Source organism: Artemia sp. Qi Xiang Cuo, chromosome 5, assembly GCF_049724085.1.
Source record: "Artemia sp. Qi Xiang Cuo chromosome 5, ASM4972408v1, whole genome shotgun sequence".
NCBI lineage: Eukaryota > Metazoa > Arthropoda > Branchiopoda > Anostraca > Artemiidae > Artemia > Artemia sp. Qi Xiang Cuo.
The window spans coordinates 37,795,091-37,939,269 of record NC_142798.1 but is presented as its reverse complement, the minus strand read 5'-3'; the positions used below and the strand labels follow the sequence as shown (position 1 = coordinate 37,939,269).

At 35.9% G+C, this 144,179-nt stretch overlaps 2 protein-coding genes, 1 long non-coding RNA gene and 1 pseudogene across 4 annotated transcripts in view; 1 reads left to right on the top strand and 3 right to left on the bottom strand.

The window, feature by feature from the left end:
- Nucleotides 1-4,940, bottom strand: part of LOC148952113 (proclotting enzyme-like) — a 57,998-nt gene extending 53,058 nt beyond the window's left edge. Inside the window, exon 1 of the mRNA XM_089089556.1 lies at nt 4,416-4,940. Coding sequence (XP_088945682.1) covers nt 4,416-4,876 — 461 coding nt within the window. The 5' untranslated portion in view covers nt 4,877-4,940. The remainder of the gene's footprint in view (nt 1-4,415) is intronic.
- Nucleotides 4,941-39,725: 34,785 nt separating this feature from the next.
- Nucleotides 39,726-118,412, bottom strand: LOC148952111 (uncharacterized). 2 transcript variants are annotated; one of them, XM_089089554.1, is made up of 5 exons: nt 118,383-118,407; nt 109,733-109,848; nt 77,792-78,036; nt 59,037-59,201; nt 39,726-39,887 (listed from the first exon to the last, which is right to left on the bottom strand). In XM_089089554.1, exons 2-5 carry the CDS (start codon nt 109,808-109,810, stop codon nt 39,752-39,754), a joined length of 624 nt encoding a protein of 207 aa, XP_088945680.1. In that variant the 5' UTR covers nt 109,811-109,848; nt 118,383-118,407; the 3' UTR covers nt 39,726-39,751. The 2 variants fall into 2 exon arrangements, with proteins under 2 accessions (XP_088945680.1, XP_088945681.1); XM_089089555.1 differs by lacking the exon at nt 39,726-39,887 and adding an exon at nt 50,720-51,735 and having other exon boundaries at nt 118,383-118,412.
- Nucleotides 66,685-67,391, top strand: LOC148952112 (uncharacterized; annotated as a pseudogene).
- Nucleotides 118,413-133,115: 14,703 nt separating the features above from the next.
- On the bottom strand, nt 133,116-138,365 carry LOC148952110 (uncharacterized). Its single transcript, XR_016141763.1, has 2 exons — nt 138,261-138,365; nt 133,116-133,301 (listed from the first exon to the last, which is right to left on the bottom strand). It is a non-coding gene; the product is annotated as an uncharacterized LOC148952110 (long non-coding RNA).
- Between the last annotated feature and the right edge of the window lie 5,814 nt (nt 138,366-144,179).

The following is a 144,179-nucleotide window of genomic DNA, read 5'->3' as shown; positions in this document are numbered from 1 at the left end:
CAAAGATTCAGAGAATGTTGAGGTGGATATTGAAGTTAAAGACAATATGTGCATCCCAGTGCCGAGGGGGATGTTGAACTACATGAAAAGACACTATGTGCATCCCTGTTGTCAAAAGGGCGTATCAGCAATACCTCAGGAATGGCTAATGGCATTTAGTTGAAGCTTTCAGGGGATGTTGAGGCGGAAAATTTTAAAATGATTCAGAAGAAACTAATCAGATAAAACAAATTAGAATCAGATATTTCAATTCTTATGCAAAAGAAAAAAAAACGTAAATAAATAAAAGAAAAGAATCCAGCATTTGACTTTAGAATCTTTATCGGTAGTGCTAATCTCTGTTTCACGGCGATCCAGCCAAAAAGTGCAATGGAGGGCTGGGGACCAACAATCGTATACTTCTGGAAACTCTTCCTGTTTACCTTCCCCAGATATCTCCAGGTACCCATTTAGAGCTGAGTCGACTCTGGCTGAGCTTACAGAGTCACGCCACCGACACCCGTTCCAAAGCAAATAATTGGATACACTAGGATTGGAACCCTCGCCCTCTCAGACAAAGAGTTCTAAATCCGGCGCACCAATCCACTCGGCTAGGACGGCTATCAACTGTGCTAGGACGAGAGAAACTGGAGAAATATCCACAATATTAACCAATAATAAAACTTCGGCAATAAAAAACAGACAGAAATAAATTTAAAACAAAAATTCTGAAAAAAAAGTTCTTCAAAGAAAAGTAAATAGCCATATTAAACTTCAAGGCCAGCCGACATAAGTCCTATTATAATTGAAACTCAAAACGACCAGAAATTACTATCAAAGAATGAATGAAAACCGGGACAATCGGTTTCTCATTAGGGATGATCGTATCGAACTGGCGGTCGCAGAATGCTGGAAGAGGGCACATTTGACAAGACATTACGACACATAATGCCTTTTTATGTAATAAAATAGATCGTGCCAGAGCAAAGTGGCGTTTTCTTCCATTTTGTCCCACAAAACATCAATCTTTGCCCGAAGAGGATCGAAATGCCAAACAATGGAAATGCCAAAATGGCCAATCAATTTACCTTGGTGTAAAACTCAAAGGGATTCAAAACAAGAGGTTTTGAATCCCTTATTTGGAAAAACAACAGAAAAATGGCATGTTCTGTCACTTTGTGCTACAAAAAAGCGCGAAAAGGGTCAAAATATCGAAGAATGTCAATTCCACATCAGTCAATCGATTTATCACTATCTAGGCCCTAAATAAAAGCTATTACCCCCCCCCCCCTCTAGGAAAATGGATATAAAGTATGACATGAATGCTGCAGTGATTACTAAGGTTTTGGATAAATCACTAGCACAGGATGACCTTTTCAGGTCTTCCGATATTACGAAACGGTTTTTTCCATGACAATAATGTTATCCCCATATTCCCAGCCAGTAATAAGAATTTCCAATACTGTCATATTGACTAAGTAAAGGTTCCCAATACTAGTCCCTATACGTCCACATCCACCCAAATGGCATAGCTTCAAATTTGCTGATAATATACTTTTTGCTGGTCCAGTCGATTAATACATTTCGTTCAGTCATTCATAATAATAGTACTTGTCAAGATGTAAAAAGATATTTTCCGTTTTCAACAGTGGACAGAGATAAAAAGAAAGAAAGAAAAACATATTTCGGCTTCGGTAACTCAAAAGACGTTATGCTAAACAAGCTACATTTTACAGCAGAGCGACAAACAAATACCCTGAGCAGGGTTGCCACCGTCAGTTGGATTTTACTGTATCTAGTAAAAAAAATCTAGGAAATTTAGAGGATCTAGTAAATTTCCCGAAATCAAGTAGAAACTAGTAAAGAGTCATGATTTACAGTAAACAAAACTTTTTTTTTATTTGCCAGGAAATCAGGGATAAAAATTACCTAACACATATGATAATTTACATTTTTGCTTGTCTGTTTTACAAATTACAATTTTGTTTCTCTGTCTCAGAGACAAACAAGCAGTCACCTATTTTCATAAACAGACCCTTCACTTCCGGCGTCTAAAGGTCGACAAAATCAGCTTTCTGTGTATCAAATCTTACCAACTAAAAATGAAGCTATAATGACACTTAGATTTGTGATGATTGGGAATCTATTGGAACCAAACAAAAGGTGAATCTCCTCAGTTTGAAAATTTTATTGAGTAAAAAGAAGCCTGCTGAGAGAAATTAAAAGTAAGTAGAAATGTAACATTATATATATATATATATATATATATATATATATATATATATATATATATATATATATATATATATATATATATATATATATATATATATATATATATATATATATATATATATATATATATATATCTTTAATCATACTATGAAAACGAAAGAAAAAGGAAAAGAGCAAAAAAGAAGAAAAAAGATTGTGAAAATCGTATTGATTATCCTCCTATAGTAAAAATCGATGCTTGATGGTTGATGGTTGATATATATATATATATATATATATATATATATATATATATATATATATATATATATATATATATATATATATATATATATATATATATATATATATATATATATATATATATATATATATATATATATATATATATATATATATATATATATATATATATATATATATATATATATATATATATATATATATATATATATATATATATATATATATATATATATATATATATATATATATATATATATATATATATATATATATATATATATATATATATATATATATACATATATATATATATATATACATATATATATATACATATATATATATATATATATATATATATATATATATATATATATATATATATATATATATATATATATATATATATATATATATATATATATATCCAAAAAAAGGATTTTTGAACTTGTTTCCGGAATCTTCAATCATACTATGAAAACGAAAGAAAAAGGAAAAGAGAAAAAAAGAAGAAAAAAAGAAAAAAGATTGTGAAAATCGTATTGATTATTTTCCTATAGTAAAAATCGATGCTTGATGATGGGCGTACGGCGTAGCTGCAGTCGGAAAATTTTTTTTTTTAGCATTTAGTAAAAACAGATGCGATCTAGTAAATTTTTTCTCTCCGATTTAGTAAATTCTTCCAGGTCAGGGTGGCAACCCTGACCCTGAGTAGCATCTGAATTTCAGATGCCAGGTGAGGCGGAGAACGCCTGGTCCTCCTGCTGCAAGATCAAGCAGGAGAAGCTTAAAAGTAATTTCGGTACTTCTGCTGTTACTAACCGTCAGTTGCTTGTCCATGGAAGGCTTTTCTTAGGCATCCAAGATATGACAAAAACAATTTTGTTATCAGAACCTTCATTAGCTAACCATTTCCATGAGCAAGAAAAAAGGATTTAACATATTTAAAAAAAAGAGACTTCTATACAATTTGATAGCCAAATAATATATAATAAAACGACATATTAGCGAGATGGGACGTAAATCAATTTTTTTTTTTTAGCAGGTCGCATAACGCCTTTGGAGTGACAATAACTGATTTGAAACAGTAGCCTTCAAAAGGAGGCTTGTCTTTCATAGTCTTTCAGCAAATTCAGTTGTTTGTAAATTTTTCAGATATCTAGATCTACGTACGATTTATTTTTTTTTTATTATTTTACTTTTTTTCTTTTTGCTACAAGCAACTTTTTTTTCATAATTTCTCTTTGGCATAACAACATCAAGGCTGATGCGGAATTGTTTATTATTATACTTCTTCGTTTCACACAATCCTACTCAAAAAGACTTGGATCGAGATATAATATGGGAAATCACAAGTTCAGTCGACGAATTTTTATTCGTAATTTAATCAAAATAAGTTAATCAAAATAGGATGAAAAATAAATAAGCGTTTGAAATGAGATAATTTTAGAAAAGTTTTCGTGAACCGGCCGGATCAATATTATAGAACAAATTCAGCAGAACTGAAAAATGATTAATCTGACATTTGTCAAAGTAGGAAAGGCGCAAATACATTTTAATATATTTTCACATTTGTTAGCATGAAAAAGACAAATCTTATTTATCCAACATGGTTTAATCACTAATTTGATTTAATTGAATGACTAGGCCGAGACTCTTGTATGTTTCTCTGACTTAAAAATGCTGACGAAATAGAATACATGAAATGTTTTGAACATTAGTTAAAAGGAAATTTTATTTTCAGGGCCTTAGCTACGAATATTGTTTATTTTTTCGCTTTAAGTGAACTTCTCAGAAATCACAAAACATTCTTTCCCTTTTTGAATAATTTTCGTCAATAAGAAAAGATGAAAGTTGGTAGAAACTCAAATTTTTCCAGTGTGTTACTTTGAACGTTTTACCTCCCGTGGAAAAGTAACTTGAATTTTTTTCCGAATTGAACATTTATCACTTACGGCTCAGATTCGTCTACTGGGCAGCAAACTCCTGGAGTAAAGAGATTCTGGAAACATATTGATTTTCTAAGACTTGTTAAATCCAAGAGTAAAACAGGGCATGCGGCAAGGTCACTACACTTCCCATTTTGTCCACTGGGTGTTGTACAAGCTCTAAAATTCCCATAAGCAATCACATCACCAACGTCTAAGAAAGTTTGTCGATTCTGCAGAGTTTTATTGCCCTTATCATCTTTTTCATCATTTTTCTTGCTAAAATTCACCAGTTCGAAAATTGGACTTCTATTCACAGCTTTTGGAAACGTAGTTCTGACCGGAACAAAACCATCAACTTTAATACTTCTGTTAAATATATTTCGCGTTGAATTCACTAAGGTATCACGAGCTTTATTAAAAAATAAATTTAAACCGTTTTGACCCGACACACATGCTGTAATAGCTATCAAAAAAATGATTTTCATTTTATCACAACGTCAACAGCAACGAACACACTAGCCAAGATATAGAAGGTGAAAGTAAATTACGGTTTACAAGTCAACAGACTCGTACATAATGATAGCGACTTGCCCAACTCGGGTGAAAGTAAGCATCGTTCAATGTCAAAACAGTCAAGGCAAAGTACCCGTTAAAAAGACATGATGATTTAAAACAGACGTAACAAAACTCAGGAAGTATTCAAGCTGAAAATAAATGCCAAATTCACTTAATCATACACGTTGGGAAAAAAGAAGAACACTTCCGAAGAAACAACCCATTAAAGGTAAACCCTGGGCAGTTTCCCACGTGGAGTCGTATTTCACAAAGATAACAGAGCATGTTTATGACAATAAATTACGAAAATGTAAAAATTCCAAGATTTCGACGGGAACCATGTTCAGAAGACCTTTCCTTGGTCCATGCCTAACTCAGGGACTGTTTTTCTGAAAAACAAGAGTGAACTATCTGTCTAAATTACAATTATTGAATCGGATCAACAATTAAATAATCGGCGGTAAAGTGAAAAGAGGGTCTTGTCAATTGGGATGGAGGGCAATTGCTCCCCCTAGATTTTATTGTTCCCACACATATTTGGAAAATACACTTTATTTGTATCTTCATTAAAAAACGAAAAAAATTCTTGTCCCCTCCCCCTACATTTTCCAGAACTTGTACCCAGGCACCCCCCCCCCCAAGAACAAACAATTTGGAAACGTTTATCTGCATCAGTATGAAGTAGACATAAAAAAGAAAATGTATTCTACCCGGGAGAGGGGGTAATGATTTCTTTTCATCAGGATATAGACCACAGGGATTGTTAGACCTACGCTTGGTTCAAATCGATACGATTTTTTTTTTACGCAAAACGGCCCATGTATAGTAGATGCAGGAAAATCGTAAACACGTTCACACTGAAACGGTTTCTTGCAGCCATTGAAGCGTGAGCACTATTTTGAGATATAAAAGCAGCATAGGCATAACAAAAGATTAATTCAAGTTCTAGAAGCTAAGAAAAACATTCAAAGGTTTAATTGCTCCTTACTTTCAGTTGAAAAAAACTTTGTTTGGTTTGATTTCTAATCGTTTCTCAAGTTTTGCTCAGGACTAAGATATGAAGTGGGTAACTCCCGCATAAACCCCCGATTTCTTGCTATTAAGTTGTATATACCAATAATTGTAAATTGATAGGTAGCGCTTCGCTTTTTTTTAGTTTTCCTGCTTGACGATTAATATGTTGAATTGTAATAAAAACTTTCGACGAAATTGAAATATTCGGTCAAAATTTTCAATCAATAGTAGTTTTGTTCAATAAGTCCTTAATAACATTTTTTACTACATTATTTCGGGTGACGGAGAAAATATTGTTGTTCATATGGATGAGAATTTTACGTGACTTTGATCTTCTGCAGGAGTGAAGCCATTGTGACCTCAATCACAGGATTCCCGGATATTTAAATACACTTTTTATACAAGTATATAAATAAGAAATGACAAATATTATCATTATCATTTTAGGCCCACAACAAGCCAAGCTTCTTGGGCCAAATAATTTTTCTTTATGTTTGTAATACAGTTTAGTATTAATAAAATGATTGATGATTGATTGATTGATCATTTAAAAGCACCAAGAATAAAGCTCCTGGTAGCACCCCCCCTCACCAAAAAAATTATTAATAGCAATTTTCTGTGCAATCATTCTTGTTATTAGTTAATGAAAAACACTTTTTCAAAACAAGAAGTTTTCAAAGGAAATTAAAGACCTACATTCAACCAAAGAGGAGCAGAAATAATAACCCATACTTAAAATGAACAGTAATCATTTATTAATAAATAAATGAGAATTGAAAGGAACAGAAGTTACAACGAACAGAATCAATAGTCCAGTCAAACGTAATACTAACAGAAATGACCACAAACAGCAGCAAGGTTGATATCCCCTTAGCCTTCTGAAGAACAGTTGCGTCATTTGCGCTTTACTGAAAACAAGCTATATTTTAAAAATTTCCTTTTTTGTAAAGTTTTAAAATCGAAATTACTGAGAGTCCAAATAAAACCAGACTGTTCGAAATAGAAATTGTTTTCGGCAATGAAGCTTAGGCTTATCCCTAGCCATTCCTGAGATATTGCAGATATGTCACTTTGAGAACATAAGTTTCTTTTAATTTAGTTCAAAATCTTCCTCAACATACCCTAGTGTCTTTGACTTAGTCCAATGTGCCCTGAAAGTTTCAACTTAATACACTTCGTCGTTCCTGAGATATTACAGATAGTCTCTTTCGATTTAGTTCAACAAACCCTCAACATGCCATGAAAGTTTCAATTTAGAGGCTTTAGCTGTTCCTGAGATAATGCTGATAAACACTAATAACGACCCGAATGGAAAAGTTGTCTTTTGATTTTGTGAAACATCCCTCTATACATTTCCTAGAACCTTTCAACTTTTAACAGATGTAGTTGACTAAGTCCTCCATTGATGACACTTCAAAACAATATTCTTCGGGCATTAGATCTTTTGGGACTAATTCCCCAGGGAAAAATATTCCTCTAGTCTAGAGGCAAAGACTTTGCAAACCCGACTATGCATTGCCAAATGTTGATCTCAGGCAAAGATATAGCCCTCTCTATGTCCTCCGCCGAAAATAAAAACACAAAAGAAACTGTAGTCTCTCATGCCTCTTCCTCTATAACAGAAATCATTAACAATTACAGAGAATAAGCTCTTCGTCACAGAAAACACTATAATACCCTGCTAGGAGCCATATAATAACAAATCACAAATAAAATCTTAATTCACACATTCACAGGTAGATAATAATTCAACCTTCATTAATTCGGATCCAATATATTTTTATTTTTCTCACTAAAATAACGAATGTAGTACGAAACGGGAGGAACTACTGGAGGGATCTAGGCTTGAAATCCTTTCTGTTTGAACTCCTTTTTCATTTTTTCTTTGTTTGCTTTTTTTTAATTCATGGATATCTTGACTGGTAAATGTTCATATGTATGATAATTTTAGATATAGACTACACATTGAAGGTCTAAAAAACTTTGGGCAATCATAGGCAGCGCAATAGCACTGCCTAAGTAAAGAACGATGTGAACACAATGTATTATTTTTTTTTCGGTTCTTGGTCCTAGACCAGGGCACTTCGTATCGAAGTAGTTGTTATAAAAATTTCGAAAAGGGCTCATTTAATTGGAAATGGGAGTGATTTGTGCCCTTTTTAATAGTCAAATGTATTTGGAGGGCAACTAACAGGCCTTCCACCCACCATTTCCGCAAACACATCCAATCAAAAATTTTGAGATAACGATTTTGTTCAGCGTAGGTGATTTCCAAATAGAAATTAAGTTTTTGAGGAGGACACTCCCCCAATCCTTCAGGGCAAGGGTTGTAAGCTATGCCCGGGGGGCATATAAGGTTTTTATAGAAAGTGTTGTCGTAGAAACTTCAAAAAAGGCCCGTTCGATTGGAAATTGCAAAGGGCTAGTGCTATTTTTAATAGTTGGAAATAATTGAAGGACAATTAACATCCCCTTCTCAAGCCCACCTTTTCCCCAAACACATCCAATCTAAACTTTGAGATAGCCATTTTGTTCAACGTAGTTGAAAGTTCCAGAAATTAGGTCTTTGAGGATGACAACCCCCCAGAGCCCTCTGGGCAAAGGTTGTAAGTTTGGCCCTTGAGTCAAATAAGGTTTTTCTTTATAGAAAGCGTTGTCGTAGAAACTTCAAAAAGGGCTCATTTGATTGGAAATTGAAATGGCTAGTGCCCATTTTAATAGTTGAAAGTGATTGGAAGGCAGCTAATACCGCTTCCATACCCACCATTTATCCAAACACATCCAATCCGAATTTTGAGATAACCATTTTATTCAAAGTAGTTGAAAGGTTCGGAAATTATATCTTTCAGGATGACACTCCCCCCCCCCCGCCCGCAGGATAAGAGTTGTAAGTGATGCCCTCGGGGCATATAAGTTTTTATTGAAAGCTTTGATGTAGAAACTTGAAAAAGGGCTCATTCGATTGGAATTTACTGAAAAAATGTGCATTGTCAGTTTCATAAGCATATGCTGATATTTATTCTTTAAAACCCTAATTAATTTTTTATCTCTTAAAGTTATTAAAGTGAAAACATTAAAAAAAAAATTCAGTAAAGTACAAATTATATTCTGGCTTTTAGAAATCATAGGGTTTAGAACCCTATTCAGATTAGTGTTTGCTCGTTTTGAGTTTGACTTATTTTAATTTCTGTTTGTTTTTTGTTTCATTTATTTATTGATACTGATTTGTGGTACTCTAAAAATATGAGAATATACTGATTTCAAAACTATCTAAAAATGTTGATTGGATGTGTTTGCGGAAAAGGTGGGCGTGAGAGGGGGGTTGGTTGCCCTCAAATCACTTTCGACTATTAAAAAGGGCACTATCCCTTTTAATTTCCAATCCAACGAGTCCTTTTTAAAGTTTCTATGACAAGGCTTTCAATAAAAACCTTATATGCCCCCAGGGAATAACTTATAATCATTGCCCTGAGGGCTCTGAGGAGGTTATCATCCTCAAACACCCAATTTCCAGAACTTTCAACTACGTTGAACAAAGTGGCTATCTCAAAACTTTGATTGGATGTGTTTGGGTAAATGGTGGGCATGAGAGGGGGGTAAGTTGCCCTCCAATCACTTTCGACTATTAAAAAGGGCACTATCCCTTTCAATTTCCAATCGAATGAGCCCTTTTTGAAGTTTCTACGACAACGCTTTCTATGAAAACCTTACATGCCCCCCGGACATAACTTACAATCTTTGCCCTGAAGCTTAGGTTAATTTCCAGAACTTTCAACTACTTTGAACAAATGGCTATCTCAAAAATTTGATTAGATGTGTTTGGGGAAAAGGTGGGCGTGAGAGGGGGTTAGTTGCCTTCCAATCACTTTCGACTATTAAAAGGGCACTAACTCTTTCAATTTCCAATCGAATGAGCCCTTTTTGAAGTTTCAACGAACAAGCTTTCTCTTTTCTTGGTCCAATACTTTTTCTCCTTTATATTAATGATTTGGTTACAGACCTGGGTCCATCAGTGCACCCAGAACTTTTTGCTGACGATAGCAACTTTTTCATCACCGGCCCTAATTTACCATCCCTCGTCACCTCTGCTCAAATCCTTCTGAATAGAATACAGGAGTGGTGTCTCGTTAACTGCATGACCATTAACAGCAAGAAAAGTCAGGTTGTATTATTTCGATCCCCTTACAAAAAAATGAAGCTCAGCAAGCACTTGGCCTAAAATATTCCACCAATCTCCTCCCGCAGGTCGAAGTTGCCAAGTTTCTTGGTGTCCACATAGACTCCTCCCTATCATTTGCAACACATGTTTCCTACAGCAGAGCCATAATCTTGCGACAGGTAAGTATGATTAATCGTGTGAATAATTTTCTTCCTCCTGATATCATTGTTATTTACTCTTTTATTTACCTTTTATTTACCTTACTGCGGATCTGTTTGGGGCAACACTTATCCTTCAATTACCAATTAATTAAAATCTGCCCAAAACCGCGCCATCAAAGCAGTTTTTCTGCTGCCCCGACTATATCCCACCCAGGACTTGTACTCCGATTTTGGTATTATCCCTTTTGAACAAATCATTAAAAAATTAAATCTATCCCTTGTTTACTCCGCTTACCATAAAAATCTTCCTCCCCAATTATTATCTTATTTTATTTGTAATAATTCTGAAGGTCTCTCATAAATCTATACTTCAATGGAATATAATACCCTCTAGCATCGAACGATCCACAAGTTTTCACACGCTGTATAACAATGTTACTAAACTTTGATATTATAATTCTCTAAATTTTAATCAATTAGCTTTAATTCATCCTTTTTTTCTCTTTCTTTTTTCTTTTTTTTTCCCTTCTTTATTTTCAGTTTTTTGTTGTTATGGTCCTCAACAAGTCTGCTTTCAGGATCCTTATTATTATTGGTGTTATGTTTCATTTTTTTTTTTAATTGAATTGAAATTGAAATATAGAAAACTTTATATGCCCCCAGGGCATAATTTGCAACCTTTGCACTGAGGGCTGTGGGGGAGTGTCCTCCCCAAAAACATAATTTCTATCAGGAAATCAACTACGTTGAACAAAATGGCTATCTCAAAATTTTAATAGGATTTGTTTGGGGAAATGCTGAATGCGAAAGGGGTGTTATTTGCCTTCCAATCACTTTCGACTATGAAAAAGGACACTAGCCATTCCAATTCCCAATCGAATGAGCCCTTTTCGAACTTTGTACGACAAATTCTTCGATAAGAAGCAGTGGAGGGGCGAGGAGGTGCGCCCCCCTAACGTAGCCTAAAGTAGTGTAGTTTACTTAATTAACACAAGTTTGCGTCAATTAAACTTGCTCCTAACGCAAGTTCATCGGATCAACCTATTTTGCCTCCCCCCTAAATAAAATCCTGGATCTGCACCTGATATGAAGTGTCCTGGCCTATTAAAAAAATAATAATTCATTGTGCCAACATCGTTCTTTACTTAGGCAGCGCTACTGCGCTGCCTATGATTAAAGACGCTGATAAAAAGAAAACTGAAACACCAAAGAAACAGAGATAGAGTAAAAAACGTATAATGAAAGTCTATCCAACCAAGAACGAAACGTAAGAAACAAGAAACCTAGCAAAATGGGACAATTTGACAAAAACTGTGAATGATCAATCATAAAAAACCAGACCGTATTGTATTCTCAAGATCTGAGCTAACCAGTTCAGCTTTTTATTTCTTAACTAGCCAAAAAAGCCTGCTTCGCGGGTCTTTTGGCTTGCAAATGGTCGACTAGCCCTTTTTTCACCGCCTTCGGAAATTATATATTTCAGGATGACACTCCCCCCCCCAGCCCTCAGAGGAAGGGTTGTAAGTTATGCCCTGGGGTCATATAAGTTTTTATTGAAAGATTTGATGTAGAAACTTGAAAAAGGGCTCATTCGATTGGAAATTCAAAGGGCTAGGGCCCTTTTTAAAATGTCGAAAGTGATTAAAGGACAACAAACCCCCCTCTCACACCCACCTTTTCCCCAAACACATCCAATCAAAATTTTGAGATAGCCATTTTGTTCGAAGTAGTTAAAAAGTCAGGAAATTATGTTTTTGAGGATGACACTCCTCCCACAGCCCTTAGGGCAAGGGTTGTAAGTTATGCCCTTGGAGTATATAAGATTTATTTTATTATAGAAAGCGTTGTCGTAGAAACTTCAAAAATGAATCATTCGATTGGAAATTGAAACGGCTAGTGCTTTTTTTAATAGTCAAACGTGATTGGTCGCGAAATAACCCCCCCCCCTCTCACGCCCACCATTTCCCCAAACCCATTGAATCAAAATTTTGAGATAGCCATTTTGTTCAACGTAGTTGAAAGTTCCGAAAATAATGTCTTTGAGGATGACAACCCCCTCACAGCCCTCAGGTCAAGGGGTACAAGAAAATGTTGTCGCAGACACTTCAAAAAGGGCTCATTCAATTGGAAATTGAAAGGGCTAGTGCCCTTTTTAATACTCGGAAGTAATTGGAGGGCAACTAACCCTTGTCTCACACCCACCATTTCCCCAAACACATCCAATCTAAATTTTGAATAGCCATTTTGTTCAACGTAGTTGAAAGTTCTGGAAATTAGGTCTTTGAGGATGACCATCCCCCCCCCCCACACAGCCCTCTGGGAAAAGGTTGTAAGTTATGCCCTGGAGGCCTATAAGGTTTTTCTTTATAGAGAGCGTCGTCGTAGAAACTTATCCAATCAGAATTTTGGGATAACCTTTTTATTCAAAGTAGTTGCAAGGTTCGGAAACTGTATCTTTTAGGATCACACTCCCCCCACGGCCCTCAGGGTAATGGTTGTAAGTTATGCCCTGGGGGCATATAAATTTTTATTGAAAGCTTTGTTGTAGAAACTTGAAAAAGGACTCATTCGATTGGAAATTCAAAGGGCTAGGGCCCTTTTTAAAATGTCGAAAGTGATTAAAGGACAACAAACCCCCCTCTCACACCCACCTTTTCCCCAAACACATCCAATCAAAATTTTAGAAAGCCACTTTATTCGAAGCAATTAAAAAGTCAAGAAATTGTTTTTGAGGACAACACTCCTCCCACAGCCCTTAGGGCAAGGGTTGTAAGTTATGCCCTTGGAGTATATAAGATTTATTTTATTATAGAAAGCGTTGTCGTAGAAACTTCAAAAATGAATCATTCGATTGGACATTGAAACGGCTAGTTCTCTTTTTAATAGTCGAACGTGATTGGATGCCAAATAACCCTCCTCTCACGCCCACCATTTCCCCAAATACATCCAATCAAAATTTTGAGATAGACATTTTGTTCAACGTAGTTGAAAAGTCCGAAAATAATGTTTTTGAGGATGACAACCCCCTCACAGCCCTCATCTCAATGGCTGTAAGAAAGCGTTGCCGTAGACACTTCAAAAAGGGCTCATTCAATTGGAAATTGAAAGGGCTAGTGCCCTTTTTAATACTCAGAAGTAATTGGAGGGCAAGTAACCCACCTCCCGCGCCCAACATTTCCCCAAACACATGCGATCAAAATTTTGAGATAGCCATTTTGTTCAATGTAGTTGAAAGGTCCGAAAATTATGTCTTTGAGGATGACAACCCCCTCACAGTCCTCAGGTTAAGGGTTGTAAGTTATGCCTATGCCCTGGGGCATATAAGGTTTTTATAGAAAGCGTTGTCGTAGAGACTTCAAAAAGGGATCATTCGATTGGAAATTTAAAGGGCTAGTGCCGTTTTTAATATTCGGAAGTGATTGGAGGGCAACTAACCCTCCTCTCACGCCCATCATTTCCCCAAACACAAATTCACATTACCCCAACCAAAGTTTTTAGATTGCAATTTTCTTCAACGCAGTTGAAAGTTCTGGGAATTAGGTCTTTGAGGATGACAACCCCCTCACAGCCCTCAGGGCAGGGGTTGTAATTTATGCCCTTGGGGCATATAAGGTGTTTATAGAAAGAGTTGTTGCAGAAACTCAAAAAGGGCTCATTCGATTGGAAATTGAGAGGCCTAGTGCCCTTTTTAATAGTCGAAAGTTATTGGAAGGCTTGACATTTTTATAGTAAACATCGATGTGGGTACAATGTACTATTATTTTTTCTTTTTTTGTTTAGAACAGGGCACTTCGTATCGAAGGATTTGTCTTAAGAACTTCAAAAAGGGTTCATTCGATTGAAAATAGAAAGGGCTAAAAAAGGGCTAATAGTCAAAAGTGATTGGAGGGCAACTAGTCACCTTCCCACGCCTACTAAATGTTGCCTTAAGATTAAATCAAAATGCACTGTGTTAATGCTAATTCCCAATAAGGCATCTCAGCAGTATCCCAAGAACGACTGGGGGTATTATGTTCAAACTTTCGTGGCTACTTCTGCTCTTAAAGTCTAACTAAATAAAAATAACGTAAGCGTATGCAAGCTATCAAAGAAAGTAAACATATTTTTTTTTGCGAATCGTATCAAGTTTTCTTTTTCAGGTCAACTAGAGGAGGTATGAAACTAAATTAAACATTACTATTTTTGTCCAAATTTTATAAGGGTGTATGTTGTTAAAAATAGCTGAAAATGTTTCTCCAGCATACAAATAGCAGGCCAAACTATAAAGTCTAAAACAAACCAAAAAGATTTAAAGAATTGTTTTCTTTTTCCCTGGAAAGACTATGTCAATATAAAACGAACTTAAATTAATTAAAAAAACTTTTTCCACAAGATATGTTTTTCAATGGAAAGTTAAGAACTCCATTAAACCAAAAATAAAATAATCTACCAAGCGTGAAACTACCACAAATCAGCATCGATAAATAAATGAAACCAAAAACGAACAGAAATTACAATAAATAACCGAGTCAAACTCAAAATGAGCAGAAATTAACATGAAAAGGGCTCAAAACCCCTATGCCATCCCAAGGTCAGTATATGTATATTAAACTAACAAACATTCATTTGTATTTTTTTTCAGTAAAGTGCAAATTATGTTCTGACCTTGGGATGGCTAAGGTTTTTGAGCCCTACTCATGTTAATTTCTGCTCGTTTGGAGTTTGACTCGGTTGTTTTGTTGTAATTTCTGTTCGTTTTTGGTTTCATTTATTTATCGATGCTGATTTGTGGTAGTTTCACGCTTGGTAGATTATTTTATTTTAGTTTTGCTCATTTTTGGTTTAATGGGGTTCTTTACTTTTCTTTGAAAAACTTATTTTGTGGAAAAATTTTTTTCAATTAATTTGAGAAAAAAGACCTTACTAAATTGACTTGTACATGGCAGAAATCACCCTTTACGATTAATCGGTAAATTTTTGTGTTTAGTTTTTTTCTGTATTTACATTTTTTTTCTACATTTAGACTACCACAGAACTGCCTGAGGAAAGCGAGGGCAATATCTTAGAGGGAAACGCCCGAGCAAGCTGAGGACGGCGGTGAAAAAAGGGCTAGCCGACGATTTGCAAGCCAAAAGACCCGCGAAGCAGGCTTTTTTGGCTAGTTAAGAAATAAAAAGCTGAACTACAATACGATCTGGTTTCTTATGATTGATCATTCACAGTTTTTGTCAACTTGTACCATTTTGCTAGGTTTCTTGTTTCTTACGTTTCGTTCTTGGTTGGATAGACTTTCATTATACGTTTTTTACTCTATCTCTGTTTCTTTGGTGTTTCAGTTTTCTTTTTATCAGCGTCTTTAATCATAGGCAGCGCAGTAGCGCTGCCTAAGTAAAGAACGATGTTGGCACAATGAATTATTATTTTTTTAATAGACCAGGACACTTCATATCAGGGGCAGATCCAGGATTTTATTTAGGGGGGGAGGCAAAATAGGTCGGTCCGATAAACTTGCGTTAGGAGCAAGTTTAATTGACGCAAACTTGTGTTAATTAAGTAAACTACACTACTTTAGACTACATTAGGGGGGCGCACCTCCTCGCCCCTCCCCTGGATCTGCCACTGCTTCGTATCGAAGAAGTTGTCGTACAAAGTTCGAAAAGGGCTCATTCGATTGGGAATTGGAATGGCTAGTGCCCTTTTTCATAGTCGAAAGTGATTGGAAGGCAAATAACACCCCTTTCACATTCAGCATTTTCCCAAACAAATCCTATTAAAATTTTGAGATAGCCATTTTGTTCAACGTAGTTGATTTCCTGATAGAAATTATATTTTTGGGGAGGACACTCCCCCACAGCCCTCAGTGCAAAGGTTGCAAATTATGCCCTGGGGGCATATAAAGTTTTCTATATTTTAATTTCAATTCAATTAAAAAAAAATGAAACATAACACCAATAATAATAAGGATCCTGGAAGCGAACTTGTTAAAGGACCATAACAACAACAAATTGAAAATGAAAAAGAGAGAAAAAAGGAAAAAAGAAAGAGAAAACACGGGTAAATTAAAGCAAATTGATTAAAAATTTAGAGAATTATAATATCAAAGTTTAGTAACATTGTTATACAGCATGCGAAAACTTGTGGATCGTTCGATGCTAGAGGGTATTATATTCAATTAAAGTATAGATTTATGAGAGATCTTCAGAATTATTACAAATAAAGGGTGTTTTTTCACAGTTAAAAAAAGTCTGGAAGAATAGGAAGATAAGTCTGCAAACCAAGATTAGAATATTAGAAGCTACAGTGATGACAGTGGTCAAATATGGCTCTGAAGCATGGACGCTTCTGAACAATAAATAGATACTTTATCAAAAAAACTTTTAAAAACCACGTTTTAAAAATAGACTAAAAAGGGGAAAATAAATTTTTCGATTTTAACAAATGCATTTGATATATGTATATATATATATATATATATATATATATATATATATATATATATATATATATATATATATATATATATATATATATATATATATATATATATATATATATATATATATATATTTTTTTTTTTTTTTCCTGAGCCTCAATCCATTTATAGCACATACGAGACACATGTATTTATAAATTAAAATTTTTAACTACAGGAAATCCAATTGCCTAGCTAAAAAGATACAGAAAAGCTAAAAATAGAACCATTCTTTAGAAATAATGAATAAAAACCAGACATAAATATCAAAGCTACTGATTTTTTCACCTCAGTAAGACTCAGTTAAGACATACTGTGGTGTATTTGTTCCTAAAAAATAAAAAAAATGGCTTCTGTAGATAAATGGCTATTGGGGTTAACAATCCCACCAGTAGCATCTGGCCTCCCCCAGGTCATTCAGCCTGTCTCCAGGTGGTAATAGGGGAACACCCTACAGATATGTGGGATACCACCAGAGGTGGCACAGACCAAGGGGGGGCCTTTTCCGGGGTTGTCCGTAATATAAACTGGGGTACCCTCGCTCGGGATCATAAATGCAGATAGAGAAAGAAGAAGACCCCTCAAGCATACACTCACAACGGCCCACTGGTTTGTCCAGATGTCCCATGAGTTGCAAACCTTCTCCCAGTAATGGGTTAAATTGCATGGTGATGTAGAACACCGTCGTGGGAGGATCCTCTATTGGAGGACAACTGCGGCAGGGCGTAAGATCCAGATCTATAGACAACGACCTCTGCAAAGGGCTGCCTCGACCTTTTCGGGGTTCCTGCAAGACTGGAGACCTTGCGGTAAATTGTAGTCCCGCTTGAAGAGTGGCGCCCCTCGAGGAAATTATAGCCTAGTAAACGACAGAGCATTCGCACGGGAATCTGACTAATGGAACAATTTTTTTGGGCTTTGTATGTTTTGATGGGTGTCTTTGGGCTGAAGAATCTCTTCCTAGCTGATTTATCTACTATGGGTTGCCGCCCTGTAGTAGCATAATATTTGTAGGCATGAATATATAATAAGTCGAAGGTCATAGGCTTGAGACTGCCTGTGTAGGATTTTGACTCCTGTTGACAGAAGAGCTTCGCCAAGTGCTGAAAACCATGTTGTGACCAAGATGGGCCCAGGATTGCACAAAGCCTTCATTCATACTGGAGGTCCCAGGGACTTCTTGCTGTCCGGTTCTAAGCCGGCTTAAGCACTTCGGTGTAAGTAGTAAGGCCATAGGCACTTGAAACCCTACGCCTGAGGCATAGATATGTGTGTAGGTTTTCAAGTAATTGGGTTACCAGGGTCATTTGCAAAGAGGTATCATTTCTATAGATGGTATAGTAATTTGAAATATCATATGGAATTTGCTTGAAGGTATATACTTTGCATACGTGCCCGTACCAAACATGTTGTTTATAATCTGTTCTGGCTCAAGTTTTTTCTGGCACAATTAACTGAATTTCTATTTCATGATATACAAGTTTTTTTTTTAGGTTAAATCCGTCTCGGAAAAACCGGTGTATCTTTTTTAGACGCCAATTATTTTTTGTATATATTCAAGTTTCAATTAGATTATTCAACAGTTTTGAATAGTTTATTGAACATAACACAACTGACATTTTTTGTAAGCTTTTATATAGAAAATGGATAATTCAAAGCAATTTCTGGTGAGTAAAAATTTTCTCATTATTATAATAAAAAAAAGAAATTGTCTTGTTATTAAGTTAAGTAAGAAATTATTTCCTTACACAAGAACTAAGGGTACTTGTATACTTATAAGCCTATTTTTTTTAGGAGCTGAAACCTCTAAATAATTCTTTGATAGGTTTAAGCTTAAGGCGGCTTTTTTTTTTTTTTATGGGTTTTTTTTAAAATACTTCCAGGCCAGTCTGCATTTACGGTGTTATTTTTTTCATGATCCGTTAACATTTTTAGTTATTTTTTTGAAAAAAAAAGTGCTTAGCTCTATTGAAAAAAAAAAATTTTTTACAGTAATTTAAATTACAAAAAAAAAATGAATTATTTTCCAAACCCAAAATGCATTTTTTTTTTCAATTAAGTTGACACATTAAATACACCCCCTTCTTAAAAGAGTTCAATATATAGCGAATGTGTACTAATTAAATATAAAAGAAACTCATTTATCAACTTCGATTACAGAACTACAAAATACCCTGTACGGACCGTTAATGCGAATACTTCAATTACATTATTCACTTAACCCCTGGTTACATAAATTTCATCTAGAATGAACTTGACAAGGGGGCGTACTGCCTTATATGCCTCAGCTCAACTTAGTGAAGATTGTCACCTTAACCCCCCTCAAGTTTTTCCAAGGAGTTCAGATATAGAAGGCCAGTCAGAATTTGTAAGTATATACATAATTTCTTTTGTTTCTATCATTATTTTCAAAAATAGGGTAAATTTTCTCAGGCGCATAGCTTTTAATGAGTAAAACTTAAAATTTGTTTCCAAAAACTATTTTATTTTATTTAATTAAACAAATTAGATTGTATATATATATAAAGTAATTCTTATCTTGCATTTCTATAACAAAAAAAAAAACCTAAAATATTAAATTCTATCAAATACTAGTTATAATGAAAAAATTCAAAAAATAATTTTAGACAAAAAAAAACTAAAAATTTGAAAAAAACGAAAGAGAAAACAATTGCTACTATACAGTTGACGCGCACTTTCAGACTTGTATTTTTCCCCTAATGCATTTGCATGCATCTGCTACTTATCAGATCCACCATCGCTTTTTAATCCGATTTGAATTCTAAGTGGGTCGCATGCAAAGCGAACTTTAAATAGCAAGATGCACATCTTCGATAAGCAATTTACACAGGTATATATACTTCTGTATACTTTCATATACAGAATAGAGTTTTATGGATATTGGTAAAAGTGGTATTTTACTTTTAAAAAGTTCAATATTCGAAGCTAGCTTCAGCAGGAGCTTAGGATAGTAGTGGTGACATGTGATATATAAGGAGCAAGTGACCAATATTTATTAAAATACACATTTTTGTGTCAATGATACCTTTTAAAAATACAAAGTTCAATATTCAAAACTATCGTCAACATGAGCGTGGGATAGAATTGGGGACACTTAGGATATATGGGGCAAGTGCCCCCTATTTTTGAAAATTTAACATTTTCTGGAATATTTAATATTTCGAAATAAAAAATTACATATTAAACGCTAGATACAACAGTAGCTTAGGATAGTAGTGGTGAACATTGAGATATAAGGAGCAAGTGCCCCCTATTTTTGAAAAAATACCTTTTTGTGGTATTTATACTTTTAGAAAAATACAAAGTTCAATATTCGAAACTAGCTCCAACAGGAGCTTAGGATAGTAGTGGTGACAATTGAGATATAATGAGCAATTGCCCCCTATTTTTGAAAAAATACCTTTTTGTGGCATTTATACTTTTAAAAGTTCAATATTCGAAGCTATCTCCAGCAGAAGCGTCGGATAGTAGTGAGGCAAATTGAGATATAAGAAGCAATTGCCCCATATATTAGAAAAAATACCTTTTTGTTGCAATTATACTTTTAAAAATTTACAAATTTAAATATTATAAGCTAGATACAGATGGAGCTAAGGTTAGTAGTGGTGACACATGAGATATAAGGAGCGATTGCCCCCTATTTTTGAAAAAATACTTTTTTGTGGCATTAATTATTAAATAAAATACCAAGGTCAAAACTCGCAGCTATCTACAGCAGGTGCTTAAGATAGTAGTGGGGCCAATTGAGATATAAGGAGCACTTACCCACTATTATTGAAAAAAATACATTTTTCTGGAATTAATACTTTTAAAAAATTCAATATTCGAATCTATCTCCAGCTGGAGCTTAGGATAGTAGTGGTGACAATTGAGATATAAGGAGCAATTGCCCCCATATTTTTGAAAAAATACATTTTTTTGGGATTTAAAATTTTAAAAAATTCAAAATTAGAAGATATCTAAAGCAGGATATTAGGATATTAGTGGTGACAATTGAGATATAATGAGCACGTGACCCCTATTTTTGACAATTAGCTTTTTGTGGCATTTATAATTTTAAAAAATACAAAGTTCAATATTCGAAGCTATCTTCAGCAGGAGCTTAGGATAGTAGTGGTGACAATTGAGATATAAGGAGCAATCGCCCCCTATCTTTGAAAAAATACCTTTTTGTGGCATTTATACTTTTAAAAAATACAAAGTTCAATATTCGAACCTACCTTCAGCAGGAGCTTAGGACAGTAGTGGTGACAATTGAGATATAAGGAGCAATTGCCCCCCTATTTTTGAAAAAAATACCTATATGAGGGGGGTCGCCCCTTCGTCAATACTTCACTCTTTAGGCTAAAGTTTGTTTATTGCTTTCAAAAGAGCTATTTATTCTAATTAAGCGACCTTTTTGATTCAGGGGTCATTTTTAAAGAATTGGAACAAAATTTGAACTTAGCGTGAAAGGCGAGGTGTTGAGGAGGAGGGAACCCCCCTCATATACGTAATAATTTTGGTTCATTTTAAGTTTTAGTGTTTCTCCTTACTTTCAGTTGAAAAAAATTTGTTTTTTTTTATTTAATTATTAACAAGCGTTTGAACGATGGTCAAATTTCATTGAGAATTATAATGAAGAGGCTCAAACAATCGAATTGGACCCATATTTTGCATTTTTATTTAAAAAAAATTTTTGGAATAAAACCATTAGTTTTTTTTTTATAATTCTCTTTTTATAACTTACCCTACAAAGAATAAGACTACATTTTCCCGACTAAAAAAAAAAAAAAAAAATATATATTTTTTAACATGTTCAGTTGACATTATGAAAGACATAAGGCAATATAACTTTTTTTCTTCTTCTTTTAATTGTTCAGGTGGTGGTGGTAGTGATAGTGGGACAATGACTATGAGAAATTGACAAAGTTTATTAACTATAAAAAAATTTACATAAAAAATAACACTTTTTTTTCTACAGATTAAAAATATAGCACCACCACCAGCGACACCATTGAGTGATGAAGCAACTATATTTACAGGACCAATTCTGTCACCACCAGCAGAGTTCAGGGATGAAGCTACACTGCTCCTAGAGAATATGGAGTGGGAAAGTGGCTTCCTTAACGATGTTTTTGGGGAAATGGCCAGCCTGGATGACTTAAGCTGTGATATTGACATGCTTGAGGATCCGGGGTGGACAGATAGTTTCATGCGTGAATATTTAGATGATGATGTTACAAGTAAATCTGAACCGGGTCCTCATAACGAAATTCCATCAGAGGACAATACAGGCTGGCTCGACCAATTGTCCCCAAACACATTGGAATATGTATTAGGGGACCTCATGCCACATCCCTCCAATATGATTGAACAGACTGGGAGTGGTGTTATTGACAATTCTCTGTCACCCGCCACCAATCCACCTAATTCTATAGATAGAAGTAGTAATACAACAGCAACAGCACCCCCTCTTCCGGATTTTTTTCTCTCCAACTCTGCCTTGCATCACACATTGGTCTACAGCGCCAAATTCGGTGACCCTTTCAACTCTCTAGTGTCGGGGGATATAATAACAGATCCCCTGGCCATTTGACATTCATATACTGATAAGATTCGAGCCATTCTTGAACAACAAATGGGGCTGTGGGGAGTGGGGGTCAGTTTAAAAGCATCAATAGCACTAAAAATATTTTTTTTAAATGAAAGTGCGGGTGAGATGTATTTGAAATACTTGCGCACCGCACAGAGATGTTGGCAATACACCCGCATTTATCAAATTATGGGGAGGTTTTTCTAAATTGGGCTAATAGTATTCAAAGTAAGTGGGAAAATTATAACGAGGGAGGTAGTGGATCTGTGGTTTTATTTATTGAAAGTTTAAATGTTAACATGTGTCGGTTTAAAAAGGATTTTATGGCACGCGGGGGGCAGGGGGGCGGGGGGCCAATTGAATTAAAATATCAGTCAGATTTAGAGGGATGGAAGGGGGTACAACGAATCTGTTTCGATACGAGGCTGCAGTGTTTAAAGTATTCGTTTTTAATTGCGGCATACAGACCACTTAAAAAAGATGCCACTAGGAAAAAGTTGGATAAAATGGCAGTTAATGGTAGGGAAGGTTCAAAGTTCCCAACAGTAAATTTTAATTGTTTAAATGGTCAATTTCCCTTGACACTCAAAGGAATAGATCTTTTTGAGCGGGCTAATGCACATTTAAAGATTGGTGTCACGGTGTTACAGTATGAAACAGAATTTGAAGAGGGTCAGCGTTCCGATAAGAAGGGTGTATTATTTCCAGTTCGGGCTCCTTCAATTGAATCAGTAGAACATTGGGTGTGGCTTCTATACACCCCACCTACAGACTCCGATTCAATTGGTCATTTCAATCCGATTACGGATATTAGTAGGGTTTTGGGGGAGGGTAAAAAGCGAGGTGGTGTGTATTATTACTGTCCAACATGTCTCTCGAGATTTTGCTCTGATTTAAAGTTAAAGCATCAGATGAAACACTGCAAACGTCATGGATACCAGGCACTGGATACGGTAATCGGAGATAGAGTGATATTACGTTTTAAAAAATCCCAAAACACGCTCCTGAAGAGAAATAAGATCGCTTTGGACTGCGAAGCTAAACTGACAGACGTGTGCGATCCTTCAAATTCAAATCATGTTAAAATACATGAAGCCATAGGGGTCTCTTACGCTCACGCACAACTAGATTCCAATAATACCATGCAAGTGCTGGAGGTAGTGGAGATGTTGAGTGACGGTGATGACTGCATGCGCTCGGAATTGGTCAGTCTAGTCAAAACAGCGAACGGTGCAATTTCGCGCCTTCGTTATACAAACTATCCTATGCTCGTATCACCAGATGACATAGTGGCCATTAAAAATCGTAAAATGTGTTGGGTTTGCAAGGGAGAATTTGATGATAGTGTTGGGAATGGGGGAGGAGCAAGGTGATCGACCATGATCATTTGTGGCAGGAAATTACATCGGGAGGGAGTAACTTTAGAGGGTTAGCCAACCGGTTATGCAATTTAAACGTTAGACAGCAAATTTTCGGACCTGTTTTTATACACAATTCCAATTACGACTTAAAGTTTGTTCTTCTAGGGTTGGCCCACATTGCCAAGGGTGGAGTCGTAGATAATGCATGGATAGATGGTTGTTTGTCATATAATATCATACCCAAATCATCAGAGAGGCTACTTCTGCTAGAATTCATGGGAAAAACAGTTGAGAAGGATAACACGTGCCTTAATAAAATCCGTTTCTTAGACTCATTCAGCTTCTTCCCCAAGTCCTTAAGTCAATTGATTCAGGTACAGAAAAATGATAATTTTGATAGCGTCCCCCTCCTCAAACAGCGCGTCCCCGATGATGAAATGTATGATTTATTAACGTGTAAGGGTATATATCCATATGATTATTACAACTCTGGCTCGAGGCTAGATGAGGTGTCACTACCGCCCATTGAAGCTTTTTACAATTCTCTTACTGAGAGTGAGTGCACCTCTAGCGTCTACGAATTTGCTAAGAGTGTTTGGGCAAAGGGCGAGTGTAAACATGGGTGAAATTACTGTAGAATTTACTTTTATAGGGACGTTCTTACTATCAAGAATATTGTGTGCAAAAATACGTATGCACTCAATGGGGAATTCGGCTTGAAGAGACTCGCCTATTCTTCAACCCTCCTGGTGTTGCTTGATCTAAAGCTTCGAATCAGCCAAAAAAAGATATGTCTGATCACCGATGTGGATCATCATCTGTTTTTAGAGAGATCAATGCGGGGTGTGTATGTTTTTCACGGGGATCGTATCATGAAAACTGATCCGAGTGGACAGCACACCGATGAAAAGTCGGACGCAGTTTTTTTGGATATGAATTCTCTTTACCCATCGGCAATGTCTCACTACTGTTTGCCGTGTGGCAATTATAAATGGCCTGACAATCCCTGTGCTTCGAATTTTCCTGACATTGCTAGCGTTGAGGATTATGGGGCACAGGGATGGTTCTTTGAAATTGACGGTGAAATACCCATGGAAATCCATGATTCGGTAAAAGACTCTATTTTTTCGTGCAGAAATAGACCTGTGGGTAGGCAATCTCTGAGTCCCTACAATTTATCTTGAGTACAGAACGGGAGGATGCACTGGCTACATTCAAAACTCAAACTAATTGCCAATCTCAACCTAAAACAGAATATAGCCTTTCATCATGTGCTTTTGAAATAGATGGTGTCGAATGATTTCAAGGTCACAAAGATTCAAAGACCCCTCCAATTTGAGCAAAAGACTTACATGAAAACTTTTATTGATACCTTTGTCAGTAAGCGTTCACAAGCGAAAACGAAAGTTGAAAAAGAAGTCTATAAACTCATTTTGAACTCAGCTTTCGGTAAAATGTGCGAGAGCGTACGACACAGAAGTCGATGTGACATTGTAACCAACCCCGAAGATTGTGCTCGAATTATTGCGGATCCAAACTTCACATCGTTCACAATCAGAGACTCCAATATGGTTCTCCTACATCGCAAGAAAAGAAACATTGTATTAAATAAAAATATTGCAGGCGGAAATGCAATAACTGAAATATCAAAGAAACTCATGTTGTCATTTTATTATAATGTATGCAAGGTACGGTGGCCGATTGAGGGACAAGTTCAAGTGTACTACGGGGACACTGATTCACTCCTGTTAAAAGTCAAAACTGAAAATCTATTGAATGATTTGGAAAATGGCGAGTACATTAGCTCACGAATGGACTACACTAACTGGGACGAATCTCTCTACCCAGAGCTAGTGAAACGCCAGGCCCCAAATCAATTGTTAATGTTAAAATCTGAAACGGGTAGCGATCTGATATCCAGTGGTGTGTTTCCGGGACCGAAGGTATACTTTGTGGAAACGCACGGCAAGGATATCGAACAAGTTTGCAAGGGGGTACCTACACACTTCGTAAAAAATAATTTCGACATGAGTGTGTATAGAAACTGTGTGGAACGTAGTTTAGTGCCAAGGGCGAACGTCATGGCGATTCGTTCTTTACAATTTAAAAGCTACACAGTTAGAGTTGGTAAAAACGCCATGTCTATCATATCGGACAAAGTCTATGTACTTGAGGATGGTGTAAAGGTACTACCACACGTTAATTATTTAATTTCAGCCCGATTTTAATTTACATAGTAAATAAAACAACTCGGTCTAAAAAAATTAACTTAAATTCACTAAAAAAAAACAGTATAAATTGGGTGGGAGGTTTTTTTTTTGGGGGGTAATTAGGTTTTTTTTAATTCTTTTTTTTTCTATCACAATCAATTTTCAATGTGTGTGTGTGTGTGTTTGCAAGGCATATCAATTTCCAGTATTTAATTCCGGCCCCGGCCCGGGCCCGCCGCAGCGGGCCCCGGCGCCCGGCGCTTCCCGGCCCCGGCCGCCGCAGCGGCCGCCCCCCGGGCCCAAAATTTAAAATGTTGTAAGTAAAAGTGATATTTCAAGTGCGCATTATTCCAATAAATGTTGTATTTTTTATAAATAAATAAACAGAAAAAAAAAGTGTATTTATTTAAGTGTTTTTTTTTTCTAGTGGTTATTTAAATGTTGTATTTTTTTTATTATAAATAAATTTAAAAAAAAGTATTTTTTTATTCATGTTTAATGTGCCTTTTTCAATGTAGTTTTTTTTTTTTTTTAAAGTATTGTCACCTTTTTTATGTATATAATAAAAGAAAATATTATTCTTTATTCTTCTTCTTCTTCTCGTTATTATTATTCTTGAACGGAGTAGTAGTAGTAATAGGGAAATTATTTAGTTATTAGACAGCCATAGTCTACAGTTAGTTGTCCAGGTGAACTGTTGAAGGGAACATGTATCAGTTTAAAACACCATTCAGATCGTTTCTGTGTGGACCGTCAATGTCGGGCAAAACAACACTCTTAACTAAAATAATTAAAAATTGTGATAAAATGTTTGTGGCAAAGCCGAAAAAAATCTACTATTGCTATAGTATTTGGCAGGAGTCATATGATAAAATAAAAGCAATTGCTGCCACGACAGGGTTGATGCAGATACAATTCATACAGGGACTTGACGTTTTCAGCATTATTGATCAAAACTCTTGGTTGATCATTGATGATCTGGCTGAATCTATTGAACAATGGTCCCAGGAAATGCTACAACTCTTCACTGTTTGCCCTCATCATGAACAGATTTCCGTTACTCGTGTTCTACACAATCTCTTTAATCAGAGGTAATTTATACAAACTCTTGCATTGAACTGTCCACAATAGCCCATATATAGAGTTTTTCAAAATTTGATCTCGCGCAGAACTCTCAATAAGAAAAACGACCCAAAAGCTTAAAAATGTCTGCTATCCGAATACACAACGTCACATTATGAACCATACGGCTACATCGTATAGTATCTAGATCATAATGTACCCATGATCCGCGTACACTCACGGTTGATTTCGCAAATGAAATTACACTATATCTCCCTGGTAACACTAAAAAGACCTATTAGTCAATATCATGAGACTTAATAGACTACATGAAAATAGATTTCTGTTTTCGGTTCTAAGCACATCAAAACCTCTGCTCAGTAAAGCAATACTCAATCATGGTATACACAATGATTTCATCAATCTAATATCTAAAATTTGTTTAAATTTGACTGAGGGTAATGTTCAAGTACCAGAAGTAGTTAAGCAACAGGCAAAGCAACATCTTTCCATTGTACGTACAGGGGCCTCTCAAAAGAAAGGAAAGAATTTCAAAAGGAAACGACTTCTTCAGGCGGGCGGTAGCTTTTTCACACTTTTACTGCCAATAACTGCAGGACTTGTGAACAGTTTTCTCTAGGGACAAAGAGAATGGAAAAACACTATAAATCGACGCCAATAGAACTCGCTCTCTCACCCTTCGAACACTTTGAGAACAATCTGAGTAAATTCCTTGACAATGAAAATATTGAGGATGATAAAAAACTGCTTTTACTTCAAGATGCACTTCGCCGAGTGGACAAACACAAGTCCTATCGCTCGAAGCCCACTGCTGCTGCTGCTGCTGCTGACCCCAAAAAAGAATCATCTCCTCAGCATTTTGCTGCTGCTGCTGGAACACATTTAAAGAACGAGGAATTGTATTCTATTGTAATTAAAATTGTAATTCTACGGCCAAACTCTTATGTTTAACAATGAACACGACTCCTAGCCTATCTCTTTGAAAGTGATCACATTCAAGTTGAGAGCAATGGGCAAGGGATTATAATTCAGGGCAAGAGCTATAATCTACTTGATTTAATCTATGATATGGTTACAAATCGTAAAGGACTATTATCATTTGATACTCATCTATACAACTTTCTAAAGACATTAAGCTTCCCCAAAAGTCTTATTGGCAATAGACAAATTCTAAAAAAATTAAATGAACACGCATCATCGTCATCATCATCAACAACATTGACATCATTAAAAAATGAACTTGAAGAAGAAGATTTTAAATCAATTTTGGAAAATACTAGCACACCGCTGATAGCTAGACAAAAGCAAAGACGTATCAAGTCATCATCATCATCACTAACAACGGCCCGTATACAAAAGGGTAGTGGGCATTACACAACGTGTTTACATTCAAAATGGTTGAAGTTTTGAATGGTGCTTATGAAAATATTGGTGAGGTGGGGAGTTTAAGTTCCCCCACTACTCTTTCCAAAGTCACTGGTGTTCGCACTAAAAATTTACAAGACTATCTACAAAATGAATCAAGTTACACTCTGCATAGAAATCATAGACTTCGTGCCAATCAATATCGAAAAACTAAAGCCTTTTACCCATTGCATATAATGCAAGCAGATCTCCTGACTCTAGATGAGCTTCAACGACGTCACAATACACCTTACAAGTACATTCTACTTGCAATCAGTGTTTATAGTCGCTATGCATATGCAATTCCATTGCGATCAAAGAGAGGTGTTGAAGTTGCTCAGGCCATTGAAAGTATTCTCCAACAGGATTCATATAAAAAAATTCAAACGGATCGCGGTAGTGAATTTGTTAATCCCCATGTTGCAAAAGTACTAGAGAAATATAGTACACTGCTCTATCATAGTCAGAGTCATATAAAGGCTGCATTGGCCGAACGATTGATAAGAACTATTCGACTTTTAATTTCAAGATATTGTACATTGAAAAAAACATCGGCTTTTATTCGAGATCTTGATAAAATCATATTGATTTATAATCAACGACCTCATCGATCATTGTCCAACTCTACGACAACGGAAGTTCATCATTCTGATCATGATACAATTGACACCTTTCTTAAACAGTATTCCAATGAATCGTCGGCTGTCAAGAAGACGAAAAATAAATTCAATGTTGGTTATACCGTTCGAACTAATGGAACAAGTACTGTTTTTGAAAAGGGTAATTAATTGGGATCCACCGAATTTTTTAAAGTGGGAAAAATCCTTGACATTAGACCCATAACTTATCGCCTGCGTGATACAAAGTATGAGGAGATTCTTTGTGGATTTTATGAATATGAACTGCAAAAAGTTAAAAGTGCTAGTGAAATCTATCAAATTGAAAAGATATTAAAAAGACGTAGTCGCAGGGTTAAGAAACAGTTACTTGTTCGGTGGCTAGGATACAACTCTGATTTTGATTCTTGGATCGGTGTTGAAGATATTGACAATGCCCAATGATTTCTATGTAACAATCATGTGCAACGTTTCAGATCCTCTCTACAATGACTTGAATACGACAAGTGATTTTTGGACAAAACTCTCCCCCGCCATCAAATTTGACGGTGCATATGAAGTGGCTCTTGTCAACTGTATTCTCAAAAATACCTATGACATCCTGAGAAAGGGTCGTAAATATGAAATAAAAATACGACCGTTTGAATTCGGTGATGAAGGTGCAATGGCAACTTTTGACTCTAATCAGTACCCTATTGCTAACATCCCCTACAGGGAATACAATAACATGCATGAACTGTGTCGAGTTATCAACAAAAAAATTGCAAGTCGAAAAAAAGGTGGTTTCACTTTCAATTACTCGACGGAACAAAGGAGAATTTATATTACCAATCCATTTGAGAATGAAAGAATTTTCCTCAATGAGAATTTACGTGAGGTTCTTGGTTTTAAAAACCGTATTATTAAGACAGAAAATTTCAGTGGTAGTGACCATGTTATCTATGCAGACTATGCACCCAGCTTCTCCACGGACACTTGTATATTTCTCTACGCTTCATTTGTGGAAACATCTCGGGTTGGTAATTCAAATGTTCCCATCCTACGAGTTCTTGAACGAAAAACCAATCAAGAACATATTCACCACTACAATATAAAGCATCTTCAGTATATTCCAGTAAACACTTCCTATTTGGAACTCTGTCAGTTAACAATAAGAACTGAAATTGGTGATCCCATAGCAATTTTAAAAGGCTTAGCAGTGATTACATGTCATTTTCGACCCATTGTCAACGACAACGACGGTACAATAACCTAAAAAAAAGAACAATAGAAGAATTCCATTTGTCTGTCCCGATATTGATTGTTATGTTGATGCTTTGAGTCCACGTCAAATAGGCAATGGATTGGACTACTACAAGGGGCGTACTACAATGTCTGGCTATGGTCTTGGTAGCTGGTTTGCTAGGCTATTTCGTTCTGCACTACCCCTTGCCAGAAAATATCTTGTACCTGCTGCATCAAATTTTGCTGCCTCAACACTACAGGACTGGGGGTCGGGCAAGAATTTCAAGGAGAGTGCTAAGAAAAATATTAGATCTTCAGCAATAGCCGTTGGTGAACAATTAAAATCTAGGTAAAACGGGGAGGGACTGAAGAGTATGCGTTCCTGTCATTCACTCATCAGTCTCCAGCCAGGCAGGAAGCACAGGACATCAACAAGGACTGTGAGAAATAAAACAACGAAGTCCAATACGAATAAGAAAAAGAAGAATATGGTTAGATCAAGGACGGAGGTCTTCTCTTAAAATGACTTATCTCCTCTACTGGGAATCATATCAATCAATAAGTTCCTCATTAAATCTGTTTAATTCTGTACATGTTTATAACAGTGTCAAGTACGGCTACTATGAATAGCTTAACCCTCAACCACCCCTTTCGGAGAATGTGCACTTTCAAATATTTTCTAATGAAGATTATTAAATTGATTTGTCAACAACATTTATTTATGTAAATGTTTTGGTGAAGAAAAAAATTGATAATACAACTCCGAATGCTGGTAATGGTCTCTTTTACGAGAACTGTATTCTTCACAACCTATTCAAACAAATTAATGTATTCATTAATGGAAAATTGGTGAGCACTAGCAATAATTTATAGAACTATGCAGTCTACATAAAATTTATGATTATGACGCCAAAGGCGTACAAGTAGATGAGAGGACAATCACTGGGCTATGAATATCGATCAGGTGTCGGTACTGATGGTAAGTTGACCACTGCAGTGACTCAAGAGTATCTTCTGGCCGGAAAATTAAATCATAAGATATTCAATATATCCCACTGGTTGTCCCCCAAAGTAAAGATTGACATAAAGCTACAGCAGACATCATCAAATATCATTTTGAGAAAAACACTTCCTTCAGCACCCGATGCAAATCTCATTATCACATCGGCAATTCTCTACGTCCGAAAACAACAAGTTATGAGCTCTGTTGCATTGGCAGTTGAAAAGCTAAGAGCCAATGGTAACAACATTAAATTTCTTGTCCCCCATACAATCACCAATCAACGTCACATTGCCACGGGCTCTCGTAGCTATAGCGATTCATCATTTATCAATGGAGAAATCCCATCAAAATTGGCTTTGGCCTTTGTGAAGAGTGGGAGTGCCGTTGGATCCTGGACTGAATCCCCCCACGATTTTAATTTTTTCGGTCTATCTAGCCTTGTGTGCAAAGTGAACGGTATTCCACTTTACACTCTATCATTTGACAAAAAATCCTATAGAACTCTGTACGAGTTGACAATGCAATCCCTAGATCATGACTCAACTATTTGAAAATGGAATAACCGATTCAATGTTTTCAAAAAATCATGGGGTTATTGTTTTGGATTTGTCAGGCACCCAGGATATGACCATAGTACGAATAGGGAATGTACGTTTAGAGTGTACATTTGCCAATGCTCTGACTGAGAGTATCACGCTAATATCACTGAGTCAATTTGAAACCTATTGGGAAATCACGCCCGACTGCAGTGTTTTACTAGATTTAGCACCATGAACACAAACCAAATAATCAACGTATTTAGTATGGATCCAGACATGTCCCGGTACAAGTCCTATTGCATACCATCGGACTTCATTGAAAAAATTCCAAGTGTTAACAATACCCTGATCATTGTTAATTGCAGTCCATCGACTTTGAAGACCGGTCATTGGCTAAGCATCTTTCAAACAGCGAAGAATATTGAATTTTTTGATCCTCTTGGGCTATCGTATAGATTCTACGCACCATACATCAGCAATTTTATTGAAAGCAGTGGGAAAACCATTATTCAAAATCAACGACGAGTACAGGATTTAGCGACTAAGACATGTGGCTTTCATGCACTAATCTTTTTCATGTTCAGATGTCGTGGCTACACCTACAAGCAGTTTCTCGACATCTTCGTTGACTTACCTCAATTGAATGACTTTCTAGTGGAGAATATACTTACAAGTGTATTTAATATTGATTTTAGTACCCTAAGAATAAAATGTTCTAAAGATGTATGTGAAATTGTTTATTAATAAAAAAAAATTATATACATGATAAAAACGACATTTCTACTCTTTAGATTTCATCCACTACTAGGTATTTGTCGACAACAACTATTGCAGGTAGATTATCTGAATTCGCAGTGTGCTGATCCTGATGTAGTGCAATGTCAGGGTCACATTTTCTACAGTAGAGTGTGACTTCACTCTTGTCATATCTCTTTGTATAGTCAATGATACTATTCTCATTTATTCTAAAGAATTCACATGTTTAAATTTGCCTATTTGAAGCAATTTTACAAACAGTGTCCTCAAGAATCAAATCACATTCTGTCACAGCCAACTAAAAATCAGTGGGCTTATAATCCTAACACTCAGTGTATTCACAGCGATGATTTAAACCGCATGTTCTTGTCTTATTCCAGCAGTCGACTCGATGACCTGTTTTCTCCCCCCAAAACAGTCTAAAACCACGACGATACCAATGTCTAAGTACTAGAATAAAATCACGGTTAGGATTCTTTCCAATCATACCGGGATATGTACTCTCCCACTGCTTGCATTTATCAAAATGACAATTGGAGCATAGGTGACCTCTAGGATGAGAGTCACACACCTCTTCAAGACAGGAATTACATCCTTTAATTTGTATAGCATATCCTCTATGCAATTTACATGGGTTGCATAATCTACACTTTTCATCATACTCCTCAATCATTGTGCAATTCTCACATGATGACCAGCTGCCCTGTGTGTACATACATAACGGACATGTATGGAACATTTTGTCATGTGTTGACGCTCTCACTGCCACAATGAAACTGAGCTACCAACAAAAAAAAATGTCTGAGAGATAGAGAGAGGAGTAAGTCATCCTGGATCACCATCTTTCTTATAAAAAAAAGTCCTAAATTTCTAAAATAATGTTTAAAAGTATACTCACACAGTCATTTTTTTGTTTCGAAATAACTAAATATATAACCTGTGTAAATGCATTTGGATAATAACGTAGAAGCTTCTTGAAGTAGTTTAATGATGTATATTCATTTTTCATCATATTAATAAGCCGTCCTCGAGAAATTATCTTCCCTTGAGTAGAAAGATCTATAAATACGTCATCTAGAATAACTCATTTGTACACAAGAACTAGATTCCTCATTACTCGCTCTTTCTCGAATCTATCCATTTTTTTAGTCCTAACTCTCACCTAACAACCTTCAGAATAAAACTAATTTCTTTTTTCTAAAAGCGGAAATTTAAGCTATTATACTATAGAAAGAAAAAAAAATATAATCGATTGATAAACATTTTTATTTATAATAATTAAGAAAGTAACCTTATAAGCTTCATTTTGTTACCATCAATATCTTTCGGTATAACATATACTGATGAGCGACGTTTATTGATATGTAGAATATTCACTTTTCCAGCAAAACATAGCTGCTCCTCCTGCTTAAATTTGCTTAATGATATCACATATCTCGCATACATAATGTCCCATTCAAGACATAGTCTACAGCCAGCGGTTATTTCCACAGCTACATTAGGTACTCGTATATCGTTGCTGCTGCTGCTGTCGTTTCCATCATTAATCTCCAATAATGTAAATGCACCACTCATTTTTTTTTTTTCAATAATATCCTTGCAAATAAACTATTCTCTTTGAATTAAATTCTCTTACTAATATGAATTTTAAATAAAAATATTCCTTTTATTCAAATACTAATCACCTACCAAGTTATACTCATTGCTCTTGGAAAAGGTGTAATGACCTGTAGAATAGGACTACCGGAAAAACCTGTTTGTACGGGGGCCTGCGCAAAGTATATACCTTCAAGCAAATTCCATATGATATTTCAAATTACTATACCATCTATAGAAATGATACCTCTTTGCAAATGACCCTGGTAACCCAATTACTTGAAAACCTACACACATATCTATGCCTAAGGCGTAGGGTTTCAAGTGCCTATGGCCTTACTACTGGTGTAGACTTGAGAAGATTTGTGATCTCTGTCCTGCAATGGAATCTAGGATCATTGCTTTTCCTGATGTGAAAGTAATTTCAATGAATTAAAGAACATTGAAATTGGAACTTGGAATGTTACAACGTCAAAAAATGACTATCGTATCAACATTTTAACTGACAAATTCAGACGATTCGAACTGGATTTATTAGGAATTTCAGAAACTCATATCCCAGGGGTAGGAAGCATGAAATTAGGTGATATAGAATTTGTTTACTCAGGCATGAAGGATGGGGTACATAGACAGGGAGTAGGGCTCATGATGAATAAGGAAGCTGCTAAGTCTTGTTTAGGCTGGGAAGGTATTAATAATAGAATACTAATTGCTCCTTTTATGACTAGAAAGTTCAGGGTATCAGTTATAGAAGTATATGCCCTTGTAGAACCGATTGACGGAGATACTAGTGACTCAGATGAATTTTGCTTACAGTTATAGGAGCAAATAGACAGGGTCCCAGGTAGAAATATAATGTTATTACTGGGAGATTTTAAATCATAGGTCGGTAAAAATAGGGATAGATGGTATCCTAGCTTGGGTAAATTTGATGTAGTAAAAGAAAACAGTAATGGATACAGACTTTTGCAATTTTGTAGGTATAACAACCTAGTTATAACCAATACGGTGTTTGGCCATAAAATGGCTCATAAGTTAACATGGTATTCACGTGACGGTAAGACAGCAAACCTTATTGATTATATTATAGTAAACCGAAGACTGGCAAGATCAATACAAGATACTAGGGTATACAGGAGTGCTGTTATTGATGTTAAAAGTAAAGAGCACCATCTAGTAGTGTCAAGGGTTAATTTAAAGCTGAAATATCGGAAGGGTAACTACCTCCCGGGAAGTTATGATGTTGGTAGACTCCAGGATGAGAATTTGAGAGAAACTTTCCAGGAACAGTTGAATACTAAACTTAAGAGTTTAAAATTTGATAATGTGGAAGATGGTTGGAATGATTTTAGAAAAATAATTTGTGAAGTTGCTGAAGGCGTGTTGGGGAAGAAAGCTAGAACTGTAGCAAAGAATATTAGTGAAAAAGCTTTATGTTTAATAAAAAAGAGAAAGGACCCGTACAAGAATTATCTTAGTGATAGATCATATGAAAACAAAGGAAATGTAAAGAGAGTGGAGAAAGCATTAAAATATGAACTAAGGAGGTGTGAAGTGGAGGCCATGGATAAAATTGCCGGGGATCTGGAAGATGCAGCTGGACGGCATAATAGTAAAATTTTGTACTGGCACATTAACAAATTGAGAGGTAGTAGTCAATCCGGACTTGGCCCAGTTAAATATAGGAATGGGGCCACAATTAGCGATAAGGAAAAAACTAAAGAGAGATGGGCCGAACATTTTGAGAATTTCCTAAACCGAGATAGATGTTGCAGGAAAAAATATAGGGGAAGATGAAAGAGTTTGTGATACCTTGGAGGTGAAGGAAGATTTGTTTTGTGAGGAAGAATTAGCGACAGTATTAAAAGGATTTAAGAATAATAAGGCTCCGGGTGCTGATAGTGTGGTAAACGAATTTCTTAAATATGGTGGTTATGAGGTTAGAAATAAGTTACTGAAGACTATGAATATAATTTTCGAAAAAGAGGAAGTACCTAGCAATCTTAGGAAAACCTTGATTAAACCACTGTATAAGAAAAGTGGTAAGAATGAGTCTGGTAATTATTGAGGCATCAGTCTGGTCTCTTCAGATAGCAAATTGCTTACTAATATGATACTTTTTAGATTGAGAGATGCTGTAGACAAAGTTTTAAGAGAAGAACAGTGCAGTTTTAGAAAAGGTAGAGGATGTGTCGACCAAATTTTTACTCTTAGTGTAATAATTGAGAAGTGCCTGAGTTGTCAAACACATTTGGTCCTTAGTTTTATAGATTATGAGCCAGTGTTCGAGTCTGTTGATAGAAGAGCTTTAGTAAAGGTTTTATCCTTGAATTGTATACCAGACAAATACATTAAAGTAATTATTGCTATGTACGAGAATAAAACTGCTGCTGTTAAGGTAGGAAATGATGTTCGCTTCTGTTTTTATATTAAATTTGGACTTAAGCTTGATTGTGTTCTATCTCCCTTTATATGGGTTATTTTGATGTACTTTGTCTTGAGGAGCCCGCGACAGTCACTGGGAAACCACAGACTCAAATGGGGAGGAAAATCCTGGACTTAGATTATGCTGATGATTTAAGCATCCTAGATGAAAGTGTGACCAAATGAATGAGGTTTTAGAGGTTTTGCGAGTTCAGGGTGCTAGTATAGGTTTGAAAATTAATGTTAGGAAGACTAAGTCACTAAGTCTGGGAATAAGTGAGGATGAAAAGGTGACGTTGGGTGATGAAAAGATGGATCAGGAGGACAGCTTCACTTAACTTGGTAGTATTATTTGTAAAGACGATGGGAGCAGTGAAGATGTTAAAAATAGAATAGCCAAGGCTCAGGGTCTTTTTCCACAGTTGAAAAAAGTTTGGAAGAATAGGAAGATCAGTCTGCAAACCAAGATTAGAATATTAGAAGCTACAGTGATGACAGTGGTCAAATATGGCTCTGAAGCATGGACGCTCCGAAAAGCAGATGAAGATTTGCTAGATGTTTTCCAGAGAAATTGCTTAAAGATTGTTCTGGGTACCAGGCTGACTGACCGTATTTCAAACAATAGGCTATACGAAAAATGTGGTTTAATACCGCTTTCTAGGGCTATAATGAAAGAAAGGTTGAGGTGGCTAGGGCACGTTGTGCGGATGAAGGATGGCAGATTGCCCAAGATTGTTCTTTTCAGCCAAACGTCCAGGGCTAAACGGAGAGTAGGTCGTCTCCCTCTGAGGGTTTGGAGGACGTCATAAAGAAAGAATTAAAGTGAACTGTGAAATTCGTCGGCAGGTGTGAAAACGGTGACTTTAAGTAGATTGGGGTGGAGGAGGAGCTCGCGTAGCTGTGTTGGCCTCAGGCGGCTTGGTGCTGCGGTGAGTTGTTAGTAGTAGTAGTAGTAGTATTACAAATAAAATAAGATAATAATTGGGGAGGAAGATTTTTATGGTAAGCGGAGTAAGCAAGGGATAGATTTAATTTTTTAATGATTTGTTCAAAAGGGATAATACCAAAATCGGAGTAAAGGTCCTGGGTGGGATATAGTCGGGGCAGCAGAAAAACTGCTTTGATGGCGCGGTTTTGGGCAGATTTTAATTAATTGGTAACTGAAGGATAAGTGTTGCCCCAAACAGATCCGCAGTAAGGTAAATAAAAGAGTAAATAACAATGATATCAGGAGGAAGAAAATTATTCACACGATTAATCATACTTACCTGTCGCAAGATTATGGCTCTGATGTAGAAAACGTGAGTTGTAAATGATAGGGAGGCGTCAATATGGACACAAAGAAACTTGGAACTTCGACCGGGGGGAGGCGATGGGTGGGATATTTGAGGCCAAATGCTTGCTGAGCTTCATTTTTTTTTGTAAGGGGTTCAAAATAATACAATCTGACTTTTCTCGCTATTAATGATCATTCAGTTAAGGAGACACCACTCATGTACTCTATTCAGAAGGATTTGAGCAGAGGTGACGAGGGATGGTAAATTAGGGCCGGTGATGAAAAAGTTGCTATTGTCAGCAAAAAGTTCTGGGTGCACTGATGGACCCAGGTCTGTAACCAAATCATTAATATAAAGGAGAAAAAGTATTGGACCAAGAAAAGAGAAAGCTTGTTCGTTGAACCTTGAAAAAGGGCTAATTTGATTGGAAAGTCAAAGGGCTAGTGCCCATTTTATCGATCGACAGTTATCGAAAGACAACTAACCCCCTCCCACATCCCCCTTCTCCCGACACCCATATAGTCAAACTGTTGATATATGTAGGTTGTCCACCGTAATTGGATGTATTAGAAATTAGCCTAAGCTTCAGGGCAAAGATTGTAAGTTATGTCCGGGGGGCATATAAGGTTTTCATAGAAAGTGTTGTCGTAGAAACTTCGAAAAGGACTCATTTAATTGAAAATTAAAATGGATAGTGCCCTTTTTAATAGTCAAAAGGGATTTGAGGGCAATTAACCCCCCTCTCATACACACCATTTATCAAAAAACATCCAATCAAAATTTTGAGATAGCCATTTTGTTCAACGTAGTTAAAAGTTATGGAAATTAGGTGTTTGAGGATGATAACCCCCTCAGAGCCCTAAGGGCAATGATTATAAGTTATTCCCTGGGGGCATATAAGGTTTTTATTGAAAGCCTTGTCATAGAAACTTTAAAAAGGACTCGTTGGATTGGAAATTCAAAGGGCTAGTGCCCTTTTTAATAGTCGAAAGTCATTGGAGGGCAACCAGCCCTCTCACGCCCACCTTTTCCGCAAACACATCCAATCAACATTTTTAGATAGTTTTGAAATCAGTATATTCTCATATTTTTAGATTACCACAAATCAGTATCAATAAATAAATGAAACCCAAAACAAACAGAAATTAAAATAAGTTAAACTCAAAATGAGCAGAAATTAATCTGAGTAGGGTTCTAACCCTATGCTTTCTAAAAGCTAGAATATAATTTGTACTTTACTTAAATTTTTTTTTTTTTTTTAAATGTATTCACTTTTATAGCTTTAAGAGATAAAAAATTAATTAGGGTTTTAAAGAATAAATATCAGCATATGCATATGAAACTGACAATGCACATTTTTTCAGTAAATTCATTTGAATTTTTTTCAGTAAAATACAAATTATATTCTAACTTTTAGAAAGCTTAGGGTGTAGAACCCTACTCAGATTAGGTTTCTGCTCGTTTTGAGTTTGACTTATTTTAATTTCTGTTTGTTTTGGGTTTAATTTATTTATTGATACTGATTTGTGGTAGCTGTATGATTGGTAGATGATTTGGTTCTAATTTTTTTTTCATTTTTGGTTTAATAAAGTTCTTTACTTTTTTTTGAAAAACTTATTTTGTGCAAATAGTTTTTTTGATTAATAATGAAGTAGAGACGGCTACAGAAGCTATTGGGCTTATTGGCTGTTTATTCTGTAATGTTTCTGCATATCTTCTCCTTTATCTTACTGTTCTGAACTCCCGATGCCTTTTTTCCTTTGTCTTCTTTTGGTTTGTTTGTTCCTCTTTTGTTCTTATTTATTGCTCAAGTAGTGACATAATGTCTTTTTAGTTATGAAATGGAATCTATTAGTTTACCCTACCGAATATTGCACAACAATAGAGCAGATAAAGAAAACAAGAAATAATTTTTCCATTTACTTTCAAATTAGTCACAAAATGCCTTTCGAACTTCAACAAAAAATCTTCGCAACGGAAAACCAACGACAGTGTTGTAATCTCCCTCAATTTTTTCGACAAGAATACTTCCAAATCCCTGAATCCCATAAGAACCAGCTTTACCACTAGAAGAAAAAAAAAACACTAAGCAAAGAATGTAAAAACAGCAAATAATATGAAAAACACTAAAAACATGAAGTATATTTAAATGGATTTGCATTACTCTGGGACAAAGTATTTTTCCTTTAGTGAGGGGGGGGGGGTCCTTTAATGTTTAGCTGTCAAAAAGTAATAGGCCAATAACAAACCGTAAATAGTTCTCTCTGATTACTATCTCACTTACTCATCTAAAAACCTCTTGTATTAGCAATATAAAGCTGATTTTGACTAATTTGATTTTTGCACTTTTTATTATATCAAAATCACTTTTGATATAATGAAAAGTGTATGGACTAGAGTTCCCTCTTTCATAGGCAGCACAACAGCGCTGCCTAAGTAAAGAACGATGTTGGAACAATGTATTTTTGGTTGGTTTTAGACCAGGGCACTTCGTATCGGAGGAGTTGTAGAAACTTCAAAAAGGGCTCACTCGATAGAAAATTGGGAGGCTTAGTGCCCTTTTTAATAGTCAAAAGTGATTGGAAAGCAACTAACCCCCTGTCACGCCCACCATTTCGCCAAACACATCTAATCAAAATTTTGAAATAGCCATACTGTTCAACGTAGTTAAAAGTTCTGGAAATTAGGCATTGAGGATTACAACCCCCCCCCCCCCCCCACAGTCCTCAGGGCAAGGGTTGTAATTTATGCCCTGGGGGCATATAAGGTTCTTTTTTTTTCAAAAAGGACTCATTCGACTGGAAATTGAAAGGGCTAGTGCCCTTTTAATAGTTGAAAGTGATTGGAGGGCAATTAATCCGTCTCTCATACCCACCATTTCCCCAAACACATCCAATCAGTATTTTGAGATAGCCATTTTGTTCAACCTAGTTGTAAGTTCTGTAAATTAGGTCTTTGAGGATGATAGCCCCCTCAGAGCCCTCAGGGAAAGGTTTGTATGTTATGCCCTGGGGGCATATAAAGTTGTTATAGACAGCGTTGTCGTAGAAACTTCAAAAGGGCTCGTTTGATTGGAAATAGAAAGGGCTAGTGCCCTTTTTAATAGTCGAAAGTGATTGGAGGGCAACAAACCCCCCTCTAACGCGCACCATATCCCCAAACGCATTCAATCAAAATTTTGAGATAGCCATTTTGTTCAACCTAGTTGAAAGTTCTGGAAATTATGTCTTCGAGGATGACAAACCCTCCACACCCCTCAGGGCAAGGGATGTAATTTATACCCTGGGCGCATATAAAGTTTTTATAGATGATTGGAGGGCAACTAACCCCCCTCTCATACCCACCATTTCTTTAAGCACATCCAATTGTCGTAGTAACTTCAGAAAGGGTTCATTCGATTGGAAATTGAAAGGGCTAGTGCTCTTTCTAATAGACGAAAGAGATTGGAGGGCAACTAACCCCTCTCTCACGCCCAACATTTCCCCGAACACATTCAATTACAATTTTGAAAATTTTGTCGCAAGCGATCGGAGGGCGAATGTCCCCCACGCCCATCCTTTTCCCAAACATTTCCAATCAACATTTTGATATGACCATTTTGTTGAACGTAGTTGAAGGGTCTGGAAAATATGTCTTTGAGTATGACGACCCTCCCCCACAGCCCTCAGGGTTAAGGTTGTAATTTATGCCCTGGGGGCATATAAGCTTTTTATAGAAAGCGTTGTCGTTAAAAACTTCAAAAATTGGCTCATTCGATTGGAAATTGAGAGGCCCTCAGGGCTAAGGTTGTAAGTTATGCCCTGGGGGCATATAAGGTTTTTATAGAAAGCGTTGTCGTAAAAACTTCAAAAAGGGCTCATTAGACTGAAAATTGAGAGGGCTATTGCCCTTTTTAATATTCAAAAGTAATCGAATCACCCCCACGTCCATTATTTCCCCAGACATTTACGATGGACATTCTGATACGGCCATTTTGTTCAACCTAGTTGAAAGGTCTGGAAAGTATGTCTTTGAGGATGACAACCCTCCCCCCCATAGCCCTCAGGACGAGGGTCGCAAGTTATGCCCTTGAGGCATATAGGGTTCTTATAAAAAGTTTTGTCGTAGAAGCTTAAAAAAGAGCTGATTTGATTGGAAATTGAGAGGACTAATGCCTTTTAAATTAGTCGAAAGTGATCAGAGAGCAAATACCCCCCCCCCCCCCACCCATCATTTCCCCAAACACTTCCAATAAGAATTTGAGATAGCCATGAAAGTTCTGGAAATGAAAGGGCTAGTGCCCTTTTTAATATTGGAAAGTGATTAGAGGACAACTAACCCCCCTCTCACGCCAACTATTTCCCCAAACACATTCCATCCGTATTTTGAGATAGCCATTTTGTTAAACGAAGTTGAAAGTTCTGGAAAATAGGTCTTTGAGGATGACAACCCCCTGAGAGCCCTCAGGGCAAGGGTTGTAATTTTTGCCCTTGGGGCATATAATGTTTTTATAGAAAGCGTTGTCGCAGAAACTTCAAAAAGAGCTCATTTGATTGGAAATTGAAAGGGCTAGTGCACTTTTAAATAGTCGAAAGTGATTGGAGGGCAACGAACCCCTGTCTCACCCACCATTTCCCCAAACACATCCAATCAAAATTTTGACATAGCAATTTTGTTCAACGTAGTTGAAAGTTTTGGAAATTATGTCTTTGACGATGACAAACAAACCCCCCACACTCCTCAGGGCAAGGGTTGTAAGTTTTGCCCTGGGGGCATATACGGTTTTTATAAATAGTGTTGTCATACAAACTTGAAAAAGAACTCATTCAATTGAAAATTGAAAGGGCTAGTGCCCCCTTTAATAGTCAAAATTGATTGGAGGGCAACTATCCCCTTCTCACGTCCACCATTTCCCCAAACACATTCAATGAAAATTTTGAGATAGACATTTTGTTAAAAGTAGTTGAAAGTTCTGGAAATTAGGTCTTTGAGGATAATAAACACCCAACACCCCTCAGGGCAAGGGTTGTAAGTTATGCCCTGGGGGCATATGAGGTTATTATAGAAAGTGTTGTAGTAGAAACTTCAAAAATGGCTCATTCGATTGGAAATTGAAAGAGCTAGTGCCCTTTTTAATAGTAGAAAGTGATTTAATGGCAATACCCTCCCCTCTTACGCCCACCATTTCCCCAAACACATCCAATAAGTATTTTGAGATAACCATCTTGTTCAACGTAGTTGAAAGTTCTGAAAAATAGATTTTTGAGGATGATAAACCCCTCAGAGCCCTCAAGGCAAGGGTTGTAAGTTATGCCTTGGAGGCATATGAAGTTTTTTATAGAAAGCGTTGATGCAGAAACTTCAAAAAGGGCTCATTTGATTGGAAATTGAAAGGACTAGTGCCCTTCTAATAGGCGAAAGTGATTGGAGGGCAACTAACTCCCCTCTCACGCCCACCATTTAACCAAACACATCCAATAAAAATTTTAAGACAGCCCTTTTGTTCGACGTAGTTGAAAATTCTGGAAATTATGGTTTTGAGAACGACAAACCCCCCACACCCCTGAAGGCAAGGGTTGTAAGGTGTGCCCTGGGAGCATGTACGGTTTTTATAGATAGTGTTGTGCTACAGACTTCAAAAAGAGCTCATTCAATTGGAAATTGAAAGAGTTACAGCCCTTTTTAATAGTCAAAAGTGATTGTAGGGCAACTAGACCCCCTCTCACGCCCACCATTTCCCCAAACACATCCAAGCAAAATTTCAAGATAGCCATTTTGTTCAACGTAGCTGAAAGTTCTGGAACTTAGGTCTTTGAAGATGATAAACCCCACACCCCTCAGGGCAAGAGTTGCAAGTTATGCCCTCGGGGCATATAAGGTCTTTAGAGAAAGTGTTGTCGTAGAAACTTCAAAAAGGGCTCATTCGATTGAAAATTGAAAGGGCTAGTGCCCTTTTTAATAGTCGAAAGTGATTGGAGGGCAACTAATCCCACTCTTACACCCACCTTTTCCCCAAACATAGCCAATCAAATTTTGAGATATCCATTTTGTTCAACGTAGTTGAAAGTTCTAGAAATTATGTCCTTGATATGACAAACCCCCCACACCTCTCAGGGCAAGGAATGTAAGTTATGCCCTGGGGGCATATAAGGTGTTTATAGATAGCGTTTTGTAGAAACTTCAAAAGGCCTCATTCAATTGGAAATTGAAAGAGCTAGTGCCCTTTTTAAAGTCAAAAGTGATTGGAGGGCAACAAACCCCCTCTCATACCGACCATTTCCCCAAACACATCCAATCAAAATTTTGAGATAGCCATTTTGTTCCATGTAGTTGAAAGTTTTGTAAATGAGGTCTTTGAGGATGACAACCCCCACAGCCCCAAGGGCTAGGGTTGTAAGTTATGCCCTGAGGGCAAATGAGGTTTTTATAGAAAGGGTTGTCGGGGAAGCTTCAAATAGGGCTCATTCGATTGGAAATCGAAAGGACTAATGCCCTTTTAAATAGTAGAAAGTAGTTGGAGGGCAACTAACCTCCCTCTCACACCCATCATTTCCCCAAACACATCCAATCCGAAATTTTGAGATGGCTATTTTTTTCAACGTACCGTAGTGGAAAGTTCTGCAGATTAGGTCTTTGAGGATGGCAACCCCCAACAACCCTCAGATAAGGGTTATAAGTTATTCCCTGGGGGTATATAGGGTTTATATAGAAAGCGTTGTTGTAGAAACTTCAAAGAGGGCTCATTCGATTGAAAATTGAAAGGGCTAGTGCCCTTTTTAATAGTTGAAAGTGATTGAAGGGCAACTAACCCCCTCTCACGCCCACCATTTCCCCAAATACATCCAATAAAAATTTTGCGACAAACAATTTGTTCAACGTAGTTTAAAGGTCTGGAAATAATGTCTTTGAGGATGACAAAAAGGGCTAGTGCCATTTTTAATAGACAAAAGTAATTGGAGGTCAACTAAACCCCCTCTCACGCCCACCATTTCCCCGAACATATTCAATCAAAATTTTGAAAATTATGTCAAAAGCGATCGGAGGGCGAATGCCCCCCCCCCTACCTCCACCCTTTCCCCAACCACTTCCGCTCAACATTTTGATATAACCATTTTGTTGATCGCAGTTGAAGGGTCTGGAAAATATGTCTTTGAGTAGGACAAACCCACCACAGCCGTCAGGGCTAAGGTTGTAATTTATGCCCTGGGGGCATATAAGCTTTTTATAGAAAGCGTTGTCGTAAAAACTTCAAAAATTGGCTCATTCGATTGGAAATTGAGTGGGTTATTGCCCTTTTTAATAGTCAAAAGTAATCAGAGGGAGAATCCCACCCCCACCCATCATTTCCCCATACATTTACGATTAACATTCTGATATGGCCATTTTGTTCAACGTAGTTGATAGGTCTAAAAATTATGTCTTTGAGGATGATAACCCTCCCCCATAGCCCTCAGAAAAAGGGTTATAAGTTATGACCTTGGGGCATATAGGGTTCTTATAGAAAGTTTTGTCGTAGAAGCTTAAAAAAGGACTGATTCGGTAGGAAATTGAGAGGACTAGTTCCTTTTTAATTAGTCGAAAGTGATCAGAGGGCAAATGTCCCCCGCGCCCATCATTTCCCCATACACTTCCAATCATAATTCGAGATAGCCATTTTGTTCAACGTATTTGAAAGGTCTGGAAATTCTGTCTTTGAGTATAACAAATCCCCTCAGCCCTCAGGGCAAGGGTGGTAAGTTATGCCCTGGGGGCATATATAAGATTTTATAGAAAGCATGGTCATATAAATTTCGGAGGGGCTCATTGGATTGGTAATCAGGCGCTCTAGGGCTCTTTTTAAGAGACAAAGTGGTCGGAGGGCAGCTATCCCTACCTCAACACACACATGTCGAATTGTCCCAAAATGCATCTAATAGAAATTTTGAGATAGCCATTCTATTCAAAATAGTCTAAATATCATATAACAAGGCTTTTGTGGTTGAAACAAAACTCAGAGATTAGGGACAAGGGTTTTAAGGTATGCCCAGGGGTATTATGGTTTTTATGGAAGGGATGGTTGCTTAACTTTAGAAGAGGCTCAGTCTTTTTCCCTGAAAAAGACTATGTCAATTTAAAACGAACAAAAACTATTAAAAAAACCTTTTTCCAAAAAATAATTTTTTAAAAAAAGTAAAGAACTCCATTAAAACCAAAAATGAACAAAAATAGAATCAAATAATCTAAAAGCATACGACTATCACAAATAAGTATCACTAAATAAATGAAACCCAAAATAAACAGAAATTAAAATAAGTAACAGAGTCAAACTCAAAACGAGCAGAAATTAATATGAGTAGGGTTCTAAACCCCTAAGCTTTCTAAAAGCCTGAATATAATTTGTGCTATACTGAAAGAAATACTTTTAAATGTTTTCATTCCTATAACTTTAAGAAATCAAAAATTAATTAATATTTTAAGGAATAAATATCAGCATATGTAGATTAAACTGATAATGCACATTTTTTTCAGTAAATCCATTTGAATTTTTTTTAGTAAATTGCAAATTATATTTTGGCTTTTAAAAAGCATAGGGGTTTAGAACCCTACTCATAATAGTTTCTGCTCGTTTTGTGTTTAACTCTTATTTAGTTTAATTTCTGTTTGTTTTGGGGTTCGTTTATTTATTTATTCTAATTTGTGGTAGTTGTATTCTTGGTAGATTATTTGATTCTATTTTTGTTCATTTTGGTTTAATGGAGTTCTTTAATTTTTTAAGAACTTATTTTGTTGAAAAAGTTTTTCGATTAATATTATGAAAAGAGGACTTGTTTGATTCTGAATCTCCTGGGTGTGCTGCTTGGGTGCATTAAGATTTTAACAGGGCAACACGTGAAAGTTCACCGCGTGAAGCCAGCCAGCTATATACTTACGCATACCGCGGCGACGTTAAGAGATTCGTCAGCATTCTCCACGTGGGGTGGTCAGCAGCAAGGGCCTATGCATCAGACAGCTAAATTCCAGCCTGGCCCAGAAATTCCCTGAAATTATCATTCTACCGGAAATTGGGTCTTCCCGTTGAACGTTTCCGGCCACTACTGGTTGGTTCAAAGTCGTAAAAATCCGAGCCGGAGTATCGGCAGGCAGTCGCAAAAGCTGTCCGAGCCAGCGAAGTCTTCGCTCGGCAACCAGATGCGACAAAGGTGAATGAGAAGTCCTTTTTCGAAAGGCAGTCATAGCTGAAAAAGTCTGTCCATCAGATTACCTCGAAAAAAATAAGGAGGATTTGTTAAATATTTTCCAGAGAAGTTGATTGCGGATAATTTAGGTAACTGTTTGACTTGCAGCATATGAAAATAACAAGTTGTGCGAAAAATGGGTTTTGGTCCCATTTTCTAACGCTACAAGGAAAGAAAGGCTAAGATAGCTAGGCCAAGTTTTACGAATGAAGGATGACAGATTACAAAAGGATCGTGCGCAGTTGTGTTGACCTCAGATGGAATGATTCTGCAATGAGTCGTTAGTAGTATTTGTAGCCATAGATCATTGTTTGAAAGATTAAAAACATATTCATATAAACAAAATTGGGGATGAGGAGGGCAGTATTGTAGGAGCAAGAACTAAAGGCTTCAATTTTAGCAATCTAATCCTATTGACAGAAACTCACTACATGACTATGACTTTCATTAAGATGTGACTTGTCCACCATTTGTGATATGTGTGCTTTACGCTATGTGATCTCTTTAATGCAATATTAACCTCACATACGTAATCTAAAAGCTCAATAGCCCTTCTGCATAAATTTTAGTGAAAATTAAACATATTTGTGAAATATGAACTTAATATGGTTTTATCGGTCTCTACATAGCAAAGCTATTTTCCGGTTCACAATCACCCAAGGCAGACGCCTCTAATTACAATGTTTAGCAAAATCATTAAAAAAGGGAGGTTGGGGAAGGTAGGGGTCTAAGGACCTCACTGCAAACGTTACAGGTTGAAAATTCCTCCATGGCTCAGATTTTTTCAAGGTGGAACACCTCCATCTTTCTCTAAGAAAAAAAATGAAGTGAAAGGAAGAGGAGGATCAGAGGGCCAAACCGCCTTTCTCAGCTCTCCGCCTTTTACCCTTAACTTTTGACTAAAGCACAAAAAACAGCCAATAAAAAGCGAAGAGCCGAGGAGGGGAGGGGAGGTAGTCTTCCTCGTACACAAAAAAGCTTCTGTTCGTTTGGTGTCGCTCTTAACTTTAATCCAAAACGTGTTTCTTTTAAGCTTAATTTCTGTTCGTTTTAAGTTTTAATGTCATTTTTTTTACGTTTGAAAAAAAAATTTGAATTTCAGTTCGCTTGAATGCCATTTTCGAGTTTATCATATACATCAGAGGGGAAGAGGCTAATAATTTTATTTTCAAATTTGCTTACATTTGAAAAATAGAACTTATCTACCGATAAGGCCTACAGTACATTCACATAAGGTAGTATCCATTTTTTTTTTTTTAGGTCAAAAATTAGTTTGAAACCAAAGTGATAACAAGCAATTATAGGAAAGTCAGTCGATTACAGTGGAGGGTAGAAGTATAGCAGCCCACACGAGGAGACCCTAAAACATTCAAGCGTAAATTTTCTTGACATTCGAAACAAAGATACCTTTCCTACAAAGATTTTTCCTAAAAACAATTCTTTAGGGATTTTTTCTGCTTAACTGGCTCACCCACAAAAATTAAGTTGACTTAGTTATTAATACAGCTTGGAATAAGAGTTATAATAAGTTATAATGCAGTATATAATAAGTTATAATGCAGCTTATAATAAGCAGTATATAATAAGTATATAATAAGTTATAATGCAGCTTGGAACTAATGCAGCTAGGAATAAGAAACGCAATCAACCACCGCATAAACGCAATAGAAAAACACCAAAAATGTCTCCAACAAGTTATATGTTGTTGGTGAGTTTTCACCAACGGTTTTTGGCTACAGTATGCTACTAATTTACACAAAAATATTTTTTCGACAAAATTTCTAGTGACACTGTTATATAGGTCCAAATGAACGTCCCTATTATAAACTATGCCATTTTGTTTAGGAGTTTAACACCAAACGTGACGTCCCGTGACACTAAGAAAACACTTTCGATATTAGTGTTTGTGTTCCTACGGGCTCACACGGTTGCTGTAACAACTTAACAGCAAGCAGAGTGAAAAAAGTACATATACAACAAGATCTCGATCCGTTCCATTCTTTCTATAATTAAATGGACTTTTGTTACTTTAAAGGCCTTATCTAACCCACATTTTAATGGCATTATTTTCGAATTTACCCTTTAAAGGGAAATCTACAATCAAGATTTAGGTTGAAAAAAATAACAAATCAGTAAAATAACCAATCCAGAGTTTTAGATTTGATTATTTCAGCGCAGGGGCTTAACCTTTGCTTTCGTTCTTAATTAACCCAACAAACTCTATATAATGTACACTAAAGCAATTCTGACTTCGCCTAAAAACCTGCTGCCTCAGCATATGATAATCAAACAGTTCGTAGTAACGAACTGTAAGTAAGGACCGACCGAGCTCTATAATAACCGAAACTCTAAAAAACGGAACTTTGATACAAATAGATACATCAAAAAAAGAGGATTTTTATGCTGATTTCAAATATATAAGTTGCATCAAGTTTAGTCAAACCCATCAAAAGTTACAAGCCTGAAAAAATTTGCCCTATTTACGGAAAAAGGGGTAAACACCAACTAAAAATCACAAAATCCTAATGAAAATCACACCATCAGATTCAGCATATCAGAGAACCCTAGTGTAGAGGTTTCAAGCTCCTTTCTGCACAAATGTGGAATTTTGTATTTTTTCTGCCAGAAGAAAGATCACGGATGCGTGTTTATTTTTACTTTTTTTCAGGGGTCGTTGTATCAACCCAATGGTCCTAAAATTTCGTGAAAGGGCTCATTCGAACGGAAATTAAAAGTTCTAGTACCTTTTTTAAGTGACCAAAAAAATGGAGGGTAACTAGGCCCCCTCCCCAGCTCATTTTTTCCCAAAGTCACTGGATCAAAATTTTGAGATAGCCATTTTGTTTAGTATAGTTGAAAAATCTAATAGCTTTGTCTTTGAGGACGACTTAGTCCCCCACAGCCCCCGGGGGAAGGGGTGAAAGTTGCGAACTTTGCCCATTGTTTATGTATAGGTATTGGTTATTGGTAAGTATACAAACGTTTTCAGGGTAGGATTTTTTCTGGGGGGAGGGGGTCGGGGGGATTGGGTTACATAGGAGGATCTTTCTATGGAAGATTGTTCACGGGGGAAGAGAATTTCCATGAAGGAGATGCTGGGTATCCCAGCATTATTTAAAAAAACAATCAGCAACTAAATAAAAAAAGCAAGTTTTTTCAACTGAAAGTAAGGAGTAACATTAAAACTTAAAACGAACAGAAATTATTACGTATATGAGGGGGTTTGTCCCCTCCTAAATACCTCGCTCTTTACGCTAAAGTATTTTTAATACTTTCAAAAGAGTATTTATTCTAATTAAACTGGCCTTATGACTCAGGGTCATTCTTAAAGAATTGGGACGAAATTTGAACTTTAGCGTAAAGAGGGAGGTATTGACGAGGGGGCGAACCCCGCATATTACCTATATAAGGAATTTTGTTCCCTCGTCACTACCTCGCTCTTTACGCAAAAATTCGAATTTTGTTAAATAATGGCCGATATAAGTAATAATTTGTTTGTGTTATTTTCTGTCCAATCTTAGCGTTTAATTTTACCTTAAGAAGCTCCATAACTATGATTTTTATGTGATAATAAACCAAAGATATTGTATGTCTTCCTTGTGGTTGTTATTAAATAAAAAAAAACTTTTTTTTTCAACTGAAAGTAATGAATAACATTGAAACTTAGAACGAACATAAATTATTACGTATATCTTTTAAAGATTTTTTCTTTCATTCATTTCAGTGATTTGAGAATTGCTCAACTTGTGACTTTCATTTTCATAGAAATAGTTTCGACCTCTTTGGCCGTTTTGTTACTATGCCTTACAAAATTAGTTCCGCAAATATCGCTAATTTAAGTTACGTGGGAGAATCTTTCCATGGAGATAATTTCTCGTGGTGGAAGGGGATTTTCAATGGAGGGGGATCTGGACTTCCGTACATTATTTGAAAAAACGATCAGTAATTAAATAAAAACGTTTATTCAACTGAAAGTGAGGAGCAACATTAAAACTTAACAGGAACAGAAAATATTACGTATAAGAGATGGGTTGCCTCTCCTCAATAGCTTGCTCTTACGCTGAAGTTTCTTTTTTAATTTTTAAAAGAGGTTATTATTCTAATTAAACAGCCTTTGCAAATTCAGGAGTCATTCTTAAACAACTGGAACAAAAATCAAACTTAGGTTATTATAAGGTTATTGCTAGTTTAAAAAAGTAAAATTAATACGCAAATTTCGTTTTAATTATTCATGTACTGTGAGCCAAATTCAAAACCTGCATTAATTCAGAAACATTCAGAAATTAAATAAAAAACAACAACTTTTTTTTACTGAAAGTAAGGAGCAACATTAAAACTTAAAACAAACAGAAATTATTCCGTATATGAAAGGGCCTGTTCCCTGCTCAACGCTCCACTCTTTACCTTAAAGTTTTTTATTGTTTTATATGGCGCTTTATTTATTTATTATGGCGCTTTATTTTTTTTACTGTTTTATATTGTTATATATGGCGCCGCGCCGACGAGAGAAGACCGGCGGCGGCGGGGTCAAAAATAGCACGGCACGCCGCGCCGCCGGCGCGATCAATGTTAACCGCAAACATTAATATTTTCATCAGTCTTTCTCAAATAACAGCTTAAATTTACAAAAGATTCAAGCCTATTCATGAGTTCAAAAATTCACAAGTCGCTGGCTGGAAACTGGTCTTCTTCGTTTTTCATCAAGAGAAGTAGAAATCTGCTAGAAAAGAAATGGCTGTGACGTTTCAGAACCCTTGCATAATACGAGTAGTTGAAGTATCCTATAGCTATGTATTCTTAACATAAATAATCATCAAAATTAGTAGTTTTTTTCATCGAGCATTACTGCATACAAAACTTCAAATACCGTATCACAAAATTCGTCAGTTATCTGGGTAAAAACTTTGAATATAACTTTGAACTTAGAAGCTTAATCTTTTCATAATGCCCCTTGCCTATATCTGTTTTTTCACCTTTAAAACAGTTGAAATGGGCGACTTTGATAATGATTGTTTTTTTTTTGTTTTTTTTTGCTCTTTTGGATTCCTAAAAAGCCTTCTTGTATTAAAAACTGGTTTTAATAACAATTTGAAAAAAATTCATCTTAAAGTTTTTATTTGGCTTCTTTATAGAATGTTTGTCATGTAGGTAAAGGTTGAACAGTTGCTTTTCTATTGCTTTTGGCATTTCAGTTATATAAGATAACGTTTTTATTTTGGGATTTTATCTCCAGACGCAAACTGAAGCAGGACTATCGTGAAGCAAGTTATAAACTATGATTAAAGGGAGCATAATTTTAAAACTGAAAAATGCATAGTGCACTCTTAACATAAGAACACTTCAATTACAATGAAACAAAAACACTTAATGGTTTATTCGGTATGAAGAAAAACGAAGTGCCAGCTATTTTCTTAGGTAAAAAATGTAAAGCTCATTCGTTTTAAATGTAATTAAATGAAATAACATGCAGACTGAAGTAGCTCCAGGAAGATGTTGGGATTTTCATACTAGTTCGTCACTTTTAATCCAACCAAAATGTTAGGACACTTAGTATCAGTTATTGAGTTTAAGCTTTGATTTCCAAATGCTCACAAAAATTACCAAATTTAAGAAAGTCGCAACAATAAGGTCAAAATACTCAAAGACTCCTCTTTGATCCCCACCCAGGCTCAAAGCTTCTGCTATGGTCATTTCCATGGAAATCTCCAAAGAGTTTCTTTTTAAAATACCTTTTAAGCGTAGTTAGGGGTATTTAGCCTTTTTTGCTTTTCTTCAAAGCTTTGAAAAAAGTATTATAATATTCCAAATGTTACATTTGTTATATTTTTGGTAATCATTTGCGGGATGATCGAATTTTTTAAACCACTGTAGATACTTAAGAACGTTGCAACATCTAGTAACCTTAGGTCATAAGACTGCCAAAGACTCCTCCTTGAACCTCCCAAATTGAAAGCTTTTATTATGACCTGGCCTTTTAATGTAACTTGGGCACTGGACAAAGGGCACCATTGTCACTCGAGCGCAGCGTTAGGTGGGGATGTCGATATCGCATTCGTCCCACCAATTCGTTTTAGTGTGAATCTGCCTGGTACTTATGAATGAATATTTTCAAAGTAAACCCATTTCATCAATAAGAAAAAAAACGGGTTGGACGCAGATGTCCGTTTCCCATCGGACGACGAAACCATGCGAGTGCTTTATGAAATAAAACTCACAACAATCTTGTTCATTTTTGTAAACTTTTCAACTTTTTGGTATCCCTACTTTCAATGAAAAAAAAAATCAAGGTACTATCACTTAAATATAATATCTCCCTATGCCCCCCTCTGGATACCATCTTGATAGGATACCGTCTCTGCTTTAAATAAAAAACAATAATTAACTTAAGGCACCCCTGCTTTCAAAAAAAAAAAAAAAATCAAGGTATTGTCATTTACATATGATAGCTCACTACTCCCCCCCCCCTCGGGATACCACCTTGATAGGATGCCGTCTTTTTGCTTTAAATTAAAAAAAAAATAACTTTTTGGGATCCCCGCTTTCAATAAAAAAAAATTCAAGATATTATAATTTAAATGTAATACCTCCCTCCCCCCCTCTGGATACCACCTTGAAATAGGATACGGTCTCAGCTTTCATTAGAAAAATAATTTACTTAATAATTAACTAGGTCACTATATCGTTCAAACAAACACGCAAAACAACGTTAAACAGCATAGTGTTCCTTGAAAAAAAATTGAGGGTATGAGTAAAGGGGTGCAAAGACAACAAAAAAAAATGTCGAAATTATTCAGATATACCTCAAATTATTGGAAAACTGAGTCATAGATTCGCCGTGGCATTTAATAAGATCCAAAGAATCTTATGAAAAGAGAGCACACACAAAAGCCAAATTAGGCAAGTAGCCTATGAGAAATCGAAAAATACCCAAGACCATGAACAAGTCCTAAATGGGGGCCCTGGGTCTATCAAAATATTTCAATGGTTTCCCAATGAATTTGATATCATTTTCTTCTGTCTGCACTTTAAATGAAAAAAATAATTATCTTTTTGACATCCCTGCTTTCAATAAAAAAATGAGGTATTATTATTTTAAAATGATAGCCCCCTACCCCCCCCCCCTATTGGCAGTAATTTACAATTTATTTATGAAGCATATTTTGGGGGTAACTTCCGGTTCAATCTTCAATTACCCAACCTTGTACATAGCTTAGTCTATAGCTAAAATTTGTCTCAATAGAATTTTTTTTTTTTTTTGGGGGGGGGGGGAGCGGGAAAATTTTTCAGAAAGAAGATTGAATTTTCTATCAGGCGTTCAACAATTGAGTATTAAACATTAAGAAAATCTTATCTAAAAAGAACAAAAAAAAAAATGCAAATTTACAATTCAGCTGTAGAAACAATCTGTCGGCTGTCAATTTGAAAATCCAACTGAAGGCTGAAGCTGTATAGTAGTGAATGCATTCTATAATTCTATTCAACTTGAAAATGAAATTCTTGACTACGAATGATGCAAGAAATAGCGATTGGGAAACTGCATTCAAAATGACTAAAAATCATTTCATAAAGACGATACTTTTTTTTGTCAACAGACCTATGAAGAACTGTGTATATTGCAATATTTGCAATTGCATATTGCATCTGTTTGGGTTTTTATGCAAAGTAACAAAAGAGACAAAAATTGATGAACAAGAGAGTAGTGAAGAATTATGGTATGCAAAGTAATATTTGGCAGGGAAAGTCACTGGTGATAAATCGCTAAGGGGGGGGGGCGGCACCTTGATTGCGTGATTTTCGTGGATTCGGGGAGCCAAATTTTTTTTAGGGGTGGCGCATAGATTTTTGGGGAAATACCCGAAAATTTGGGGATAGTGCAAGCCCTGCTTGATTTCTAATCAGGCAAATCGAAATACTAAACCACACGAGAAGGAAAAGTTCCGAATTTGCGGTTGACGCAATAAAGAATTGCCGCAAAATTAATTTGAAGTCGACCGAACGCCGCAACCTCTGCCGGTGGCGGCGCGCCTGCGGCACGCCGGCGGTGTTACGACACTTCGGCGGCGGTCGGTCGATCCGCCAGCGCGGCGCCGGGGTCTAGTTTTATAAAGCAGAGTTGTGAGAAAGAGTCAAACTTTAGCGTAAAGAGTGGGGCGTTGAGCAGGGATCAGCCCCTATCATATACGGAATAATTTCTGTCGTTTTAAGTTTTAATGTCGCTTCTTACTTTCAGTTAAAAAAAACTTGTTTTTTTTTTGTTTGATCACTTTAAGAACTACTCTTGATTGACCGAACATACCATAGTCGTCACGTTATATCCTGAACGTAAAAAATGTGAAATTGTCAGCAAAAACAAAACACATTCCTATATTGAGCCATTTTTTGTAGGCATTACACGAAGTGTACAAAGACTCCAAAACACACTCATAGAAATTTTATAAGAAACGTAAATATAAAACTAGACGGTATGTAATGAACAAGATAAAACATAAAGACCAGACTATTTATGTTTCTCACGAAAAAGTTATTAAGTCTTTCAGTTATTTCTTTCTGAAAAAAAAATCTCAGATTATTTTGGAGATGCATTAGCAGCTCTGGACAACGGCATATAGACCGTCCCTTAAGGGGCGACCATACTTGAAGCGACCTTCCTATCTCTCCCATAGTAAGCGTTTTGAGTTTGACTGACATTAATAGTTGAGGCAGTTAGGCGGTCTCAGTCTTTTCTAATAGAATAGAATCAGGTGAACATTTTGATTGAGCAAAATACTAAAGCCAACACCTATTTTTTCTGAAATCCCAAAAAAACTGAAAAACCTATTTCGGGTTTGCCTGCGAGATCGCTGCAGTCAATATTGTCGTAATTGGTACTTAAAAATGCAGCGAAAAATATTCTATTGAAGCGGTTGCAGCATATTTTTATAAAAAACACTTGCTGACTGCAGTCCCTTCGAATACTTTACATACCAACGTTTCAAATTGCTAATCACCCGACAAAGTGCCTAAAATACTTGGAATCAAACGGATGTGGGCGCATAAATTATGCTGAGGGGGTTAACGCTTCCTTTTGTTCAAAAGCGGTCAGTTGGACTTTGATTTAGTGAAGCTCTAGCTCTTGAAATGGTTTATTTGGTGTGTATAATTAGAAAGCGTTAGCTTGAGAATTGGACATTCGACAACTTGTGTGAATAACTTGGATGTACTGGGAAAATTTAACTAATATTGAAAGCGTAAGGAACCCCTGGAAGTCGCCCTCTTCGAGTTTGTTTACTCAAGTCTGTGTGAAATCTGATACCTTTGTCTTTGAGCCTTTTTGCCGACCAGGAAAAGGGCTCGAATCGGCCAAAACGGCTTTGGACTGGCGTCCCCCCTTAACTAGATTATAACAATAATCATCCTAAATGAGTTGTACAGACGACGACCATTATAGAGTACATATCAGTATAATAACTATATTGCGTTACCGAATGAATGTTTTGGACGAGTGTTTGGGAGTGAATGCTGGTTAATTGAGATTATGGCTGAGAGAAACGCATGTGCTATTAAATAGTTGTGCAAGTTTCTTTGTTTAGGGATTAAACATAAGAAATCATGTTTGAGGGGATAGCTTGTAACGGTGTAACAAATGAATGTGCATTGTCAGTTTAATATACATATACTGATATTTAGTAATCAAAATGCAAATATTATTTGATTTATTAAAGTTATAAAAGTAAAAACATTTATATTTTTTCATTATAGTACAAATTTTGTTCTGGCCTTGGGAAGGCATAGCGGTTTTACGCCCAGCTAGCTTCAATTTATGTTCGTTTTGAGATTGACTCGGTTAATTATTGTAATTTCTGTTCGTTTTGGGTTTCATCTATTTATCGATGCTGATTTGTGGTAGTTTCACGCTTGGTAAATTATTTGATTTTATTTTTGCTTAATTTTTTTTTAATGGAGTTCTTCATCTTTCTTTGAAAAACTTATTTTGTGGAAAAAGTTTTTTAAATTAATATTATTCAAACGAGTATGTTTAGAGCTAGAGCTTTCCGACGTATGTACACATTTAAGACATTATAGTAAAAGACAATAAAAAAAAAAAAATGCCGATGAGAAGATTCCAGTGAAAACAGTGTTGTGTCTTTTCCAGGTTGATTTCCATTACCTGGAAGAATTTTATTTTAGCACGGAACCTTAGAGGAGATCAGCTGCATACAAATGCGACGGAGTAGGAATATGGTACCCACTCTAAATCACATAGACGGTCTCGAACTACTTGGGAACAGTTTAGAGAATTGTACATTTGTCTATGACAGTCTTAATGCAGAAGAGACAAAGGCAAAAGATGTTCTACTTGGCAATAGAGGGCCCAGATTTCGGTTTCACCTGCTGCAAGGTTAGGCGACAGGCTTGCTACCTCTTCATGTGAAAAAAAGATCTAGCAACAGAAACGTCGATTCAACGCCTTATGCGCCGTTAATAGCTCCGGAGGACATTTACCCATCCTATTAAAGATAGGTCTCAAGGTACCTGTAAAAAAGATATAATATAGTGCTTTAGAGCACCGATACTATCCATAGTGCTAAGAAGATAAATGAAGAAACGGTCGGAAAAGTAGAAAAGTTGTTTCGCTTGGATAGCTTCATAAGTAAAGAACAGCAAAGCTAAAAGCTATTTTCGATCAGCTTAGGAGCGTAACAGGAGCAAAAGCAGCCAATTAATGTGGAAAATTAAGGCATTAAAGTTACACTTAGACACGTTTCTGGCCAGACATTGTGTCACGGCAGCTCTTGTTCATACACGGGATCAAGAATGGCCAGGCAATCGAGAAGCGTTTTATCCTCACTGTGCTTATTATCAGTATTTGAAAGAAACACACGAGCAATACAATAACAACCGGCTCTTTTCGTCACAATTTTGGAAAGGGTTAAAATCCATGACAAGCCTGATAATGACATGGCAAAGGACCGGTCGAATTATTGCTTAATTGAAGAATTGATGCATGAAAATCCAGAGCTGCAGGTGAGCTTAAACACCTTCTAATACTGTCAATAACTCTGATTTATATTAAGAAAGCTTATGAGTTTAGGCATCCATCCTTAACCATGGAAGTCTACGCAGACCTAAATATGAAGACCGATTAAAAAGAAATAAAATACACTACACATTTTAAAGCGAAATTTAACAGATCAAGCACTGTAATGTGGTGCCAAAACTAGAAATTCATAAACAAGGTAGTTCAATCCCGCACAGTATGCATACCACGAAAGAGCGGATTAGGTGACTTGGGATGATTCTCTTAGTGTTCAACAATACATTTAAGTTGAAAAGATAGGTAGACGCCTGACTCACACCACCTAAATCACATATAGGTAAAACACAAGAAGGACCTGTAAATTATGAAAATTACAAACGTGAAAAATTAATTACGTGAACAATTATCTTACTTTATTATGAAAATAATAAAGTTATCTGTTCATCTTCTTTTCAATAATGCACTAAAAACCTTATGAAACAGGAAAGAAAATGAGCCCTGAAATGGCTTTAAATGTATTAGAAAAATTTAACTGTATGATACTGTATTAAAAAAAGAAAAAACTAACAATTTTAGTAGTTTAGAAGCGCTCAACGCAACTCTAGAACATATAAGAAAAACTAGTGGCACAAACAGTGGGCTACAACTAAACCTACACACAAATCAAATACAAAGGAAATCTCCTAAAACCATTTCGAAGTAAAATAGTCTCCCCCCCCCCTCCATAGATAAATAACTGCCACAATCCCCTTCTTTCGACTTTCAGCGTTCTCCCTAAAAATAATACTAATAATAACTTGAGACTTAACTCCTAAGATCGGGAATGCGTGTACCAATGACCATGCCAATGTGGAGTAAATTAAATTAGCATAAGTCATATTATTACACAGCTGAGATTAGGTAGACAGTACCTGTGGTTTTTCTTTGGCCTACCGACTTGATGATCTATTCATTCGTAACGCGTATAGTTTAAGCAAAACGGTATTTTAAATAAGTAAACTTACTAGCATTCTCCAGTCGTCACATAGCTATTAATGTTTTCTGATGACAATTGACCAAAATGAACTTTACAACTCTCGACAAAAGACAAAGTTTTAACATCAGCGTCTTCTGACTTCCTGAACATAAAACAAACCCCAGTATGAACTTGATGCATATTTCCGGAAAGCCTAAATGTAAAAAAAAACATAAATGACTGTCTTCAGATATTAAAAAGATTGGACAACAATTTTGTTCTTAATCACCATGTATAACTAATAATAACACGGCTTTTAATATAGGTTAAAGCGTTTTTTACCGTGTCCCCCAATTATGTTATTTTTAATGAGCTAGTTTTCTTACTTAGTTTTTCTTGATTAGTCTTCGATGTAAATATGGATGTCTTACTGAACATCTGAAATTTTTAGTTTATTCGTGCGAAAAATAAATTTGTTTACCAAAATGTTTGTTTTGTGCATATTTGTATATTTTGAAAACGATTCGCAAATTGATCATACGAGTCTATTTTACGAGAACAATTAGGAGTATCAAGTTTCCTTGTGTTGGACTATCTACAGCTCAGCAAAACCACATATGCAGCACAATAGCGGCTGCCTAAGTAAAGAACGATGTTGGCACAATGTATTTTTTTCCAGACCAGGGCACTTCGTATCGACGGAGTTGTCGTAGAAACTTCGAAAAGGGCTCATTCAATTGGAAATTGGAATGGCTAGTGCCGTTTTTAATATGCGATAAGAAGGCACCTAACACCCCTTCCACGCCCACCATTTATCCAATTAAAATTTTGAGATAGCCATTTTGTTCAAAGTAGTTAATTTCCAAATAAAAATTATGTTTTTGAGGAGGACACTCCCCACACAGCCCTCGGGGCAAGGTTTGTAAGTTATGCCCTGGGGGCATATACGGTTTTTATAGAAAACTTTGTTATAGAAACTTCAAAAAGGACTCATTCGATTGGAAATTCAAAGGGCTAGTGCCCTTTTTAATAGTCGAAAGTAATTGGAGGTCAACTAACCCCTCTCTCACGCCCAAGTTCTCCCCAAACACATCCAATCAATATTTTGAGATAGCCATTTTGTTCAATGTAGTTGAAAGTTCCAAAAATTAGGTCCTTGAGGATGACAACCCCCCCAGAGCCCTCAGGGCAAGGGTTATAAGTTATGCCCTGGGGGCATTTAAGGTTTTTATTGAAAACTTTGTGGTAGAAACTTAAAAAAGCGCGCACTAGATTAGAAGTTCAAAGGGCTAGAACCCTTTTTAATAGTCGAAAGGTATTGAAGAACAACAACCGCCACTTTCCCACCCACCTTGCCTCCATACCTATCCAGTCAAAATTTTTAGATACCCCTGTGGTTCAACGTAGTTGAAAGTTTTGGAAATTAGGTCTTTAAGGATGACAACCCCCCACAGCCCCAACAGTCCCTCAGGGCAAGGGTTGTAAGTTATTACCTGGAGGCATATAAGGTTTTTTATAGAAAGCGTTGTCGTAGAAACTTCAAAAAGGGTTTATTCGAGTGGAAATTGAAATGGCTAGTGCCCTTTTTAATAGTCGAAAGTCATTGGAGGGAAACTAATTCCTTACTCGAGCTTACCATTCCCCCAAACACATGCACTTAAAATTTTGAGAAAGCCATTTTGTTCAACGCAGTTGAAAGTTCTGGAAATTAGGTCTTTGAGGATGACAACCCCCCCCCCCACAGCCCTCAGGATAAGGGTTGTAAGTTATGCCCTGTGCGCTTATAAGGTTCTTATAGGAAGGGTTGTCATACAAACTTCAAAAAGGGCTAATTGAATTGGAAATTGAAAGGGCTAGAGCCCCTTTTAATAGTTGAAAGTGATTGAAGAACAACTAACCACCATTTCCCCAAACACATCCAATCAAAATTTTGAGATATTCATTTTGTTCAACGTAGTTGAAAGTTCTAGAAATTACGTTTTTGAGGATGACAACCCTCCCCCCCCCTACAAGCCTCAGGGCAAGGGTTGTAAGTCATGCCCTGGGGGCATGTAAGGTTTTTATAGCAAGTTTTGACGTAGAAACTTCAAAAAGGGCTCATTTGATTGGAAATTGAAGCTGCTAGTGCCCTTTTTAAAAGTTGGAAGTGAATGTAGAGCAACTAACCCCCCCCCCCCTTTCACGCCCAACATTTTCCCAAAAACATTCAATCAAAATGTTGAGATATCCAGTTTGTTCAACATGGTTGAATGTTCTGGAAATTAGGTTTTTGAGGATGACAACCCCCTCACAGCCCTTAGGGCAAGGGTTGGAAGTTATGCCCTGGGGGCATATAAGGTTTTTATAGAAAGCTTTGTCGTAAAAACTTCAAAAACGGCTCACTCGATTGGAAATTGAAAGGACTAGTTCCCTTAATAATAGTTTAGATTGATTGGAGAGCAACTAACCCCCCTACCACGCCCACCTTTCCCCCACACACATCCAATCAAAATTTTGAGATAGCCATTTTTTTCAACTTAGTTGAAAGTTCTGGAAATTATGTTTTTGGAGATAACAAACCCCCCACATCCCTCAGGAAAAGCGTTGTGAGTGATGCCCTAGGGGCATGTGAGGTTTTTATAGATAGCGTTGTCGTAGAAACTTAAAAAAGGGCTCATTCAATTAGAAATTGAAAGGGTTAGTGCCCTTTTTAATAGTCGAAAGTGAATGGAGAGCAACTAATCCCCCTCTGACGCCCACCATTTCCCCAAACATATTCAATCAAAGTTTTGATATAACCATTTTGTTCAACGCAGTTGAAAGTTCTGGAAATTATCTAAGAAAGGGTTGTCGTAAAAACTTCAAAAAGAGCTCATTCGATTGGAAATTGAAAGAGCTACTGCCCCTTTTAACGGCCCCTTTCTACGGCCACTAGCCCTTTAAATTTTCGGTCGAATGAGCCCTTTTTTGAAGTTTCTACGACAACACTTTCTATTAAAACCTTATAGGTCCCCAGGGAATAACTTAGAACCCTTGCCCTGAGGGCTGTGGGGAGGTTATCATCCTCAAAGACGTAATGTCCTTAACTTTCAACTACTTTGAAAAAATGACTATCTCAATATTTTGATTGGATGTGTTTGTGGAAATTGTGGGCGTGAGGTAGATAATTTCGGAGACCACACTGCCTTTCCATGACGATAAAATTAAAGTTAAAAATAGGGATAAAATACGAATCAAAGTTAAGAAGTCTACTAAATGATAAAAAAGCATACAAGAAGCTATCGTATAATCCAACAGACTCTTTTAAATATAAGTTTAAGAACTAATTAAAGTGTTTAAAGGATGATGGAAAAATAACACCTCAACTTTATTACAAAAGCCTGCCACGCAGTTCCTTTTGCCCTAAATTATATGGACTTCCCAAAATTCATAAGCCATTACGACCAATTGTGTCAAGTACAAGGTCACCAACAAGTGTTTTGAGCAAGTGGTTAGTGTCAATCTGTAAACCACTTTTGTCTACACAAATTTTGTACATTAAGTTCTTTACTTTCAAGCTTCGACAATCTATCAATGTACACAAATATTGATGTAGAAGCAGCCGAAACTCTTCTAGAAAGAAAGCTGTTGAGAAATTTGGATTTGATTAGTGGCAAAACAGATTTGGAAGTTTCTATAATTATGTATTTAGTAAGGTTGTGCAACAAGTTCTCTTTTTTTTCAATTCAGAGGGGAGTATTCGAACAAATAAATGGTTTACCTATGGGGGCCTCTTTATCCCCTTTATTAGCTAATATTTTTGTGGAGAATATTGAAACAATTGCGTTGGGTTCATATTTTCTAAAACATATTTTTTGGGGCCGGTATATGGATGACATAATTGCAGTATAGGGTTATGGAGAGGAGGAATTAAAAGGATTTTTGGAACATATTAATTGTTTGGCGGGGGGGATCTAAAGTTTACTTTTGAATTAGAAGAGACTGGGAAACTTCCTTTCTTGATGTTCTTCTTTTGAAGAATGAAAATAGTCTGGATTTTAAAATTTACAGAAAACCAACAAATAACAATAGATTATTGTCTTATAGTTCCGGTCATGCTCGCCAAGTAAAAATTGGTTTGATCATTTCTTTAACTGACCGGATATTTAGTATTTGTTCTCCAAAATTTTTGAGGAGGAGTTGTCTTTTCTAAGGAAAATACTAATAAGCAACATGTATCCAGAGTGGCTAATTAACCAGACTTTTTCAAAAAGAAGAAAAAGGTTTCTAGAGATTTCTAAGGAAGTCTTGGACACACCTCGGGAGAAGGATGTTTTTTGTTCCTTACCATATGTACCCGGGCTAAGTGAAAAACTTAAAAGAATTATGGTCTAATTATGGAGTAATGGTCTAAGGGTAGCTTTAAAGAGTAGTAATACTTTGGGTAGTTTTCTAAATTATGGGAAGGATCTAACTTCATTGGGGCAACAAAGTGGGGTTTATCAGATCCCATACACTTGCAGAAGCTCATATGTGGGACGTACTAAACAGAGTTTGGTAATGAGATTATTACAACATAAAGATTCTATTTCTTCGGCTTTAAAGCAAGATTCTAAGTCTGAAGATTTTACTTAAGCCCTTTCAGAACATATTCTCAATTTTCCAGACCATTTTATTTTTTTCGGGAATGTCTCTTTGATTTCTGGGGATCGGGGTTTAAAACAAAATTTTCGTGAAACTCTTGAAATAAAGAAAATCTTATTCAAGAATATTGCTTTGAATCGGGATACAGGTGAATTTGGTCTGAACCCTATCTATGATAATTTATTAAAATCTGACAGAGTAAAGTTCAATTCACCCAATGTAGTTGACCTCTGTCCAAATGTTATACAATTGAACGCTAATGAACTGAATCCAAGAAGGTCAAAGAGGCTACCTCCCGTCTTTGCTTTGAAAATAATTGAGAAATCAAAAATATGTAGTTTTATTTGATTTCGTATATAAACTTTTGTTTTAAATTTTGTTTAATTAGTTTTACTACTGATGACGGTCACTGTATATGTAAACGAAATATCTGGAATTTTTGTGAATTTCTATACCTTGTCCATTAAAAATGATTTTTTCCTTATTTTTAACTTTAATTTTATCTTTATGGAAAAGCAGTGTGGTTTCCAAAATTGTCTACGTGATATATTTCTGGAGACAGTCTGAACAGAAATATTCATAAGTTCATAAGGGCTCAGATAAAACATGCAAGCACTATCGACCAGCAGAATTTTCTTCTAAGATGTAAAAAGGTGAGAATTGTGCCAACCTTCACTAAAATTCAATGTACATTTGGTAACTTTCAAGGAAAAAAAGTTTGAACAAAGCTTACATCTCAAGACTTTAAATCACATTATTAAGGATAAAAGTCGAAAAAGAGGTTTAATAGTGAGAGATAAACTTTCCCTGGAAAATCTTATATCAAAAAAGGTTAGTGTAAGTGACTTTTGTTTTATTCAACAAACAGGAAAAAATCACTTCAATCATGACTTCCGCCTTTCCAGAGAAAGATTGGTAAAAGAGTTTTCGAAATTATCAACAAATAATGCGGTAATACCTTCGTTAATTCTTGGACCAGGTGTGGTTAATTTTTCATCAAGAACTTTAAAGATACAAGAACAATCAGTGCTTGAAAAGGGTCCGAAATTTTGTTTTAAACCGGATTAAGTCCCCGTGGAAGACATTATCTCTTCAATAGTAACATTTTTGCATAAAAACGCAATAAAAAGATGTTAGCTTAGTAAGAGCTTCTATCGTGAAAACCCTATCTAATTTTGTATTGAAACCGGAATTTCCTAGTACGACCATCAAAGACATAAGAATTCTTAAAAACTTGAAAAATGATGGTTCAATTACCATTACAATATCAGAAAAGAGCAACACTTTAGTTGTGATGAATACTGAGGACTACGAATCAAAATTAAGAATTCTACTAAATGATGAAAAAACATACAAGAAGCTATCGTATAATCCAACAGACTCTTTTACAAATAAGTTTAAGAACGAATTAAAGTTTTTAAACAAAGATGGAAAAATTACATCTCAGCTTTTTTTTTATAAATGCTTATCACGCAGTTCCTTTTGCCCTAAATTGTATGGACTTCCCAAAACTCATAAGCCATTACGACCAATTGTGTCAAGTACAAGGTCACCAACAAGTGTTTTGAGCAAGTGGTTAGTGTCAATCTGAAAATCACTTTTGTATACAAAAATTTCGTACATTAAGAATTCTTCGAAATTTGTTGAAAAACTGATATAAGTAGAAATTTCTTCAAGTTCTTTGCTTTCAAGCTTCGACATTATATCAATGTACACAAATATTGATGTAGAAGCAGCCGAAACTCTTCTAGAAAGAAAGCTGTTAAGAAACTTGGATTTGATTAGTGGTAAAACAGATTTAGAAGTTTCTGTAATTATGTATTTAGTAAGGTTGTGCAATAAGTTCTCTTTTTTTTTCAATTCAGAGGGGAGTATTTCGAACAAATAAATGGTTTACTTATGGGGGCCTCTTTGTCCCCTTTATTAGCTAATATTTTTGTGGAGAATACTGAAACCATTGCGTTGGATTCATATTTTTTAAAACATATTTTTTGGGGCCGATATATGGATGACATAATTTCAGTATGGGATTATGGGGAGGAGGAATTAAAAGGATTTTTGGAACATCTTAATTGTTTGGGGGGGGGGGTATTTGAAGTCTGCTGTTGAATTAGGAGAGAATGGGAAACTTCCTTTTCTTGATGTTCTTCTTTTGAAAAAATAAAATGGTGTAGATTTTAAAATCCACAGAAAACTGAAAAACAACAATAGATTTTGGTCTTTTAGTTCCGGTCACACTCGGCAAGTAAAGTTTGGTTTGATCATTTTTTTAACTGATCGGATATTTAGTATTTGCTCACCAAAATTTTTGAGGAGTTGTCTTTTCTAAGAAATACACTAATAAACAACATATATCTAGAGTGACTAATTAACCAGTCCTTTAGAAGAAAAACGTTTCTAGGGATTTTTAAGGAAATCTTGGAGACACCTCTGGAAACGGATGTTTTTGTTCATTACCATCTGTGTCCAGGCTAAGTGAAAAAACTTAAAAGAATTTTAAAGAATAATGGTCTGAGGGTAGCTTTAAAGAGTAATAATACTTTGGGTAGTTTTCTAAATTTTAGGAAGGATCTAACTTCATTGGGGCAACAAAGTGGGGTTTATCAGATCCCATGTACTTGCGGAAGCTCATATGTGGGACGTACTAACCAGAGTTTGGAAATGAGATTATTACAACATAAAGATTCTATTTCTTCGGCTTTAAAGTATTTCTTCGGCTCAGTGCACACTGCTAAGTGTGCACTGAGTTTTGTGAAAACAGGACGACCACGTCCTGTTTTCATAAGATAAAAAAAAACAAGTTAAAACTAAAAAACCAATAAAAAACCAATTGAATTTTTATGAAGAACTGGTTTAGTCTGCCTACCAGTCCAGTAGAAAAGGCAGGCACGCCTAGCAGCCCCAACCCCAGGGGTGCAATTGGGGACCCCCCAGGTAGTATTTTTATTTTTCTGCCTGGTGCCTAGACCTCTGATTTGCTGTTATTAGAACATGTTATAATTTATAATTGCTTGTGCCAGCCGGAAGATCCCTTGCCTTTTGCTGTTGGCTCGTATCTTGATTAGCCTAGCTTGGAGTTCCCTTTAGCCTACATAATGGGTGACAACTCAAAAAAGAGCTATAGACCACCTAGTCAAAGAGAGATGAGATCAGACTGCTCCATCCAGTACAGTGGAGCTGAATCTATTAATGAACAGATTGTTATGCTCACTTCACACATTAACACCCTTAATAACAAGCAGAAGCTAATTGCAGATTCACTTAATGACCAAAACCTTAAATCTACTATGGCAGAAGTTGTCAGTGAGGCACTGTCTAATGAGGTTGGTTCTTTGGTTGAGGCCTCTGTTTAAAAACTTGCCTCTAGTCATCTGCCTGCTGCTTTTGATGCTAACAACATGGAAATTATTAAACAAGAGGTATATAATAGTCTTAAAATGGATTTTGATGTGCTTGTGGAAAAATCACTAAAACAATATGATTTGAGGATGTCAAAGCTTGAATCATCTCTTCATTTGCTTGACTCAGGTTTGTCAGAGCTGCAAAAATCTCTGAAGCCCATTCAACTCAATGTGGATCATCTGAGCGATCAGTTTGACCAAATAAAAATTTCAAATCAGCTGATCCTATTTGGTTTCAAAGAAGACCCTTATCCAGAAGCTTCTGAAAGCAAATTTCTTGGATTTTGCAGTACTAGGTTTCCTGGTATTCCTTTGACTAATAATGACTTAGTTTCTGTTAGAAGAATTGGAAAAGAAGGCTGAGGTTTAAATTCTCGCCCACTTGTTGTAAAATTTTGTAGTTTAAGAAGACAGCGGTTTATTCTCAGAGAAAAAAAAGGTATGCTAGGTAGTTGTATCTTTATTTCTGAGTCACTTACAAAGCCTAGACTTTAGGAAATGAATTAAGCTAAATAAAACCGTTAGATGAACTCTACATGGTGTAGTGGAGGAAAAAAACCTACTTAGGTTCTTGATGTCAGAGTTATTATTGTTAAAGAGTTACCAGAATTTGGTCTTCTCTATCAGTCAACTGCAGTCAGTCCAAATCCCTTCCAGGAATTAAATAAACCATTTTCCCCCTTTTAGCTCTGTTGTTTTTTTTTGTTTTTTTTTTAACCCTTTATGATATAATGGTTTTAATTATTGATGCATTTACGGTTTTTTACATTATTTTTTTAAATTAATTCCATAAACCATTTATTAATATTTACTCTGGCTGCTTATTTATTGTTTTGCCTTTTTCTTTATTTTTTTTTGACTTTGTCCTTGTAATTGTTTGTTATTTTTTATTTTTTTTGAGCTTAGTAGCTTGTTATTGTTCTTTGTCTTGCAGGCTTTTTTTTTCCTCTTCTTTCTTTTCTTTGTTGCCTACAAGTTTCACCTTTTTAGTTTCAATTTACCCTCTGCTATTTCAGCCTGTTTGTTTGATATCTTGTTCATTTGTGAAGATATTGTGTGTATTTGTTATGTGTGGTAAATCTGTCTGATTTTTCTTTTTTTTTGAATTCTTTTATTCTAAAATCAGTTATCTTTGAGCAACCAAGTAGTGCTGGCAAACAAGAGGCCCACACACTTGACCCTCTTCTTGGATCTATGGTTAATTCTAGTTGCAATTATCACACTACTATTGATTTTTGTGATAAAATCATGCCTTCTCTCTCTTCAAATAGTTTCTTTAATGTATTTTGTTTGAATGTACTTGGGATACGAGGTAAGTGGGATAGTCTGAAATCATGCTTTTGGTCTGATGATTCCTGCCCTTTTTATGTAATAGGTTTAACAGAAGAATGGTTATCATATAGTGAAAATTTAACAGCTTATGAAATACATGGTTATATTGTTGTTCATTTCACTAGAATGGTAACAAAGCGCTTAAGGAGCATTTCTTTATTTATAAAATCTGAAATTGAATTTGGTAGACGTTCTGACCTTGAATCGTTGTTTACATCAGTAGTGTCCAATAGTAGGACTGTTTATTATCTTGTCATTGATCTGAAAAGCCAGTTTGCATGTGATACTGTTTGTTTTTTTTATAAGCCCCCTCCTTTTCCAACACATCTGTTCTGTGATTTGCTTGATCAGCTTTCTGGTGAGGGGACTTTCTCTAAAAAACGTATGTGTGTTTTGGCAGATTTGAGTTCTAAGATGTTAAATGTTGGATAAAGTGGTGATTTTGATCATCTCTTCGATGTACTTTTTTCTTCTGGGCTACTTCCATCAATTTTTTTTCCTTCCTACGTTGAACATAAAAGAAGTTCTGTCACTGTGATCAATAATATTTTCATTTATCATTCTCCAAAATTGAAGTTTACTTCTGGTCTTGTTTTCACTGATCTGTCTGATCACTTCCCTATTTATCTATCACTTTTTGTACCTAAAACTGAGATTGCTGTGAATAAGCAAGGTGAATCTTCTTTTAGAACTTTTACAGATAAAGAAATTTCTAATTTAACTCTTAGTCTTCAGAGTAATGATTGGTCTAGTGTTCTTGAAGCTAATGATGTTGAATGTGCAACAAGTTTATTTGTGTGTCGTATGGGAGCTCTGTTGGATAAGCATTTTCCTCTTAGGAAGAGACCAAGGAATTCTACACCCAAATGCCCATGGATGTCCATAGGTCTGATTAATGCTACACATATGATGGCGCCTCTGTTCAAGGTTGCATGTAAAAGTAAAATACAGGATGATCTTTTGAAGTACAAACATTATAAAAATGTACTTACGACTTCAGTACGTGCAGCCAAAAAGCTCTATTTTTCATGTCGAATTGATGAGTGTAAGGGGAACTTGTAAAAGGTTTGAACTGCAGCTAATGAAGCTACTTCTCACAAGAAATTCAAACAGTCCCCCCCATGTCATTACAGGAATGCTGATGGATCTATTGTGGATAAAAATTCTTCAGCAAACGCCTTCAATTCGTATTTCACCACTCTTCCTTCAGTTCCCATTCAACCCAAGAATAGAGTAAGTAGTTTTCCCATAGCAGAAAAGTCATTTTTTCTTTCCCCATGCAGTGATATTGAGATTTATAGTATTATCTCCCAGCTTCCAAGTAGCCGTTCAGTTGATGGTTTTGGTTTGAGTAATAATTTTCTTAAAAAAATTGGTCAGTTTGTTTCTAACCCCATCTCACACATAACTAACCTCTCTCTTTCTTCTGGTGTTTTCCCTCATTTATTTAAAGTTGCTAATTTTTTACCTTTACATAAAAAAGGTGATTCATCTCTAATTTCAAATTATAGACCCATTTCTCTTCTTACTGTCATCTATAAGGTTGTTTAAAGAGTAGTGTATTGTAGACTCTCTTCATTTATTTTTAGTACTAACACGACTGCAGGAAATTCTCTCATAACTAACCATCAGTATGGTTTTCCTCCCACTTTCTCTGCCTCGTATGTACTCTCAGATACAACAGAGTTTGTGCGTGTTAATCTGGACAAGGGCTTGTGTGTTTTGGGTCTATTTCTTGACTTTTCAAAGGCCTTTGATATGGTTGACCACTCTGTTCTTTTGTCTAAACTATCTTCATTTGGAGTACATGGAGTCCCATTAGAATTGTTAAGGTCTTAATTGTCGGGAAGATCTCAGTATCTTTCAGTTAATGGTAATTCTTCCACTACTTTGCCTGTATTGAAGGGTGTCCCACAGGGCTCTGTGCTTGGACCACTTTTGATTTTAATTTACATTAATGATCTCGTTGATGGTCTTCATCCCCTTGTGCACCCTATTCTTTTTGCTGATGACAGTAACTTTTTCATTGCTGCAGTAGACTTACCATCTGCCAATTCCCTAGCTCAAGGTCTTCTTGATAAAGTAAAAAATTGGTGCTGGTCAAATGGTATGACTCTCAACAGCCAAAAAAGTGCCATTGTATACTTCAGGACCCCTTATCGTATGAGAGATGTAAGGGAGCCAATCATCCTGACTTATGGGAATGATGTTATACCGCAAGCTGCTATGGTGAAATTTCTTGGTATGTATCTTGACTGTTTTCTCTCTTTTAAGCCTCATATAACTCACACCCAATCCCTCATCTTCCGCCAGTCTTCAATGTTGCACCGGGTTAACTCATTTCTTCCCCCAGATGTTATGCTTTCTCTTTATTATGCTTTTATATTTCCTTACCTTTCTTAGTGCTGCTCTGTCTGGGATAATACTAATAAATCTCTTCTCTGCTCACTTCAAAGAGCCCAAAATAGGGCAGTGAAGGCTACTTTTCTTCTCCCTCGGCTCTACCCTTCCTCTGATCTTTATAATGATACTGGAATAGCTCCACTGGATCGCATTGGGAGTAAAAGTAATCTTTATTTAGGGCATTCTGCTTTTCTAGGTACACTTCCACCGCTTCTACAGCAATTTTTTTCACGGACAGGCTCAGGTAGGTACTCTACTTTTTACGTAGTTCTTCTCGTAGATTTATTTTGCCCAAACGTTCATCTACAGCAGCCCAGAGGTCTCCTGTTTATAAATCAATTCAATTATGGAATTCAATCTCACCGGATGTCCCGTTATTTCTGTCTGCAAAGGCAGTTATTCGTCGTGTATTTCCAGTTTAGTAATTTCTCTCTCCTTCGTTTATTTTCCCTGTTTTCTCTTTTCCTAGTGTTTCTCCTTTTTGTGTTTTTCCCTTATATATCGTTATTATTATATTTTTTTTTTTTAATTTATTGTAGTTTTTATTCTCTTTAATCTTTATTTAATATATATTGTTTGATTTAGAGTAATATTTACGGTTGTTTTAGTACTTTATTATTGTGTTGTAAGGCCCACAACAAGCCAAGCTTCTTGGGCCAAATAATTTTTCTTTACGTTTGTAATACAGTTTAGTATTAATAAAATAATTGATTGATTGATTGATTGAAAGCAAGATTCTAAGTCTGAAGATTTTACTTCAGCCCTTTCAGAACATATTTTCAATTTTCCAGACCAGTTTATTTTGTTCGAGACTGTCTCTTTGATTTCTAGGGATCGGGGTTTAAAGCAAAATTTTCGTGAAACTCTTGAAATAAAGAAAAACCTTATTTAGGAATATTGCTTTGAATTGGGATATAAGTGAATTTGGGCTATAATCTATCTACAAACATCTATTAAGATACTCCAGAATAAAGTTAAATTTACCTAATATACTTGATCTCTGTCCGAATTTCATATAACTTAATACTAATAAGTTGTTTCCAAATATATCAAAGAAGCAAGCTTCCATCTTTGCTTCGGAGATAGTTAAATATATCAAAAATGTTTAGTTTCAGTTGATTTCATAAATAAACGTTTATTTTAAATTTTTTTAGTTTTGTTTTGGTATTGATGACCGTCACTATATGTGTGACGGAAGTATCTGGAATTTTTGTGAGTTTCTATACACTGTCTATTAAAAAGGATTTTATCCCTATTTTGAACTTTTAAGTTATCGTGGGCGTGAGAGGGGGGTTAGTTGCCCTCCAATAACTTTCGACTATTAAAAGGGGCAGTAGCCCTTTCAATTTCCAATTGAATGAGCCCTTTTTGAAGTTTCTACGCCACCGCTATCTATAAAAACCTTATATGCCTCCAGGCCATAACTCACAACCCTTGCCCTGAGGGGTTTGGGGGGTTTACTATCCTCAAAGACATAATTTCCAGAACTTTCAGATACGTTGAACAAAATGGCTATCTCAAAATTTTGATCGGATGTGTTTGGGGAAATGAGTGGGCTTGAGTTAGCTGCTCTCGAATCACTTTCTACTATTAAAAAGGCCACTATCCCTTTCAGTTTCCAATCGAATGTACCCTTTTTGAAGTTTCTACGACAACGCTTTCTATAAAAACCTTATATGCCCCCAGGGCATAACTTACAACCCTTGCCCTGAGGGCTATGGGGGAGTTGTCATCCTTAAGGAACTAATTTCCAAAACTTCTGACTACGTTGAACAAAATGCCTATCTTAAAATTTTGATTGGATGTATTTGGGGAAATGGTGGGCATGAGACGGGGGTAAGTTGCCCTCCAATCACTTTCAACTATTAAAAAGGGCACTAGCCCTTTCAATTTCCAATCGAATGAGCCCTTTTTGAAGTTTCTATGATAACGCTATCTATAAAAGCCTTATGCGCCCCCAAGGCATAACTTACAACCCTTACCCTGAGGACGTTGGGGGGGGGGTGCCATCCTCAAAGACCTAATTTCCCTCTCACGCCCACCATATCCCCAGACATCAAAATTTTGAAACAGAAATTTTGTTCAACGTAGTTGAAAGTTCTGGAAATTAGGTCTTTGAGGATGACAATTAGGTCTTTGGCTCGTGCCCTTCTTAAAAGTTGAAAGTGATTGGAGCGCAACTAGCCCCCCTCTCACGCCCACCATTTCCCCAAACACATCCAATCAAAATTTGGAGATAGCCATTTTGTTCAACGTAATTTAAAGTTTTGGAAATTAGGTCTTTGAAGATGACAACCCGCCAAAGCCCTCAGGGCAAGGGTTGGACGTTGTGCCCTGGGGCATATAAGGTTTTTACAGAAAGTATTGTTCTAGAAACTCCTAAAAAGGGCTCATTCGATTGGAAATTGAAAGTGCTAGTGCCCTTTTTAATACTCAAAAGTGATTGGAGGGCAATTAACCCCCTCTCACGCTCACAATTTCCCCAAACACATCCAATCAAAATTTAGAGATAGACATTTTGTTCAATGTAGCTTAAAGTTCTGAAAATTAGGTCTTTGAGGATGCCCCCCCCCACAACCCTCAGGGCAAGGGTTGTAAGTTATGCCCTGGGGACATATAAGGTTTTTATAGAAAGCGAAATTGAAAGGGCTAGTGTTGAAAGCCCTTTTTAAAAGTCGAAAGTGATTGAAGGGCAACTAACACTCCTCTCACGCCCACCATATCCCCAAACACATCCAATCAAAATTTTGAGACAGCCATTTTGTTCGACGTAGTTGAAAGTTCTGGAAAGTGGATCTTCAAGGAGGACAACCCCCCCCCCCCCCACCCTCAGGGTATGAAAGTTATGCCCTGGGGTATAGGTTTAATATAACGAGATAAATAGAATAAGGTTTTTTTTATAAAGGGTTGTCGTAAAAACTTCAAAAATAGCTTATTCGATTGGAAATTGAAAGGGCTACTGCCGCTTTTAATAGTAGAGCGTGATTGGAGGGCAACTAACTCCCCCCCCCCCTCACGCCCGCCATTTCCCCAAACACATCCAATCAAAATTTTGATGTAGCCATTTTTTTTCAACGTAGTTGATCGTTCTGAAAATTAGGTCTTTGAGGATGACAACCCCCCCCCCCCCAGCCCTCCGGGGAAGGGTTGTAAGCTATGCCCTTGGGGCATATATAAGTTATTTTCTTAAAGCTATGTTGTAGAAACTTCAAAAGGGGCTCTTTCGGTTGGAGAATGAAAGGGCCTTTAATAGTCGAAAATGAAGGGCCTTATGCCTTTTTAATAGTCGAAAGTCATTGGAGGCCAACCAGCCCCGCTCTCACGCCCACCATTTCCCCAAACACATCCAATCAGAAATTTGAGATAGCCATTTTTTTCAACGTAGTTTAAAGTTTCAGAAATTAGGTCTTTGAGGATGGCAATCCCCCCGCAACCCTCGGGGCAAGGGATGTGAATTATGCCCTGGGGGCATATAAGGCATTTATAGAAAGTGTTGTCGTAGAAACTTCAAAAAGGGCTAATTCGATGAGCCCTTTTTGAAAATTGAAAGGGCTAGTACCCTTTTTTAATAATAGTCGACAGTGATTGGAGGGCAACTAACCCCCCTCTCACGCCCACCATTTCCCCGAACACATTCAATCATAATTTTGAGATAGCCATTTTATTCAACGTAGTTGAAAGCTCCAGAAATTATGTCTTTGAGGATGACAAACCCTTCACAGTCCCCAGGGCAAAGGTTTTTATAGAAAGCGTTGTCGTAAAAAATTCAAAAGGGCTCATTCAATTGGTAATAGAGAGGGCTAGTGCTCTTATTAACAGTCAAAAGCGACCAAAAAAAGACTCAGTCTTTTTCCCTGAAAGAGACTATGTCAATATAAAACAAACAGAAATTAATTAAAAAAACTTTTTCCACAAAATAAGTTTTTCAAAAAAAGTACAGAACTCCATTAAACCAAAAATGAACAAAAATAGAACCAAAACAAATAAATGAAACCCAAACAAACAGAAATTAAAATAAATAACAGAGTCAAACTCAAAATGAGTAGAACTTAATGTTAGTAGGGTTTTAAAACCCTATGCTTTCTAAAAGCCAGACTATACTTTCCACTTTGCTGAAAAAATTCTTTAAATATTTTCATTTTTATAATTTTAAGAAATTGAACATTAATTAAGATTTTAAGGAATAAATATCAGCATATGTATATTAAACTGACAATGCACATTGTTTTCAGTAAATTCATTTGAATTCTTTTCAGTAAAGTACAAATTATATTCTGGCTTTTAGAAAATATAGGGGTTTAGAACCCTGTTCATATTAATTACTGCTTGTTTTGAGTTTGACTCGGCTATTTATTTTAATTTCTGTTTGTTTTTGGTTTCATTTATTTGTTGATATTTATGTGGTAGTTGTATGCTTGGTAGATTATTTGGTTTTATTTCTGTTCATTTTTGGTTTTATTGAGTTCCTTACTTTTTTTTTAAACTCATTTTGTGGAATAAATTTAAATTTCTTTTAATTAACCTTTATAAACGAGCAATAATTGTATATGTATGTATGTATTTTTTCTCGAAAACGGCTCCATATTTTTTTGGGAAAATTGGTATCTTGGTATATTCTCGCATAAAAAAAAACGATCTAGATAGGTCAGAAGTATGAGAAAATTCGTTATTAACCTTAATTTTGGTTTTGTAAATGACGTCATGTACTATCTTAGTACATCGTATAAGCATTTCTTAGGCCATCATAATAATATAATGTCTGTTGGAAGGCCCAAAAACAAAAATTTGCAGTTGCAGTTACTATAAATGATGATTCTTTGGAACCAACACCTGAACTATCAAACGTGATAAGATATAAGAATCAAATATCCGAACGATCTATTGCGACGACACCAATACGGGCAGCTAAGACAAAGGCCATTGCTAAATTGTCTGAAGTAATCAAAATCCAAAAACGTGTCAAAATTAAAATGAATAGCAAAGACACGGGCGGTTAGAAGATTATATGAAAACGACAATTAAAGCGTGTCAAATATAAAAGTGAAGAGCAAAGACACATGCGGTTAGAAGACATGCGACACCTAGCATGTGAGCGAGTCAAAAATGAAAATGAAGAGCAAAGACACACACAGCGGCGGCGTGTCAAAAATGAAAATGAAGAGCAAAGACACACGCGGTTAGAAGGCATGCGACACCGAGTATGTGAACAAGTCAAAAATCAAAATGAAGAACAAAGATACACACGTTTATAAAACTGGCGATACCAAACATGTGAGCAAGTTAAAATTAAAAAGGAAGGCCAACCTGGACAACGAGAATTAAAACATTTTAAAATTGAAAATGATATTGATGATGGGATTTTGACAGGGATAAGGTCGTCAATACCTACCATACCTGTGTTAAAAAAATACAAAGGTTCCGCGATATGTATTTTATAATGACGAAAGACAAGCCGAGGTAAAACGAACCAAACAAATTGAAAATGATAGCGATGATGGTTGGGTTTGGGATTTTGACGTGGATAAAATCATCAATACCTCCCATACCTTTGAAAATCAAAAACCTAGACTAGACAAATCGTTGGAAGAAAAATAAGTTTTTGTCCCATCAGTACATAGTAATCAGTAGGAGGAATTTTCACAGCGAGTCTGTTATTGATGCCACCGTTCAATTATCGGAGTAAAAATTCGTGAAATCCATTGCAACTGGAATTGGTCGACATTCAGGCAAAAACACTGCAAATTTGATCAACGACTAAGCTTTGTTTGACATCAAGAAGAGAGACTGGCCTCGTTACTCACAATATTTGAAATATTAAATCAGTATGGAAGATTCTCTTAGATAAGCGCATTAACCTTCACCCTTCAGCTGAACATTCTCGTTTATTTATTTTTTTTTTCAATTCAATTTGTTTTACAAAAAAAAAAAACAACAACACAAACAAAGTAATTACATAGTTATCTTCCACAAAAAGTTCACTGAACCAAAGAAAATAAGTTTAAGTTCCCTCAAAATACCGAAATTACTATAAACCTTCGTTTCTGTCAAATACGTGTTTTATCAAATATTTATCATATCTACGTGGTATTTAAAAAACAGATTTTCATGTAGAAAAGTCTAATATAACAATCTTTTGGTCGACTAATAAAACCACTTGAAAGATGGATCTCTGACAACTAAGGTCAGGCTTGAAAAAAAAAATAAGAAACTAATAGAAAATATGACAAACCCTCGAAAGAAAAAAATAAACTTGACTTGGGACCATTTTGAACAAGAGTGTTTGCATTAAACCGTAATAGAAAAACCTCTCACATTTCTACTACATAGGAATAAACCTCAGACTCTTTCCAGCCAATCCACTCAATACGATCAAGAAATAGACAAATTGTTGAGATCTAAAGCAGCTACTTGATAACAACTATCAAAATATAAAAAGTGCACAGTCTGAAAGAAACAGCGGAAACTCGATGCAACTTAAGAATAGGAAAATTCCCAACTAGGCTTCTACCACCATGGCTTAGTAGAAAAACGTTATCTCCACATGCAATGTGTGACAAGTTCACTGCACAACAAAACAATAAAACTGGTAGAGGTTGCATGCACGATGCGAATACGAATTAAAATACACTAAAGGACAAAACAGCTCCTTGACAAGCTCCTTTATAAATAGCTTATAAAGAGCTCCTTTATTAAAGAGCATTTTACACGAGACTTTAGCACCAGAAAACCACAATAAAACTTACAGGAGCGGTTTAAATACTCCTGATGAAGCAAGTCAATGAAGGGCATTTGAGTAAACAACATTATCAAAATTTCAGAAATACCTGTGAAAAAAAATTTCAGTGTTAGGCAACAAGGTGAGTCTTATTTCCGCTCAAAAAACGCAATTCCACTTATTACAGGGTCTATTTTAAACACGTCTTAGCAATACCAATAAATTCTTTTCTCCTCAAGGTTCATTTGGCAGGATGCTTTGACGTTATACCCATGTAATGGGGAGATGTTCTTACTTACAAATTAACTAACACTGAATTTTGATAAAAAAAAAACCAGTATGGTAACTAACCTTGTAAGGGCTTCTATCGCTCCTTCTTTGTTTTTTGGTTTACCTATTGGATATCCATCAAGGTCGACTACCGTGTCTGATGCAATTAGTAAATCTGGAATGGCATTATTTAAACCACAATATTTTTCAAAAGCATGTTTGGCCTTAGCTACAGCAAGAAACTTTGCTATTTCTGATGGTTCTGTTAAATTCTCTGATAAGACTTCTTCGTTAATTTCAGCTTGAAATACATTCACTGGAAGTCCCTAAAATAAGTACGCTACTCAGAAAACGAAGAATGACATATAGCGCTAAAAAACTGCGGAGCTTTTCTTGCGTACTCTCTACGTACCCTTTACATTCGTAAAAAAAAAACACAGAATTCAGTTACTTTATCGATTGACAATTCTGTTTGAGTTGCAGTTTCAGTCAAATCAGTTGTTTAATCAAAAAAAAAACTAAAGCTAAATATACTAAATTTAGCTAAATATACTAAAAAAAATTGTGTTCTTACTGCAAGGAAAATTGACATATTTTTGGACTAAAAACAAAAGAATGGGGTGGTCATGACATTTCCTAACTGGCCAAAAGATATCTTATATCAGGACCGTCCCATGCTTTCATTTTTAAACTTAATTTTTTTCCGACAACAAGAAAATAAAATGTTTTTTTCTATTTTTGTACAGTTGGATATAGTTTTTTTAAATATTTTATTTTACTCTTTTTAGTCTTTGGTCATTCCTTTTATTTGAAATTACTATAATTATTTCTTACCTGTGATTTTCCTAACCTATCTAGCAGGCCTAAACTTTATACTACGACCCAATATCGAATGAAACATGACAGCAATGTAAGCGAAATGTCATTGATAAACTTTCGAATATTTAAACATCGTAATTCAAATTTCAAAACTAATGAGCATTGGTAAATCTTGTAATCGATTTCCGTCCTTCAACCTAACGCTAAACTAGAATTACTTTGCTAGGCCAACGTGAGTAGTATTGCATTAGGCACTCACATGACAGCCCTATCCGTACTTTTAAACGGTGCCCTATTTTAAAGGGTGCCCAACATTCCTATGACAGCCAGCAGGTGTTATAAGAGAAAGAACATCCAGATTATTGTATGCACTTTAAGCGGCCAATACCCCCTGGATCCCTGTATGTAGTCCGAGAGGCCAGTACCCAACATTCCTATGACAGCCAGCAGGTGTTATAAGAGAAACACCATCCAGATTATTGTATGCACTTTAAGCGGCCAATACCCCCTGGATCCCTGTATGTAGTCCGAGAGGCCAGTACCCAACATTCCTATGACAGCCAGCAGGTGTTATAAGAGAAACACCATCCAAATTATTGTTGCAGTTTATGCGGTGCCCATATATTCTTATATCAACTTCCGGTGCGATAAAGATTTCTTGGAAATAATTTTTTTTCTGAAAGAAGGCCATGATTTCAAAGAAGCCCTATGGTATTATCTCAAGCAAATATTTTGATATAAGAGAATGCTCGCCCCGGTTCAAGTACGTTGTTCAATAATAGAATTGAGCTTAAAGTGATATGTTGTCTAATACACAAAGTTTTGATATGGATTACGAAGTTTTGTTATGAATATACAATTGGTAGAGATCTTTTTGAACACTAATGGTATCGAGCCTATTATTGATTATTGATAATTGCATATGACATAACTGAGTTTCGTTTGACCAGTATGTTGTTCATCAATAATAGAGTTGAGTTTGAAGTGACATGTTGTCTAATAAAAGAAGTTTTGATATGGATTCTAATATAGAAATTTCCGTTCGAACAAGCCCTCTTGCGGCATTCTAGGACCACTGGGTCGATGAGATCACCCCTGGTGAAAAAACAAAATAAATAAATACGCATCCGTGAAATTTCTTCTGGCAAAAAATACCAAATTCCACATTTTTGCAGATAGGAGCTTGAAATCTCTGCAGTAAGGTTCTCTGATACGCCCAATCTTATGGTGTGATTATCATTAAGATTCTATGACTTTTAGGGGATGTTTCCACATTTTCCCCAAAATAAAGCAAATTTTCTCAGGCTTGTAACTTTTGAAGGGTAACGTTAAACTTGACAAAATTTATAAATTTAAAATCAGCATAAAAATACGATTCTTTTGATGTATCTATTGGTATACTAAATTCCGTTTTTTAGAGTTTGTGTTACTATTGAGACGAGTCACTCTTACTATACAGTTCGTTACCACGAGCTGTTTGATTCTCGTTCTAAGGTTGATAAATCCACTTTTTTCCATCTTCAAGTTTCAGGTCTTGCCTCTTTTCAATTCTCGTCGTTACAATCTGTGTTATTTCCCTCTTTATCAATGTGTCTTTGGATACCTCCCTGATTTCCTTTAGAGCTTCTTTTCTTTCTTTCATTTTCCTTTGATTAATTCACTTTTGCACAAGAAAAAACTTTTCGTTTTATAATTTTTTTTGCCACTAGCTCCTTTCATGTGCTTTTTCTCTGAAATCTTTGTCATTTTCCTTCTGAGAACACTTTTTTGCAAGGTTGTGTGTTTTAAAGGGTATAGAACTATTTTTCCCGAAATTGTCCGAGATCCTTTTCCAACGATTTTTCTCCAACACGTAACATCGAAGACTTTTCTCACGGTCTTTCATTTCACTTATGGAAATTAACATTACTTAAGACTCGTATCAACTACCAAAAACCTAATAAAAATTAAAACTAATTTTGAAATTTTCTGGCATATTTTTTTATTTTGAACTAGAGGATTAAAATTATTGCTCAGATATCGTAAATATTTTTGCAGTGTACATAATAACTTTAGCGATTCCGAACTGAAAAAAAAATATATAAAAAATGAATAGATAAAAATATATATCGGTAATACACGATATATATTTTACAGTTTACATAAACTGCAAAGAACGCAAAAAGACAAAGTTAAAAATTACATTCAGAAGTCCAAAAAGGTGTAAAAAATACAACCTGACCTGCTCAGACACACAGGCAGAGTGAGACAGAGACAAGCTAAAAGTTAGGTCCATTTAGACTCATTTAGCGTGGTGCGCCACACTAATTGAACCTAAATTAGCCTAACTATTTGCTTATCTCTGTCTCAAAATGCCTGTGTGTCTGAGCGGGAGTGCTGCCATCTATAACTAGAGCTAAAAAGATGGTAGCACTTGAGGCAGTGAAAACGTGTGGTCATCTATATTTTTAAATGTAAAACTTAAAGACACTTGACAAGATTTTGATAATACCATGCATGATTTTGTTAATAACTTTCAAGACGTAGGTAATACCAGAGAGGATACTCATAATATCCTGCAAGATTTTGATAATGCAAGACAAGATCTTGTAATACCTAGCAGGACTTGGTAATATCATGTAAGACATTTAATACTACAATGCAAGGTGCTTGATAATTTCAGACAAGATTTTGATTATATCACACATGATTTGGAAACACTAGGCAAGATTTTGATAATATCATGCAAGATTTTGTAAATATACCGTATGACTTAGGTAATAGCACAGAGAAAACTCATAATATCTTTCAAGACTTTGATAATGCAAGACAAGATTTTGTAATACCTAGCAAGATTTGGTAATATCATGTAATACATGTAATGTAAGGTGTTTGATAATTTCAGACAAGATATTGATTATACCAAACAAGATTTGGAAGTACTAGGCAAGATTTTGATAAGACCATGCATGATTTTGTTAATAACTTGCAAGACTTAGTTAATATCAGAGAAGGTGCTCATAATATCTTGCAAGACTTTGATAATAAAAGACAAGATTTTGAAATATCTATCAAGATTTTGTAATATCCTGTACTAAAATGTAATGCATTTGATAATTTCAGACAAGATTTCGATTGCACCAAACAAGATTTGGAAACACTTGACAATGTTTTGATAATACCATGCATAATTTTGTTAAAAACTTGCAAGAGATAGGTAATACCATAGAGGATACTCAGAATATCTTGCAAGAGTTTTATAATACATAGACAAGATTTTGTAATACCTAGCAAGATTGGGTAAAGTCACGTAAGACATTAATACTGCAATGTAAGGGGTTTGATAATTTCATACAAGATTTCGATTATACCACACAGGATTTGGAAACATTTGACAAGATTTACAATATACCATCGCATTATTTTGTTAACAAATTGCAAGGCTTAGTTGAATGATTTTCGACCTGATGATTTCAGGCGCAAAATGGGCGCTTTCACCATCAAGTAGAAATAAAACAAATAATATGTCATATTACGAAATGAATTAACGCAGCCTTGGCTTGTACCTTCTGTACAAATAAAACCTAACGCAATCCGTTATTTTTATTTGATGGTGAAAACGCCCATTTTGCGCCTGAAATCATCAGGTCGAAAATCATTTACGTTTTTACTTAGAGATGATGCAACACCCTAGCCACTCCACTTAAAAGTTGACCCGATAGAGTGGGGGTGTTGAAGCGAAACTACACCGTATTTTATCTAATCATTCAGATTAAAATCCATCGTGAAAACAACTTTATACTCCCGTCACATGAATTGAAGTCTTTACTAAAAAAAAGGAGCAGCATGCCTACCGTTCTGCTAAACAAAATAGATCCATCGATACGGATTAAAATCCGCGCATGATCGGGTGCACAACAAGCAGGGGCGTGATTTGCTATTGGACGGGTTTATCACCCCCCCTCCTTCCAAGCTGAAACTTAGCGGCTTCAAAAATCTCGTCAATCTTTTCCCCAAAATAAAGCAAATTTTCTCAGGCTTGTAACTTTTGAAGGGTAACGTTAAACTTGACAAAGTTTATAAATTTAAAATCAGCATAAAAATACGATTCTTTTGATGTATCTATTGGTATACAAAATTCCGTTTTTTAGAGTTTGTGTTACTATTGAGACGAGTCACTCTTACTATACAGTTCGTTACCACGAGCTGTTTGATTCTCGTTCTAAGGTTGATAAATCCACTTTTTTCCATCTTCAAGTTTCAGGTCTTGCCTCTTTTCAGTTCTAGTCGTTACAATCTGTGTCGTTTCTGTCTTTATCAATGTATCTTTGCGTACTTCCCTGTTTTCCTTTAGAGTTTCTTTTTTTTGTTTCATTTTTATTTCATTAATTCACTTTTGCACATGAAAAAAAGTTTCGTTTTATAATTTTTTTTGCCACTATCTCCTTTCATGTGCTTTTTCTCTGAAATCTTTGTCATTTTCCTTCTGAGAACACTTTTTTTTGCAAGGTTGTGTGTTTTCAAGGCTATAGAACTATTTTTTTCGAAATTGTCCGAAATCCTTTTCCAACGATTTTTCTCCAAAACGTAACGTCGAAGACTTTTCTCACGGTCTTTCATTTCACTTATGGAAATAAACATTACTTAAGGCTCGTATCAAGTGCCAAAATCTAATAAAAATTAAAACTAATTTTGAAATTTTCTGGTATTTTTTTTATTTTGAATTAAAATATTAAAATTATTGCTCAGATATCAAAAATATTTTTGCAGTTTACATAATAACTTTAGCGATCCCGAACTGAAAACAAAAATAGATAAAAAAAATGATTGTTTTATGGTAATACACATTAAATCTCGCGTCGGTCAGTTAGAACCTAACCAAAAATAAAACTAATTTTAAAATTGTAAGGTATTTTTCTAATTTGAATTAAAAGATTCAAATTATTGCTCGGATACGATATATATTTTGCAGTTTACATAAACTGCAAAGAACGCAAAAAGACAAAGTTGAAAATTACATTCAGAAGTCCAAAAATATGGAAAAAATACAACCTGCTCAGACACACAGGCAGAGTGAGACAGAGACAAGCTAAAAGTTAGGTCCATTTAGACTCATTTAGCGCGGCGCGCCACACTAATTGAACCTAAAAGAGCTTAACTCTTTGCTTATCTCTGTCTCACAATGCCTGTGTGTCTGATACTCAGAATATCTTGCAAGAATTTTATAATACAAAGACAAGATTTTGTAATACCTAGCAAGATTTGGTAAAGTCATGTAAGACATTAATACTGCAATGTAACGGGTTTGATAATTTTATACAAGATTTCGATTATACCACACAGGATTTGGAAACATTTGACAAGATTTAGAATATACCATCGCACTGTTTTGTTAACATATTGCAAGACTTAGTTGAATGATTTTCGACCTGATGATTTCAGGCGCAAAAGGGGCGTTTTCACCATCAAATAGAAATAAAACAAATAATATATGTCATATTACGAAATGAATTAACGTAGCCTTGGCTTGTACCTTCTGTAAAAATAAAACCTAATGCAATCCGTATTTTATTTCTAAGATTGCAGCAGGTACAAGCCAAGGATACGTTAATTAATTAATTTGTTTTATTTTTAAATGATGTTGAGAACGCCCATTTTTCGCCTGAAATCATCATGTCGAAAATCATTTACGTTTTTACTTAGACATGATGCAACACCCTTGCCACTCCACTTAAAAGTTGACCCGATAGAGTGGGGGTGTTGAAGCGAAACTACACCGTATTTTATCTAATCATCCAGATTAAAATCCATCGTGAAAACAACTTTATACTCCCGTCACATGAATTGAAATCTTTACTTAAAAAAAGGAGCAGCATGCCTACCGTTCTGCTAAACAAAATAGATCCATCGATACGGATTAAAATCCGTGCATGATCTCGTGCACAACAAGCACAACAAGCTATTGGGTGGGTTTGTCCCCCCCCCCCTTAGCTGAAATTTAGCGGCTTCAAAAATCTCGTCAACCTTTTCCCCAAAATAAAGCAAATTTTCTCAGGCTTGTAACTTTTGAAGGGTAACGTTAAACTTGACAAAATTTATAAATTTAAAATCAGCATAAAAATCCGATTCTTTTGATGTATCTATTGGTATACAAAATTCCGTTTTTTAGAGTTTGTGTTACTATTGAGACGAGTCGCTCTTACTATACAGTTCGTTACCACGAGCTGTTTGATTCTCGTTCTAAGGTTGATAAATCCACTTTTGTTCTTTCTTCAATTTCCATGTCTTGCCTCTTTTCAATTCTCGTCGTTACAATCTGTGTTATTTCCGTCTTTATCAATGTGTCTTTGGATACCTCCCTGATTTCCTTTAGAGCTTCTTTTCTTTCTTTCATTTTTCTTTGATTAATTCACTTTTGCACATGAAAAAACGTTTAGTTTTATAACTTTTCTTGCCAATAGCTCCTTTCATGTGCTTTTTCACTGAAATCTTAGTCATTTTCCTTTTGAGAACACTTTTTTGCAAGGTTGTGTGTTTTCAAAGCTATAGAACTATTTTTTCCGAAATTGTCCGAAATCCTTTTCCAACGATTTTTCTCCAACACGTAACGTCGAAGACTTTTCTCACAGTCTTTCATTTCACTTATGGAAATAAACATTACTTAAAACTCGTATCAAGTGCCAAAAACCTAATAAAAATTAAAACTAATTTTTAAATTTTCTGGTATTTTTTAATTTTGAATTAAAAGATTAAAATTATTGCTCAGATATCATAAATATGTTTGCAGTTTACATAACAACTTTAGCGATCCCGAACTGAAAACAAAAATAGATAAAAAAAATGATTGTTTTATGGTAATACACATTAAATCTCGCGTCGGTCAGTTAGAACCTAACCAAAAATAAAACTAATTTTAAAATTGTAAGGTATTTTTTTAATTTGAATTAAAAGATTCAAATTATTGCTCGGATACCATATATATTTTGCAGTTTACATAAACTGCAAAGAACGCAAAAAGACAAAGTTGAAAACTACATTCAGAAGTAAAAAAATATGGAAAAAATACAACCTGCTCAGACACACAGGCAGAGTGAGACAGAGACAAGCTAAAAGTTAGGTCCATTTAGACTCATTTAGCGCGGCGCGCCACACTAATTGAACCTAAATGAGCCTAACTCTTTGCTTATCTCTGTCTCACAATGCCTGTGTGTCTGAGCGGGAGTGCTGCCATCTATAACTAGAGCCAAAAAGATGGTAGCACTTGAGGTAGTGAAAACGTGTGGTCATCTATATTTTTAAATTTAAAACTTAAAGACACTTGACAAGATTTTGATAATACCATGCATGATTTTGTTAATAACTTTCAAGACTTAGGTAATACCAGAGAGCATACTCATAATATCCTGCAAGATTTTGATAATGCAAGACAAGATCTTGTAATACCTAGCAGGACTTGGTAATATCATGTAAGACATTTAATACTACAATGCAAGGTGCTTGATAATTTCAGACAAGATTTTGATTATATCACACATGATTTGGAAACACTAGGCAAGATTTTGATAATATCATGCAAGATTCTGTAAATATACCGTATGACTTAGGTAATAGCAGAGAGGAAACTCATAATTTCTTTCAAGACTTTGATAATGCAAGCCAAGATTTTGTAATACCTAGCAAGATTTGTTAATATCATGTAAGGCATTAATAATGCAATATAAGATATTTGATAATTTCAGAAAAGATTTTGATTATACCACACAAAATTTGACAGTACTAGGCAAGATTTTGATAATACCATGCATGATTTTGTTAATAACTTGCAAGACTTATGTAACATCACAGAATGTACTCATAATATCTTGCAAGACTTTGATAATGAAAGACAAGATTTTGAAATACCTAGCAAGATTTGGTAATATCCTGTACTAAAATGTAATGCATTTGATAATTTCAGACAAGATTTCAATTGTACCAAACAAGATTTGGAAACACTTGAGAATGTTCTGATAATACCATGTATAATTTGGTTAGTAACTTGCAAAAGTTAGGTAATACTAGAGAGGATACTCAGAATATCTTGCAAGACTTTGATAATGCAAAGACAAGATTTTGTAATACCTAGCAAAATTTGGTAAAGTCATGTAAGACATTAATACTGCAATGTAAGGGGTTTGATAATTTCAGACAAGATTTCGATTATACCACACAAGATTTGGAAACATTTGACAAGATTTAGAATATAATATCGCATTATTTTGTTATTAAATTGCAAGACTTAGTTGAATGATTTTTGACCTGATGATTTCAGGCGCAAAATGGGCGTTTTCACCATCAAATAGAAATAAAACCAATAATATATGTCATATTACGAAATGAATTAACGTAGTCTTGGCTTGTACCTGCTGCAATCTTAGAAATAAAATACGGATTGCGTTAGGTTTTATTTTTTGGTAAAAAGTTCGGGATATAGTATAGTTTTTACCAAAAAATAAAATCTAACGCAATCCGTATTTTATTTCTAAGATCGCAGCAGGTACAAGTCAAGGCTACGTTAATTAATTTCGTAATATAGCATATAGTATTTGTTTTATTTTTATTTGATGGTGGAAACGCCCATTTTGCGCCTGAAATCATCAGGTCGAAAATCATTTACGTTTTTACTTAGACATGATGCAACACCCTTGCCACTCTAGGAATTGACCCGATAGAGTGGGGGTGTTGAAGCGAAACTACACCGTATTTTATCAAATCATCCAGATCAAAATCAATCGTGAAAACAACTTTATACTCCCGTCACATGAATTGAAATCTTTACTAAAAAAGGAGCAGCATCCCTACCGTTCTGCTAAAAAAAATAGATCCATCGATACGGATTAAAATCCGTGCATGATCACGTGCACAACAAGCAGGGGCGTGATTTGCTATTGGACGGGTTTGTCCCCCCCCCCAAGCTAAAATTTAGTGGCTTCAAAAATCTCGTCAAGACTAAGATAGGCACACATAATTCAAGCATCCAGAGAAACAGATCAGTTTTCTTTATTATACCATTGCCTTTATGGTAGTATATGGCTTGTTTTCTATTTTTACTTGGTCATTTTCACTTGACTTAAAAAAGTGGTTCCAACTTTGCGCCCCCTCCCGAGAGTGTTGACGAGATTGCACCCCACAAAAAAGGTGCAATAATTCGCTGAAAAGTTTGTGGGGAAAGGGCGGGATTGTCAAAGGGCCCATGGGTCTACTTTGTGCCTCAGAAAATATGGCTCGTAGAGAGTTTTTCAATGGCTCATTTTAAAGGAAATTAATGGGGTTAAAAACCTTTTGTAATTAAAAAGAAAATTTTAAAATAGAATCAATTTTTTACGAAAAACTGCATATTTCATGTTAAAGATTGATCAATGACGTCATATCGTAGGTTGTAGCCCGGTAGTCTCTTACTATTCCGATTAAGAAAAAGCCATAGGCTTTTTCCTGTTTAAAATTTCACATCAAGCAAAGAAGAGATCAGATCAGACCGAGAATAGATCAGATCAAACCTATAACAGATCAGATCAGACCGAGAACAGATCATACATAAAGGATCGATCACGTCCCACAGTCAAAAACTAATTATAGTATTTTTTCAGTAAAGTGCAAATTTTGTTCTGGCCTTGGGAAGGCATTGGGGTTTTGCGCCCAACTTATGTTAATTTCTGCTCGTTTTGAGTTTGACGCGGTTAATTATTGTAATTTCTGTTCGTTTTGGGTTTCATTTATTTATCGATGCTGATTTGTAGTAGTTTCACGCTTGGTAGATTATTTGATTTTATTTCTACTCATTTTTTATTCAATGAAGTTCTTTACTTTTCTTTGAAAAACTTATTTGGTGGAAAAAGTTGTTTTTAATTACTTTCTGGTCGTTTTATATTGACATAGTGTTTTCAGAGAAAAATAAAAAATTAGTTTAAATCTAACTTTATAGTTTGGCCTTCTATTTGTATGCTGGAGGAAAATTTTCCGCAATTTATGAACAAGCAACCTTTTCAAAATCTAGACACAAATATTACTGTTTAATTTAGTTTCATACCTCCTCTAGTTGACCTGAAATTAAAAACTTGATACCATTTGCAAAAAAATCTGTTTTTCTTTGACAGCTTGGATACACTTAAGCTATTTTGATTTGGTTAAATTTTAAGAGCAGAAACGGAAGGGTTGGCGTGGGAGGGTGGGAGTGGAAGGGGGATTAGTTGCCCTCAAATCACTTTTGACTATTAAAAAGCGCATCAGCCCTTTCTATTTTCAATCGAATGAGCCCTTTTTGAAGTTTCCACGACAACTCCTTCGATACGAAGTGCCCGGTCTGAACAACAACAACAAAAAATATTACATTATACCCACATCGATCTTTACTATAAAAATTTCAAGCCCTCAAATCACTTCAGACTATTAAAAATGGCACTAGGCCTTTGGATTTCCAATCGTATGAGCCCTTTTAGAAACGACAACGCTTTCTATAAACACCTTATATGCCCCTAGGGCATAAATTACAACTCTTACCCTAAGGTCTGTTAGGGTGGTTGTCATCCTCTACGACCGAATTTCCAGAACTTTCAACTATGTTAAACAACATGGCTATCTCAAAATTTTGATTGGGTGTGTTTGGGGAAAAGGTGGGCGTGAAAGGGACGGTAGTCACTCTCCAATCACTATCAACTATTAAAAATGACACCAGCCCTTTCAATTTCCTATCAAATGAACCCTTTTAAAGTTTCTACGACAAAAGTTTCAGTAAAAATCGTGTATGCCCCCAGGGCATAACTTACAACCCTTGCTCTGATTGCTGGGGAGGGTGTCATTCTCAAAGACCCAATTTCCAGAACTTTCTACTAAGTTGAATGAAAGTACTATCTTAAATTTCTGATTTGATGTTTTTAGTGTAAGGTTGGGCATTAAAGAGTGGTTAGATAACCTCCAACAACTTCTGAATATCACAAAGGCTACTAGCTCTTTCAACTTCAAATTGAATGAGCCTCTTTTGAAGTTTTGCGACAACTCTATCTATAAAAACCTTATATGTCCCCAGGGCAGAACTTACAACCTTTACCCTTGGGGCTCTAGGGGGTTTGTCATCCTTAAATACATAATTTCCAGATCTTTCAACTATGGTGAACAAAATGGCTATCTCTAAACTTTGATTGAATGTTTTTGCGGAAATGGTGGGCATAAGAGGGGGGTTAATTATTCTCCACTCACTTTCGACTATCAAAAAGGGCTATTCCAATTTCCAATCAAATAAGCCCTTTTTGAATTTCTACATCAACTTTCTATATAAACTTTATATGCCCCTAGAGCAAAACTTAAAACCCTTGCACTGAGGGCTCTGTAGGGGTTATCATCCTAATAGACCAAATTTCCAGAACTTTCAACTACGTTGAACAAAATGTATATTTCAAAATTTTGATTGGATGTGTGAAAATGGTGGGTGTGAGAGGGGCCTTAGTCGCTCTCCAATCACTTTCAACTATTAAAAAAGGTACTAGCCCTTTCAATTTCCAATCAAATGAGTCCTTTTTGAAATTTCTACAACAAATCTTTACATAAACCTTTTATGCACCGAGGTTATAGCTTAACATCCGGATACTAAGAGATTTGAGGGGGTAATCGCTCTACCCGATCTAAGTTCAAGAAGTTGCGATTCTGTTGCACATCCTTGCTGCTTCAAAATTTCGGGGTGAATCCTGTCTGGACAAAGTGTGTATGAGAGGGGCGTTAGTTACTATCCGATCACTTTCAACTATTAAAAAAGGCACTGTCCCTTTTAATTTCCAATTGAATGAGCCCTTTTGAAATTTCTACGCTTTAAATAAAAACCTTAAATGCCCCCAGGACATAACCTACTACCCTTACCACGGGGGCTGTGGAGGGGTTGTCATCCTTAAAGATCTAATTTCGAAAACTTTCAACTACGTTGAACAAAATTGCTATCTAAAATATTGATTGGATGTGTTTGGAGAAAAGATGGGCGTGAGAGGGGGGTTAGTTGCCTTCAAATCACTTTCGACTATTAAAAAGGGCACTAGCCCTTTGAATTTCCAATCGAATTAGCCCTTTTTCAAGTTTCTACGACAACGATTTCAATAAAAACTTTATATGCCCCAGGGCATAACTTATAACCCTTGCCCTGAAGACTGCGGGGAGATTTTCCTGCTCAAAGGTATAATTTCCTGAACTTTGAACTGCGTGGTGCAAAATGGATACTTTCAAATCTTTATTGGATGTGTTTGAAGAATTAGTGGGCTTGAAAATGACGTTAGCTACTTTCCAATCACGTTTAACTATTAAAAGTGCATTGGTCATTCCAATTTCGAATTAAATGAGCCCTTTTTGAAGTTTCTACGACAACGCGTTATATAAAAATCTTATATGCCCCCTGGGCATAATTTACAACCCTTGCCCTGAGGGCTGTGGGGGGGCTGTCATCCTCAAAGACCTAATTTCCAGAACTTAAAAGTACGGTGAGTAAAATGGTTATCTCACTAGTTTGATTAGATGTGTTTTGGGAAAAGTTGGGCGTGAGAGGCGGTTAGTTGCCCTCTAATAAGTTACGACTACTTAAGAGGCCACAATCCCATTGAATTTCGAAAATACTGAGCCTTTTTAAAAGTTCCTACGGCAAGAGCTTCTATAAAAACCTTATGTGCCCCCAAGGCATAACTTACAACCCTTGCCCTAGTGGCTGTGGGGGACTGTCCTCAAAAACATAATTTCTATCTGGAAATCAACTACGCAGAACAAAATAACTATCTCAAAATTTTGATTGGATGTGTTTCAGGAAAAGGTGGGCGTCGAAGGGGTGTTAGTTGCCTTCTAGTCACTTTCGACTATTAAAAAGGGCACAAGCCACTCCAATTTCCAATTGAATGAGCGCTTTTCGAAGTTTCTACAACTTCTTCGATACGAAGTGCCCTGCTCTAAAGGAAAAAATTAATAAATAATAAATTGTACCAACATCGTTCTTATATGCCCCCAGGGCATAACTTACAACACTTGCCCTGAAGACTGTGGGGGGAGTTTCCTGCTCAAAGGTATAATTTCCTGAACTTTGAACTGCGTGGAATGTAACGGTTATCTCAAAATTCTGATTGGATGTCTCTAGGGATATGTTGCGCATGGAAAGGGTGTTACATGATTTCCAGTACATTTCAATTATTAATAGGGGCATTAGCCATTTCAATTATCAATTGAATGAGTCCTTTTTGAAATTTTTACGACCACGTGTCATATAAAAACCTTCTATGCTCCCTGGGCATAATTTACAAACCTTGCCCTGAGGGCTGTGGGGGGGGGGGGGTTGTCATCATCAAATACCTAATTTCCAGAACTTAAAAGTACGGTGAATAAAATGGCTATCACAAAGTTTTGATTAGATGTGTTTGGGGAAAAGGTGGGCGTGAGAGGCGGGTTAGTTGCCCTCTAATCATTTTCGACTATTAAAAAGGGCATTATCACTTTGAATTTCCAATCGAATGACCCTTTTTAAAAGTTTCCCCGACAACGCATTCTATAAAAAAAACCTTATATGCCCCCAGGGCATAGCTTACAACCCTTACCCTAGTGGCTGTGGGGGACTGTCCTCAGAAACATAATTTCTACCTGGAAATCAACTACGCTGAACAAAATAGCTATCTCAAAATTTTGATTGGATGTGTTTCGGGAAAAGGTGGTCGTGGAAGGGGTGTTAGTTGCCTTCCAATCACTTTTGACTATTAAAAAGGGCACTAACCACTCAAATTTGCAATTGAATTAGCCCTTTTCAAAGTTTCTACGACAACTTCTTCGATACGAAGTGCCCTGCTCTAAAGGAAAAAATAAATAAATAATACATTGTACCACCATCGTTCTTATATGCTCCCAGGGCAAAACTTCAAAACCCTTGCCCTGAGGGTTGTGGGGAAGTGTCCTCCTCTTTACTTAGTCCCCGTTTCTTGTCTCGTTCTCGAGTGTCCCCGTTCTTAACTTAGGCAGCGCGATCTTGCTACCTATGATCTATACAACAACTTTCTATTTAAACCTTATATGTCCCCAGGGCATAACTTACAACCCTTGCACTGAAGGCTCTGAGGGGGGTTATCATCCTAAGAGACCTAATTTCCAGAACTTTCAACGACGTTGAAAAAAAGGGATATCTCAAAATTTTGAGTGGATGTGTTTTTAAAAATGATGGGCTTGAGAGGGGCGTTAGTGGCTATCCAATCACTTTCAACTATTAAAAAAAGGCACTATCACTTTCAGTTTCCACTTGAATGATACCTTTTGAAGTTTCTTCGACAAAGCTTTCAATAAAAACTTTATGCCCCAGGGCATAACTTACAACTCTTGCAGTGAGGGCTCTGAGGGGGTTATCATCCTAAAATACCTAATTTCCAGAACTTTCAACTACGTTGAACAAAACAGATATTTCAAAATTTTAATTCGATGTGTTTGGGAAAATGGTGGGCATGAAAGGGGCGTTAGTCGCTATCCAATAGCTTTCAACTATTAAAAAAGGCACTAGCCCTTTCAATTTCCAATTGAATAAGCCCTTTACAAGTTTCTACGACAACGCTTTTAATAAAAACTTTATATACCCCCCGGGCATAACTTACAACCCTTGCACTGAGGGCTCTGAGGGGGGTTATCATCCTAAAAGACCTAATTACCAGAACTTTCAACTACGCTGAACAAAATGGCTATCCCAAAATTTTGATTGGATGTGTTGCGGGAAATGGTGGGCGTGGAAGGGGTGTTAGTTGCCTTCCAATCACTTTCGACTATTAAAAAGGACACAAGCCACTCCAATTTCCAATTGAATGAGCCCTTTTCGAAGTTTCTACGACAACTTCTTCGATACGAAGTGCCCTGCTCTAAAGGAAAAAATTTATAAACAATACTTTGTACCACCATCGTTCTTATATGCTCCCAGGGCATAACTTAAAAACCCTTGCTCTGAGGGTTGTGGGGGAGTATCCTCCTCTTTACTTAGTCCCCGTTTCTTGTCTCGTTCTCGAGTGTCCCCGTTCTTAACTTAGGCAGCGCGATCGTCCTGCCTATGATTTATACAACAACTTTCTATTTAAACCTTATATGCCCCAGGGCATAACTTACAACCCTTGCACTGAGGGCTCTGAGGGGGGTTATCATCCTAAAAGACCTAATTTCCAGAACGTTCAACTACGTTGAACAAAATGGATATCTCAAAATTTTGATTGGAAGTGTTTTGGAAAATGGGGGGCTTGAGAGGCACGTTAGTCGCTGTCCAATCACTTTGAACTATTTAAAAAGGCACTAGCTCTTTTAATTTCCAATTGAATTAGCCCTTTTGAAGTTTCTACGACAGCGCTTTCAATAAAAACTTTATATGCCCCAGGGCATAACTTACAACCCTTGCACTGAGGGCTCTTATCATTCTAACATACCTAATTTCCAGAACTTTCAACTACGTTGAACAAAACGGATATCTCAAAATTTTAATTCGAGGTGTTTGGGTAAATGGTGGGCATGAAAGGGGCGTTAGTCGCTCTCCAATAGCTTTCAACTATTAAAAAAGGCACTATCCCTTTCAATTTCCAATTGATTGAGCCCTTTTTAAGTTTCTACGACAACACTTTTAATAAAAACTTTACACACCCCCCGGGCATAACTTACAACCCTTGCACTGAGGGCTCTGAGGGGGGTTATCATCCTAAAAGACCTAATTACAAGAACTTTCAACTACGTTGAACAAAATGGATATCTCAAAATTTTGATTCGATGTGTTTGGGAAAATGGTGGGCGTGAAAGGGGCGTTAGTCGCTATCCAATCACTTTCAACTATTAAAAAAGGTACTAGCCCTTTCAATTTCCAATTGAATGAGCCCTCTTGAAGTTTCAACGACAAAGCTTTCAATAAAAACTTTATATGCCATAGGGCATTACTTAAAAGCCTTGCCCTGGGGGGTGTGGGGGTTGTTATCCTGAAGGACCAAAGCTCTGAAGTTTTCAACTATGTTAAACAAATTGACTATTTAAAGACTTTAATCAAATGTGTTTGGGGAAATGATGGTCGTAAAGGGGGGATTAGTTGCCCTCCAATCACGTTCGACTATTAAAAAAGGTACTAGCCCTTTGAATTTTGAATCGAATGAGCCCTTTTTCAAGTTTCTACGACAAAGATTTCAATAAAAACCTTATATTCCCCCAGGGCATAACTTATATTCCTCGCCCTGAGGGTTGTGGGAGAGTGTCCTCTTCAAAAATATATTTTCTATCAGGAAATCAACTACGCTGAACAAAATGGCTATCTCAAAATTTTTATTGGATGTGTTTGGGGGAATGATGGGCGTGGGGAGGGGGGCTAGTTTCCCTCCAATCACTTTCGACTATTAAAAAGGGCACTAGCCCTTTCAATTTCCAATCGAAAGAGCTTTTTTGAAGTTTCTATGACAACGCCTTCTTGAAAAACCTTATATGCCCCCAGGGCATAACATAAAACCCTTGCCCTGAGGGCTGGGGGGGGGTGTCCTCCTCAAAAACATGTTTTGTATCTGGAAATCAACTACGCTGAAAAAAATGGCTATCTTAAAATTTTGTTTTGATGTGTTGGGCGGAATGATGGGCGTGGGGGGGGGCTAGTTGCCCTCCAGTCACTTTCGACTATTGAAAAGAGTACTAGCCCTTTGAATTTCCAATTGAATGAGCCCCTTTTGAAGTTTCTATAACAAATTTTTATATAAGCTTTATATGCCTCCATGGCATAACTAACAACCCTTGCACTGAGGACTCTGAGGGGGTTATCATCCTAAAAGACCTAATTTCAAGAACTTGCAACTACGTTGAACAAAATGGATATCTCAAAATTTTGATTGGACGTGTTTGGGAAAATGATGGGCGTGAGACGGTACTTAATCATTCTCCATTCTCTTTCAACCGTTAGAAAGGATACTATGCTTTTCAATTTCTAGTTGAATGAGCCCTTTTGAAGTTTCTACGCTTTCAATAAAAACCTTATACGCCCCCAGGGCATAACTTATAACCCTTGCCCTGAAGACTGTGGGGGGAGTGTCCCGCTCAAAGGTATAATTTCCTGAGCTTTGAACTGCGTGGAACAAAATGGCTATCTCAAAATCTTTATTGGATGTGTTTGGGAAAATGGTTAGCGAGGAAGGGGTCTTAGTTACTTTCCAATCATATTCAATTATGAAAAAGGGCATTATCACTTTCAATCTTCAATTGAAAGAGCCCTTTTTGAAGTTTCTACGACAACATGTCCTATAAAAACCTTATAAGCTCCATAAGAATAATTTACAACCCTCGCCCTGAGGGCTGTGGGGGGGTTGTCATCTTCAAAGACCTAATTTCCAGAACTTAAAACTACGTTGAATAAAATGGTTATCTCAAAATTTTGATTAGATGTGTTTGGGGAAAAGGTGGGCATGAGAGGCGGGTTAGTTGCCCTCGAATAACTTTCGACTACTGAAAAGAGCACTAGCCCTTTGAACTTCCAATCGAATGAGCATTTTGTGAAATTTCTACGACAACGCCTTCTATAAAAAACCTTATATGCCCCCAGGGCATAACTTACAACCCTTGCCCTAGTGGCTGTGGGGGACTGTCCTCAAAAACATAATTTCTATCTGGAAATCAACTACGCAGAAAAAAATGGCTATCTCTAAATTTTCATTGGATGTGTTTCAGGAAAAAGGGGGCGTGGAAGGGGTGTTAGTTGGCTTCCAATCACTTTCGACTATTAAAAAGGGCACAAGCCACTCCAATTTCCAATTGAATGAGCGCTTTTCGAAGTTTCTACAACTTCTTCGATACGAAGTGCCCTGCTCTAAAGGAAAAATTAATAAATAATAAATTGTACCAACATCGTTCTTATATGCCCCCAGGGCATAACTTACAACACTTGCCCTGAAGACTGTGTGGGGAGTGTCCTGCTCAAAGGTGTGATTTCCTGAGCTTTTAAGTGCGTAGAACGAAATGCCTATTTCAAAATCTTTATTGGATCTGTTTTGGGATATGGTGGGCGCTTAAAGGATGGTAGTTGCTTTCCAATCAATTTTTACTATTAAAAGTGCACTAGCCATTTCAGTTTCCAATCGAAAGAGTCATTTTTGGAGTTTCTACTACAACGCGTTATATAAAAACCTTATATGCCCCCTGGGCATAATTTACAACCCTTGCCCTGAGGGCTGTGGGGGGGGGGTTGTCATTCTCAAAGACCTAATTTACAGAACTTAAAAGTACGGTGAATAAAAGGGCTATCTCAAAGTTTTGATTAGATGTGTTTGGGGAAAAGGTGGGCGTGAGAGGCGGGTTAGTTGCCCTCTAATCATTTTCGACTATTATAAAGGGCACTAGCCCTTAATTTCCAATCGAATGACCCTTTTTTAAAGTTTCCCCGACAACGCATTCTATAAAAAAAACCTTATATGCCCCCAGGGCATAACTTACAACCCTTACCCTAGTGGCTGTGGGGGACTGTCCTCAGAAACATAATTTCTACCTGGAAATCAACTACAGTGAACAAAATAGCCATCCCAAAAATTTGATGGGATGTGATTCGGTAAAAAGTGGGCGTGTAAGGGATGTTAGTCGCCTTCCAATCATTTTCGACTGTTAATAAGGGCTTAAGCCACACCAATTTCCAATTGAATGAGCGCTTTTCGAAGTTTCTACGACAACTTCTTCGATACGAAGTGCCCTGCTCTAAAGGAAAAAATAAATAAATAATACATTGTACCACCATCGTTCTTATATGCTCCCAGGGCAAAACTTCAAAACCCTTGCCCTGAGGGTTGTTGGGGAGTGTCCTCCTCTTTACTTAGTCCCCGTTTCTTGTCTCGTTCTCGAGTGTCCCCGTTCTTAACTTAGGCAGCGCGATCTTGCTACCTATGGTCTATACAACAACTTTCTATTTAAACCTTATATGTCCCCAGGGCATAACTTACAACCCTTGCACTGAGGGCTCTGAAGGAGGTTATCATCTTAAAAGACCTAATTTCGAGAACTTTCTACTACGCTGAACAAAATGGATATCAAAAATTTTATTGGATGTGTTTTGGAAAATGGTGTGTGTTAGAGGGGCGTTAGTCGCTGTTCGATAACTTTAAATTATTAAAAAAGGCACTAGCCCTTTGAATTTCCAATTGAATGAGCCCTTTTGAAGTTTCTACGACAACGCTTTCAATTAAAACTTTATATGCCCCAGGGAACAACTTACAGCCCTTGCCCTGTACCATGAGTAAGATGTGATGTATTTGAAATACCAAAATAAAGTTCCTTTCTAAAGATAATTCCTAGTACTTATAATTAAGCTAAATCTAGTCGCAAAAATGAAAAGTCCTTAATCAGCAAAAAGAGAAATTGAATTTCTAACTTCAGTCAGACAACGGCGCTAGTCGTTCGAATTTCGCTAAGATAATTGTAGCCAAAAAAATGCAATGCATAATAATTCCAAGGAAGTTTAAAAGGCAAAAAACTGTGTGAACTCCTGAATCATCTGAAAAATTTTTAAGAGATTATTGGACGAGGATTCGCGTCCTTGGGGCACGTGAGCCAATGTCAGGCAGTCCCTAGGGCGCAGGATGAAAGAACTGCGTTTGGGAGTGGGGTAAATGTGTTTTTTGATTTGAATGTAAAATCAGACTTGAAACGATTAGTACCGCAAATTATTTTGGTCACCATTATTGTCATTGAAGTGACCCGTTGCTGTACAACTAAGCATGTAAGTTCAATAAATCTATTGCCTTTTCTATCTTTTTTCTATCATTTTATATGTCTGTATTTAGCCTAGCCTAATAATAGCTAATTAGTTTGCAAATCTCCAAAGGCACATACAAATTTTTTTATCGCTACAAATGGCGCGTGTCGGAAATTGGAGGAAAACTGCGAACTAGTTAGGCTATTTAAACTTTGTAATTCAAATTTAATTATTGGAGAGATACAGACATATAAATAAAGTGATTAGGCCTATAACCGCTAGGCTACGATAGGAAACCCCTTATATTTCATAGGAGATAATAGCCTCCCCCAATACATATATACTATATTTTTATTTTCTTTAAGTTTTAACTGGTGGAAGTTGAGAAAACTGGGTCGAGTCGACTAAATAAAAAATGGTATATTTAAACAGAAATGGCTTTGTCAAAAGAGGAAGGTAAATGGACTTCGCTTTTAGCGACGCTCGAATTAGAAAAACTTTGAGCAGCTTGCTTGAACTTTGGCTATTAAAAATAAATTTGTATCTCCTCAAATAGTTGGGCAAAATATAAAAAATGGAGAAAATGATAAATGAATAATTGTAAAATGAAAAAAAAAAAATAGTATACATTTTTTAAAAAGTAGAAGCAAGTTTGTAATTAGTAGTTTTTTTTATTGTTAGTAGTAAATTAAATGTAGTAGTGCTGTATATTACTAAATAATAAACTATTTGTACCGTGAATTGAAAGAATAAAATAAAAGAAAGAAAAACAAAATCTAGCTGGACCGATGAAACGTTGGTAGAAACAGAAGAATTTTAGGCATAATGGTAGCAAATGGGGTCTGTTATATTCCACCCCTGTTTCTTTTCCTTTCAGATAAGTGACCTATTTTTGTTTCTTTAATTACATTTGTGACCCTTTTGGAAGAATACAAGTAGGGTATTTTCTACAAACTGTGTAATATTTTCCGTAACCCAGGTAGGGTAGGAATACAGCTACAAGGCACCGTCATTATTATATTGACAGGGAGGGTTATTACCTCCAAGGAGAGAGTAGAAATTTTCTAGCCGTAACCCAAGGCGGGTACATTTGGCTTTAGAAAGTGGCCATTTGACCACTCGATCGCGTTACCATACCCTGGGACAGGGTATACTGTAAATAGGGTAGTACCAACCCCGATATTTGCAGAACCGTTGGGGTAAGAGCGGGAGTCTCACTAACATTAAGGCCGACAAGGGGTTCTCCCATTCGAGTAAGTGGCATAGCAATCTTTTTGCGTCATTCGAGTAAGTGGCATAGCAATCTTTTGCGTCATTTTTTGCCTTTAAAAATGGTGACCCCGCACATACACCCCAATAAATGGTGCCAGCGGTAGCTAGCACTACGAACATTGGCGGCAGCGGCATAAGCACACCTCCTAGAAAGCTTAGCAAAAGTCGCCGAAGGAAGCAAAACAAAAAGAGTTGTTACCCAGCTGTGACTGGAACTCTGCATAAGGCGAGAAATTCGGCGAAAGAAACCGTTAATCACAGAAAATGGAGGCAGGGGGATAGGTTTTAAAAGGGTCACCTTTACCTACACAGATGACCTTCATCTGAATAATGGTGATAGAAAAAAATTCAAATTCTGAAGTAGCTCCGCAAAATGAGTGAACAAGAAAATTTGAATTTTGAACCATGGCTGCTTTAGAGCCATGTAGAGGTAAAACAAGCCAGTGTTCATGCTTGTTTACAAAGAATAATAAAAAATACATGAATGTATTTTTTTTGGGTCGAGTGTCATTTGTATTGCTGGGGTGGACTCCCCTCGCACACGTTAGGTCCCTTAGTGGATAAATATCCGCGTTATTTGCGTTTATTAATTTTATGGGTTATTTGTAACGATGGCGAATATCAGACTTTACTTATTGTTTTTCTTATAAACAGATACCATTTAAGACAATTAAGAAAGGTCGTCAAAAGTCTGTCTATTGTTCTTAAAAACTGCTTATTTGAAAATGTCAATTTTCTTTTTATTTTGTTCTATTTATTTAAGAGCGAGAGAGAATGAGCATATGTAGGTTTTATTTTTGTAGCTAGACATAAGACATACCTTAGTACTTTTGTTTTAATTAAATCTACGTTCAATGTTTTGTTACAACAAGCATCCTTGATTGCTATACTTCGCGCACCTTAGACTAAATTAGTCTATGTTACTAAGGATTTGATTAAGTTTTAGATGTCTTATTTTTGTTAGTGTTATTTCTATGCCCTTTCAAAGGATAATAGAAAGGTGGGAACAGAAAATAACCAAAGGTAGGAAGCTCGTGGTCGACTGAGAACGACAAGTGGTGTTGGACCACGTCTTGTGGGAAACCCGGGGAGGACCTCAAGGTCCCTGATTGTTTTTTGTAATTTTTTTTGTGTAAACGACCGTAGGATGCGACTTTTCTCAGTACCTAAATTGTATAAATTTATTATTTTTATGCCAGTCAGTGCCATTAAAAACAATAATTAATTGTTTAATATAAACTTCAGCGAGCTAGATAAGTTTTCGTTTTTGGATCTGAACGCTTTGTAAGAGATACAGTTAGTTTAATTTGATATAGCTCCGGGGCGAAAGAAAAAAAAAAGAATAGAAAAGCGTTTTAATTTCATTAGTTTATATCTATGACGTATACAATAACAGAGAGATCACCGTTATATTGTTCTGTGACAAAAATGTTCTTTAATTTCATTGGTTTATCTATTAAATATATTGAGCTCTAATTTCTGTGACATATTTTCGCAAGTCAGTCACGTTATATCTTACCTATGCTAACTCAGGTTCCCCTCAGATTTTATATGAAAAATCGACCCATGTCCTAACCAAGATGGATATTATCAAAAAAAAAAAACAACAATATATTACCAGTACAGAAGCGTCTAATTGTATTAAACATTTTATCTTAGTGCCGTTTAAAATTATTTTAGGCCTACATATTGATCATTCATGTGTTTATTACTCGAGTAATATATTTACTAATAGCAAACTATTGGTAACTATAACCAAACAACCTATTGGTACGTTTATATGTAGAATTTCACGGCGGATGTGAAATTATATCTCAAGAATAACATGTAACATTTTAAAACCATTTAATCAGTTAAGATATATGGATTGAAACCCTGTGTATGTCCAATGGCGACTAAGTAAAACCCACAAGGAATTCCCTTTTAATGTGAAGGTGTTCCTCGCTTAACGGATTCTAATAAGACTTTAATATCAATTTATTTATAGAGTTCTGAAGGATTTGCTTAAACAATAGCGTTCTAAAAAGATATTGATGTCAGTTCTTCCTTACGCTTTTATTCGTTGCCAAGCATCAACTGGAATCTATATGGGCAAGCTTGGAATCCTTAATCTAATGACCCGAATTGAAAGGCGAATATGAGGCACCAATGTTGACTTGTAATTACTGAAAATACAAGAAAAGAACACGGGGAAACAAAGAAGAACACCTCTGCATTTCAGCCGTTAAACCCGGAGCCCCATGAGAACGTCTAAGCCAAGAAATAGGGAAGACATTAAAAAACGAGTGGGTAGAGGTCTCCACTCGTCCTTGTATGTCTTGTTCCCCCATTGTAGTATCGTTTGCGTAAAACCGTGTGGTTATGACGCTGCAACATGCGTTTCTTATACAGCACGGACTTGCGTGAACAATGCAGGCATGAAAAAAAATATCGTAAAATTAGACCTCAAACTTAATAATGTAGTGTAAATTATGTTTATTTAATATCGATATTTTCGTTATCAAAACAAATTTGAAGACATTTCTGTTTTAGATTTTCATTGTGAGTTCTAATATTAGTGTATTTATTTAATTCTGTCTCATAGCTAAGAAATTATAACCCAATTAATTCGTGAATTATTGTATGTGTATTTACTTCAAAGAACATGTGATTCTGCCGCGTTGTTTTTATTACAGGAAAGTAAATGGACGCTTTGGTCATTGAGTATTACAATAAGCTGCCCAGTACAGATACGACCCAGTAACATCTATTTTATCATATCTCAACCAGCGAAGAGTACTCACCATGACTCCAGGCAACTTCATCCCAGCTTCGTCTACAAAAACAACAGTTACGTTCGATCGTCGTTTCTTCGACTATGAACCATATTATATATCAGGTAACACTATATTTGAACCTCAATATCAAGTGCTTTAACGAACTATATAATCGCATAAACGCTGAGAAACCCATCGGCCAGTACAAGACATAAATACGTAGATATCGCTGTTGATACTCACTATGGACCCCAGAATAATTTGACAGTATAGCGATGATATTTGAAGCTAAACGATATAAAACGATATTTAAAGTTAAATGACACTTAAAGACATTTGAAGATATTTGAAGACGAAATTAAAGACAATTTGAAGTTTAATTCTGAGAACTCCATCGATCAGCACACGATAGACGATATTTGAAGTTAAATGACACTTAAAGACATTTGAAGATATTTGAAACTGAAATTAAAGAAAATTTGAACTTTGACTCTGAGAACACCATCAAGCAGTACAAGATAAACGATATTTAACGATATTTGAAGTTAAATGATAGTTGAAGATATTTGAAGTAGAATTTAAAGACAATATATTAAGAGAATCACTATAATATGACGACAACCCGTTTCAAAAGGCACAAATGAACAGTTTTACGCGAGAATACATTCTCTACGTGCCTCAAAAATCCTAAAAATGATATGCTGAGAAGAAAAAACACCAACACCTGTAGTGGGAAGAATCATTTTCCAGTTGACTATTAGAACGATATTTAACGGTCATTTCCCAGTTGACTATTAGGGAAAACTTACCGTGTAAAGACAACTAGACTCAAACTGTTCCATGAAGAAACCATAACGTAAGTACTTCGAAATTTTTGACAGGACAAAAGGAGTGAAGGACAGTAATTTACAACAGAAGGGTGTAGTACACTAAGGACACGAAAGGTGATGAATAGATGTGAATCTACATGTGTTACTTCCTAACAGCTTTGGCAATTCAAAAATCTTAATAGTGAAAGTGTTTTAATGTCATCAGTGAATATGTTGAACCAAATATTGTATGTTATAAATCATTCAAGTGTTTACCAAAATTATAATTATTTTTAAGATTATCTTTTTATCAACTTAACTCCGTTTATATATTATTTAATAATTCAAATATACAGCAAAATCAAAAAAAAAACGCATGTAAGATTCGAATAGTTCCAACCTTCGTAGCCATGTAAGAATAATCAGCGTTCTATATAGAAAAAAAAAAAAAAAAAATCTTTAATATAATAGCTAACCTAGAACCAAAAATAATCTTAGTCCGGTAGATGAATTTTAGATAGGGATGTAGAATAAAATAAGAAAAATAATTGAAAAATTTTAAAACTCCTAATGGGCAGTAACTAATGACGGGGCGTCATTATTTCATGGGAAGGGTGATATGTACCATGAGTAAGATGTGATGTATTTTAAATACCAAAATAAAGTTCCTTTCTAAAGATAATTCCGATTCCTTATAATTAAGCTAAATCTATTCGCAAAAATGAAAAGTCCTTAATCAGCAAAAAGAGAAATTGCATTTCTAGCTTCAGTCAGACAACGGCGCTAGTCGTTCAAATTTCGCTAAGATAATTGTAGCAAAAAAAATGCAATGCATAAAATTTCCAAGGAAGTTTAGAAGGCAAAAAACTGTGTGAACTCCTGAATCATCTGAAAAATCTTTAAGAGATTATTGGACGAGGATTCGCGTCCTGGGGGCACGTCAGCCAATGGCAGGCAGTCCCTAGAGCGCAGGACGAAAGAACTGCGTTTGGGAGTGGGGTAAATGTGTTGTTTGATTTTAATAGGAAGTCAGACTTAAAACGATTAGTACCGCAAATAATCTCGGTCACCATTGTTGTCATTGAAGTGACCCGTTGCTGTACAACTAAGCATGTAAGTTAAATAAATCTATTGTCTTTTTATATGTGTTTGTTACTCTTATATGTCTGAGTCTAGTCCGATAATAGGTAATTAGTTCGCCAGTCTCCAAGGTAAATGCTCCCAAAGGAATCTGATCTCCAGATAGCTCAAGAAAGAAGAAGCCACATTTGTATGTCTACATATTCAATTTTCTCTCATTAATCGAGAGCGGCGCTAGCCTAGTTGACACAATCTCCAGCGCTATAAGTGGCGCAATAGGAGAAATCTCTATCGCCACGAGCAAACCTTTTCTATTACCACAAATATTTCTTCAATGGTACAGCAATGAGGGCTCTGAGGCGGTTATCATCCAAAAATACCTAATTTCAAGAACTTTCAACTACGTTGAACAAAACAGATATTTCAAAATTTTAATTCGATGTGTTTGGGAAAATGGTGGGCATGAAAGGGGCGTTAGTCGCTATCCAATAGCTTTCAACTATTAAAAAAGGCACTAGCCCTTTCAATTTCCAATTGAATGAGCCCTTTTGAAGTTTCTACGACAAAACTTTTAATAAAAACTTTATATACCCCCGGGCATAACTTACAACCCTAGCACTGAGGGCTCTGAGGGGGGTTATCATCCTAAAAGACCTAATTACAAGAACTTTCAACTACGTTGAACAAAATAGATATCTCAAAATTTTTATTCGATGTGTTTCGGGAAAAGGTGGGCGTGGAAGGGGTGTTAGTTGCCTTCCAATCACTTTCTACTATTAAAAAGGATACAAGCCACTCCAATTTCCAATTGAATGAGCCCTTTTCGAAGTTTCTACGACAATTTCTTCGATACGAAGTGCCCTGCTCTAAAGGAAAAAATTTATAAACAATACTTTGTACCACCATCGTTCTTATATGCTCCCAGGGCATAACTTAAAAACCCTTGCTCTGAGGGTTGTGGGGGAGTATCCTCCTCTTTACTTAGTCCCCGTTTCTTGTCTCGTTCTCGAGTGTCCCCGTTCTTAACTTAGGCAGCGCGATCTTGCTACCTATGATTTATACAACAACTTTCTATTTAAACCTTATATGTCCCCAGGGCATAACTTAAAACCCCTGCAATGAGGCTTCTGAGGGGGGTTATTATCCTAAAAGACCCAATTTCCAGAACGTCCAAGTACGTTGAACAATAAGGATTTATCAAAATTTTGATTGGATGTGTTTTGGAAAATGGTGGGGTTGAGAGGGACGTTAGTCACTGTCCAATCACTTTCAACTATTAAAAAAGGCACTAACCCTTTGAATTTCCAATTGAATGAACCCTTTTGAAGTGTCTACAACAACGCTTTAAATAAAAACTTTATATGCCCCAGGGCTTAACTTACAACCCTTGCCCTGAGGGCTCTGAAGGGGTTATCATCCTAAAATACCTAATTTCAAGAACTTTCAACTACGTTGAACAAAACGGATATCTCAAAATTTTAATTCGATGTGTTTGGGTAAATGGTGGGCTTGAAAGGGGCTTTAGGCGCTATCCAATAGCTTTCAACTATTAAAAAGGTACGAGCCCTTTCAAGTTCCAACTGAATGAGCCCTTTTGAAGTTTCTACTACAACACTTTTAATAAAAACTTTATATACCCCCGTGCATAACTTACAACTCTTGCACTTAGGGCTCTGAGGGGGGTTATCATCCTAAAAGACCTAATTACAAGAACTTTCAACTACGTTGAACAAAATGGATATCTCAAAGTTTTTATTCGATGTGTTTGGGAAAATGGTGGGCGTGAAAGGGGCGTTAGTCGCTATCCAATTACTTTCAACTATCAAACAAGGTACTAGCCTTTTCAATTTCCAATTGAATGTGCCCTTTTGAAGTTTCAACGACAAAGCTTTCAATAAAAACTTTATATACCATCAGGGCATAACTTACAACCCTTGCCCTGAGGGCTGTGGGAGGAGGAGTTGTCATCCTTAAAGACATAATTTCCAAAACTTTCAAATATGTTGAATAAAATGGCTATCTAAAATTTTTGATTGGATGTGTTTGGGGAAAAGGTGGGAGTGAGAGGGGGGTTAGTTGCCCTCAAATCACTTTCGACTGTTAAAAAAGGTACTAGCACTTTGAATTTTGAATCGAATGAGCCCTTTTTCAAGTTTCTACGACAAAGATTTCAATAAAAACCTTATATTCCCCCAGGGCATAACTTATATTCCTCGCCCTGAGGGTTGTGGGGAGTGTCCTCTTCAAAAATATATTTTATAACAGGAAATCAACTACGCTGAACAAAATGGCTAGCTCAAAATTTTTATTGGATGTGTTTGGGGGAATGATGGGCGTGGGGAGGGGGGGCTAGTTTTCCTCCAATCACTTTCGACTATTAAAAAGGGCACTAGCCCTTTGAATTTCCAATCAAATGAGCTTTTTTGAAGTTTTTACGACAACGCCTTCTTTAAAAACCTTATATGCCCCCAGGGCATAACCAAAAACCCTTGCCCTGAGGGCTGTGGGGGAGTGTCCTCCTCAAAAACATGTTTTCTATCTGGAAATCAACTACGCTGAACAAAATTGCTATCTCAAAATTTTGATTGGATGTGTTTGGGGAAATGATGGGCGTGGGGGGGGGGGGGCTAGTTGCCCTCCAATCACTTTCGACTATTAAAAAGGGTACTAGCCCTTTGAATTTCCAATCGAATGAGCCTTTTTTGAAATTTTTATAACAACTTTCTATATAAGCTTTATATGCCCCCATGGCATAACTAACAACCCTTGCACTGAGGACTCTGAGGGGGTTATCATCCTAAAAGACCTAATTTCAAGAACTTGCAACTACGTTGAACAAAATGGAAATCTCAAAATTTTGATTGGACATGTTTGGGAAAATGATGGGCGTGAGACGGGACTTAATCATTCTCCATTCTCTTTCAACTGTTAGAAAAGGCACTAGCCCTTTCAATTTCCAATTGAATGAGCCCTTTTGAAGTTTCTACGCTTTCAATAAAAACCTTATACGCCCCCAGGGCATAACTTATAACCCTTGCCTTCGACTATTATCACTTTCGACTATTAAAAAGGGCACTAGCCCTTTGAATTTCCAATCGAATGAGCCTTTTTTAAAGTTTCTACTACAACGCCTTCTATAGATAACCTTATATGCCCCCTGGGCATAACTTACAACCCTTGCCCTAAGGGCTGTGGGGGACTGTCCACAAAAACATAATTTCTATCTGGAAATCAACTACGCTGAACAAAATAGTTATCTCAAAATTTTGATTTGATTTACTTCGGTAAATGGTGAGGGTAGAGGGGGTGTTAGTCGCCTTCCAATCGCTTTCGACTTTCAAAAGGAGCACTAGCAACTCCAATTTTCAATTAAATGAGCCCTTTTCGAAGTTTCTACAACAACTTCTTCGATACGAAGTGCCCTGCTCTAAAGGGAAAAAATTATAAATAATACATTGTACCAACATCGTTTTTATATACCCCCAGGGCATAACTTAAAACCCTCGCCCTGAGGGTTGTGGGGGGGTGTCCTCCTCTTTACTTAGTCCCCGTTTGTCTCGTTCTCGAGTGTCTCCGTTCTTTACTTAGGCAGCGTGAGCTGCCTATGATTTATACAACAACTTTCTATATAAACCTTATATGTCCCATGGGCATAACTTACAACCCTTGCACTGAGGGCTCTGAGGGGGTTATCATCCCAAAAGACCTAATTTCTAGAACTTTCAACTAAGTTGGACAAAATGGATATCTCAAAATTTTAATTCGATGTGTTTGGGAAAATGTTGGGCGTGAGAGGGGCGTTAGTCGCTATCCAATCACTTTGAAGCGTTAAAAAAGGATCTAGCCCTTTCGATTTTAAAATGAATGTACCCCTCTGAAGTTTCTACGACAACGCTGGCAATAAAAGCTTTATACGCCCCCAGGGCATTACTTACAACCCCTGCCCTGAGGGCTGTGGGAAGAGAGGTTGTCATCCTTACAGACCTAATTTCCAAAACGTTCAACTACGGTGAACAAAATGGCTACCTAAAAGTTTTGATTGGACGTGTTTTGGGAAAAGTGGGCGTTAGAGGGGGCTAATTGCCCTCAAGTCACTTTTGATTCTTAAAGAGGGCACTAGCCCTTTGAATTTCCAATCGAATGAGCCTTTTTTGAGGTTTCTAAGACAACACCTTCTATAAAAACCTTATAAGCCACCAGCATATAAGGTTTATATACCCCAGGATATATTTATATACCCCTTATATACCCCATGACGGCTTAATAGCCGTCCTGGCTAAGTGGACATGCGCTGGGTTGAGAACTCTTTGTCCCAAGGGGCACGGGTTCGATCCCTGGCGTGGCCAGTTATTTGGGTCTGGGACGCGGGTCAGTGGTGTTACTCTGTAAGCTTAGCCAGAGTCGACCTAGATCTAAATGGGTACCTGGAGAAATCTGGGGAAGGTAAGCAGGAAGGGTGTACGAAAGCACAGGACGGCTGGCCCCCAGCCCCCCATTGCACTTCCTGGCTGAGGGCCACAAAACGGAGATCAGCACCGCCGGTTTGGACCTTAGGGGTCTAGTGCCGTCATACTTACTTTACTTACTTATATGCCCCCAAGGCATAGCTTAAAACCCTTGCCCTGAAGGTTATGGGGGAGTGTCCTCCTCAAAAAAATATTTTCTATCTGGAAATCAACTACGCTGAACAAAATGGCTATCTCAAAATTTTTATTGGATGTGTTATGGGGAATGGTTGGCGGGGGGGGGGGGGCTAGTTACCCTCCAATCACTTTAGACTACTAAAAAGAGTACTAGCCCTTCAAATTTCCAATCGAATGAGCCTGTTTTGAGGTTTCTACGACAACACCTTCTATAAAAACCTTATATGCCCCCAGGGCATAACTTAAAACGCTCACCCTGAGGGTCGTGGGGGAGTGTCCTCCTCAAAAAAATATTTTCTATCTGGATCTCAACTAGGCTGAACAAAATGGCTATCTCAAAATTTTGATTGGATGTGTTTGGGGGAATTATGGGCGTTGGGGGGGGGGAGGGTTTAATAGTCGAAATCACTTTAGCCTATTGAAACAGGCACCAGAACTCTCAATTTCCTATCGAATCAGCCCTTTTTGAATCTTGTACTACGACTCCTTTCTTATGAAGCGCTCAGCTCTAAAGGTAAAAAAATAAATAGTACATTGCGCTAACATCGTTCTTATATGCCCTCAGGGCATAACTTTAAACCCTTGCCCCGAGGGTTGTGGGGGAGTGTCCTCCTCAAAAACATATTTTCTATCTGAAAATCAACTACGCTGAACAAAATGGCTACCGTATCTCAAAATTTTGATTGGATGTGTTTGGGGGAATGATGGGCATGGGGGGGGGGGGGAGGGGGGCTAGTTGCCCTCCAATTATTTTCGACTATTAAAAAGGGCACTAGCCACTCAAATTTCCAATTGAATGAACTCTTTTCGAAGTTTCTACGACAACTCCTTTGATAAGAAGTGCCCGGGTATGAAAAAAAAACACATTGTGCCCACATTGGTCTTTACTTAGGCAGAGCTAGCGCGCTGCCTATGATGGTAATTTTACAAAACTAGAAAGAATACCTTTGATGTTTACTCACTATTTGCTCCAGTAGAGCCTTTCTTCTTGGAGATGTGCTTGCCAGAATGACAGTTTTACCATCAAGAAACTTGAACATGACCAAATCAGCTTGAGGATATTACCAGCTGTATTTGTCTGAAAACGAATGAAAAAATGTTGTATTATTGATGCTAATGAACCATACAAACAATCAATGACATACAATCAAGGAAAAACACTTATTAGGGCAAAAAAAAACCTGTCCTCAAAATTTCGCTATGGTATATCAAACCAATTCATGTAGCTTGTGGTAGAAAAAGCTAAGTAAAGAATATGCCTAATATTTGAATAAGTAAGAATATCGGACAGTGATATGCCACAGAGCAGGGCCCTTTAGCCATGTCCTCTAAACCCTCCTCTACCTTCAAAGATATAGATATTGCGTATTTCTTCAACACAAAAATGAGTAAATAATAATCAGTAATCAATTAAGTAGAGAAGATTAAAAAATACTGATGTGTCTCCCATGTTTTTTTCTTTGTCCTGTTTGTTTCTACAGAAATTTTTCAGAGGAGCCAGATGCCCCTCAAAAACTACAAAAAATTTTCTGTGATGTTATTTTTGAGGGATTACAGGCTCTTTTTAAAAACTTTTTTAGAACTTTTGGTTACTATGGACAGTTTTACCCTTTGGAGCCCTTCCCAAAACAAGGGGCGTAATTTGCTATGAAACAGGGGGATGGGTAACTACCTCCTCCAGACCCAAGTTTCCCCCCCCCTCCAGCTGAAAATTAGTTTCTGCAAAAGATCTTGTCAAAAGTAAGATAAGCCTGCATAATTCAAGTATCCAGAGAAGTAGGTTAGTTTTCTTTAGTATTTCTTTGCCTTTATGGTAATATATGGATCATTTTTCAGTTTTCACTGTCATTTTCATTTGATTTGGGAAATTGGCTCCAACTTTGCCCCCCCCCATAGGATTTTGGCAAAATTATGCCACTGCTCAAAATGTAATCAGGGCAAATGGAAATGGAATAAAGAGCAATTGAGCCTAATCCTGACACAAATTTGAAAGAGTCCCCCTCCCCCATTACCATCAAAATAAACAAAAGAAAAAGGTTTTGAAATTTAAAGAAAAATTGTTTATGATAATAAGGGATGAATTGTGAATTATTCAAATAATTAATAATATATATGTTAAGATTGCATTGTTGGGTGAGAGTTATTAATGTGTTTATTATTATAGTATACACTTTATAATAAAGAAAACTGACAGGCCTACCTATAAAATTCATGGCAAATTTATCAAATTCATCAGCACAGGCCTATATCATAGATTTTGCACTATGTACATGAACTGCTCTATGTACATAAGCTACTTTGCAAGTATATTTTACTTAGATAATTGGTACATAAAAAAGCCCTGCAAAAAGTAAAATCCAATTGGGCCCCTCACCTATTTTATCTGGGCCTGAATGTAATTTCTGTCAGAAGTAATTATTGAATTACAAAAGAGGATAAAAAGGCATCAATGATGCATTCACTTTCATCCTAGCTAAATTATGGGTAAATATAGAGCAGTTCATATAACTGACCTACAAATAAAGTGAACATACCACTTCAATTCAATTCAATTAAATTTATTAAATACTACAATACATACATAAATACACTTAAGCGCTAGAGGTCCCAAGAAGCATTGCTTGTAGAGGACCTTGTATCAATAACAAAATCCACACAAAACAAATCAGGGAAGGAAAAAAAATACAACAATATCTCAAAAATTTAAAAAAAATGCGAAAAAAATCAACAAAAAAAACAACAACAAAAAAAAAACAACTGCTACACAATAACCTTTGACTTAATTTTATCTGAACTAAAAATGTCCTGTACTTTGATAAAAATCCAAACCAAAAATAATACTATTAAACACCGGGGTTCAAATCTCATTCAACATATTGAGAGAGGAGAAAAGAAAAAAAACTACATAAAGTAAATCGGAATAAATAGATAAAGCAAAATGAATAAAGAAATAAAGAAAAAAAACAAATTACTTCAAGCCTTAGAGAATATTTTTCTGCAAAGGGAAGAAGGGTTTTTGATAAGGGAAAGTTCACTGGGAATAGAGTTCCAAAGAGCAATTGCTCTATAAATTGGTGACCTCTGAGCTGCTGAGGATACCCTTTTAGGCAACCGAAATTGGTGAACAGAGCTCCTAAGCAAATTGTGGCACTTATGTGCTGATGCTCGGTCAAAGTAGTATATGATGTTTGGATGAAGCGAGAAATTGAAGGTTCGATGAGCTAGTGTTAGGTTCTGTTTCTGGGTAACCACATCTAAGGCATCTAGACCTGTATTAATGTAAAGATCATCTGTAACATAGAGTCGGGGATGGCAATAAGTTGCCTTCACCACTCTATTCTGTGCTGTTTAGAGTCGCCAAAGGGAAGAATAGTTAGTGTTGTCCCAGAGAGTGCAGCAATAAGGAAGATAAGGAAGGGCAAATGCATAGTAAAGAGAAAGCATTACATCGGGAGGAAGAAATTGATTGGCACGATGAAGCACAGACACTTGACGAGAAATTATAGAATGTGTATAGGAAATATGAGTTTTGAAAGAAAGAAAACAATCAACATGCACACCAAGAAGTTTAACACAAGAGCACAGGGGAATCATATCAGTACCATAAAAAACAAAGATTGTTGGGGAAGGTTCAGACATATGGTATGGGGTTCGAAAATGAATAATACTACTCTTGAGCTATTCAACAGCTTCCCGTTCTACTCATACCAATCACGCCCATGGTTGAGCAGAAGCTGAGCCTTAGCAACAGCAGAAGGTAGATCACTGGAAACCACGAAAAAATTACTATCGTCTGCAAACATAACAGTGTGGGTATCAAGGTTGGGAGATGGAGGAAGGTCATTAATATAAATAAGAAAGAGGAGTGGTCCCAAAACCGAGCCTTGAGGTACCCCTTTGGAAACCGAAGCTAGATCAGAACATTTCCCATCATAACACAAAAACTGAGATCTATTAGACATGTAAGATTTAAACCAGTCAAAGGCAATTCCCGGAACTCCAAGTAGAGACAGTTTTCCCAGTAAGACAAAATGATCAACCATATTGAAAGCATTATAATAATCAAGAAATAGTCCTAGAACACAATGACCCTTGTCTATGTTAACACGCACGAATTCTGTAATGTCAACTAGAGCAAATGCAGTAAAGAGTTTAGGTCGGAAGCCATACTGATGATCAGACAGAACAGAACCACTTCCAACTGAAGCACCAGTAAACAGGAATGAAAAAAGCCTCTTATGCACAGCTTTTTCAAGTAATTTCGAGAAAATTGGGAGAATTGATATAGGTCGATAATTTGACACTAAGCTGGGGTCATCCTTCTTAAAAAGAGGGATTACTTTTGCAATTTTAAACAAATCAGGGTATACACCTTTTGAAATAGATAGATTAAAAATATGGGTAAGAGGTTCAACAACATAAGAAGAAACAGACTTGAGCACATGGTTTGTTAGTCCAAGCGCATCAGCTGTATTACTGCTACTTAAAGAAGAAATAAAATCACAGATCTCTATGTTTGTACAAGGAGTTAGAAAAATACTTCTCTCAGCTGGTGAAGGATCACCTAGTCTAGGAAGGGAGGGGGTCTTAAAAGTTGGTAGGGTGGTAAAATAAGAGTTGAAAACACTAGGTACGGCTACTTTTTCAATGGTTGAACTATCTTCATTCTTAAAGGCAGTATGTTGTTCCTTTGATTGTTTCCTACGAGATGAAGCTTTATTAACTACACTCCAAACTTTCTATAAATTACCTTTGCATTCCTGAATTTTCAACAAAAAATAATTCTTCTTAGCTAGTCTACTTGTTGATGTTAATACATTCTTATAATGCTTATAGTTTGATAAATCATAAGGATCAAGGCTTTTGCAAGCCAGCTTAAAAAGCTCTGACTTCTGAATTGTTGATCTCACAAGACTAGGAGACTTCCAAGGCATCTTGGGTTCATATTTACTTGAAGATTTTACAAGGGGAAATTTTTTTTCAATTAATGTTGTCAGTTGACTGATTAATGAGGCTGAAGCCCTATCAACATCATCAAAATTCATTACTGAACACCAATCACTAGCACTAAGATCAGACATAAGGTTATGAACATTGCTGTGACTATAAATTCTTGAATAAGACTCACCTCTGGTATCTTCTTGGCTCAGCATTTTCAATTTGGGAACAGAACAATAAATTGGAAAATGGTCAGAAAGATCAGAGAAAATAATACCAGAGGAAAATTTAATATCATTTTTAGAAGACATAAAAATGTTGTCAATCAGAGTTGCAGAAGATCTGACTGGATCAACACGAGTAGGAAAGAAAATGCAAGGAAGAAGGCCAGAGGAAGAAATAGATTAAAAAAAACGGTCAGACTCATTATCACACACAATTTTCAATAAATTGCAGTTAAAGTCTCCAAGCATAAAAACATTTCTTGAAGCGAGCTTATCAACTGAATACATTTCATTAATTAATTCAGAAAATTTCGCAATTGGGAAAGGTGGAGGCTTATAAAACAAACAAATAGTTTCACAACTTACTGTATCACATGACAGGTCAACGATCAAAGCATACACACTTCTATTATTTATGAATGGATCAAAAATCTTCTCAAGATCTGTACGTCTCACAACATTAAGATTACTTCTGACAAAAAGGGATATACCACCAGAGCACTTAGTTAGAGATCTAGTTGAGTGGTATGCAGTAAAACCTGGTATGTCATACACAGATATATCATCACCTGAAGACAGCCAGGTCTCTGTGAGACCTACTACATCATAAAGGCAATTAACATCACCAACATATTGCGAAAATTATCCCGTTTTTCCCTACAGTCTTGCCAATTCAAAGTATACACATTAAAGTCTTTAACAGAAGACATTGAAAACAACATTTTTTCGGAATAACACTGGTAAGAAGTGAAAAAAAAGTCATATTGATGAAGAGATTTTAACAGAGGCTTATTTTCACTATCATAACCAGATACAAAACGTAAATGGAAACAGGCTGAATTAAAAAGAAAAAGTTTACTTAGGAAACAAAAAAAATCCTGAGTACCATCTATTTTCATTATCCAATATTAGGAAAAGTGGTGAAATAGATAAAGCTAAGTTAGTGTGGACAGGAAGAATACAGCATGGAAAATAAGTTAAAAAAACAAACTGCATGTAATTATTTTGATAACAAGGGAAAAAGAACAAGCCAAAGAGAAAAAAAAAAGTTGGCAAAAAAATAACTAAGCAGATGAAATTTTGTTGTAAAGAGAAGAGTTATGATGTTAAGCAGCACTAGTCATTCTGAAACAATACTGGCAAAAGATTCTTGCAAAACAGGAAGGGCATTAATGTCACCAATGGATGATATTTTGAATACCCTACTTCCACTTTTAACAAAAATATCACCATTCACAGCCCATGCATTAATCATGCCACAATAAGCTTTAGCTTGTGAAAGTAAGGCAATCCTAGGTTTAGTCAAAGGCTCATTAATGACCACACCAGATCGTTTCAAGTCCTTTTTGTTTTTGAGAAGCAAGAAGCGTGCTCTCAGGCTGCAGAACTCAATAATAACTGGTCGATTTTTATTACCAACTCGTTTTCCAATGCGTTTCACAAACACAATGTCACTGTTCAAAAGACTAATGCCAGGAAACTTATCTTGGCAAAGTGACAAAAACTTAGGTTCAGGTTTGTCAAATGTACTATCCTCGGGTAATCCAAACACAATGAGTTGATTTTTTAATTCTTGCTGCTTATGTTGATCAGTTTGAGCAGCAACATGATCAGCAAGCTTTTTTTCAATGTCTGCAATTTTACCAGAAAAGTCCATTGCTTGAAGCTGTGTACTGACAATCTGTTTAATGTCTTCCTGGATGGAGCCTGACATCAGGTCCTTTACTGCCAAATTAAGGTCAACTTTGTCACCTTTCATAGGCAGGCCAATAGGCAGGCAATATGCTTGTCTGAAATTCTGAATTTGACGGTAAAATTTCATTTTGACCACTAACCCTTGGGGAGTGTTCTGCCTCTGCCCCTTTTTCGAAAATGGAGTAAATTTTGATTTCTGACTACCAATTCCAGACTGGTATTTTTTGATGCATAACATTATCCTTAACTATTTTTACATGTTCGCAATTGCAAATAAAAAGTCATTTTCTTTAATATAAATACTGTTAGAAAATTTCTACAAATTCGTATAAAAAATTTCTACAAATTCGTTAAAACCTTATAAGTCATGATATATGAAAGATACGATGCTAACACGGTTTCCTTGGGCCACGTTTGCGCTGTAGATTTATATGGGGAAGTTTCAATTTTATTTACATATAGTATGTGCAACTTCATCAAAGGCCAGTGTACCGTGGAGGTAAAACAAGATGGGGCTAGATTTTTCGTATGACCTCTCCTGACCATAGTTTAGACTTAGGATCCGTTGTTGATAAATTTATTCACCTAACTCATCTACTTTCCAAGATAGCAAAAAGTCTGTCATCTACAACTCGACGATACTGTGCCGCAGTGTTGGTTCAAGTGCACCGGAAAGCATTTAAGGTTAAGTGCTGGACCAAAATTGTATTTAAGTATAAGTACCAAGTACTTTAAACAAACTGTGCAGATTTACTTTATACTTAAGGTTGTAAATTCATGGGTTCAACACTTTTGAAGCTGGGTAAAGAAGGAAGTCTAAGTAAACTCATATCTTACCTACAGTAAAGTTCATAGGATTGATTGCTCCCGGCGTGAAATCAACCTCCTTTTCCCCTCCCTCCCCAAAAATCTCTGTATAAACTCGCAAGCGACTACCGCAATCGCCTTAAACAAAAAAAAAAGAAGAAAATCTTGCTTGCGGTGTGGCCTGCCACGGTGCTCAGGGACGCTTGTCTGGCTCTGCTTACGCACATATGGCCTAGAAAACTAACGTTAGTTTTTCCTTTAAAAACATTTGCAGTTAGGTTATGTAAACTTTACAATGAGGACAAATTAATCTGAAAAAAATTATATCGATTCGCCACACATAAAAACTCTTTTTTTTGCTGATTAACTTGTGGAAGTTTTCCCCACTGTAGAGTGCAGACGGTCTGGTATCATACTATTATCCTTTCCTTTTTAGCTTAAAGCTTATTCAAAAAGGAAATGCAAAGAACTCCCCCTAAAAAAAGGTCCCTCCGGATCCCACCCCAAATAGGCCTACTAATGAAATTGATCCATTTTTGCCCCATCCTGGCTGGTCAAGCTCCCTATCACAAAGCTCACATGAAAGCTCAAATTCTGAGAATAGGACAATGATCAGTGTTAGAGCAAATGTCACTATAGATGATAATGGCTTTCAAGAGGTCCTTTCTAGGAGCTCCAAAAAAAGGAAAAAATATCCCCAATTAAAAGTATTTCCCCTCCTCCTTTCCAAGATTTCCCTTCCCAAAACTTAGGAATTTACCTCAAAATTTCTCCAAATACCCCCTTTGAAATAACAAAGATTACTACAATAAGGGTTGCAATTTTCAAAATGTTAAAATCAATGTTTTCTCTTAACATTCACCGTGATGGATCTTTGCTAATAGCTGTCCAAGATCAGAAATCAGCTGATATAATACTTTAGCTGAAATCTCTTATTAATACCCCAATTAAGACATCTAGATGGAACCCAAAAAAAAAAAAAAAAAAAATTAGTATATAATTTTCCCCAAGAAAAACCAATTCAGGAGTTAAAAGAAGGGCTCTCAGATAGGGCTGGTAACACAATCCCTGTTGAAGATGTCACTCAACTGGGTAAACCCAACTCTAATGGATTAAAAACAAGTAGATCTTATTTACACTGAAGGAAAAAATTAATATCCCAGAAAAGTTATTCCTATTTGGGCAAATCGAACCGCACAAGGAATACAAGCCAAAGCCTATCCAGTGTCAGAAGGGTCTGAAACTGGGACACGCAACAAATAAATGCAATGAAATTCTCCTAGCCTGTAGTAATTGTAAAGGCTCCCATCCTAAAGAGTTGACAACTTGCAACAACACTCAGCCTACATGTATCAATTGTAAAGGCCCACATGAATCCACCAATAAATCACAATGCTCTGCATATAAGAAAACAGCACTAACACTCCAGATAGCAATAGAGAAGCTATACTATACCTGTTTGCAGCTATTGAAGAAAATACTGCCCAACCATACCAAATAAAACCTATATTGAAATCAAACAAAACCTCCAAGTCAAACACTCCCAATGCATCAAGTACTCCTTACAAAACACCATCCTTTAAGCCCCCCTGCTCACATCTCTATAAGAAAGAATCACCAAGACAACAAGCCTCCTTGCCTAGTGAGATGAGGTTGGCCTGGCACCCCCTCCCAGCAAGAAACAAACCAGAAACACTACCAGGAATTAATCCCTTAACTGACAAACTGGATGCACTGCCAAACATGCATACCACAAATATATGCTTATTCATTCTAAAGTGCAATGCAGTTCAGGCCATGAATATACAACAACAACAGAAAACAAAAATCATTGCTGAATTGGCAAAAATCTACATCCCTAATCATATGCTCATTCAAGCAAAAAAAGATCTTGCTCTACTATTACTATTACTATTACTATCTACTATTACTATTATTTTCTACTTGCTCTATATATGTTTTTGTTAAACTAAACTTTGGACTTCCCAAATCGATTCTTCTTCTTCTTCTTCTATTTCACAGCAGGTGGGCTTTTCAGTTGATACTATTTAGCCCTTTTCCTTTTACTTCGCTCTGTGGGCTACAGAGCTACTGGCTTGGTTTTCTCTTATTTATTAGATATTCTCAAATATCTTTCAGTAGATCTTTCGACTCAAGGAGTTCAAATATAAGATGATAGATATCGATTTCTGTGCTCTGTGTGCAGGAATAGTCGGCTAGGCTCTTGGCTGATAGTGAGATTTTGTGGTGTTTGAAGCACTTAAACAGTTTATAATGCTAGGTATGCTGTGCAGACGTCAGCATATTACATTCAAATGAGGCAGTGGTCAATTATTTCAATATTCATGATACAATACCTGCCAAGAGGGGACAGGTGAACTGAACCACTTGAATTAGGAAATTGATATAAGAATGCAAGAAAGTTTAGTCCATTTGTTCCAGAACGAATTCTGTGATAAATTTTAGAAAAGTACATATTGGGAAAGGAGGAAAGAGTAGGATTTTTCTAATTAAACATAATATCAGATAGTCTCCATTGGTAAATATCTCTAATCGGGATTGGTCTCCCACTTGGCTGGTTAATATTTATAGCATTTTTTGCTATTTCATCATCCTGATGATTACCACTTATACCAGAGTGGCTAGGAATATACTGAAGATAAGTTCTTATGCCACTTGAAGCAAGATTATCTATAATACTAAGACAATGATAAGTGCCAATATTCAGCTTATACTGAGGAGCTGAAGACAGCAACTCAAGGCTTGATAAAGAGTCAGAATAAACTATAATATTATTTGAATTAGCAACCAAGGGTTTATTTTCCATAAGGTGTTCTAATGCCATGATTATGGTATTTAACTCCGCAGACATTATAGATACATTATTATACAATCTCTCACTCATTGCAATTTTCAGGTGAGGAAGGAAGGCACCACTTGCTACCTTCTCATTAATTTCGGACCCATCAACAAATATTTGGAAACGGTTTTTATAAGTGATTGTATTAAGTTCAGCAATCTTTTTCTGGACAAAAGCAATGGGGGTTAAATCTTTAGTCCACTTTGAGAAATCAGTATTTATTATGGGGATTGACCAATTCCATGGAAGGGATTGGGGAAAAGGTAGGTGCAATAGACTTTGCGGGTACAGGGAACTTCTTCTGAATATTGGCATACTCATCTGCAATGCCTCTATACATGGCTGGATTTCTTAACCAATTATGCAGGGTGTGTGAGCTATTTGATTCAATTTTTGTATGATTTTTATCAAGGGAAAGCTACGTCTCTCCCTTAGTGTTGTTAATCCACTCTCCATAAGCAGAAAACTGGTGCTTTTGGGTATCCTGATACCAAACATGAGACGCATTATATCGTTACGTATTGTTTCAATTTTTTGCATCTGGGTCTTTGCACATGCACCATAGACGATGAGCCCATAGTCAATATGGGGTCTTATATGTGATTTATAAAACCGGAGTAAGGTTTTATCCTTACAGCTCCAGGGTGTAGAATGAAGTCTTTTTTGTATAATTGTTTTTCTATAGCATTTTTTTATTGTGTTTGAAATGTGGAGGTGGAAATTAAGTTTTTGGTCAAGCATGAGACCTAGGTAATTAATATGATTATCTTCTGGAATAGTTGTTTCATTTAGAGTTAGTCTTGCATTAACATGATTTCGCTTTCGGTGAAATTGGACTATTTTGACTTGGTAAGTGCAATGGGTAGATCTGAATGTTGAGAGAATTTTTCAAATTGGAAAAGTGACTTTTGCAGCTTTGACTGTGCAATCTCAAAGGTGTTGCCAGATGACCATAGTACCAGATCATCAGCATATTGTAGAGTCGTATGGGGGAGATTCATGTCCCAGAGATACAGGGCAAAAAGGAGGCAGCTGAGGACTGCTCCCTGAGGAAGGCCTTTGGTTATTGTCTTCTGTGGTGAAGAGGCTGAACCTACACAAACAATGAAACTTCACAATTCTATGAAAGATTTTATAAAAGATACTAGCTTGGGGGGTAGTCCAAGGTTTGCAAGTTTAATTAAAAGGATTTGGTGGTTCACATTGTCATATGCCCCTTCAAAATATAGGAAAGTTGCAACTAGGACATTATTTTTTTAGAATGATTCATTTATTGCATTTGTTAACAGTATGAAAGCATCTGTTGACGAATGGTGTTTCCTGAAGCCAGTGTGAGTGTGAGGGATCATATTTTTTTTTTCAACAAACCAGAGAAGTCGGTAATAGATCATTTTCTCCATTATTTTCCCCATCACAGGAGTAATCATTATAGGCCTATAGGACTCAGGGTTATTTTTGGGTTTATTTTTCTTTAGGATTGGTAAGAGGGACGAACATTTCCAGATATTGGGGAACATAGATGAAGCCCAAGCGTGATTATGATAATTTCTTAAACAACTTTGGCCTGACATCACAAAAAGAAATAAAAACGATCAAATATGGTGTTTTTATTGGCAAATTGAAGATACTGAAAAAACGAAGCGATTATTTGTTTTGGAAACACGCCTCTCTTCTTCAGCGCGAAACGAAACGATGTATCAATAAAAGCCAAAAATTAAAAGAATTAAAACCAACTACCTAACAACCATAAAAGCGAGTTATTCGCCAATATCCGCGATTTGCACAAAATCCAAAAAATATGAACTGCCATCGACGGATACTAGCAAACAACTGAACATATGAACAATTAGCTACCGATCCCACAGAAAAATTTGTACAGGAAGTCTGAAAAGAGCTTTCTTATCTAAAAGGAAAAGGTGAAATTACAGATCAGTTGTACAAAAGGTTTTACCCACGCGGTTGCACGTCCCCTCGCTTTTATGGTCTTCCTAAAGTTCATAAGCCCGGTAATCCACTTCGACCCATTGTTTCTTCTTTTAATTCTCCTACAGCAAAAATAGGGAAATTCTTATCAGTAATATTTTGCCCACTAATTCAGGCTAAAAAATCCTATATTAAAAATTCCGCTGATTTTGTTTCCAAGGTAAAGCAAGTTTCGGTTAAACCAAATACAAGAATTGGCAGTTTTGATGCAAATTCAATCTATACCAATTGTGATCCTCAAAAGGCCGAACTGTTTTGAGCAAAAACTTAATTATAACCCATCTATATCAGAAAATTCTACTCTTTCGAAACAGACACTTCTTTCGCTTACAGCCCTTTGTAACAGAACTTCTTTTTACTTTCATTATATAGGCATTTTTTATAGACAGAAATATGGGCTCTCCATGGGTGCCCCCCTTTCTCCAATACAGGCTGATATTTTCATGGAAGACCTTGAAGAAAGGGCTATTTTGCAAAGTTCTTGTAAGCCTGAGTTTTGGGTTCGTTTTAAAGATGATATTTTTTATTTATGGGAGCATGGTGACGAGTCTCTGGGTTCTTTTCTTCACTTGCTCAACTCCTTGGATCCAAAACTGAAATTTACTCAGGAATCAGAGATAGAGAGGCGTCTTCCTTTCTTAGATGTTCTGGTGCACCGAAATGATTCATGATTCGAGTTTAGTGTATATAGAAAACCCACACATAATGACCGTTACTTAAGTTATTCCTCTAATCATTATCCTGCTTTGAAAAGAAGAGTTGTTACTTCTCTAGTTGATATAGCATTGAAATTTTGTTCAAAACGCTACTTAGGTTTAGAGCTCAACCACCTTAGAGATATTTTATTTGGGAATGGTTATCCAATTAGTTTAATAAATTCTGTAATTGCAAAACGCATTAAAAGATTATCAGATAGTTCCACAGAAAACACAAATCAAGGGGAAAATTCAGTTTATCTTGGTCTCCCATACGTTAAAGGGATTTCAGACCATATTTCAAAAAATCTAAGGAAAAATAACATTTACGCTTATTATAGACCCAGAAAAACTATCAGGTCCCAAATTTATCAAGGAAAAGACCCTATCCCGATAGGTGAAAACTCCGGTGTCTACAGAATTCCTTGTTCGTGTGGTCTTTGGTATATTGGAAGAACTAATCAGCGACTAACAGATTGATTAACTCAGCACTCTAGTTCAATTAATAATACACTTAAAAAGCGGAAAAAACCAGAAAATTTTGACTTTGCCCTTGCAGAGCACATTTTTGAAAAACCAGACCATACTATTTTGTTTAATCAAGCTAGTTTTATTTCGAATGATAAAGGTATTGTCCAGCACTACAGAGAAGCTGTTGAAATTTATAAATACCAACATTTAGGTCTAGCTTTAAACAGAGATTCTGGTGATTTAAGAATAAACGAGTCATATTTCGGTTTTCTCAAAAGAGAAGCCGATACTTTAGTGATCCCTGAAATAAACCTTGAACCACTTTCCCAGTCATCTAATCAAACACGTGAACAACCCCTTAGGTCTCAAAGGGTGTCTGCAAGAAATGCCTTAATTAAAATCCAAAATCAAATGACATAGTTTTCCAACTTATTTAATTGCTGGTTCGTTTTGTTTTTCGAGTGAATGAATTGATTCCTTTCCTTTGTTCAGTTGTTCGCTAGTATCCGTCAATGGCAGTTTATATGTTTTTGGATTTTGTGCAAATCGCTGATATTGGCGAATAACTCGCTTTTATGGTTGTTAGGTCCCTAGTTTTATTTTTTTTAATTTTTGGCTTTTATTGATACATCGTTTCATTTAGCACTGAAGAAGAGGACGTTTGTCCTCTCGAAATATTCGCTTTGTTCTTTCAGTATTTTCATTTGGCCTATAAACACCCCAATTATGCTCGTTTTTTTTTATTTATGTGATGTAAGGCCAATGTGGTTTAAGAAATTATCTTTTTCATGCTTATGGGGAGCATTCAACCGATGTTGTCACTACATTCATATCTGTTGTGAGAAAAAAAGCTAATTTGATTAATCAACAGCATTTTCCTCATAATTGTAAAATGAACCGTATTTTACCCAAGTCAATGCGACCTTCACTTCACTTAAACACACGTAACGAACGGCAATTTACAGAACGTATAGGGTTTGGTATTTTAAATCATGTTATTAGTGACTGCAAAAGCAAGCGCTACCGGTTAAATCAGGATATTATCAGGCTTGAGCGAGAAATATTATGTACGCTTTCTTATGCTGATTTTCATCAAATTAAGGCTATTGCTGAAAATTCTTTTCAGCATGATTTTAGGATTTCTAGACAAAGACTTTCTGAGAAATTACACCGTTTAAAGTTGGAAAAACTCTCTAATATTCCACCTTTTGTCCCAAATGCGTTTCCTGGTCCTGCTGTGATAAATCTCAGCTCCACGCCCCTTACAACAGAGCAAAATCAGGTTCTATCGAAAGGATTGAAATTTTCGATAACCCCTTCGAAAATACCTTATAGTGAAATTATCGCGAACACAGAGGGTGCTTTTCATGACTCTCGTGCGGATATTGGTGAGATTGCTGAAGTTAGAGCACAATTTGTTGAAACTTTGTTGGATTTGCCATCTATTAATAATCAAAATTTATAAAATTTTAGTAAAAATGAACAGTTGGTCTTACACGCACTACAAAAAGATCTTTCCAGGATTCTTACGAAAGCCGATAAAGGCAATACTGTTGTTGTATTAGATTCAGATGATTACGACAAAAAAATCAGAGAAATTTGAAATGATTCTAACACATATGAACAATTAGCTACCGATCCTATAGAAAAATTTGTACAGGAAGTCCGTAAAGAGTTTTCTTATCTAAAAGGAAAAGGTGAAATTACAGATCAGTTGTACAAAAGGTTTTACCCATGCGGATGCACGTCCCCTCGCTTTTATTGTCTTCCTAAAGTTCATAAGCTCGGTAATCCACTTCGACCCATTGTTTCTTCTTTTAATTCTCCTACAGCAAAAATAGGAAAATTCTTATCAGTGATATTTCGCCCACTAATTCAGGCTCAAAAATCCTATATTAAAAATTCCGCTGATTTTGTTTCCAAGGTAAAGCAAGTTTCGGTTAAACCAAATACAAGAATTGGCAGTTTTGATGCAAATTCAATGTATACCAATTGTGATCCTCAAAAGGCCGAACTGTTTTTGGAGCAAAAACTTAATTCTAACCCATCTATATCAGAAAAATCTACTCTTTCAAAACAGAAACTTCTTTAGCTTACAGCCCTTTGTAGCATAACTTCCTTTTAACTTCCAGTATAGAGGCATTTTTTATAGACAGAAATATGGGCTCTCCATGGGTGCCCCCTTTCTCCAATACAGGCTGATATTTTCATGGAAGACCTTGAAGAAAGGGCTATTTTGCAAAGTTCTTGTAAGCCTGAGTTTTGGGTTCGTTTTAAAGATAATATTTTTTATTTATGGGAGCATGGTGACGAGTCTCTGGGTTCTTATCTTCACTTGCTCAATTCCTTGGATCCAAAACTGAAATTTACTCAAGAATCAGAGATAGAGAGGCGTGTTCCTTTCTTAGATGTTCTGGTGCACCGAAATGATTCATGTTTCGAGTTTAGTGTATATATAAAAAACACACATAATGACCTTTACTTAAGTTATTCCTCCAATCATTCTCATGCTGTGAAAAGAGGAGTTTTCACTTCTCTAGTTGATAGAGCATTGAAAGTTTGTTAAACACGTTTCTTGGATTTAGAACTCAACCACCTTAGAGATATTTTATTTGGGAATGGTTATCCAATTAGTTTAATAAATTCTGTAATTGCAAAACGCATTAAAAGATTATCAGATAGTTCCACAGAAAACACAAATCAAAGGGAAAATTCAGTTTATCTTGGTCTCCCATACATTAAAGGGATTTCAGACCACATCTCAAAAAATCTAAGGAAAAATAACATTTACACTTATTATAGACACAGAAAAACTATCAGGTCCCAAATTTATCAAGGAAAAGACCCTATCCCAATAGGTGAAAACTCCGGTGTCTACAGAATTCCTTGTTCGTGTGGTCTTTGGTATATTGGAAGAACTAATCAGCGACTTACAGATAGATTAACTCAGCACTCTAGTTCAATTAATAATACACTTAAAAAGCGGAAAAAACCAGAAAATTTTGACTCTGCCCTTGCAGAGCACATTTTTGAAAAAACAGACCATACTATTTTGTTTAATCAAGCTAGTCTTATTTCGAATGATAAAGTTATTGTCCAGCACTACAGAGAAGCTGTTGAAATTTATAAATACCAACATTTAGGTCTAGCTTTGAACATAGATTCCGGTGATTTAAGAATAAACTAGTCATATTTCTGTTTTCTTAAAAGAGAAGCCAATACTTTAGTAATCCCTGAAATAAACCTTGAACCACTTTCCCAATCATGTAATCAAACACGTGAACAACCCCTTAGGTCTCAAAGGGTGTCAGCAAGAAATGCCTTAATTAAAATCCGAAATCAAATGACATAGTTTTCCAACTTATTTAATTGCTGGTTCGTTTTGTTTTTCGAGTGAATGAATTGATTCCTTTCCTTTGTTCAGTTGTTTGCTAGTATCCGTCGATGGCAGTTCATATTTTTCGGATTTTGTGCAAATCGCGGATAACTCGCTTTTATGGTTTTTAGGTAGTTGGTTTTAATTCTTTTAATTTTTGGCTTTTATTGATACATCGTTTCGTTTCGCGCTGAAGAAGAGAGGCGTTTGTCCTCTCGAAATATTCGCTTCGTTTTTTCAGTATCTTAATTTGGCCTATAAAAACCCCATTTTTTATCGTTTTTCTTTCTTTAAGCGTGATTATAACAATTTAGAAGTTCCTGTTTGTATGAAGGGGTGAGATTCTTTATCCATGTAGGGTGTATATTGTCATAGCTGCCTCTAGTCTTAGTCCTAATATGATGTATTGCATTGTTCATTTCCTGGATTGAAAATGGGCTGGTTATATACTCGGATCCTGGGCGAAGTTGGTAACTTTGGTTCATAGGAATTGGGGGTATTTTGCTACAATTGTTTGATGTTAGCTTATTAACAAAAAGAGTGGCAAATAGCTTAGCTTTTTCATTATCATTGTCATAATGGGTATTATTATGTATAAGCTTATACAGGAGTGGGTCGAGGGAAGTTTTTTTCCCACAGATGTAGCTTATGACTTTATGTGTAATTGGCTCATGTATTTCTCTGGAGATATTATTTACAAAATTATTACAGTAGGTATATTTAGCATTTGTTATGGTCCTTTTTGAATTAGTTTCTGCTTGTAACTTTTTTAAATATGTAATAGGTGATAATTTTTTAAGGATTGTTCTCCTATATGCCTTTTTTGTTCTTAATTTATGTTGGAACTCATTTGTCCACTATGCTTCGGGAATATGTTTAGGGAAGGCTTTCCTGGGCGTTGTCCTGGGGATAGCATGATTAACTGTATTTATTTGTAAAGATGCCAAAACTTCAGCATGTGTATCAGCTGTTGTGTTTGAAATGCATGAATTTTGGATGAAACTTGTAATTTCATCATTTGGCTTATTTTGGAACATAGGCCAATTCGCTTTAGTATCGATATAATTGGAGGTATGGAATAGGGTTTCAGCAGGTTCCCTTAGGAAGAAAAATATGGCAAAGGGTTTAGTACACAGACTATCAATTTTATTTATATAAATTTTATTCAAAATATTTAAAGACAAAGTTTGTAGGTCAATTGTAGAGCAACTGCGGCCTTTGCGGTTGAAATATATCTTCAGGCTTGGAGGGGTAGCAACAGCTAATTGATTATTATTTGAAGTCATATGCTCAATGAACTTACCATCTTTATTCGCTGGTTTATTCCCCCTTCAAAGGCTGTGGGCATTAAAGTGTCTACAAATAATATTATTTTTCAACTTATTAGAATTATTTATATAGCTCAAGAAATCCATGGTATCTGTAGTTTGGCCAATAGGGTTATAGAAGCTTCTTATCTAAGTTTATGTGTTATTCAGCCAAACACTGATACCAATTCAATCAACATTCTTTACAAAATCCGGACAGTTTATAGTACAGAGTTTTATATTATTATTAACTATTAAATCTACTCCACCTCCTATTCTATCGGATGATCTATCATTTGTCAGGATAGTGTATCCCAGAGACTTGATTTGTTTATTTTGGGTTAAATGAGTTTCCTGGAGGCAAGCAATATTAATGGAATTATTATTCATAAAAGATATTAGTTCATTTAGCTTATTTTCTGTAAGTGATCTTACGTTCCACTGGAGTATTGATATGTGTTATGTTGTTGTTTTATTTTTCATATGACTGTGTATCAATGTTCAGCTTTGTTAATAGTAGAACAAGATATGTTTTTGATTAAAGCAGTATATGATTAGGGATGTGGATTTTTGTCGATTTAGCAATGACTTTTGTTTTCTGTTGTTGTTGTGTATTCACGGGGTGAAGTGTCCTGCAATTTCGAATGAATAATCATATATTTGGGGTTTGCATGTTTGGCTGTGCATCCAGCTTTTCGGTTAAGGGATTAATCCCTAGTAGTGTTTCTGGTTTGTTTCTTGTTGGGAGGGGTGCCAGGCCGACCTCATCTCACTAGGCAAGGAGGCTTGTTGGCTTGGTGATTCTTTCTGATAGATATGTGAGCAAGGGGACTTAAAGGATGGTGTTTTGTAAGGAGTTTTTAATGCATTGGGAGTGTTTGACTTTGGAGTTTTATTTCATTTCAATATAGGTTTTATTTGGTGTGATTGGGCAGCATTTGCTTCCATAGCTGCTAAAGGGTATGGAATGGCCTTCTCTGTTGCTATTTAGAGCGTTAGTGGTGTTTTCTCATATGCAGGGCATTGTGATTTGTTGGTGGATTCATGTAGGCCTTTACAATTGATACACGCAGGCTGAGTGTTGTTGGAAGTCCTCAAATCTTTAGGATGGGAGCCTTTACAGTTGCTACAGGCTAGGAGAATTTAATTGCATTTATTTGTTGTATGTCCCAGTTTCAGACCCTTCTGACACTTGATAGGCTTTGGCTTGTATTCCTTGTGCGGTTTGATTTGCCCAAATAGGAATAGCTTTTCTGGGATATTAATTTTTTCCTTCAGCGTAAATAAGATCTATTTGTTTTTAATGCATTAGAGTTGGGTTTACCCAGTTGAGTGACATCTTCAACAGGGATTGTGTTACCAGCCCTATCTGAGAGCCCTTCTTTTAACTCCTGAATTGGTATTTCTAGGGGAACATTATATACTACTATTTTTTTTGGGGATTGTTTTGGGTTCCATTTAGATGAGATAATTGAGCTATTCAGAAGAGATATTAGATTAAATGTCATATTAGCTGATTTCTTATTTTTACAAGCTATTATCAAAGATCCATCACAGTGAAAGTTAAGTAAAAACATAGATTTTAACATTTTGAAAATTGCAATCCTTTTTGTAGTAATCTTTGTTATTTCAAAGGGGGTATTTGGAGAAATTTTGAGATAAATTCCTAAGTTTTGGGAAGGGAAATCTTGGAAAGGAGGAGGGGAAATACTTTTGATTGGGGATATTTTTTCCCTTTTTTTGGAGCTCCTAGAAAGGACCTCTTGAAAGCCATTATCATCTATAGTGACATTTGCTCCAACACTGATTGTTGTTCTATTCTCATAGTTTGAGCTTTCATGTAAGCTTTGTAATAGGGAGCTTGACCAGCCAGGACGGGGTAAAAATTGATTAATTTCGTTAGTATTTAGGGTGGGATCCGGAGGGACCTTTTTTTAGGGGGAGTTCTTTGCATTTCCTTTTTGAATAAGCTTTAAGCTAAAAAGGAAAGGATAATAGTATGATACCAGACCGTCTGCACTCTACAGTGGGGAAAACTTCCACAAGTTAATCAGCAAAAAAAAGAGTTTTTATGTGTGGCGAATCGATATAATTTTTTTCAGATTAATTTGTCCTCATTGTAAAGTTTACATAACCTAACTGCAAATGTTTTTAAAGGAAAAACTAACGTTAGTTTTCTAGGCCATATGTGCGTAAGCAGAGCCAGACAAGCTTCCCTGAGCACCGTGGCAGGCCACACCGCAAGCAAGATTTTCTTTCTTTTTTTTTGTTTAAGGCGATTGCGGTAGTCGCTTGCGAGTTTATACAGAGATTTTCGGGGAGGGAGGGGAAAAGGAGGTTGATTTCACGCCGGGAGCAATCAATCCTATGAACTTTACTGTAGGTAAGATATGAGTTTACTTAGACTTCCTTCTTTACCCAGCTTCAAAAGTGTTGAACCCATGAATTTACAACCTTAAGTATAAAGTAAATCTGCACAGTTTGTTTAAAGTACTTGGTACTTATACTTAAATACAATTTTGGTCCAGCACTTAACCTTAAATGCTTTCCGGTGCACTTGAACCAACACTGCGGCACAGTATCGTCGAGTTGTAGATGACAGACTTTTTGCTATCTTGGAAAGTAGATGAGTTAGGTGAATAAATTTATCAACAACGGATCCTAAGTCTAAACTATGGTCAGGAGAGGTCATACGAAAAATCTAGCCCCATCTTGTTTTACCTCCACGGTACACTGGCCTTTGATGAAGTTGCACATACTATATGTAAATAAAATTGAAACTTCCCCATATAAATCTACAGCGCAAACGTGGCCCAAGGAAACCGTGTTAGCATCGTATCTTTCATATATCATGACTTATAAGGTTTTAACGAATTTGTAGAAATTTTTTATACGAATTTGTAGAAATTTTCTAACAGTATTTATATTAAAGAAAATGACTTTTTATTTGCAATTGCGAACATGTAAAAATAGTTAAGGATAATGTTATGCATCAAAAAATACCAGTCTGGAATTGGTAGTCAGAAATCAAAATTTACTCCATTTTCGAAAAAGGGGCAGAGGCAGAACACTCCCCAAGGGTTAGTGGTCAAAATGAAATTTTACCGTCAAATTCAGAATTTCAGACAAGCATATTGCGGAGCTTTTAAGCACATACTTAAATAAATTAAAGGATTTAGCATATTTTTTTTCAATGAAGACAGATTACGGATGCTTGTTTATTATTCCCCACGGGTGATTGTATCAAACCAATGGTCCTATAAAATCGAGAGAAGGCTCATTCGAACTGAAATTAAAAATTTTAGCGGCCTTTTTAATGAATAAAAGATTCGACCACATCCCAGTTGTGTTTTCAGCCTTTTTTGAAGCAAAACAATTTTGGCCGAAAGAATGCCAAAAACCTGTCGGTTGGTAAAGAGGAAACTCTAACAAAAACTTATTTCAAGTTATATAATTATCCACTAGAAAACCCTTAATGCTTCTATAGAGGCATTTTTCATCTTGTACTGTAACGGTCGCTAGAAACAGCTCCTCAATATAAAGACTTAGTCTTTCAAATGTATATTCTACATTTACTACTAGGGTTACTGTGCTTAAGCAATAAAATATCATGAATTACAAAATCTCCGGAACATTTAGACATTAGTTACAATTTGAATATTCCCTTTTCTTTCACATTTTCTTAGAATCAGGGTTATTTCAGTTTTTTTCCTAAATAAACTGCGTTTTTTTAATTTGAAAAGATGCATTACAAAAGACGTTATCCCCAGAAGCGGTTTAATGGTTCGCGTGATCAATGTCGATAACACGGTAAAATTCTGTTAATTTGAACTATTTTGACAATTCTTGTACTTTAAAATTCTTGTACTGGAACTATTTTGACATCACAGTTATTATACTTTCACTTTTTTTTAATTTAAAAAAGAATATTGTAATTAGCTACTTAATGCAGCCCGTAAACTCGGCCCTGAAGCCCCATTGCGTCAAAAGCTAAGCCGTTCAGCTCTAATTGGAACTTACGAAAGACAGTTCTGGCCTTTTGTCATCGCACGTAGTAGTAAAAACAGACAAACGAACTCATTCTTTGATATTCAATAAACATGGTTTTACTCAATGATTCTGAAATCTGATATGCTTCTGTGCATCAAACTTCTTCGGAATAATTTAATTGGTGACGGGATTTGACTTGATTTGAATAAAGATATGGTATAAAGCAACTTGATCTAACGACGTACCATCCCTATATTGAGCCAGCACTTTTGCAATTTGAGCCGCTTCGACGCGCACCAGTTTTTTTTTTTTTTTTCCTATTCAAGTTTTCTCCAGCTAACTTTTAATTTCTAAGCCTCATGCATAGGAAGGTTTATTCTCTTGCTTATAATTTGCTGGACCAAAGTTGAAGACGAAACAGATCAAACGTCACCTTGATCTGTTCAGGTTTAATCACATTGTGTAAACTACTTGCATAAAATTTGAAACAAACAAGGAGCAGACCTTGAAGGTCTGCTTAGCTTAAACTAGAATCACAAAAAGTTAGTTCAGGATCTACTGTTTCATACACATTTTGTACAGTTCCCTATCTGCTACAGAAAAAAAATATTACCAATTGTCACATAGAATCTAATTTTCACTGAGAAAAAAGTACCAAGTTTAAAGAAAACGAACTTAGATTTCCAATTATTTTACGCTTTGCCCTCAAGTGTTCCAGTTTTACATTTGAAAAATTTTGCTCAATATTATTTTTTTTTTACACAGACTAAACAGAATCTTTAATTTAACAATTATAACAAGTTTTTAGTTGTTCTTAAATTTACTTACTGGTAGAATCTTTTTTTAAATTGCTAAATATATGTATTCTGTTGCAACTGTTTACCAAAGGAAGACTGGAAAACTGCGTTAATACTTGATGTATCATGTTTCAATACACGCAGTGCAAAGTTTTGATAAGTTTATAATTTTTTAACGGTTACCAACACCTTTGCTGAGGCTAAGTAAAAGGTCGGCTCTTCATTAACTTACGAGGAAATGTTTTCTCTAGAAAACTACTCTCTATTGTATGGGCTAACCACTCATAGAGCAGGTAAGGCTTGATTGAGGTGGCATATCTTCAAGAAATTAATAGCACCACTAAACTTGCTAGATGAAAGAAAACCTACGCCAAACAATTCGAATCAATCCTCCCCTCATCTAAATAACATTTATATAGACACTCAATTGAAGATAAAGTTGATTTATTACTCATTTTAAATCTTCCCCAATATAACTCAGAGTACCAAAATTCCTAATAGGGAATTAAAAGCTGCATATAGTTAAGTTAAGTAAAAATTTCAAAATCCATTGCAAGCATATTCTAGACAAATAAGTAATAATGCAAAGGCAGGGCTAAAAATAAAGAGATTTTAGAGCTATACATTCAAAATATTTGTCACCTTATCTGAACTTGCAGCTAAAACGAAAGCAAAAATAACAAATTAAATATAGATATTTGTATAATTTTTACATAAATATACAAATTATATATATATATATATATATATATATATATATATATATATATATATATATATATATATATATATATATATATATATATATATATATATATATATATATATATATATATATATATATATATATATATATATATATATATATATATATATATATATATATATATATATATATATATATATATATATATATATATATATATATATATATATATATATATATATATATATATATATATATATATATATATATATATATATATATATATATATATATATATATATATATATATATATATATATATATATATATATATATATGTATATATATATATATATATGAGTATATTACATATCCTACACATTTTGTAAAAGTAAAAGATAATCCATGAAGTCATGAAAGATTTTTGACTTCTAAGTTTGCTCTGGAAGTATATCAGAATTGAACACTAAGCAATTGAAAATAACTAAGCCTGATGTAAAAATTTCAAATAATATTTTAAACTGCAGTAAATCGCACAAGAACTTAGTTGAAACAGTATCACGAAAAAGTACTTTGGAGCTACTGCTCCCTCGAATTCTCTCTTGGCTTCATTACTTCAGGCAGATCTGGAGGGGAAGAAAGTGCTGTCACATCGGGTGCTTCAAATTCACCATTTGGCTCTCTAAAAAAAAAAAGAACATATAACACGCATATATATAAATATATATATATATATATATATATATATATATATATATATATATATATATATATATATATATATATATATATATATATATATATATATATGTAGTATATATATATGTATGTAAGCCAAACTGTCTGCGTTTAGAAGACAAGCGACAGTGAGAATCTATATATAGAAGCCTGCCGCGTGCCCCATACCTTAAAAAAAAAGAAAAAAAAGGTTCGGCGTTATGTATTTCATAATGACAAAAGATAAGCCAAGGTGTAACGAAAAAAACAAATTGAAAATGATAGCGATGATGATTGGGTTTTGGATTTTGATATGGACCAGGGAATCAATACCTACCATACTTTAGAAAATCAGAAAATAGACTGGATAAATCGTTGGAAAAAAAGAATTTTTTGTCCCACCCCCTGAACAATTAAAAGAAACAAAGGTTCGGTGATATGTCTTTCATAATGACAAAAGACAAGCCAAGGCAAAAGAAGAAGATTTTGTTCCACCACCTGAACAATTAAAAGAACAAAGGTGGTCGTCAATGCCTTCCATACCTTGTAAAATCAAAAACCACGACTAGATAAATCGTTGGAAGAAAAAGAAGTTTTTGTCCCACCACCTGAACAATTAAAAGAAACAAAGGTTCGGCGATATGTCTTTAATGATGACAAAAGATAAGCCGAGGCAAAAGTTAAAGGTCCAATAAAAAAAATATATAATTTTACAAAGGCACCATTTCTAATTTATGGTCCATTTGGACGTCATGACATCAAGAAAAGGCTCTTTCTGTATTTAGAAGACAAGCGACAGTGAGATTCTATATATAGAAGCCTTCCACGTGCCGAGTGCGGGCTCCCAGTACTATATATATATATGTGTATATATTAATTTACATATAGAAATGTCTCACAAATGTCTTTTCTTTTTCTTGGCTTTGGCTTTTTTACGTGTATTTATGGCATAGGAATTCGAAGCAGGAGGCATAGGGGGGGGGGGGGGGTTACAAAACAACTTTAAATAACGAATCAAAATTTTTTATATTTATTTTTGTTACGTTTTTACAAGACGGACGAACATTTTAGGGGGGAGTCAAACCCCTTAGCCTCCCTGGATACGGTCTTGTTGCTGGGGTTCTGAGTAGCGTCTACCATCGCAGGAAGAAGGTGTTTGCCGTGCCGAATGGCTTAATGTATCGTGGGTAAAACAACCGCTGCAAATTTAGGTAAGATTTTTTTAATTTTCATGTCTGAGGTATCGGTCACTGTTCGAGATGGGAAGAAAAGGCAAAAGGTAAAGACATGACGATTTCAAGCTTGGCCGAGAATTTAGAAGAAATCTTATGTGCTGTGAAAGATAATGGGACAAAATTGGACAGTGTAACAAAACAGTTCAAATTACTCGAGGCTCAAGTAAAAACGACTGAAGAAGCTCTTGTTTTTACTGTTTAGCCAATGTAAAAACCCAAATAAATATTATTACTTCGAAAACTGTAAATCCTCAGTAAAGAAAATGCTGATTTAAAGAATAGACTGTTGTGCTGCGAATACAAGATTACTGGGCAAAACATTATTGCATGAATGTTCCTTGTGATAATGAAGACCAGCGAAGGAATCATTTAATGTCGTTCGCTACCTTAAAAAAAAACAAGCTTTTTCAGTTTGTGTGGCCGAACTATTCAGAATTAACTGGGCGGTCTTGCCATAGCTTAAGCTATAACTTAGATAATAAATCCGAATAAACGACAGAAAACTTAATCCGATATATACTATGCCAAAAACCTAAAAAAAAAAACATATTTGCTTCTCCAGTTTTGTGCCAGAGATAGAAATATTCAGGTTTAATGGAAATCACATTATTAGAAAGCGTAAATTTCGTTTTTTTATTGAACGGAGCAGAATTTACTTTTTAAAGTTCAGGAAAGGATGGTCCCAAAAAATATTCTGATATACCTGCTTGGAAAGCGTTAAAAATCAGCTTAAAAAAAGTCACATTGAATATGTTGACAGCTTTTGAAGTTTCCTGTTATGCCAACTGCCTTGATTGAAATCTTCACAGACATAGGATGCACATTATTAATGCTGTATGTTGTATGTAACTTTGTATTGATTAGACAAAGTTTTGCTTAACAATGAGTAAGAGATCGTATGTTTCCTTTGTTTTAAACTAGCCTCTGGTCAATTTTTTTTTTTTAACTGTTGACCTTTCTATGTTCCCTTATTAATTTACGCCCAAATTAATTCGAAAGCTCCCTGTGATGCTAAGAAAATTTGTCTTTGAGAAAGGTGAACAATCAAAAGCAGAAAACTACTAACCTGTGTGCCTGGCATCACTAGTCAGTAAACTTTCTGAAGGATACACAAGAGACAGAATATTGAACCATATATTGCAGAGCAATATGATAAATCCTGACGAATATGGGTTCCTACCAAACAAAAGCTGTACAACACAATTATTAGAAATGTTCAACATTTGGACACAAGTCCTGGAAAGGAAGAGGGTCACATCATCCTGGTAGTGCTATTTGATGTGGAAAAAGCTTTCAAAACTGTATTGAATGCAATGCTAATGGATGAACTTAAACAGTACAATTTGCTTAGACAAATACTATCCTGGATAGAATCATTCCTGGGAAATCACACTCAAAAAGGTAGAATGGGTGACAGCATCTCCAATCCAGCAAAAGTGACCAGCAGGGTGATACAAGGTAGCGTGATTGGTCCTCTCCTCTTCATACCCTTCATCAACAAAATCAACAGAAATATCATCAGAACTGCCAAACTATAGGAAGACACAAAACTATAGGAAGTTCAAGTCATCTCAAGATGTTATGACACTACAAACAGGCATCAACACCTTAACTGAGAACATCCAAAGCCTAGATCTCAACTTTAATGCATCAAAAACCAAGGTGCTGTGGATAGGGAAAAATATACTGCTTCTCTACCCCAACTAACAATAAACAACAAAGTGGGCTGCAGAATACCACTGGTACTTGTTGACTGAAAGAGATCTTCACATTATTGTTGATTTGTGGCTAAAATTTCATGGGCACACCCAGAAAACTATTTTAAAAGCATCACAGCTCATAGGGCTGATCAGACACAGTTTCAAGTCCTTGGACAACCATACTGCTGTAAAAACTCTACAAGAGGATTGTCAGACCTACAATAGAGTAGGGAAACATGATTTTGGGACCCCACTATAAAACAGAGTTGGCAACCCTGGAAAGGGTCCAAAGAGATGCCACCAAACTTCTTCCTGGTTTTAAAGACTTAAGCTATGAAGAATATTCAAACTGATCATACCCACCCTGAAATGTAGACAAATGAGAGGTTTTTTGACCAGATACAGCTGTACAAAGTAAAGCACAACCTGGAGAAAATGTCTTTCCAGAAGTATTTTCACCCTTCAAAAATAAACACCTCAAGAGGACACCATGAAAAGATATTCTAACCCATAACAGTAAATAGATCAAATTTTTGGAGTATCTGAGCAGTGGCTGACTGGAACTCACTACCAGAAATAGTTGTGAAATATGAAACCTTAAATAGTTTCAAAAATGGCCTGGATCGATTTTGGAGAGAACATTTTTACACACATGACTCATAGACTAGGGTAAGGAAGACCCTCACCCTTGGTTTAAATAGCAGAATTCAGATAACCATTGACTCAGAGAAACACAACTTTGATGAACCAACTGACGGCCATCTAGAGAGTACTGAAGCAAGGACATGTCCCTAATGGCATTGAGGTTCTTGTAAGCTTTTTCTTAGCTATCTGAATACCCTGTTAGTATGAATATTTACCATATTTATTAATTAACTTCTTTATTAACAACTTTCAAAGCCTCACCCACACCTATTACTTGGTGTTATCAGCTCAATGCACAAATGAAACCTTAAAGCCAAGCAGGAGGGAAAGGACAGAGGCTACTAAAAACATGCTTGGCTAAGCACTTGGGTATTTTTGAAATTGTTCTTTGTAATTTGCTCTTTAGCTTATTTTGCTGCTGTCTGGGGTGCTTGCCCCCCTCTAGATCCAGCCCTGGCATCAGGTTCCTAATCTTGGATGTGATGTAGATAGGACTAGTAGGGATTGGACTAGCACTAGTCTAGTTGGATTTGGCTGACTAAATGTCTTAGAAAACTTTTTTCTAACATCTAAACTCAGATAAAAGTTACTCTTACTGCCTTGCCTATTTAAATGCAATTATTCTGGTATCACTTTAGTTATTGACTACTTCTATAGGAAATATGTTAATAAAGTAAAAGTACAGCAGTACCATTAAATTTCTTATTTTACACTACTTCCAAATATCATGGTCAATTTTCTGAAAATACTCTCCATCCCCCTCTCTGATAGTTCCAGATGATAGTTACATTCCAATTTGGCAGCTCCATAGAAGGAAACATCTTAATAAAATAAAAGTATTGCCACTAGATCCCTTATTTTGCGCTCAGTCATTGAGAAGAGAAAATGTTCCTTTTGTAGTATCTGCTTTAAGAGTTTGGATACAACTTAATCCATATATATAGAGTCACTCTCTCTCATACAATTGCCAAAGAGTTAAGTGCATGCTTAAAATAGAAGATGTGTACCCTAGTTTTTATGATTTAAAGTGAATGAAATGTATTATACCCTAAATATTACTTTAGATCTAAAATTATTGTTTGATTCTATGCATAAACACTAACAACTATTTTCAATTTTCATTTCATAGATTTGAAGAAAAATTTTAAGTCATGAATTCTTTGCAAACTTTGTAAACTTAATGGATTTTCATGTTTGTTCCTTGTTTTCTAGTTTTCCTTTCTCTGGCGTGTCACATAGCTATTCTGATTATTATTTGCTCATCTTAATTTCCATTAAAAGAATGCTATGTATTAAAAAAAAGAAGAAAATACGTCCTAAACATTCTTGTAAACTCAGCTTTACTTGATTTATTTTTCTTCTTTATGTAATCCCTACATTTTTGACTCTTAGTGCCTACATTATGAAGATTGTCATCAAGCTTGGTTTTCTTTCTTATTTTGATGATTTTTTTTCTAGGAGGTCTTTCTCATTGTAAGAAGGAAAAAGAGTTCTATCTTCCTAGATTGCAGTGAAAATACTCAGGTTCTTACCTTTAAGAAAATGATTCAAGGTGAGTTTTGGTAGCCTTTTCAACTTTATCCCTAGCAACAAGATATAGACTGGTAAATATAGAACAACTCCTATCATTGATAGCGTTTATTTTTATTATTTTTCAAAGCTATAATTTGTACCTTTTTAAAGGCCTGCCTGATTGTAATAATTTTGTTGATTCCAATTTAAGTAAACAGGTGATTTGAGAAATAACAATAAAATAAATATCTTTTTGTTTTTAGAAAAATCTGATTTTACACTAAACATAGGTGATGTAGGTCCTATCATTATAGGAATGTCAGTAGTTCTTTTGAGGGAAATAAAGAAGGTCCAAATGTCAAAAAGTGGTTTCCCAATTTCTTTTGAATGGAAGTCTATTTGACCAATGTCATGAGGTAGTTTCCTCCTCCTCATGAAGCATATCTATAAAATCTATTTTAAATAGTATAGTTATAAAATACTAGAATTATGATCACGGAGGGGTAGTTTGGTTATGCTTCCTTAGCACATAAAACCAAACTGAAAAATATTTCCTGGAAATGACCCTGAAAAAAAATTCAGTTTTTATTATCCTTAATGCAACAACCAAAAACTATGCAAGAACAATAGGAGGAAACTAAAAAGAAGAAATAATTTAATGCAACATTTCAGCTACAGAATTGAGTCAGAGATGGTTTGATGATTTGAGGCAGCATGGTTTCAACTGGGTTGCTGATGTGACACTAAATTTTGATTGTGATTTGGAATGCATTCAACTTTGTCCACATGAAAGTAAATTCCCTTGTTGGAATTTTACAGTACCATGGTTCTCCAAACAAAATTGTCTAAATATTTTTTTCATTGTAACAAGCAGGTTTGGAAAAAGCTCCACTGCTGCCAATAGCAGAATTCAACAGAATTCCAAAAGCTGCCGACACTTTAGCTGCACAACTTGTGCTCTGACAGCTTTTCTTTAAGCAAAAAAGATTTTTATGGTATTTTCAGGCAAAATCTGCCAAAAAATTTCACTAGGCCATATAAACTGCAAATAGCATTGCTACTATGCTACCCCACTTTTTGCAAACCGGATAACAAGATCAGCTTTTTGCTGGAGTGAGGGAGAATGGGGATCTTACTGAATGGTTTAATGTTACATCATGTGTTTGCCAAAGAGGTATTGTATCCCCAGGCCATTTTGCTTCCCTCATAGACTATATGCATTGAAAGTGGTTGCAAATGGAACCAAAGCTGCAATCTTTGTGATGGTGATTTTGCTGATGGTATACCCGTCATATCTCGTTTAAGAAAGGAGCCACAGTATAACATCAAGATAAGGTTATTGATGGTTTTATTGCTTTCGATGGTATTTATGGTGTCTGATCCCTCTTGGAGACATGGTTGGCAAAGACAAAGAAAGGCAATTTCTTGAGAAGGATGCTGCATTTATCAGATTGTACCAGCTTTATCATCCATTTGTAATCCTCAAGATGTCATCATGAAGAGAAACTATTGTGCCTAATATGGCAACTGCAGTGGGAAAACCTAGGTCTAAATAAATCTATATGCTCAGGCAGATAAGTCGGACGACTTGTGATCAGTTTGTTCTGATTTTGAACCCATTAAAGATTCTTTTTCCTGAAGTTATTTTAGTTTGTTCATACAGCATAAAGGATTTATGCTATTTGTGTTGCTTAATTCTGAAGGAGTGGGTTAAAATCCCAAACACAAAATCTATTTTAATAAATTAATTTAAGGTCCCGCCTGACCAGCACTAAGTTTTAAATTTTATTTTCACTCTCCTTGTCACTTACTTCAAACGTTGCTTAATCGAAGTTTACTTCGATTGGTAGGTGGGAAAGGCGAATTGGTTAAGTAGTTAAAAAAAATCTTTATGCTATATAGTTAGTTTTAAAAAGTAGGGTTCTTAAAGTACATCTGGTAGACCTTATGCTTCAGAAAAGGATATTTCATGCCAAGCTAGCTCTTATAATGTCTTATTTAGCAGAGGTGTGGGGTATGGAAAAATAGAAAAGGTAGACCAGTTACATTCAATGCATTTTAAGTGGCTGTTGGGGGTTAGTCATAAGTTTAATCATGCATTATCACACAGTATCATAGATGAAATTGTGATAAAAATGAACGAACTTTTATAGGTTTTGTGAGTTAAGGGTGCTAGAATAGATTCGGAAATTAATGTTAAGGAGACTAAGTTACTAAGGCTAGGAATAAGTGAAGATGAAAAGGTGACGCTGGGTAACGAAAATATCGATCAGGTGGACAGCTCTAGGTAGTATTATTAGTATAACGGTGGGTACAGTGAAGAGGTTAAAAGTAGAATAGCCAAGGTCAATTGTGTTTTTCACAGTTGAAAAGGTTTGAAAGAATAGGAAGGTAAGTCTGCAAACCTAGATTAGACTATTGGCAGCTACAGTGATGACAGTGGTCAACTGTGGTTCTGAAGCATGGGTGCTCCAAAAAACGGAGGAAGGTTTGCTAGTTGTTTTCTAGCGAAATTGCCTACGGATTGTTTCGGGCATCCGACTGACTGTTCGTGTCTCCAACAGTGGGCTGTGCGAAAAGTGTGGTTCAATTCCTCTTTCTAGGGCTATAACGAGAGAAAGTTTGATATGGCTGTGGCACGTTCTGCAGATAAAGGATAACAGATTACCAAAGATCGTCCTTTTCGGCTAACCGTCTAGAGCTAAACGGAAAACAGGACGTTCGCGGTTGGGGTGGGAGGATGCCATAAAGAAAGACTTAAGGGAAATGGGAACTTGCTGGGAAGGTGTAAAGAGGGAGGCTTTGAATAGATTGGGATGGAGGAAGAGCGTGCGTAGCTGTGTTGACCTCAGGTGGCTTTGTGCTGGGGTGAGCTGTTAATAGTAGTAAGTTTAGATTTGTTACTGTTAAGGGAGGGAAGGTTAGTGCAGATTGTAAAATACTGGGAAAGGGTTATAAATCGGCGTAGTAGCTGTCCAGTAGAGAAAGCATATGAGTGGATGCTGGTAGATGGCAGGAGAATTGGCTTATTTTGGTCAAAGGGGTTTTTGATAGATGTTGTTTTAGCGAGTAGTGGAATGAGGGGAAAGGGATTGGTTTGGATGTGGGGCTAGTTGTAAAAATGTAAAAGATAGACTAATAGAAAAGGAAATTCAAATGTGGCTGAGTCAGAAATCATTATTGGCATCCTTGGGAGTGTATGGGCAGGCTAAGGAGGCTTGGTGTGTTGTTAGGGTAAGGAGGTTTGAGGGAGGAAAATTATTTAAAGGTGAGAGAGTAGTTAGGGTCTTTTGTTGGTAATTTCTGTTTGTGGTAATTTTTTGGGTATTTGTGAGAGGAAAGATATATTGGGGAGTGTATGGGCAGGCTAATGAGGTTTTGTGGATGGGCAGGCTAAGGTGGTTTGGTGTGTGGGCAGGGTAAGGAGGTTTGAGGGAGGAAAATTATTTAAAAGTGAGAGTAAGTAGTGAGGGTCTTTTGTTGGTAATTTTTTTTGGGGTATTTGTGAGAGGAAAAGATATATTGGGAAGTATAGGATTAAAAAGGGTCCTTTTCACTGTCCTATGTGTGGAGTGGGGAATATCTTATCCATATTGCGGTTATATGTTAGGAGCAGGGGCATCCTGAGGCTCATTTTATGGGGGGCGAGTCTTCAAGTTTTGCGGTCTAGGGCCGGAGGACGAAGGGTCAGGCTCTTCATTAACTTACGAGGAAATGTTTTCATCTAGAAAACTACTCTCTATTGTATGGGCTAACCACTCATAGGGCAGGTGAGGCTTGATTAGAGCTATGTCTTCAAGAAAATTAGTAGCACCACTAAACTTGCTAGATCGAAAGAGAAAACCTACGCCAAACAATTCGAATCAATCCTCCCCTCATCTAAGTAACTATTTACTTCATGAGACACTACAGATGAGAAGATAAAGTTGATTTATTACTCATTTTAAATCTTCCCCAATATAACTCAGAGTACCAAAATTCCTAATAGGGAATTAAAAGCTGCATATGGATTAAGTTAAGTAAAAATTTCAAAATCCATTGCAAGCATATTCTAGACAAATAAGTGACAATGCAAAGGCAGGGCTAAAAACTAAAGAGATTTTAGAGCTATACATTCAAAATGTTTGTCACCTTATCTGAACTTGCAGCTAAAACGAAAGCAAATAATAACAAATTAAATATGAGATATTTGTATAATTTTTATAAATATACAAATTATATATATATATATATATATATATATATATATATATATATATATATATATATATATATATATATATATATATATATATATATATATATATATATATATATATATATATATATATATATATATATATATATATATATAATATATATATATATATATATATATATATATATATATATATATATATATATATATATATATATATATATATATATATATATATATATATATATATATATATATATATATATATATATATATATATATATATATATATATATATATATATATATATATATATATATATATATGTATGAGCATATTGCGTATCCTACACATTTGTATAAAAGTAAAAGATAATCCGTGAAGTCATGAAAGATTTTTGACTTCTAAGTTTGCTCTGGAAGTATATCAGAATTGAACACTAAGCAATTGAAAATAACTAAGCCTGATGTAAAAATTTCAAATAATATTTTAAACTGCAACGTGCGTCGCACTAGGCACTTCAGATTGGCGCAGTATCACGAAAAAGATGCTTTGGAGCTACTGCTCCCTCAGGTCTCTCTTGGCTTCATTACTTCGGGCGAGATCTGGAGGGGAAGAAAGTGCTGTCACATCGGGTGCTTCAAATTCACCATTTGGCTCTCTAAAAAAAAAAAAAGAACATATAACACGCATATATAAATATATATATATATATATATATATATATATATATATATATATATATATATATATATATATATATATATATATATATATATATATATATATATATGTAGTATATATATATGTATGTAAGCCAAACTGTCTGCGTTTAGAAGACAAGCGACAGTGAGAATCTATATATAGAAGCCTGCCGCGTGCCCCATACCTTAAAAAAAAAGAAAAAAAAGGTTCGGCGTTATGTATTTCATAATGACAAAAGATAAGCCAAGGTGTAACGAAAAACAAATTGAAAATGATAGCGATGATGATTGGGTTTTGGATTTTGATATGGACCAGGGAATCAATACCTACCATACTTTAGAAAATCAGAAAATGGACTGGATAAATCGTTGGAAAAAAAGAATTTTTTGTCCCACCCCCTGAACAATTAAAAGAAACAAAGGTTCGGTGATATGTCTTTCATAATGACAAAAGACAAGCCAAGGCAAAAGAAGAAGATTTTGTTCCACCACCTGAACAATTAAAAGAACAAAGGTGGTCGTCAATGCCTTCCATACCTTGTAAAATCAAAAACCACGACTAGATAAATCGTTGGAAGAAAAAGAAGTTTTTGTCCCACTACCTGAACAATTAAAAGAAAACAAAAGTTCGGCAATATGTCTTTTGATGACAAAAGATAAGCCGAGGCAAAAGTTAAAGGTCCAATAAAAAAAATATATAATTTTACAAAGGCACCATTTCTAATTTAAGGTCCATTTGGACGTCATGACATCAAGAAGAGGCTCTTTCTGTATTTAGAAGACAAGCGACAGTGAGATTCTATATATAGAAGCCTTCCACGTGCCGAGTGCGGGCTCCCAGTACTATAT

Bases quoted from the DNA above. Each gene is read 5' to 3' on its own strand.
- LOC148952111 (XM_089089554.1), bottom strand. From the start codon at position 109,810: ATGTTCAAGTTTCTTGATGGTAAAACTGTCATTCTGGCAAGCACATCT. The intron at 59,202-77,791 runs GTTAGTTACCAT...TTTTACATTTAG, and splicing joins GCGATAGAAGCCCTTACAAG to GCTTTCCGGAAATATGCATC. The intron at 39,888-59,036 runs GTAAGTTTACTT...TTTTTCTTCTAG, and splicing joins GTGACGACTGGAGAATGCTA to TGGTAAAGCTGGTTCTTATG.